A 115000-nucleotide genomic window follows, 5' to 3' on the forward strand; every position below is an offset into this window, starting at 1 on the left:
GATACCAACCTAGCCCAAAATGGGAGGTTCTTGGATTTGATGGATGGGATGATCCTAATCCACACTATATTTATATAGTCTTAGACCCTTATAGTCTAGATGAGAATCTCAAGCTCTTCTTAATTAAAGAGGCATTGGGATTAGTAGATGGCTTTTACATTATGGGTAGCAGATGCAATAACTCCGAGGAAAAGCGCTTCATTTTTTGGGAAATATTGAAGTGCATTCCGTCAGGGAAATTGGTAAAGATAATGTAATAATCTTGAAGATTATTAATTGATGTCTATATATAGCTGCTCTGACCTCTTTTTGTGTGTTTATTTGGTGTGAAACGTAGCTAGGACAGGGTGAGAAAAATAGAGAGAACATAAGAGTTATAATTGTTTTGATGTTTGTGTGTGATTGTGTAGAGGCAAGCACAAGAATGATAGCATCAAAGTTGGTGGTTTTGAATATCATTCTCTCCTCAACTTTATGCTACTTTTATTTTTTCGCTTTTGTCTCTATCTATTTTTGAGTTTGGAGTTAATATGTGATGCATAGATAAAGAGATTTTCTTTATGTTGATATGCTTGGTTAGCACACAGAGAGAGAGAGAGAGAGAGAGAGAGAGAGAGAGAGAGAGAGAGAGAGAGAGATTGCACATTAAAATACTTTATATATCTCTTTGTATGTTATGGGTGTTTTTTATATTGTTTATGTAATTGCGATCTTTGCCATGTCTAATACTTTTGTGTGTGCACATAAGTGCAGTTTATAATACTGATATGATATGCTTGGCTGTCTAAACTAAGAATAGCAGAGAAATGTTCTTAAAAAGTAAAGACCTTTCTTTTACAGAGATAGTTATATGTATTGTTAAGCTAAGAGGTATCATTGTGTACTTAGTCTATCGATGAGGTATCTACCTATATATAGTGTCGGTATACAGATAGGGTTATGTTATATGTTGACAAAGATATAAAGAGATGTTTGTAGAGCCTTAAGATATTCACTTTGGATACAGCCAAGCTCCAAATGACTACAAACTATTGTGGACATATGCGAGTGCACTGAGAAAAAACAGGTTGCTTGAAAGGATTACTTAGATGCTCTTTGGGATGAGATCCGTGGAAGTGGTAGCCAAAGGGGAGATACCCTAAGAGATGAGTTAACTCATCATTTCCATCGCGTTCTTAATGGTAGTGGTCACATGGAGGCTAACCAACTAGACATGATGTCTTTCATGGAAAATATGCATGTTGAAATTGGGGAACGTGTGGGTGTGCTATGCTATTGGCGATGTGAAAGGTATTAAATCCTAGTGTCACTCTATAAGGCGTGTGTTTTTATTACCTCGGAATGTTAAGCACCCAACAACTATGGTGGTATATTCTGGAGAATGTACCCTTCACTCTTTAGGAGCCCTTGATTATAAGTGCCATTTTTGTCGTGCACTAATTTGGAAATGTGAGGCATCAAGGAAGCTTGGACAATATGTGGACAAACACTGTTATGCAAGTGGGAATATCTCTTTGCTGCCTTTGGGAAATCCTCCTTCTTCATTGGTTGAGTTATTACTTGGTAATGATAATGTAAGCAAGGAATATAGAAAGAATATATGCTCTTATAACAATGAATTGGCATTTGTTTCACTGGGTGCTCAATTGGATAATCAATTCACTAGGGGGGAGGAGTATTTAATTTTCAAATCCATGGTTCTACCTATCATCATGTTGGTTCTATAATACCTGATGAAACACGAGGTGTGGCTACTCAATTTGCCCAATTATATGTGCATGATAACGGAGCATGAAATGGAGAATAGACTTCTTGGAATGCCTTCTTTAAATCCTATCATGCTTCAAAGGTTGCAAATAATGATGTATGAACATAATCTGTGTGCCCATGCACTTCTTACAATGAGAGAAATGCTACAGAGAAGTCCACATGTTGATTTGAGAATGGTCATCACACGGAAGCTCGACCAACCTCAAGGCAATACTTGGTTCCTTCAGGGAGTGAGGTAACTGTTATCATGCCGGGTCAAGGAGATGATTTTCATGTAGGTCATAGAGATATTCAAATAATGTCACGAGCAGGTGCTTTAAAAAGAATATTTAACTTGCATCATTCATATATGCCTCTATTATATATTCTTCTGTTTCCTCCAGGAGAGGATGGCTGGAATCTTGGAATTCCACTTCATGGTAGGAATAGGCAAGGTTTAAATGAGGAGTCAAAGAGTATAACTCAATGGCAATATTATGCATATAGATTACAGATAAGGGAAGATACAAATGCATGTCTTCTGTGCACAGTGGCCGACTTTTGCAACAGTTCATTGTCGATGCATATAGTAGCATGGACGAATCAAGATTAGTATGGATACGTTATAACCAGAAAGCATTGTGTGCCGAAGTATACCAAGGGCTTGCAGATATGGTTAATACAAGTGATAGGGTAAAAAGAGTCTCTGGAGGCATTGTTGGATGCAAGATAGTTGGACCATCTTCATATACTAGGGGTCTTGGATATATGCATCAATTATATCAGGATTCAATGGCAATTGTTAGGAAGACGGGTAAGCCTGACCTCTTTATTACCTTTATTGGCAATCCTAAGTGGGATGAAATAAGCAATGCTTTACTGCTGGGTCAAACCAAGATCGACCGGACTTGATGACATGGGTCTTCTATGAGAAGCATAAGGATATGATGCACTTATTGGTGGTGAAAAAAGAATTATTTGGAAGGGTGGTAGGATTTGTTTCTGTTATTGAATTTCAAAAAAGAGGTTTGCCGCATGCACATATATTATTGATATTGGAAAGTGGGTGTAAATCGACTGAGATTCCTCACTACTATGATATGTTGGTATGTGCTGGATTACCAGATAAGGTGATGTTTCCTAAGTTGCACAACATAATTAGTCATTGTAATATTCATGGACTATGTGGGAAACTAAATAGATTGTTTCCAATCAGCATTTAAATAGAAAGCAGAGTACCACCCTTGTGTGGATACGGTTCTCCTAGATATAGATCTCTCACTACTATTGTTGATGACAATGGGTATCCAGCGGTGAGATGATGGTAGTTTCATCCAAGTAAAAAATAATAGGGTGCATCAGTATGTCTATGAAGCATTGGACAGAACATTAAAAGACATTATGCAAAGTGATATTTTGTTTGGGTGGTGACTTCAGGCAAATCTCTATAAATTGAGGCATTGGCCTAATGAGAATTTGCTGGTTTTTTATTATCCATGCCTACATTAAGCTATTAGTTAATTACTCACTAATCACATCTTAATTACTCATTAATTACGTCTTAATTACTCACTAATTACATCTTAATTATCATCTAATCACTTTGTTAATGATGTTGATTCTAGCATTTGATCCACCATAGCTCATCACATTGCTATAATTTTAACATGGTATCAAAGCCAAAAGCCTAGAATCCATCAAGTTTATGAGCCCATTATCTAGTTAATTAAGATTAGTAGATAATTAAGAAATAATCAAAATTTTTTAGTTATTTTCAAGAAGCTTTCTGCACCCCCAACCAGTGGAGGATCGTGTGAGGATATTATTGATGCAACGTTATGCCGATTATATATTTGGAGATATGTGAATGTTTTAAAGCTCACCCAAAACATGCGGGTCAGGAAGAGTGCATTTGATTGTACATAACTAGAATTTGTCAAATGGACTTTACAAATTGGAGATGGATATTTAGATGATCCAAACAATCAAGATACAATGGTAATTTCACCACAAATGTTGATCCACAGAAACTCCCTTTTGAGTTTGGTTGAATGGGTGTACAAAGATGTTCAAAGAGTGGAGGACTATGCATGCTTCTTCAAAAACCATGCTATTCTTAAACCACAAAATCTAGAGGTTGATGAGATCAATGAGAACTAGTCTTGAGTGCATTACCCGGTCTCGAAAGAGAATACCTCAGTGGTGCAGACACGATTGCTTCATATGAGAATGATAGAATAATATATCCAATTGAGTACTTGAATAGTTTGAATTTAGGTGGTGGATATCCACCTCACCTTTGCTTCTAAAGATGATCTATCATGGTGCTCCGTAATTTGGACCCTTGGTAGGGCATTTACAATGGTACCAGACTGATATGCAAGCAATTTCACTTAAAGGTGATAGAAGCAAAAATTATTACAGGTACAAATATTGGAGACAGGGTCTTTATTCCTAGGATAACATTCATACCAACTATGCTTGAATTGCCTTTTGACATGAGAAGGAGACAGTTTCCTGTGAGGCTAGCTTTTGGTATGTTAATAAATAAGTCCCAACAAGGACAAACGTTGAGTGTGTTAGGACTTTATTTGGCCACAAAAGTATTCACACATGGATAGTTCTATGTTGCTTTTTGATTATTTTTTTTTGCTTGCAGGGAATATCTTTATTTTTTGGAACCTAGATTATTGCTAGGTTTGTATGGTTGAGACACTTACAACAATAGTTTCAGGCTCCTTGGAAATTTACTAGCTAAGATTGCAAAAGATTGCGGATCAGCTTTATGTACATGTAATGTTTGTAGACTATGGAAAGCCTAATAAGTTAGATTTTCGGTACATAGGCACTGGACATTACAGAATATTCCACTTTGCTATCTACAAGCCTATTGAAACGCTATTCATCTCAAATGTTGATCCACTGAATGAGTTTTGTAAGGTTTTTTCTTTTTGCTTCTTCTTGGCATAAATTAAATCTTGCAATAGCTAAATGTTATTATTTGAACAGATGGAGGCGAGGAGTTTAGGCTTCCAAGGAGAGATAATCTAGTTGTCCGAAGATTGTTTTAATGCTTGCTCAGGTGTGTTAAGATTGTCAACACTATTTTGGTCGGAATTCCAGATGTATATTTTCATGCCAACTTTGGTGCTTTATTTAAAGAACTGTAAGTGCTTTAGGAGCTTCTACATGGATATATGTGGCAAGTATGGTGTGTATATATGTAGGTTGGCAAGTTGAGGTCCATGAGGCCCAAAATGGTCCTCATGATGAGCCTTTGGTTTTTATGCATGCAAGGATACTCTTGCGCATTAGAGATGGGTCATGCCACTGTGTGAGTGTGTAAATAAGTGTGTGTGTGTGTGTGTGTGTGTGTGTGTGTGTGTATAGGTACATGTATGCTATGTTTGTACTTATGTATGTCCATAGATGTTGTTCATATGTATAGGTGGTCTATGTAAGATAGATAGATGCTGTTCATATGTATAGGTAGTGTATGTGAGTACCACGTACACATATATGTGCAAATATATGCATTTACATAAGGATAAGTTGAAAATGCATATACATATATGTATACTTGATTGGTTCTATGCATGGGTACATATGGATGTATAAGTATGAATGCGTATATATAATGTATATATGTATATGAACATATATATGTGTATCTGTATTTAGGCATATATGTGTGTGTACGTAAATATATATGGATAGACATTGTAGATGTATGTGTATATATATGTTATATATGTTTATATGTGTGCCAGTTCCTAAAGTATGGATGTATGTGTGTATATACATATGCAAAGAGATTTTGTGTGTGTGTATAAACATGAGAGAGAGAGAGAGAGAGAGAGAGAGAGAGAGAGAGAGATGTCCATGACTCTATGGTACCCAAACCTCTCATGTCCGGAGGATGGGGGATGGGTTGTGTCCTCACGAAGTTGTCTTTTTTAATGGTGTGCTTAGATGGGTCTCGCCACTAGTGTTAACAAGCCTTGCACAACAGGATGGATTACACGGTGGTTGCTCTTACTCTTAGAATTTGACTTTATCGTCACTGTAAGAAAAGGAACGCAACATGTTCTAGTAGCTGATCATATGTCATGGATTCCTAATGGGGTGAAGTCGCTCACCACTAGGATAGATGAAGATCTCCCAGATGCATGCTTGTTCAAAATTGAATATCGAGAATATTTAAACCTTTAACCACTATGTATCTTTGGCAAACAAACACAATTGCGTCGCAGTCTCAAGGGTTTAGAATAACATTATAATCAAAATATTTGTGAATAGAATTAGATAACTATATCAATTTGTACTTGAAAAGCAAGAGGGTTGAAATATTTGCAGAAACTTCATCATATCAATTTGCACTTGAAAAGTGAGAGAGTTGAGGACGAGTGTTATCTCGGAGGTCCTCGGTTCGATCTTTGTGGATGTGCACCCTTGTACAAATTGAGTTGTGGTGTGTGTGAGAGTTGTATACACGGGTGTAAATATCCATTTCCTGCTAATTTCTGTAGAAACTTCAATTATTAGGAAGGAGTCTGTGTGTAAAGAGAGTTGAGTTAATTCGTGAAGAGCGGTCAGCTGCCACGTAGCGCGATGGGCATTACGGACTCCAAGCTCTCCTCTGTTCAAACGGTGAGTGGTTTCCGGCCTTTAGCGTCGGAGCAAGCCATAAACTCCCTTTTGAAATCTGGCACTGGCAGGGTTCTGTAGACGGCATAACCACTGTGGCGCACAGGACCGAGGAAGTCGATCTTCTTTTAGAGAAGCTCAAAGGGCTTGAAGTTGTGAGTACTCCCATTTTTGTTTCACGTAGACCTAATTTTATATGCAAAAGGGCGTGCCTGTGTGTCCATTATGCATGCATGCATGTATGTAGGTAATTATGTATTTTCTTCTGCCTGCATGTATGTAATATGCTTTAATGGATGTGCATAATGTGTGTATATACATATTACATATGCATGCGTGTGTGTGTGTGTGTGAGAGAGAGAGAGAGAGAGAGAGAGAGAGAGAGAGAGAAAAGAAAGGAATATTAACATTTATAAACCCAAGGGCCCTATGAGACCTTGAGTGATACAATGATACCATGGGTATACTGAGCCATGGAAAAAGTAAGTTAAAGAAAATGAAAAACAACTATCACTAGTGTATATACATGTGATATCAGCATATGACCGTTTGTATGACGTAAACTAGCCATGATCAACTAATGGTAATGCACGCCTCAACCAATATTGATCTAATGGCCAAGAGAATATCAAGTGTTAGGGATGAACGAAAATTACCCAGAGCTTCCGCACGTCACAAGGGGCCCAAAAGTCTAGGTATCATAATGAGATTCCAGTTTACTGACACTTGGCGTAGAGACAAGTTCTCTTGCCAACCAAGCATCATTCCACATTACCCTTGGCGTAGACATAAGTCCCCTGCCAACTTGGCGTCGCGTGCACTCTACCACTTGCACTCTAGTTGGTACTTTGACCACATACCTTGGAGGAGAGGTGGGCTCAAGTCCACTCTACCACTTATGCTCTGTGTCGGTACTTTGACCACACACCTTGGAGCAAAGGTGGGCTCAAGTTTACCACTTACACTCCGTGTTGGTACTCTGACCACACACCTTGGAGCAAAGGTGGGCTTAAGTTCACTTTACCACCTACACTCCGTGTCGGTACTCTGACCACACACCTTGGAGCAAAGGTTGACTCGGGTGTGTAACATAAGATAAGAATCACTCACATGCGTAGTCTTGGTGCTCCATAAACATTTCAGCTACACAATTTTTAGGCATTTCAACCACCAATAGTTTTATAGGCATTTCGGCACCAATAGAAATCCATAGAAACATCCTCAGTCCATGAGTTGTGGTACGCTCCATGAATCCAATACGTCCCAATAAAAGGAGCCATACATCCATATGATAATCATGTATACCATGTATACTAGGCTTTTCAACTATTGAAAATGTTTCCGTGAAACAAGGCAAACAATTCACCTTCTCCTTGTATACACATACAAGGGTAATGTCACGTGCATCCCGCACTTGGATGCCACGCAGACATATTAGTACAGAAGGTGCAGGACGTGGGATGGTAAACTGGTCCCATGTGAGCACAGTCCGGGACGAGTCAGCCAGGGTTCCATCCCAGTCGTCCGAGGTCAGGTGTGCATTGTCCTGCACAGGAGTCCAAGGTCAGGTGTGCACTGTCCTGCACAAGAAACAGTGCCAGTCCGCGCTGCGAGTCTCCCTTTGGAATGATGTCAGTGATTCTGTGTATCTGGTATGGTACTGGATGCCAGATCATTGTGTAGATAGTTAGGGTTTGCTTTTAGGAAAAGGGGCCAGTCCATAGGGCTACTCCGAGTCCTTGTGTGGGCATGGGGATAGGGTAAACCACTCCCATGAGGGCCAGGAAGGCCCTGGCTGGACCCACCCTCCATGTGGAGGGGTTGTAGGACAGCCCTAGGGGCAGGTTAGGGGAAGCATACAGGCTATATAGCCTGTATATGGCTGTAAGGGCAAGTATGGGGCAGCCCAGTCCCCAAACAGCCTAAAGACAGTGCCCAGCCCCTTGGTACTCAAGCGCCTAGTGCCAGCTAGCCAAATCAGAGATGCGCAGCAGGTTATACCTTTTATTCAGCATTTAATGCTGATATTTCAGTCGTGGGGCAGAATATAAGCTGGCCGCCTGGATTAAAGCTGGCTGACTGCTTATTTGGAGTAGTATAAATAGATAAGCCACAATCCCATTGTGTTATCGCATAAATCACCAAGTGCTAAGGCAATGAAGGGCCAGGACAGCCAAGGAGTGCTAACGCAAAGGGGTGAAGGACTGCAGGTCAAGGGCAGAGTTATCTCAGCCAAGAAAGATCAAGTTTTCTGTATTTTCTTTTTAGATTTACATCATTCTAATAAAGCAAATACATCATTCGTGGTGGGGGCCCTACCGAGGGTATTTGGGACCCAATACTGTGTCCTCTCTTCTTTCCCTCTCTCTTTTTTCTGCACATCTTCATTCAGTTTTGTGCGTTAATTCCGTCGTGAAAAGTGTGCTGATTTATGAGCATTGAAGTTATCGATCTTCCGTGAAGCTTCCGCATGTTACAGTGGTATCAGAGCCTACTTCAAGTGCAAAGATTCAACAAAGAAACCAGAATTTTTTCTTGCTCGTGTGGTTGGTTTTTAGACGTCGGTGGACTACCCCCTTTCGGAGGGACTCCTGTCCCTCGAAGGACAGTTGGTTTTCAGCCTTCGGACATCTCCCACACACATAGTGGATGGTCAGATTGCGCTCTGGAAAGGAAGTGCGTTTTCCTGCTATGGCGATCTTTGACGACGAGAGAGACCAAGAACCATGGGACCAGAGTGCATCGGGCAGCCTAGCTAGGGTACCAGGCTTGAGTGTTACAGATATGTTCCAGCAGATGATGCGAGCAATCGCAGACCAGACAACCAAGTTGGAAGAGCAGAAGGCGCAGATTTTGGCTCTGGAAGAGCGTACTCGTTCTCCAGTGTCGCGTTTTCCATCTCCTCCTCCTTGTCCTTTCGTATCCCAGATTCTATATCCTCGACACAGGGACCCTCTCGCGGGGTCACGACCACAACCGAGCTCTTTCTTGAGTTGCAGATGTGTGCATTGGAGATCCGACAACGTGAAGACGAAGCCATGTGATAGCAGCTTTGGACACTAGATTGACATTGGCGGCGCCCTCGAATCATTTTCCCGAGAAAATGAACTTCAGTAAGTATAATGGTAAACTTGACCCCACAACTCTCTATTCATGGTTACATAAGTTTGAAGCTTACTTTGTCGTAGATACTGACAGAGTGATCTTAGCTAGTTGGTACTTGGAAGGTGAGGCCATTCCTTGGTGGACTCAGTGGGCTCATGCCCACACCAGATTAGGTATGGCAGCTTATGTGTGGGACGAGTTTGTCCGTGACCTTAAGCAGTGGACCAATGTAACACGCAGAAGCTCTGGGGGTCTTCTTTCAGCCCTACTGAGAACATGCTGATGTAAAAACGCAGATAGAAGGGAGAGTAGAGAGAGAGAGAGAAATGCTGGAAATTCAGTATATTTCTGATGGTACAAAAAGGTACCTACAATCTACAGCCCTTGGCTGTCTTCTTGAAAAGGTGAACATCACCAAAACTAATCCTAGTCTACGACCCAACTCAAAGGAGTTGAATGCCTAACACAATGAGCACTCTTTGCCTTATATAGCCTCTTGGACCTCTTGGAGTACTGGCCAACTGCTGGTCGGCCAGCCCGATTGGTCATAATTCCACATTATCTGAAGCGCCTGCAATCGACAGCAGCCCCTGGTACAGCCGACTCCAACTGGTTTAGCGGACAGACCTTCTGCAGCCGACAGCCTCTTCTAACGCAGTTGACAGGTCTTTACAAGTCATCCAATGAAATGCTCACCCTGTAAGCCGGTGTGATCCTCAGCTCTCCCATGTTGGAATCTATGTATAGCTCGAGATACCATATCGGTAGTAAAGAAAACCGATGAGGTCGGTGGAGTCTCGGTGGGGCGAGGGATGAGTGGCTGGTGCGGAACATCATAAAGCCCTTCTGCATAACTCTGCCAGCGTTGAGGATCAGTAATCGGGGTGGGGGGGCGTGGCTCTCTGAGTCGTCGCCAAGCAGTGGCTGCATCTTTGCTCATGAGCATGTGGTAGATGTCCCAGTATTGAGCCTCCTCATATGTGCGTCGCTTACGACGTGTAAGAGACCGCATCTGTCTACTGGCCTGCTGCTGTGTTATTTCCCCTTTCGCTATCTGGGATCGGAGATGTCGATGAAGCTCTCTGCACTCATTATCATACCATCTATTCTGGGGCATGTCCCCGGATCTAGGTGGCTTCCCTGTCTGGAGATGGTGTGGAAAGCTGTGGCTAGCTGCTGTGTGCAGTATGTGTGAAAGCTGGGCCGTCAATACATCAATGGATGCTGTAGGGTGGTCCATACCAAAGAGGCCATCATGTACTTTTGAATCATAAACGTCTGCAAGCTCCCGGGTAAAGTGGAAGATGGTACGAGATGCCTGAGTGGTTGGGGGTGGCAGATCAAGAGAGCTCCTAAGAGCAAAAGCCAAATAAGTATGGTCCGCACCAATGGGGCATGTAGGGATAGTGAAAGAGTCTATCAGGTCTGTGCTCTCCCGCGAGCCCAATATGTAGTCCACAGTGCTGCTGCCTCCTGATGATCGGAAACATGTGTCTTCCTGATTCTGGCCATTGTGACATCCCGTTATAAATAACGAGATGGTGTCTAGCTCCTAGGTCCAGAAGGTGTTGCCCATAACCTGTACTGTCTGGCCCACTGTCCTCTGACATCCTCGTGGTCCCTGCATCTACATCGTCTAGTGCCTGTAGGATGAGGGGATCTGTGAAGTCGAATGATACACTGTCGATTCTGTGTGCGTGCATTGAAGTCCCCATCAGGAGAACCTCCCCCATGGTCGAATAGTGTAGAATATCTGCGGATAGAGTGGCGTATGGAGACTCACTAGGAAGGGCCCCTCTCTCCTCTCCTCCTCCAATTTGGTCCTCCATGTGACCTGTGTTGAATCTCGACCCCTTCGGCGGGAAGTAGCATATTGCCAAGTAAACTGTTCTCACCTCTAAGAGCTGTAGGCTAATCCACATGTAGCGTGCCTCTGGGTCTCTCGACACCACCTTGATACGTTGGTGTAGTGCTCGTCTGAATAGTATAGCGATCCCACCTGAGCCTCTGGAAGTGCCCTGTCGCATCCCTTGTCTATACCCTGATTCCCACTGGCACCTGTCAAAAGTGCGCAGCGGAAAGCGTGAGACATAGGCACAGAGAGAAGGAAAACAAATCTGCATAATGATGATGAAGCAATGATACAATCAGCCCTGTGCAAGGGGTGGTCCCCGTATGTGTGGGCATGATGAACTACTCCCCTAAGGGAGGACCCAGGCTTGGAAGCCCCTGTCAGAGTGAGTACAGATGAGGAGGAGGCAAGCCTTATATAGCCCCAAGATAAGCTGGCCGACTTGCTCCAGAAAAGTCTCACGACTGGACAAAAAATAAACATGTGATAATGGGTGGCCAACCCTACAACCAAGGGCCTAAACATGAGGAAAAAAATAAGGTGCTGCCCGGGATAAATCTGGGCACCCCTGATACACAACTTGGGCACACTACCAAGAGATGAATAATGCTAACACCCCCTCTCAGATCCTGGGAGTGAAACCGGTCCAAGGAGCTGGAAAAGGAAACCTCCAAAGCAAGTCGAAAAGTCGATCTGCTCCCGCCTCTGCCACTTTCTCCAAGAAATTGCTTCCGATCCAGAAGGCCAACAAAATCCAAAGAATGAACCACCAGATGTCCATATCTCTAACCCAATCTATATAACACCTGTCACACAATGTGCTCCCTCTTCAGCCCAAGAAAGGATGTCGTCTGACTCTTTACCTCCAAGAAAAAAATCTGCTCCTTAGAGAACACCGCCAAACTGTCTCCCTGTTGGCACCCCCTCTAGACACCCTAGAGGCCCACAATGTCTACATCAGCCCTGGTACTCAAGCCTTCAACTTTGAGCTTGTTGAGCACCAATCTCCAAATACAAGGTTTCCGGATCTCCATGTATCCCTCGGTCCAAGAATGCCTCTCTGTCCTGCTAACACTCCAAGTGGAAGAAACATACCTCCAACACTGTAGCTGACAATCCTGCTGGCACCTGACCTTTAAAACCTGTATCCATAACTTGCCATCGCGTGATGGGACTACTACTCACACGCCCTGTCACCAATTGGCCGACCATTTGGTAGTTTTTGCGTCTCGTTCACTTGAGGCCAGGCCGGTGTCTCGTGTGAAGAGGCCAGTATTTTGCTGACATGGACGGGAGCCAGACTGGTGCCACCCGTGTGTTAGCAGGATGGTGTCGTATGGACGGGAGCCAGACCAGTGCCACCCGTGTATGACCTGGACTGTGTTCGATCCATGGGACTGTCACGCCATGGAAGAGCCAGTATTCGTGCCGTGTTTCACCTATGGGACTGTCACACGATAGGGAAACTCGTGCCTGGAACTGTGTCTTACCTATGGGACTGTCACTCCATAGGAAGACCAGGTTTTTATGTTTTTATGTCGTGCCAGTTTTGTGCCGACAGATATTTTGTACATGTTCCATGAACGGGAGATATGTCCATGTTACTTTTTGCACATGCACACATATTTTGCATGCTTGAAACTGTTTTCGCATGACATGTATTTGTGTGTTTGCCTGCCTGACGTGTTACTTACTGAGCGGGGACGCCTGCCAGTGAGTCGTGAAGTCTGCCCTGTATTCTGACAAGTTTCAGTGCATGTGAACAGGTGGTAAGTATGTTACACATGTTGTTTTAATGTTTTAAATTCTAACCCTTTAAATTATAAGGTTAGGTGTTCACACTTATTTAAAAGTGGGCACCCCCTTTGGGCACCCACTTTGGGGCCAAGGTGGGGAGCCCCACTTTTAAGTGAGTGTGGGGGTGGGCATGGTCACCTACCCCCACTAATTCCCCACATGCATGCGTGGGTATCAAAAAGATTAACTCCACATTAATTTGATTAAAAAAAAAGCTCTCTCCATCAAACGTAAAGGAGCATACGCTTCCACCATCTTCGTAAAAAAAGAGCAAGAACCAGCGATCGCTGAAGCAACTCTGAGGTGGCTGTTTCTATCCTGTATACGGCTGTACCCTCTGCTACGACTGTACTCTCTGGTGGCTGCCCTACACCTCTCCTACGTTTGCTTTCCCCAGGCGGCTGGCTGACTTCCTGCACAACGACTGCTCCTGTTTTTCCTCTGCTGTTGGCTGCGCCTCCACTTCTACAGGCGGCTAGTGTTGACTTGAGGTGCGCTTCACACATAAGCATTGCTGCAGGCAGCCATCTCCATACAGCATACGCTGCTCTCTGCAGGCGAATCCCATGGTCTTGCAGGCTGCGTGTTTACACCAGCAAACTGCCCTCTCTTTCCTCTCCAACAGGCGGCTATTTTCCCCCTGTACAGCAACTAAACCTTAATAGTCAGGCGGTTGTGCACTACTACCTGACGGCTGCAGCACCTACTGTTGGTGGCTGCGCATGTTCTCTCCAACAACCTGCACTTTCACCTCACAGGCTGCTGTCCTTCTCTTGCAAGCAGCAATCTAGCTTCAGCAGGCGGATGTCCCCCGAGGGTGTGTGCACTCCCGCAAACGATGCTCTATAGGCCAGTGGCTGCAAGTTGCCATATCTTCTCCACTGGCGTTCAACAAGGGAACTTCGCATCTCCTGGGTGGCTTCATCATACCACAAATATTGGTTTTCTATCAACCATTTACAAGTAAGTGATTTTCAGATTTGAGTAAAGTATTATATGTTTAAATCTGATAAGAGATTCATCCCTCTACGGCCACACCTGTTCGGTGCCGGGTTGTCCAAGCTGTATTGGCGAACCTCGGTCCAAAGGTGCTGAGATCGGGAGAGCCAGGCGTTAGTACGAGAGCGCCTGTTTGTGCGTGGTCTCGGAACACCAGTGAGGCGCTCTCCGCGGAGTCCAGTGAAAGCACAGGACCGTAGAGATTGGACCACACTAGTGGTCGTTCTGCTTCGAGTTTTCTTCATCGAAATCCGAGCTTATTTGTTTGGTATTGTTTTCATATGTACATGGACATTATCTGGTTCTCAGAACCCATGGAGCATTGTATTCATTAAATACTCCCAATAAATATATCATATATTGAGGGGGGGGTCGGCCCGTTCCGGCCCCAGTGCTGGTGTCCATCTTTCCATTTCTGTTCATTTAATTTCAAGTTGTTTTAAGTTGTCCATTTCATATTTGTGGTTTTAAAGTTGTGCTATTAAGCGTGTGGGTGTCCAACGGAGTCTTTCCCACTTGACGGGATCGGTTTCATTGGTATCAGAGCACGGTTGTTTCCCTCTTCCTAGTGGGGAAACGAACCTGTGTACTGGACATCCCGCTTTTAGCAAACTTTGAACACAATGGACAGCCAAGGCAACCCTTTGGAAGTACCAAATTCGAGGGGTCCATCTAGTGCTTCTCGTGGGTCTGATGCCCTGCGTGGTAGGCACAAGCCCCTTGAAAGGGTTCTTGATAGTGAATCCAAGGGTCAACTGTCTCCAGGAAAGACAGTTATGCTTGAACAAGACCCTGATGCTATGAGGGCTGAAATGGAACATATGAGAAAACTTTTGCAGGCTCAAGAGCAAGAGTTAAAGTTTTTACATGAAGATCCCCATCTGCAAAGTGCTATTGAAGCCAGGAAGGCTGATGCTATGGTTGATGTAACCTTTGAATCAATGGCTCGTGAAGTGGGCAAGAAACCAAGGGAGTTGGCACTTGCCTATCTCCTTCGCAAAGGTGATATCAAAGAGGGGGATGACGGAGAGCTGAAATTTAGAAATCCACCTCGTTTGAAGCATGGAGATCCCGCATCCCAGAGGCTGAAATCTTTTATGCAAAAGGAAGAGGTGACTGTCACTTCTCGACATGCATCCTCTCCCCAAGGCACTAAGCCCGATAGATATATGTATGCCAGTGCTCATGGAGGGCATGAAAGTCACATGCATGCCAGATATGTATCTCATGGTGACAGGTCTGCTTCCAGAAAAATTTTGCCTTCTGAGTTGTCTCATGGAGAGACTATGCCATATGCCGGTAAGTCACATGCATCTGAGCTTCGAGTTCGTGGAGCACATGCCACCGTGCCCCATGAAGCTTCTATGACGGCCCATGGAGCCCATGCAGACAGGGCTACCCCGTTGGATAAGGGGAAAAGAAAAAGAGAAGACCATGAGCCTCATGCCAAGAAGCTCAAGGAATTCAAAGCAGGTGATAAATCTGTCAAATTTGATGTCTTTCATGGTGAACATGATGCTTCTAAGGTGTTAGCGTTTGTGGCACAGTTCGACATTGCTTTTAGCGATGAGGATTTCACAGAAAAGTCGAAGGTGCGCCATGCTAGCATGTTTCTGAAAGGGAGTGCTGCCCATTGGTGGATCACTGAAAAGATCACCAAGGATCCCATCTCTACTTTGAAGGAATTCAAAGATAGATTTTATGCTCAGTTCTTGCCTCCCAATGCAGAGCAAACTCTCACTCAAAAGTGGGACAGGCTGGAACAAAAAGATAATGAGAGTGTGCAACAGTATGTTAATAAATTCTGGAAAGTGTTGCTGGAAGTCACTCCCTTCATGCAAATCTCAGAGGATGAAAGAAAGAGGAAGTTTCGTTCTGGACTGCAACCAGCATATAGATCGGGTATTGAATTGCACCCAAAACATACGTTGCAACAACTCACAGCTTCTGCTCTTGCTACGGAGCAATTGGTGCTCAAGATCAAGCAGGATCAAGGAGGTTCCAAGGGGAAGGACAAGGCTGTCCCAAATCAGCAAAAGGGCGGACAGCCATCTAAAAAGAACTTCCGGGAGCCTTACAAGGGTGGTAAAGCTGAAAATAACACATCTAAAGAACAGGGCCCAAGAAAGAACAAATTTGGATTAACCCCGGAGCAAAGAGAGCAATATGCTAAGGATGGAAAATGCTTTTCTTGTGGTAGCAAAGACCACATGTTTCAGCAATGCCCAGATCGCAAACCAAAGCACGAGGACAAGCACACCAAAGCAAATGTTCATGCAGTTCCTGATGTGCAAGGTAATACAGGTCATGATGCAAAAGAGCGTATGGTTTGCAAGGCTTGGGGGCAAATCAAGGATCAGCCCGCACTCTTTATGTTTGATGACTGTGCAACTGACAATTTCATCTCTATGCAAATGGCAGCTGCATTGGGTATTGAGGTTGAAAACATGGGACCTCAGATTGAAGCCGAAGCTGCATTTATTGGTAAAGAGGTGCAGGTTACCCCTTTGATTGGGAAGTTGCGTATCCATATACAGGGCTATCTTGATAATGAGCATTTCTTAGTTGCTCCACTGAATGGATGTGATGTATTGTTGGGCAAGCCGTGGCATCATAGGCTTGAGCCCCGCAAAGACTACAAGTCCAATATGATTTCTTTTATGCATAAAGGCCGCATGCATTTTATTGATGCTGGCAAAGAAGGGGATTCTATCCCAGTTGTATCACACATCCAAATTAATAAAGCAATGAAAAAGAGTCTTTCAGCGTACTTGCTTTTTGTGCGTGATAGTCTTGTGCCAAATCAACAAAATGTGGATGCTATGTCTAATGATAGGCTGAATTTTCTTAATGCATTCAAAGACTGTTTTGCTGACTCATTGCCAGGTGAATTACCTCCCCAAAGGCCCGAAGATCACCGTATAGATCTTGTGCCAGGTAGTTCTCCTCCTAACAAACCCGCATACCGGGTGAGTGCTGCACAACAAGAAGAAATTATGAAGGAGGTAAACGAGCTTTTAGAGAAAGGTTTGGTTCAGCCCAGTTCCTCACCTTACTGCTCTCCTGTGCTTCTTGTTCAAAAGAAGGACGGATCATTCCGTATGCGTGTAGACTATAGAGCTTTGAACAAGCTTACCATCAAGAACAGATTTCCTATTCCACGTATTGATGATATCTTGGATAAGCTTGATGGCTCAGCTTGCTTTAGCAGACTTGATTTGAAGAGTGGTTATCACCAGATACGCGTGGTGCCACAAGATGTCCATAAGACTGCATTCAGGACAGCCTTCGGATTATATGAATTCTTGGTAATGCCTTTTGGTCTCACCAATGCTCCTGCTACTTTTAATCGTATGATGGATAGGATATTCCGATCCCATCGCAAGTTTACAGGAGTCTTCTTTGATGATATCTTGGTTTTCTCCAAGAATGAGCAGGAACACAGAACTCATTTGGTCACAGTGTTCGAAGAGTTGCGGAAGCATAAACTTTTCGTCAATGCCAAGAAAAGTGAGTTTTTCCTTCCAGAGATTCATTATCTGGGACATATTGTATCCAAGGATGGAGTTACAATGGATCCTGCAAAGATAGAGACTATTCGGAATTGGCCCGAATTGCAAAACGTACATCAAGTACGTAGTTTTCTGGGATTATGTTCGTACTACAGGCGTTTCATAAGGCATTTTGCTATGATTGCCACTCCTCTACATGATCTCATGAAGAAGAAAACTGCTTTCAAATGGACTTCAAAGGAACAGGATGCTTTCTTGCAGCTCAAGCATGCGATCATATGTGGTCCAGTATTGATTGTTCCTGACTTGCACAAGTCATTCGTGGTTAAATGTGATGCTTGTGGTGATTGCATAGGAGCTGTCCTAAATCAGGAAGGGCATGCAGTTGCATACGAGAGCCGTCGTTTGCATGATGCTGAGCTTCATATGGATATCTATGAGAAAGAGCTCTTGGCTGTAATTCACGCCTTAAAGATTTGGAAACACTACCTTCTTGGGGCTGAATTTGTAGTCAAGACAGATCATCAAAGCTTGAGATACTTTCTATCTCAAACTAAGCTTTCAGAGAAGCAGATGAGAATGGCAAATTTTCTTTCCATGTTTCATTTTCAGATTGTGCATACTCCAGGAAAGAAAAATGTGGTGGCCGATGCACAATCTCGGAGGCCTTATATTGCTGCAGTCTCAGTGGCCTCTCATGGAGATCTATCTGCTATGAGAGATTTGTATCATTTGGATGCTGATTTTTGCCATATTTGGACTGATTTGATGGCTGGTCATTCACATGCCTCTTATGTTATCAATGAGGGATATCTCATGAAGGATAATTGCCTATGTGTGGTAAAGGATTTGCGTCCAAAGGTTATGGACGAATGTCACGCTCCACCATATGCTGGTCATCGAGGTATTATGCCTACTACTCGCATGATTCAGAGGTATTTCTTTTGGCCAAGCATGCGTAAAGACATTGAGGCTTATGTGCGTGCATGTATTACTTGCCAAAAGGTGAAATTTGATAGGCAAAAGCCTCCAGGTTTGCTTCAGCCATTGCCTATTCCCTCGCAACCTTGGGAAAGTATTACGATGGATTTTATTATGGATTTGCCTAGATCCCAGCATGGGAATGATGCTATTTGGACTATTGTGGACAGGTTTAGCAAGCAAGCTCATTTCTTGCCCGTCAAGAAAACCATTAAAGCCGATCATATGGTAAAGCTTTTTCTTGCTAATATTTTCAAGCATCATGGTATGCCTAAATCCATTGTTGGGGATAGAGATCCCAGGACTACAAGCCTATTTTGGAGGGCTTTGTTTGATAATATGGGTACTAAGCTTGAGTTTTCATCAGCTTATCATCCCCAAACGGATGGCCAAAGTGAAGCTGCAAATTCAGCCGTGTTGGATTTATTGAAATGTTATGTGGCAGATCAAAAGAGTGCATGGGAGAAGTATCTTCCACTTGTTGAGTTTGCCTACAACAATACAATCCATGCTTCCACAGGAAAGGCTCCGTTTGAGATTATTTATGGCAGAGTGGTCTTGCCACCCATCCTTCGTACCAAGGATGAGATTTTTGCAGCTGATGAATATGTTCGTGACTTGGATGTTGCCTTTGGTCAGGTCCGGACAGCCATTGCAAGATCTCAGGATAAGCATAAAATGGCTGCTGACAAGCATAGAAGGGACATAGAAGTCAAAGAAGGTGATTGGGTATTGCTGAAATTTGAGAAGGCTAGGCTTCGAAAGAGGCCAGGACGAGAAGGATCATATCCTAAGCTTTCTCCTCGCTATTATGGACCCTTCAAGGTGATTCACAAGATCAATGAAATGTCCTACAGGCTTGCTTTACCTAGTCATTGGAAGATTCACAATGCTTTTCATGTGAGTCTATTTCGGAAATATGTGGGGCCAGATCCTGATGAGCCTGTCACAGAAGATCCGCCAGAGATTGAAGAGCTTGAGGAGATCCTCCAGCCAGAACAGATTGTTTTTCACAAGGAGAGAAAGCTACCTGCAGGAAAGCTCTCCAGGAGATACCTTGTGAAGTTTAAGAATTATTTGCCTATTGATGCCAAGTGGGTAAATGAGGATTATTTTGCAGATTATCCGCAATTGTTGCAGGCATATCTTGAGGCTTTTAAGTTGAGGTCAACTCTTTAGAAGCCCGGGGGGATGTCACCAATTGGCCGACCATTTGGTCCATTCCTAGTTTTTGCGTCTCGTTCACTTGAGGCCAGGCCGGTGTCTCGTGTGAAGAGGCCAGTATTTTGCTGACATGGACGGGAGCCAGACTGGTGCCACCCGTGTGTTAGTAGGATGGTGTCGTATGGACGGGAGCCAGACCAGTGCCACCCGTGTATGACCTGGACTGTGTTCGATCCATGGGACTGTCACGCCATGGAAGAGCCAGTATTCGTGCCGTGTTTCACCTATGGGACTGTCACACCATAGGGAAACTCGTGCCTGGAACTGTGTCTTACCTATGGGACTGTCACTCCATAGGAAGACTAGGTTTTTATGTTTTTATGTCGTGCCAGTTTTGTGCCGACAGATATTTTGTACATGTTCCATGAACGGGAGATATGTCCATGTTACTTTTTGCACATGCACACATATTTTGCATGTTTGAAACTGTTTTCGCATGACATGTATTTGTGTGTTTGCCTGCCTGACGTGTTACTTACTGAGCGGGGACGCCTGCCAGTGAGTCGTGAAGTCTGCCCTGTATTCTGACAAGTTTCAGTGCATGTGAACAGGTGGTAAGTATGTTACACATGTTGTTTTAATGTTTTAAATTCTAACCCTTTAAATTATAAGGTTAGGTGTTCACACTTATTTAAAAGTGGGCACCCCCTTTGGGCACCCACTTTGGGGCCAAGGTGGGGAGCCCCACTTTTAAGTGAGTGTGGGGGTGGGCATGGTCACCTACCCCCACTAATTCCCCACATGCATGCGTGGGTATCAAAAAGATTAACTCCACATTAATTTGATTAAAAAAAAAGCTCTCTCCATCAAACGTAAAGGAGCATACGCTTCCACCATCTTCGTAAAAAAAGAGCAAGAACCAGCGATCGCTGAAGCAACTCTGAGGTGGCTGTTTCTATCCTGTATACGGCTGTACCCTCTGCTACGACTGTACTCTCTGGTGGCTGCCCTACACCTCTCCTACGTTTGCTTTCCCCAGGCGGCTGGCTGACTTCCTGCACAACGACTGCTCCTGTTTTTCCTCTGCTGTTGGCTGCGCCTCCACTTCTACAGGCGGCTAGTGTTGACTTGAGGTGCGCTTCACACATAAGCATTGCTGCAGGCAGCCATCTCCATACAGCATACGCTGCTCTCTGCAGGCGAATCCCATGGTCTTGCAGGCTGCGTGTTTACACCAGCAAACTGCCCTCTCTTTCCTCTCCAACAGGCGGCTATTTTCCCCCTGTACAGCAACTAAACCTTAATAGTCAGGCGGTTGTGCACTACTACCTGACGGCTGCAGCACCTACTGTTGGTGGCTGCGCATGTTCTCTCCAACAACCTGCACTTTCACCTCACAGGCTGCTGTCCTTCTCTTGCAAGCAGCAATCTAGCTTCAGCAGGCGGATGTCCCCCGAGGGTGTGTGCACTCCCGCAAACGATGCTCTATAGGCCAGTGGCTGCAAGTTGCCATATCTTCTCCACTGGCGTTCAACAAGGGAACTTCGCATCTCCTGGGTGGCTTCATCATACCACAAATATTGGTTTTCTATCAACCATTTACAAGTAAGTGATTTTCAGATTTGAGTAAAGTATTATATGTTTAAATCTGATAAGAGATTCATCCCTCTACGGCCACACCTGTTCGGTGCCGGGTTGTCCAAGCTGTATTGGCGAACCTCGGTCCAAAGGTGCTGAGATCGGGAGAGCCAGGCGTTAGTACGAGAGCGCCTGTTTGTGCGTGGTCTCGGAACACCAGTGAGGCGCTCTCCGCGGAGTCCAGTGAAAGCACAGGACCGTAGAGATTGGACCACACTAGTGGTCGTTCTGCTTCGAGTTTTCTTCATCGAAATCCGAGCTTATTTGTTTGGTATTGTTTTCATATGTACATGGACATTATCTGGTTCTCAGAACCCATGGAGCATTGTATTCATTAAATACTCCCAATAAATATATCATATATTGAGGGGGGGGTCGGCCCGTTCCGGCCCCAGTGCTGGTGTCCATCTTTCCATTTCTGTTCATTTAATTTCAAGTTGTTTTAAGTTGTCCATTTCATATTTGTGGTTTTAAAGTTGTGCTATTAAGCGTGTGGGTGTCCAACGGAGTCTTTCCCACTTGACGGGATCGGTTTCACGCCCCTATGAGTCACCCAATCACATGGCAACACCCCCTGAGCTCTTTGGTGTTAACTATGGCACTGAGCTCAAGAAAGCTCTCCTGCCAAAACCTGACACCCCCAGCTGGCAAGCTCCCAACTAGCTAGTCACGTGTCCATGTGGAACCAATCATCCACAACTCATCATCCCAAAGCACAATCTGATGTCAATCATCTGCTCCAAAGTGCTGCTCCACTGGTACCTACCTGTACCCAATGAACCTGTACACCTACCATGCATCATGTACCCAATGAACCTGTACACCTACCATGCATCATGTACCCATCCTGCAACTGAGCAAGTACCTGTGAACCTCGACAACAGCTCTCGTCACCAAGTGACCTAGCCTGTCTCTGCATGAATGCCGATATCACCCTGTACACCAAGCTCCCAAATCAATGCTTATCCTAGGGATGAAGACTCCTGTGCCTATACCCTGTAATCCAGAAGGCCATCTGCCTAGGGAATAGGAGTGGCTCACTGCCAAGTAACCACATCCCCCTCTCAAGGTGAACACCTTGAGAACCTAAAGGAAACACCTGTAAACCAGCAAAACTATGCTGAACTGGCACAAACTCATAGACCCCCTCTGCTGTCGAGAAAGGACTAACTGTCTTCCACACACACCTCGAGGATGAGAATCCAAGTGTGCACCCATGAGTCTGAGAACTCTGACAAAGCAAAGATTGGCCGAGCAAGGGCTCAAGGCCATGTGGGAAGGCACCATTCCTGAAAAAGAACACCTGTCTCCAAGAACGCAGATGAGATAATGCAAAAAACGCTGCTGTAAACAGCCGGCAGCACGTGTACCAAGAAGAAGAAAGGGAAGAGGAAAACACAGCAACTTCAGCACCTCCTCTGGCTGCCCCAGATCTGCAGAAAACACAGCCAGGGTGTCTCCCCTGCTTGCTGCCCCAGATCTGCAGAAAACGCAGCCATGGTGTCTCCCCTGCTTGCTGCCCCATATCTGCAGAAAACGCAGCCAGGCTGTCTGCCCTGCTTGCTGCCCCATATCTACAGAAAACGCAGCCATGGTGTCTCCCCTGCTTGCTGCCCCATATCTGCAGAAAACGCAGCCAGTAGGGACTGCCATGTACCTCCTTCAGCCGCCTAGACAAGGCCAAAACGCTCCCTCCTCCTCTGCAACCAGCAGTATAGAAAAACGCAGAAATCCTTCTCTCTAAAAGAACGCCAGAACACCTTCTGTAGAAGAGCCTCAACCCGGTGCTCTGATACCATGTCAAAAGTGCGCAGCGAAAAGCGTGAGACATAGGCACAGAGAGAAGGAAAACAAATCTGCATAATGATGAAGAAGCAATGATACAATCAGCCCTGTGCAAGGGGTGGTCCCCGTATGTGTGGGCATGATGAACTACTCCCCTAAGGGAGGACCCGGGCCTGGAAGCCCCTGTCAGAGTGAGTACAGATGAGGAAGCCTTATATAGCCCCAAGATAAGCTGGCCGACTTGCTCCAGAAAAGTCTCACGACTGGACAAAAAATAAACATGTGATAATGGGTGGCCAACCCTACAACCAAGGGCCTAAACATGAGGAAAAAAATAAGGTGCTACCCGGGATAAATCTGGGCACCCCTGATACACAACTTGGGCACACTACCAGGAGATGAATAATGCTAACAGTACCTTGCTACCCTGAGAGAGAGAGAGAGAGAGAGAGAGAGAGAGAGAGAGAGATCCCTTAAATGGCCACTAGTTATGTAATGTTTTGCATTGTGTTTAAGTGCCTCTATGTGCTCGTGCACACGCGCACACACAGGTGTGAGGCAACAATTTTGTCAATGCCAAAGTACATGATTTTCTTGATCTTTCCAGGCCAAGCCTCTTTTGAAATCACCTCCAGCTGAAGTTGGTCTGAAGGACTTGCTCTTGAGACATGCTCATGGTAGTGAACATGGTACATGCATACACTTAACCTTTTCTGCTGGATTTTCAGCAGAAAGTTGTAGTATTTTTTTGCCCAATCACGCTTTGTTTTTCATCTTCCAAGTGGTTGTCGATGCTTTTTAACATTAGCTGGCACAAATTAAACTTCTCGCTTCCATTGTAGGGTCGCTGGATCCGACAACGACAGCGTCGTTGCTCACTTTGTATCAGGAGTGGCAGAGAGTTACCTCCGAAAAAATCAACAAAAATCAGGTATGTTGGCAGCTATGGTTCCGATTAATCTCAACACCTCTATAATATTGGCCTACTCTCAACTTTCAAGGCCTTTTTGATGAGAACTATGATGAATCAAGAGGTTATATGAATTTTGGCTAAATGCTTGTTTCTTGAATGCTGTTATGACGCATGAGTTTTTCTTTGGGGGGCTGGATTTGGATGTATATTGTTATGTAAGTGGAGTAATGGTTTCAATGGAGTGATTGCTTGGAAACCAAGCCTTGAAGGCCAAGAAATCCACTTTATTGCCGATGGTGGCAAGGCCTTGTGTATAGGGGTGGTTTCCATTCAATGCAAGGTCACTATGAAAAAGAAGCACCTATTTTAGGAAGTTTGATCAAGGGTTATGTGACTAACTGGTATTGGGGGCGTCCAGCAAAGAATGAAGATCTTAGGTATGCGTAAAGTGATCTTCTTGCTCTTATACCCCTTGCGAGTTTGGCTTTACTAATTCAAAGATGGAATTTTAGTTATCAAACCAAAATATGTAATTGAGGTTCATTTTATAGGCTTCCTTAGACTCTCTTTTAGGTGGCTGTCCACCTGTAACAACCCCATAGATCTACTAAACACAGACCACACGTGATTAGTACAAACTTCCTAAGTGGCTAGCTCACCTCCCAACCATAGGTTCTATGATTCCAACCTCTCCTGAGCTAGGGGCCAAGGTCTGACTCCCACATATCCATACCTGATAGCTTGGCAATCCTACCAGCTGCATCTGCCTTATAGAGGCTCTAGGCAAGCCTATCTATGCTCTGCCAGAACTGTGGCTCGATGTCATGTGCATGACATGTACATGCTAATCCCAGGGCTATTTCCTGAAGGGCAGCAGATAAACAAGACTTTTAGGACATGAGCAGGGCTGAGGCAATCCCAAGAGGCATATTGTTGATGTTGGATCTGGCCGAGAGGACTTAAGGTGCTACGCGGCTGGTCGGCAGCAGGCTGAATATTTATTGTATTTTCTGCTGGCCGGCAGTAGTCGGCCGGCGTACGGTGGAGTCCCCAAAGCTTATAAAAAGGCTCAGCCAAGAAGTATTAGAACCATTCAGTTCCTTTGAGAGCTGAGTCATAGATTAGGTCTTAGACTAGGTGTTTCAACCTTTCGATGGGGCAGCCTATGGCTAGCCAAATTCTCTCTCTCTTCTCTCCATCTTCTACTTGCGTTTGCATCAGCATGTTCCAGGAAAGGTGTTTAGGGCTGAAAGAAGACCCCCAGAGCTTCCGCGTGTGACATTGTTATCAGAGCTTCAGGCTGATTCTGAGATATTGTTGTTGCCCAACTGTCCCACCCACCCTTACTGGATGAAACCATCGCGCGTGTCTTGATCTTTTGGTGGTGTGGTGACCAGGCAACATTGTATCAGTATCAGGCTCAGCAATGCTAAACACTGATGGTGTCCGAGATGAAGGTGCCTAGTCCAAGGAGAGTAACACAAGACATGGAAGAAGTTCCCAGGAGATTGGTTGGTGGTATTCCACAAGACCCAAGGGGAATGGCAGTCCTGTGAGTTAGTTGCCACTTGGGGCATACTAGGAAAGGCTTTCAGGAAACGGTTCCAAGGGAAGATGATCCTCCAAGGGGTGGAGTGAGAGTGCCAGACTCAATGCTTAGGAAAAGAAGACCAAAGAAAGTGTTCAGGGATAGGGCATGAAGGGCTAGGGGACAAGGTGGAATAGATGCACAAATCTTCATTAGATTTGGAGTGGAATTGGAGACCGGGTAGGGTTTTCAGTGAAAAGGTTGCCAGGAAGGGAAGGATGTCAGGTTTGAGAGTCCAAGAGGAGACAAGGGGATGATGATAGTCATCTAGGGTCAGAAGTTGGAATCCCATCATCAAGTTTAGCAAAGGGGATGTCATGCGCATGACATGTACATGCTAATTCCAAGGCTATTTCTTGAAGGGCAACAGATAAACATGACTTTTAGGGCATGAGAGGGCTGAGGGAATCCCAAGAGGCATATTGTTGATGTTGGATCTGGTCGATAGAGGACGGAAAGTGCTACATGGCTAGTTGACAAGGCTGAATATGATGAATATTTATTCTATTTTGTGCTGGCCGATAGCAATCAGCCAGCCTACAGTGGAGTCCCCAAAGCCTATAAAAAGGCTCAGCCAAGAAGTATTAGAACCATTCGGTTCCTTTGTGAGCTGAGTCATAGACTAGGTGTTTCAACCTTTTGATGGGGAAACCTATGGCTAGCCAGATTGTACTTTCTTTTTGTTGCATGTGCAGAAGCCTTGTTATAGTGAGCCATAGCCTTAGGCCCGATTCAGAACATTGATGCTAATTAATGAGATAATTAAGACAGAGGAGAGAGAGATTGGGTGTCAGGGTTTTCTTTATTTATATATGGTACAAAAAGGTTGATGAATGCTTGTACATGCGTGCGTGAGGGCAAAAGGATGAAAGGACCAGATGTACGAGAGATCAGAGCAAAACCACATAGCATGAAATATGTGAGTGAATATATATATAATGGTGAGTGCAAATATGTACAAGAGCCCTCAGGTGTGAGGTGACTCTGAGTAGAAAGACCAGTGCAGAAGTAGAGATGATATCGGAGCTGAAGCACGGTTGGTGACGAAGGCTCGCGTCGGTGGAAGGAGAGGCACTCCGAGATGATGAGTGGCAGCGGAAGATGAGGTGATGTAGGCTCTGATGACAAGGGTGCTGCTGTACCTGTGGGGTGGTCGATGAAGAGCAGAGAGGGCTGCCGTCCCGAGTGATGGTGGTGGTGGAGCAAGCTTTGATGACAAGGGTGTTAACAGCAAGACCTGAAGGGTGCAGGCTTTGATGACAAGGGTGTTGTGTACCTGAAGTAGGAAGGAGCAGAGAGGGCTGCCGTGCCGAGTGGTGCAAGCTCTGGTTACATGGGTGCTGCGTACCTGAAGCAGAGAGGGCTGCTGTCCCGAGTGGTGCAAGCTCTGGTGACATGGGTGTTGCGTATCTGAAGCAGAGAGGGCTGCCGTCCCGTTGGTGAGAGCTGAGGCATAAACGCTGATATGCTCTATGTATAGCAGAGATGTAAACTGATGTAAAACGCTAATGAATGCTGAAGTAAAACGCTGATGTAAGCTGATGTAAAATGGTGATAAATGCTGAAGTAAAATGCTGATGTAAGCCTGAGGACAGGCTGATGTAAACGATGTAAGGCTCAGATGATAAACGGCCTGTACCAGCAGATATGAACGCTGAAGTCAGCCTTGATGTAGGCGGCCAGCAGATGATAGCAGAGAGGGCTGCTGTTCCACAGTGGCCTGTAGTAGAGGGTGGGCTGCTGTCCCGGGTAGTGGCCAGATAGTATTGGATATAACAATGAAGTGGTACCCCAATGATAAAAGATAGGCAAGGCTATATATACTGAGGAGGGGGTGCTGGTTGGTCACCCTAAAAGGTGTAGGCCAGCAGCCAAGACAAAAAAACCCCAAATAAAATATAAAATACCCAAAAAATTCCCTTTTTCGGGCTGGGAAAAATATTGTTTTCTTCACACCCCCTCTCAGGCCAAAAAGGGGACCATGAGAGAAGATGATGGATGCCAGGGTCCCACACAGACACAATGATAGAAGGAATGTATCCCCCTCTGGAAACAAAATCTGATAAAGTCAGACAGGGCGATCGTGATGGCAAAGGTGGACAGGATGAGTGGATGTACATGGGTTGATCGTCTCCCAAAGAAGGATCTTGAACGGGGCTCTCCATAGTGAGGAAGAAGTCCCATTCCCTGTGATAAAGATCAGAGTTTGGAGAAGCATCTTCTGGTGAGAAGAATCGATCCTCTGGGGATCCATGCTGGGTGCTTTCGAGGTCTTCAATCGCTTTGCTCACGATAGCTCTGATACCATGTGAGGGCAAAAGGATGAAAGGACTAGATGTACGAGAGATGAGAGCAAAACCACACAGCATGAAATATGTGAGTGAATATATATATAATGGTGAGTGCAAATATGTACAAGTGCCCTCAAGTGTGAGGTGACTTTGAGTAGAAAGACCAGTGCAGAAGCAGAGATGATGTAGGAGTTGAAGCACGGTCGGTGACGAAGGCTCGTGTCGATGCGAGGCAAAGCACTCCGAGTGGTGGTCGGTGTCGCAGTGTCACAAACCCCTATATTCTAGGGACATGCGGATGCGTGTCAGGCCTAGAAACATGCGGATGCATGTATGTATTATACCTGGGCATGTGTATGGATCATATGAGTGGATGCATATGAGTCCAAGGACATGGCAGGACATTTGTGGACTTTCGGGCGGTGCCCGTGTGGATTCCGGCCATGCACACATGGTGTGTTATGATGGCAGGCGGAATATTTTCAAGTACAAGAATGATGATAGGTGGTTCTCCAAGTTTACATGTGCACAATGCATAAATGATGCATGCCATAACTTTATTTTACTTTGTGTGACATTGTCTTGCTACCTAGACAATGCTTGTTATTTTAGCTTGTGAAGTCCGAGGAACCGGGGACGCCCGGGCACCTTGTGGACACGTGTGTGCACTCCTGTTTGGGCCTAAAACTGTGGGCTTATGGGTTTTGCAGGTGGTAAGTGCGTCCACACTCAATTTACAGCTTATTTCATTTACTACTAAAGTTTATTGGTTTGCAGGTCCACATTCATTAATAAGTGGCCGGACAACTTATAATGCGTTCGCATTTGGTTGGACCAAAATTAATGAAGTCCGGACAGCTTATGGCCATTTCCCATTTGGTTGGACCTAAACTTATACAAACAGGACAAATGGAGCACTATGGGCTGGACACCTACTTGGACACCTTATGGGGACACATGTCAGCCTGTATGTGTACCCACCAAGCCCCTTAGGTGGCACTGGAAAAAGGCGCCTCCCTCAAGAGGCCTTTTGGGCTGTTTTATTCATTACTCAACACATTGGAGAGCTGGTTGGAGCTTTGGGAGTTGCTACAGGGCTGGTTGCTTGCTTCCCGGACTCACACAAGCTTGGATAACGATCCCCACACTCTTCTAAAGGGCTGGTTGGTAAATTTCAGACCTGCAATTTCTGGTTATTGCGAGTTTTGGACTGGTTACAGGTGTCCAAAGTCAACTTGGACAGTACAGGACAGCTCTAGGGACCTCCACAGGGCTGTAGGACCCCTTACAGGTGGATTTCTCGCGATAGAAAGTTGCTGTTTTGGACTGGTTATTGCACAAAACAGGCCGGACAGCAATGGAATATGTGAGCATGGATGTGTCTCAAGGATTCCTGGTGTAACAGGTGCTTAGGGCAAGCATTGGGGACACTTGCTCGCGGAGAACACAGGTTTCTGGATCAGTTTCTCGCGTGGAAACAGGGCCTAAAGATCCATTTACATCTTGTGCAGGGCGGAGTACCTGTGAGGATTGTGATACTCTTGTGCAGGGCGGATGTACCTTTGAAGAGGCTTGTGCAGGGTGGATGTACCTGTGTGTAGGGCGGATGTACCTACAGATTCTCTTGTTTGAGATGTATTCATTCATGATGTATTTGGAAGAATCAGGTGCAGGCTGGTGGTGAATCCCCAGGCACCCATAATCTTGTACTTTGAAAACTCTTTTGGTAATATAACCTAAAGGGGGGGGGTCAGCCTATCATAGGCCCCTTTATGTGGTGTACTGTCATTTTCAGCTTTGTGGTTGTAATGCTCGATTGTTAAGTGCTCAGAATCTTGTTCACATTTATTCGATTCCAATACACGCGTCCGCCTCCCGTTACATTGGTATCAGAGCTCAGTTTTTCCCCTCATTGGAAAACAGTCTGAGGCTTGGAATCATAAGTGGTGACCTGATTTGAGTGTCATGGACAGCCACATTTCTGATAGTGTGGAGAACACACAAGACCGTGAATTTCATGGTACAAGGGATGCAAGAGATGCTGCAGGCAATGATGTCTATGGAGATGCAGGTACTCATGACACTATGCATTCTGATTTGGAATCTTTGAGGCGTCAAGTGCGACGCTATAGGGCTGAAACCGAAGAGCTTAGGTCATTGAAAAATGACCCGGATGTACAAAAGGTGTTGGCTGCGAAGGCAAAGGCTTCGGTCCATGAAGTCACTTTTGAAGCAATTGCAAAGGAAATGGATGTTGAGAAACCCCGAGAGCTTGCACTTGCATACCTAATGGTTAAGGGTGATGTATACACTGAAGCAGATGGTAGTTTGGCTTTCAAGAAGCCACCCCTCATGGCTGCCCGTGGTGATGCACATGATGCACAACAAGCAGAAAGAGCACAGCAAGTGCCAAATGCTGAAAGGACAAGAGTCCCTGGTGCTAGGCTTGATGCAGCTCAAGAGAAGAGTAAGGATGAGGGATCCTCTACTCATTCCCGCTTTGCTCCAAGAAGACATATCCATTCTCGTGTTGAGCTTTCCACTCATTTGGAGAGTGTGGCTCAAGAGAGAACGAAGAGGGATCGTGAATCTTCATCGCGGCATCATCATCATGCAGATGAATAGGATGTACATAGGGATGCATATAGAAGGAAGAAGCCTCGAGAGTTCAAGTCCGGTGACAAGGATGTAAAGTTTGAAAACTTTCAGGGACGGATGGACTCTACCAAAGCACTTGCTTTCATTAGACAGTTTGAGATAGCTTTTTGCAATGAAGACTTTTCGGAAAAGTCTATGCTCAGGCATGTGGGAATGCATCTCAAGGATACGGCAAGTGATTGGTGGCTTGCAAAAATACTTGATGGAAGTGCTGCCCCAACTTGGTCTTCTTTCAAAATTCAGTTTTATGATCAATTCTTACCACCAAACTTTGCAAAGGATGTACGCAAGGAGTGGGATTGGCTGTCCCAGGATGAGGGAGAGTCCGTTGCTTCATACATAGCAAAGTTTTGGAAAGTCCTTCTCAAGGTTACTCCCTTCATGAAGATTGGAGAGGACGAGAAGAAGAGAAAGTTTGAATCGGGGCTCCATCACATTATCCAACAAAGCTTGGGAGTGTACCCAAATAAGACCATACAAGAGCTTATACACTCAGCCATGATTGCGGAGAACTTGCACATAAAAGCACCCACAAATAAGCCATTTGCAGGTCAAAACAAGAGCAAATTCAGGACTGGTTATGACCAGAAAAAGGGTGGACAGCCACCTAAGAATGCTCCCAAAGATGGCCGAGATGCAAAGGATGACTCCGAAAAGAAGCCGGGGGGTAAACCCCACAATTTTGGGCTCTCAAAACAGCAATTGGAAGAGTACAGGAAGGCTGGAAAATGCTTTAAGTGTGGCAGTAAAGATCATATATTTCCTAAATGCCCACAGAATCCTAAGAGTGCTGAGCCTAATGTGGAAAAGCCTCTTGTGAATGTTGTACCCGATGTGCAGGGTAATACAGGCATGAGCCCAAGAGTAGAGTCATATGCAAGGCTTGGGGCAAATTGAAGGATCAGCCCGCTTTGTTTCTTTTTGATGATGCTTCCACAGATAACTTTATATCCGTACAGATGGCTGCCGCCATAGGTCTCAATGTGGAAGACATGGGAATGCAAATGAATGCAGATGCCGCCTTTGAGGGCAAACAGGTTGATGTAACTCCGGTCATTGGTAAGCTCCGTGTACATATACAGGACTACCTCGACCATGAGAGCTTTTTAGTGGCTCCTCTTACAGGTTGTGATGTTTTGTTGGGGATGCCCTGGCATCACCGTTTAGAGCCTATTAAGGCTTACAAAGAGAAGAAAATCAGCTTTGTACGTAGAGGTCGTGAGCACTCTATAGATGCTGGTACTACTGGAAGTACCATACCTCTTGTAAGCCATGTACAAATTAATAAGGCAATAAAGAAATCAGCTTGTTCTTGCTTGGTTTTTGTACGTGATACCATTGAACATTCTAGTGTTGATGTTAGTGCATTAGATCAAGACAAGCTTAACTTTTTGAATGAGTTCAAAGATTGTTTTGCAAATGCTTTGCCAGCAAGGTTGCCACCAGAGAGGCCGGAAGATCATTGCATAGATCTAATTCCCGGTAGCTCTCCACCTAATAGGCCACCATACAGGGTGAGTGCTAGTCAACAAGAAGAGATTATGGCACAGGTGAATGAACTTTTGGAAAAGGGTTTGATTCGACCTAGTTCCTCGCCATATTGCTCGCCGGTACTTCTTGTTCAAAAGAAGGATGGTACTTACAGGATGTGTGTTGATTACCGTGCCCTCAATAAGATAACTATCAAGAATCGGTTTCCGATTCTGCGCATTGATGACATCTTGGACAAGCTTGAAGGTTCGGCATGTTTCAGCCGAATAGACCTCAAGAGTGGGTATCATCAAGTGAGAGTGGCACCTCAAGATGTACACAAGACTGCATTTAGGACAGCCTTTGGTCTTTATGAGTTTTTGGTGGTGCCTTTTGGCCTTACAAATGCACCCGCTACCTTCAACAGGATGATGGACATGGTGTTCAGAAAGCATAGAAAGTTCACAGGTATATTCTTTGATGACATTATTGTATTCTCAAAGAATGAAGCCCAACATCGTGAGCACCTGGCTATTGTGTTTAAGAGCTTAAGGAAAATCAGCTCTACATAAATGCAAAAAAGAGTGAATTCTTCCTCCGAGAGATTCACTATCTTGGTCACATTGTATCAAAGGATGGTGTGCGCATGCATCCCGCAAAGATACAAGCCATGCAAGAATGGCCAGAGCTGAAATCAGTCCATGAAGTGAGGAGCTTCCTTGGTTTATGTGCTTACTACAGGAGGTTCGTCAAGCATTTTGCTTTCATTGCCCCTCCGTTACATGATTTAACGAAGAAGAAAGCAATCTTTAAATGGACACAAGAAGAGAGAGATGCCTTTCAAAAGTTGAAGAGTGCAATCATCTCGGGACCGGTACTCATTATTCCGGATTTGCACAAACCTTTTGTGGTGGAATGTGATGCATGTGGGGACTGCATAGGAGCTGTTTTGAACCAAGAAGGACATGCCATTGCCTATGAGAGCAGACGCTTGCAACATGCAGAGCTTCACTTACAGGTTTATGAGAAGGAGTTGTTGGCTGTAATTCATGCCCTTACTATTTGGAAACACTATCTTTTAGGGGCTGATTTTATGGTCAAAACTGATCATCAAAGTTTGAGATACTTTTTGACTCAAAGAAAGCTCTCAGAGAAGCATATGAGATGGGCAAATTTCCTCTCAATGTTTCATTTTCAGATTTTACACACTCCAGGGAAAAAGAATGTGGTGGCAGATGTCTTATCTAGACGACCACAGGTTCATGCTATTACAGTTGCATACCATGAGGACTTATCGGATATGCGTAATACTTATCATATGGACGAGGATTTTGCACATGTATGGGCTGATTTGCAAGAGGGTATTGCTGTCCCATCTTATGTCATAAGAGATGGATATCCCATGATGCAAAATCGTATGTGTGTGGTAAAAAACCTTCGCCATAAGGTTATGGATGAGTGCCATGCTCCTCCATATGCAGGTTATAGAGGTATTTTGGCCACAACACAAGCTTTGGAGAGGTATTTCTTTTGGCCACATATTCGCAAGGATATTGAAGCATATGTACGTGAATGTATGGTATGTCAAAAGGTCAAGTTTGACCGACATAAAGCACCTGGATTGCTTCAGCCTTTGCCTATACCAAATGAACCATGGGAAAGCATTGCTATGGATTTCATTATGGATTTGCCAAGGACGTCACAGGGAAATGATGCTATTTGGACCATCATTGACAGGTTTAGCAAGCAGGCACATTTCATTTCCGTGCGCAAGACAATAAAGCCAGATCATATGGCTAGGATGTTTTTGGCACAGATATTCAAACACCATGGCATGCCTAAATCTATTGTGGGGGATAGAGATCCTAGAACCACAAGCTTATTTTGGCGCGCATTGTTTGACAATATGGGTACAAAGCTGAACTTCTCATCAGCTTACCATCCACAGACAGATGGGCAAAGTGAAATAGCAAATTCAGCCGTCCTTGACTTGCTGAAATCTTATGTATCCGACCGCAAATCGGATTGGGAGAAGTATTTACCACTTATGGAGTTTGCCTACAACAATACGGTACATACTTCTACGGGCAAGGCGCCCTTTGAGATTATCTATGGCAAGGTGGTACTACCACCCATCCTTCGTACAAAGGATGAGATTTTTGCAGCAGATGAGTACGTCAGAGACTTGGATACTGCATTTGCACAGGTACGGACAGCCATAGAGAGGTCTCAAACCAAGAATAAAAAGGCAGCTGATAAGCATAGAAGGGATGTACAATTCAAACAAGGTGATTGGGTCTTGCTGAAATTTGAAAAGGCACGCCTTCGGAAGAGGCCAGGGAAAGAGGGAAAGTACCCTAAACTTTCCAACAGGTACTATGGACCTTTTCAGATCTTGGAGAAGATCAATGATGTTGCATTTCGGCTTGTACTCCCAGATCATTGGAACATGCATAATGCTTTTCATGTGAGCCTATTGAGGCCTTATGTGGGACCGACATCGTTTGAGCCGGTTTTGGAAGACCCACCCGAGGTGGATGAGCTGGAAGAGATTCTTCAACCTGAACAGATTGTTTTTCACAAGGAACGAAAGCTTGCGGGAGGCAAACTTGTTCGTAGGTACCTTGTGAAGTTCAAGAATTATTCAGCTTTGGATGCGAAATGGATGGATCAGGCCTACTTCGAGGATTACCCAGATCTTTTGAAGGCCTATCTGGAGGCTTTTCAGTTGCGGTCAACTGATTAGAAGCCGGGGGGATGTCACAAACCCCTATATTCTAGGGACATGCGGATGCGTGTCAGGCCTAGAAACATGCGGATGCATGTATGTATTATACCTGGGCATGTGTATGGATCATATGAGTGGATGCATATGAGTCCAAGGACATGGCAGGACATTTGTGGACTTTCGGGCGGTGCCCGTGTGGATTCCGGCCATGCACACATGGTGTGTTATGATGGCAGGCGGAATATTTTCAAGTACAAGAATGATGATAGGTGGTTCTCCAAGTTTACATGTGCACAATGCATAAATGATGCATGCCATAACTTTATTTTACTTTGTGTGACATTGTCTTGCTGCCTGGACAATGCTTGTTATTTTGGCTTGTGAAGTCCGAGGGACCGGGGACGCCCGGGCACCTTGTGGACACGTGTGTGCACTCCTGTTTGGGCCTAAAACTGTGGGCTTATGGGTTTTGCAGGTGGTAAGTGCGTCCACACTCAATTTACAGCTTATTTCATTTACTACTAAAGTTTATTGGTTTGCAGGTCCACATTCATTAATAAGTGGCCGGACAACTTATAATGCGTTCGCATTTGGTTGGACCAAAATTAATGAAGTCCGGACAGCTTATGGCCATTTCCCATTTGGTTGGACCTAAACTTATACAAACAGGACAAATGGAGCACTATGGGCTGGACACCTACCTGGACACCTTATGGGGACACATGTCAGCCTGTATGTGTACCCACCAAGCCCCTTAGGTGGCACTGGAAAAAGGTGCCTCCCTCAAGAGGCCTTTTGGGCTGTTTTATTCATTACTCAACACATTGGAGAGCTGGTTGGAGCTTTGGGAGTTGCTACAGGGCTGGTTGCTTGCTTCCCGGACTCACACAAGCTTGGATAACGATCCCCACACTCTTCTAAAGGGCTGGTTGGTAAATTTCAGACCTGCAATTTCTGGTTATTGCGAGTTTTGGACTGGTTACAGGTGTCCAAAGTCAACTTGGACAGTACAGGACAGCTCTAGGGACCTCCACAGGGCTGTAGGACCCCTTACAGGTGGATTTCTCGCGATAGAAAGTTGCTGTTTTGGACTGGTTATTGCACAAAACAGGCCGGACAGCAATGGAATATGTGAGCATGGATGTGTCTCAAGGATTCCTGGTGTAACAGGTGCTTAGGGCAAGCATTGGGGACACTTGCTCGCGGAGAACACAGGTTTCTGGATCAGTTTCTCGTGTGGAAACAGGGCCTAAAGATCCATTTACATCTTGTGCAGGGCGGAGTACTTGTGAGGATTGTGATACTCTTGTGCAGGGCGGATGTACCTGTGAAGAGGCTTGTGCAGGGCGGATGTACCTGTGTGTAGGGCGGATGTACCTACAGATTCTCTTGTTTGAGATGTATTCATTCATGATGTATTTGGAAGAATCAGGTGCAGGCTGGTGGTGAATCCCCAGGCACCCATAATCTTGTACTTTGCAGACTCTTTTGGTAATATAACCTAAAGGGGGGGGGGGTCAGCCTATCATAGGCCCCTTTATGTGGTGTACTGTCATTTTCAGCTTTGTGGTTGTAATGCTCGATTGTTAAGTGCTCAGAATCTTGTTCACATTTATTCGATTCCAATACACGCGTCCGCCTCCCGTTACACGAAGGCTCGCGTCGGCGGAAGCAGAGGCACTTCGAGGCGATAGTGGCAGCGGAAGATGAGGTGATGCAGGCTCTGAGGACAAGGGTGCTGCTGTACCTGTGGTAGTCGATGAAGAGTAGAGAGGGTTGCCGTCCTGAGTGATGGTGGTGGTGGAGCAAGCTCTGATGACAAGGGTGCTGCAAGACCTGAAGGGTGCAGGCTCTGATGACAAGGGTGTTGTGTACCTGAAGTGGTGAGGAGCAGAGAGGGCTGCCGTCCCGAGTGGTGCAAGCTTTGGTGACACGGGTGCTGCGTACCTGAAGCAGAGAGGGCTGCCGTCGCGAGTGGTGCAAGCTATGGTGACACGGGTGTTGCGTACTTGAAGCAGAGAGGGCTGCCGTCCCAAGTGGTGCAAGCTCTGGTGACACGGGTGCTGCGTACTTGAAGTAGAGGGGGTTGCCGTCCCGTTGGTGAGAGCAGAGGCAAAAACGCAGATTTGTATATATATATATATATATATATATATACCTAGATGAATCCAGGAACATGCCCAAATTCACCTTTTAGGAACGTGCATGTTATATACTCATGGTAGTCAACCCACAAGACTAACTATCAACTCCATTATGCATAGTATGGACTAGATACTACGACATCCCCACTAACGTCATCAGTGCCCAATAGTGGGTGTAGAGCTCTGTATCAAGATATGCTCTCACACACACTCCACACACACACACACACACATAAGAGCATATATTCACACAAAGCCCTTCATACTGAGTTTCTGTCAAACCTTCGGAGATGCAAGGTAGACTCAGCCATAATGCTCTATGTATAGCAGAGATGTAAGCTGATGTAAAACGCTGATGAATGCTGAAGTAAAATGTTGATGTAAGCCGATGTAAAACGTTGATGAATGCTGAAGTAAAACGCTGATGTATGCTGATGTAAGCGTTGATGTAAGCTTGAGGACAAGCTGATGTAAACGATGTAAGGCCATAGTTACCAGGGGACGGGGACGGGGACGGGAACGGGGACGGGACGGGGACGGCTAAAGGTAGGGAACGGGGACGGGGGGGTGGGGACGGCACTCAAAATTGTTAATTTTAGAGGAGTAAAGAATCAAGATTAATCAATCAATAACAACAAGCTTTCTAACTCCAAAAGTTATGAATCATGATACACATTACATTTAAAATTAAATTACGCTACGAGGTGCAAGAGTCAAGAGTCAAGACTTGCAAAGTTGGAAAAGAAAGACTTTAAAGTTGATAACATTAAATAGATATACTCAAAAGATGTTGGGGCTTGGGCGATACAAAATATAAGTCACTCGCTCTCATACTTTGCGCTCCATGATCATGAGTGCATGAAGTGTGGATGGGGGTTGTGTCATCCGATGAAGGCTCATGATGAGAACCATCTGTCCCACCCTCGTGTGCAATAGTTGTAGCTGCCTCCTCTTGTTCCATCTCCCACTGTGTAAAAGTATCGGCATTAAATCTTGCACTCTTGCCAAGCATGCGCAAGTTTGCGCTAATGAAGACAAGATCATTAGCTCTTTCCACCGCAAGCCGATTTCTTTTCTTTGATGAAATGTGACTGTAGGAGGACCATAATTGCTCTAGGCAAGAAGAGCTAACGGACTGGCTCAAGATCCGGATCGCCAACTGTTGTAGCTCTGGTCCATCTGATCCGAAGTCCTCCCACCATAATGCTGCACCAACCTTGAATCTGTCCTGCTTCGCATCTGCACATCCATATGAGCTAAGAAATGCCCTGTAATTAGAGAGTTGGTCTCTAATTTTGCGCCTGATTTTTGCATCCGGCATGAGGCGATCCAAGATGAGTCTCCAACCGTTGCTCACCTCTTTATCACCCTCCTGCCCTTTTCCCTGAAATTCTGGGTCCACCATAAAAGCAGCTAGCTGCATGTAAAGGAGAGGAATATGAGCTCCATCTCGCCACACAAAGCGAGTGGATCTCCTCATATCTATCTACGTCTGGCTCAAGCTTCTCAAGACTCTCTATCATCCGGTCCATGGCTTCGTATACTTTGCCGATGCATGGCTGCATAGCATCAACAATCCTGAGCAAGTGGACAATGGGATGCACCATGGCGTCGGTACGCTTGAGGTCCTCCCAAAAATCAGCATCGTCAACCTTTTTCTTGCATGAAATCCCTACCTGTGTACGTGCAAAAGATGAGGAGCAAAACTCATCACTGATGAATAGTTGCCGCACGGCACCCTGACAATCCTTCAAGTGACGCAACATAAGGAAGTTGTATGCAAAGCGAGTGTCTGAGTACTTGAGAAGGATCTTTGTGGACCTCTTCCCAAACTCGGATCGAAGGTATGTGTGATTGTTGATGAAGGTCACAATTGCACATGCATCATCAATCACCGATTCAATCCGTGACAATTTCCCAATATCTTTCAAAAGATTATTGAGACAATGTGCCATGCAAAAAGAGACGGTGATTTGAGGATACATACTCTCAAGAATAGCTCCCGCTGCCCTATTTGTCGCCTCACCATCCGTGACGAAACCGATCACACATTCGGGGCCAATAATCTCGACAGCGTTACTCCACTCAGCAGCAAGTACATCCGCACTCTTTCCCGTCCCTGAAGCATCATGTGAGGAGACAAAGTACATCCCCCCCGTGAGTATGCCACAAGGCCATGGATAGACCTTTTCTGCGTGTCACTCCATCCGTCTGCAATCAAAGAGACTCCATTGCGAGCCCATTGTCTCTTTGTGTTTGCCGCTGCTTGCTCAACAAGGCGTTTCTCCTTGTCAAGCATAGTGGTCCGCAAGGCTTCGGAGGATGGAGGGGTGTAGTGAGGACCGTACTCGCCAATCTTCTTCACCATCGTTTTGAAGTAGTTGGACCTATTTATCATTTCAAAAAAAAAAGAGGGTAAGTAATTAGAATGGCAAAATTGTGACCCGTGAATCGTGACTCGTGAGACATGATGATGAAATCATGTGAGTGAAATACGTACCGTGCTACACGAAAAGCAATGTGGTCATGGAAAAAGAAGCGGGCCACCGCGGCATCAACCTCCTCCTTCTTTTTGGGATCCCAACTCCCCTCAAGAGTACTTTGCCGACGAGAGAGAGAGGGTGGACTAGGTTGCGGCATTGAGAAGGCGGTTTGTGTGAAGCCTCGAGTAGTGCCACGAGGAGGACGTGATGGAGGGGTAGATGAAGATGCACCACCACCCGATGTAGAACCTGATGTTTGGGTTGGAGTGACATAAGTGTTGGGATCCATTGCATGCACCCTTTGGCTTGCACTCAAAGCTTGATGGGCGGCAAGCTTTGCAAGAAGCTCCTTTCTTATCTCCGGTGTGACCTGCTCACAAAATTTCACCTCATGACCGGGCTCATGCAACAAATGGGCCCTCACCCTATTGGCCCCACCCACACGCTTATATGGGCAAAGCTTGCATGTCCATGGACGTGCACCCCCCGCATGAGTAGGAGGCTCGAAGTTGACCTCTTCCCACCATGACCACCCATCCGTTCTACTCCTACCGCCCGCACGAGAAGAGAATGCCATGAATAGTTAGTAACTTAGTAGTAGTCTAGTAGAAGAGGGTGGAGAGAGCTTAGAGGGTAGAGTAGGAGAAGAAGGAGAGGGAAGATTGAAGTAGATAGTAGAACTAAGAATCTAGATACTAGAGGTCCGAGGCTCGAGCCTCGAGGAAGATGGTGGAGGAAGAGGATGGAGTAGGAGAGGGAGATGGTGGCGAGGAAGAGGGTGGAGAGTCGAGACTTGTCACTTGAGACTTGAGTAGGAGAGGGTGGAGAGGAAGGTGGTGGAGTAGGAGAGGGAGATAGTGGAGAGGAAAGCTTGAGTAGGAGAGGGAGATGGTGGAGAGGAACTCAAGTCTTGGAAGGCTTGAGTAGAAGAGGAGTAGCTTGCAGCCCATTATATAGTATATGGCAGCTGGCTACTAGCATGTGCATTGTGCATTGTGTTGCCCTCTCTCTCTCTCTCTCTCTCTCTCTCTCTCTCTCTCTCTCTCTCTCAAACTCTCAAACGGCCAGCCGCCAACGGCTAGTAGTCGTTATTTGAAAAAAAAACAGCTGGAAATGTAGCCGTTGCAGCCGTCCCCGTCCCCGAATGACAATGTCCCCCCGTTCCCAGGGGGGGACGGGCATCCCCTGGTCACGTCTCGTCCGTACCATCCCCCTGGCCATCCCCAGGCCGTTACGCAAGTGTCCTTGCTCGGGACGGCGTTCCCACGTCCCACATGGGCGTCCCGCCGTCCCCCTGTCACTATGTGTAAGGCTCAGATGATAAATGGCTTGTACCAACAGATGTGAACGCTGAAGTCAGCCCTGATGTAGGCGGCCAGCAGATGATAGTAGAGAGGGTTGCTGTCCCACGGTGGCCTGCAGCAGAGGGTGGGCTGCCGTCCCGGGGAGTGGCCAGATAGTACCGGATATAACAATGAAGTGGTATCCCAATGATAAAAGATAGGCAAGGCTATATATACTGAGGGGGGGGGGGGTGCTGGTCGGTCACCCTAAAAGGTGTAGGCCAGCAGCCAAGACAAAAAAACCCCAAATAAAATATAAAATACCTAGAAAAATCCCTTTTTAGGGCTGGGAAAAATATTGTTTTCTTCATAGTGTGGGCCTTGGTCAGCCCCAAGAGGTTGACCCTTGGCCCCTTCTACATACTTCTATTGATGCTAGACTTATGGATGATGAGGAATGGCTTGATGGAATGCTGAAAATAACAACTTCTTGCTTTTATATATATATATATATATATAGATTTAGATATATACCTAGATGAATCCAGGAACATGCCTAAATTCACCTTTTAGGAACGAAGAGGTGTTGGTCGGCTTGTTCCTTTGCTGCTGTTGGCCAGTATGCTTTGGACAAAAATGCTAAAAATATTATTTATTAATGTTGCGCTAACTTATATGCTGCCCATTCTTCTGACCACTATTTAGGAACTGATCGCCTGCTGCCTGGGTACCAGAAAGGTTGCCAATTGCTGCTGTAGAGGCTGTCCAGATTGGTCACCAAAGCCCTCTATGCTTCTTATGCTGATAAAGATGCTGTAGATAATGCTGCCACAATGATGACTCTGACTTAATTGATGATTAGTTGAGGATTAAGATAGTTCTTGCATAGGATTAGCCATGGCACCGGCGTGCATGTGACATTCCCTTTCGCTAAACTTGATGACGGGGTGGACACTCTGTCATCCTTCCTCCCTGGATTGCTACTGACTTTGACTTTGACTTTGACTTGCTACTTTAATTGACTTTGATTTTGACTGATATTTTTGTGTGAACACCTTCACTCTCGATCTCCACTTCCAAGTCTTGCTGAGGAACTGAGCATCTGTTCCACTGTTGTCCCCATGCCTGCTTTTCTCTTACCCTTAACACTGTTAGAATTAGTGCATCTCAGTGTATTTGGGCTGTGCCTATGTATTGGGCATTTTATGTATTTTCTCCTTGATTTATGAGTCGTGGGCAGTCGGCCTGTTCCTAGAGGCAGTCGGCCAATTCACATATGCACTATATAAGGAGGCCTCCCATTTCTCACTTTATCATCCATTCCTTTGCACAAGTTCAACATCTCTTGCTGGCTAATTGCCATTGTAAAGCCTTCATGCTAATATAAAAGGTGATCTTCTCCACAAGCTCTCTCTACTCTCTCTCGTGTGTTCAGTTTATGCTTCCGCCTGTGCATTCTCCAACATGGTATCATTTGCTTAGGTTCAGGCTGCTCCATCCTTCTGCAAACTGCTCGCCGCCTTCTATCTTGTTGTGCATTTTTCTTCCACTGTTTCTCCGGCTGCAGACCAGTCTCCTTCAGTGGTTGTGGTTCATTACCCTGCTGCGTTTTTTGGTCCAGCCCTCTTGCTGCTGTTGGCCAGCCCTCCAGGCGGCGTTTTTGATCTTCAGAGGCAAGCTGCGAAGTGTGTGGCTGCGTTTTCTGGTCCAGCTAGTCCTCTCTTGCTGTCGGCCAGCCTTACAGGCTGCGTTTTGTCCTACTGTCTACACAGGCAGGTTCTTGGAGTTGTGGTTGTCTTCTACTTCAGCATCAGTTGTGGTGAGCTTCTTGCATGAGGTGTTGCCAAACAAGTGGCACTACATCTTGTCCTTCCTCCACGAGTCCCTACCCTTCTAGTAGGAGGTTCCCGGTGGTTTCTTAGATTGTTTTGCTGCTATTCAGCCTCTGTCTCTCTTTGGTTTGAGAGGGGGCTGATTGGTTCTGGAGCCTCGCTTCGTTTGAAAGCACTTGAGAGGAGTCTTGGAGAGCTGAGCTATGTTCTTTGTTGCTGTGGATAGGGCTCCCCTTTGTACGAACAAGGATGACAAGTTGAAAGGACCCAACTATGCCCATTGGAAGCTTCAAATGTGGATCTGGTTCATCCACAAGGGTTTGTGGGATATTGTTTAGGGCATTGAGAGGAAGCCCGGGTGTCCTCAGAACTCTAGGAGGTGGACTCAGGATCAATAGGATGAATTCGTGCAGAATTACAAGACTGGGAGAATTGGGATTTGAAGGCGCATTTAGGGCTTGTGCGGACCATCATAGAGGAGGTCTCATCGGCCGTGCAAACACTCACTAGTGCTCATCAGGTATGGTCTAAATTGGAGGATCTCTTTGCTTGAGATTCGTTGATGAGGGCAGTTACCTTGCAAGGGAAGCTCTACGGTTTGTTATTTCGTGCAGGCAGCTTCATGCAGTTGTTCCTCATGAAGGCCAAGGTTATCCATGACCAGTTACTGGCTATGGGTGCTGCTTTGTCCTTTGCTCAGCTGGCTGCACTTATCCTCACAAAGCTTCCCCCGGACTATGATGTGATTTCTGGATCTTTGCGGTGCCAGGTCACATCCACTTAGCTGGTCTTAGCGCCCTACTCTTGGAGGAAGAGTCCGTCCTCGTTTCACAGGGTAAGTTGAAGGTGTCTCTCAACAGTTCTGACCAGGCACCTTCTACAGTTCAGAAGAAAGGTCGGAGTCGCTGCTTCTCTTGCGGAATGAGGGGACATCTGTCCAAGGATTGTTTGTCCAAGAAGAAGGACAAGACCAAGGGCAAGTCTTCTTCTCCAAGCTGCTTCCTCAGCATCGAAGTCCACTCGGAAGAAACCTCTCCCAAGTAACCTCACATCTTTGAAGTGGAACGCGAAGTCGGAGGGCAATGCAGCAAGTATACAATTATGGGCATGGAGACGAGACGGATGTGGTCTGAAGATTTTGGCAATGAGGGTCATCTTGGTGTCTTTTCAATCTCGGCAAATAGGGTCGCAAGCTCAGTTTCTGTAAAATTAATGGTTCACCTGCTCGGGGCGCCCGCGGGGCGGGGGGGGGGGGGTAAGGGGGGGTTATATGATTAGCCATGATGCTAATCTGAGTGAAAAAGGCAGGGGGAAGGAGGGATACAAGCAGGGAAGGCAGGCAAGAAAAGGCAGGCAACAAGTGCAAGCAGTAGTAGAGGAGCAAAAAGGCAGAGCAAAAAGGGCAGCAGAAGAGGAGGGTGGGCAGCAAGGTCAAGAGAGGGGTGGGCAGAGAAGGGTGCAGGTGCGAGAGGAAGTGGGGGTGCAGGTGGGTGCAACAGCGTAGGTACGGGGAGCTTGAACCATCCGAGTATGTATCTGCAAGTTCACCAACATCAAGTTTCGTCTTCCATCTTTAGCTAACATGGGCTTGCAAACAAAGACTCTCGTGCAACTTGGGTTGTTAGGGAGATTGTTCTTGAGTAGCCTATTAGATAAACAATATTGGAGCTATGGAGGCTTGAAGATAAACATGGCAATGACATTGATGAATAGAGAAGTAAGGAAGAGAGGGAGAGTTCGAGAGAGAAAGATAATGCTTCAAAGAGAGATATATTGGACGATTGAAATGATGCAACTTATATTACTTCAATCAGGTACAATGCTTTTATAGGCTATGACATCATTGCTTAGGTCATTACAAATATAATATCTAGATATTTTAGTGAACCACTCTAAGAGTGGATTCACACACATATGTAGCCTTTTTTAGGGGCTGTTCACACACCTTTCTTCCTTTATGCTTGGATAAAGCTTGTTCTCCAACACTCCCCCTCAAGCATTAACCTAGTACACACTTCATTTTGATAAATCTATGCCTATGATATAGTTTCACTAGAAGTTGTCTAGTTCTGTCCTTGGAGTAGAGTACAATGGTGTCACCATTTGGTCCCTTCACCATCCTTGACCAGTGTTTCACACACTGAGTAGAGCGCCAAGGTGTGAATGGGGATTTTCCACAGAAGAAAGCTAAAGCATTTATTGGCAAAGTTTGCCCTGAAGGACGGCTACAATACATGAGTAGCATGTGATTTTATTTATCGAAGTGAGTTATAATGCTTATAAGTCAGTGTGCTCACATATGTTTAATGAAGGCTGGACATATTTAATATTTGCGGGATGGACAGGTGGACAAAAGGAGGCGCCTACATGAAACTTGGTCTACAAGCTTGGGAAAAGCATAAAGTGCATATTTTGGGCCAGCCCAGTCCTTTTTAGCAAAAAGGGAAAAGCACTTCAAATATAGGGCTGGTCGACTCTATTAAAAAGCAAGGTAGGGCTGTTTTCGAGGGAGAGCGCATGAGAGCTTTGGCGGGTTGCAACTGATCTCTTTCTTTCTTTTCTACGCTTGGGAGTACTGGCCGTACAGCAACTGGTTGTCTCCCTCTGTTGTTAGACATCATCTCCTTGTTGCTGGCTTCATGTTTGGTTTCCTATTTTAGCCTCTAGGGCTGACCATGTTAGCTTGAGGGGCTGGTCACCCCTCACTTATTTTACCCCCATTTTATGGAGTCTTAGGGCACTTTTCCCTAGTCGTGGAGGATCTTTTCCCTAGTCGGCTGCCTTCATGTTGGCATATATATAGCCGGCTTGCCTCCCTCATTCTTCACTGCTTGCTTAGCATTGTTTGCTGCAGTCCCTCACATACAAGGTTTTCTCCCCTCTTGCTCGGGACATGTATTCCTTTGGTTGATCATTTTGAGAGCAGGTTCTCACTTGTGTTTCCTCTCCATCTCTCTCTCTCTCTCTCTCTCTCTCTCTCTCTCTCTCTTGTGTTTCCACTTTCCCTTTTTCCGCTGCACATTCCATCATGGTATCAGAGCGCCGGTGATCTATAGTGTTGGATGCTCCCTCCTCTCCCTTCTCAGGTGGTCAAATCTGCGTTTTTTTTCTCTTCTCAGCATTGTTGCTGGTCGGTTGGTTTCTTCCCGGCTCTTCTTCTCAGCAGCTTGCGGTCTTTCTTCATCGGTTTGACCTCTGAGAACCCACTTCACACCTATTTTATGCACTGTTTTCATGGCAGCAGCACCTAGTGTGCTGCGTTTTTTCTATAGGTGTTTTCTAAAGCAGATTGCAGTGTTTTTCAGCATCTACCCCTTGTAGTGTGAGCCGCCTGTTCTGTGCAGGATAGCAGCAGCATCTTTGCTGCATTTTTTTCTCCTACAGGTTTGCTATTTCTGGAATCTGTTTGCTAATATGAGGACTTGATGGTACCATATCTCTTTTGCTTTTCCAAAATTTTCCCTATCTCCTACCCCAAACACTTTTGTGTTTTCAGATTTGCAGCCATGGTTGATGTGTTTTCCTGAGTTGTTTCTGCTGGTAGCTCTGCTTTCACTTGGGCTCCTCCCGTTGGACCCGAAGGTACCTTCTCTTCAGCGTTTTTCCTCATAGGAGGTGTGGACACTTGGCTGGCCTGAATTTTCAGGTTTGTAGCCCCTTGTTTCTTCTCCAGTGGACACAGATCACTTGCAGAGGGGGTTTTGTGTGGATTGTGGCTATTGGTGGCAGTTTGGTACTTGACGAGGACACTGAATTTCTTATTTCAGTCAGCGTTTTGCTGATTTTGGAGCATCTATACCTGTGTTTTGTTCCTGGCCTATACAGTTACTCAGTTTCTTCATGTTCCTTGCCTTCCGTTGGCGGTGTAGTGCTGTTTTTTTTTTTTGCTGGACAACAGGGTTTTGGCTGATTTTTGCTTCCCAAAGGAGTTTTCTACATTCAAAGGGGGCCCATCTCCAGCTACTTCACTTGAGGATCAGTTTCGGGAGCTGTTTTGTATCTGTGGAGACTTTCTTCTGTGACAAGAGTTTACAATTTTTTTTGAGGAGAGTAGTGATCTTTTTAGAGATCCTGAGCAGAGTTTATTTTGTCCGAGCCTGTGTTCTTTGCAGTGTTTGCAGAGAAAGGAGGGTGTTTTGCCTGTGAGGTGTGATCCTTTCACATGGATCACTTGTTTGTTGCTGATTCTTGGGATCTTGTTACCATTGCAGTTTATATTTCTGCTTCCCTTCCTCATTGTGAGGAGTCTACCTCTGCCTCTCTTTGTGATGCTTCTGAGGATGCCCCTTCCCTTGCCCGTTCTACATTTGGTTTGCTGAGGTGTGTAGGTTTGTTGTTTTGGAGGATTGTTTTTTGGGACCCAATGGGATGCTTTGGATCCGTGGTTGCTAACCGTGCCTAGGGCACAGTGGTACTTCGAGAGTTTTTTGGATTTGGATCAGAATCAGGTTGGGCTTGTACCAGTCCGACGACATCTTTTTTCAGAGGGGGATGTGGAGCCCTTTCATCTGGCGATGCCCACCTTAGTGGAGTGTGCTTATGTACAGCATTGGGCAACTCACGGTATGGAGTTTGAGCATATGGACCCCATCTTTTCTACAGAGTCTTTACATCTTGCGATGCTGACCTTTTCAGAGGATGCTTTTGTACAGCATTTGGCTACTCTTGGTACAGAGTTGGAGCTGATTGACTATTTCTTTTGAGGGTTCCAATAAGGAGCAGCGTGCTTCTCCCAGGATTGATTATCTACATGATTTGATCTTGGTTGGTTTTGAGGTTTTTCATACCTTCTCCAAGCTGGATACACGACATTTGACTTCGGGGAGTGTTCTTACACTTGGGTCTGGAACCATTATTTGGAGTAGCAGGTCGCAACCTACTTGGTTGTTTTCTTCCAGAGAAGCGGTTTACCTGGCAGCTTGTTCTGTTGCTTTTGTAGGTGAGTTGTTTAGGAGATTGCTTGTGGAGCTTTCTTGGTACCTGTTTCTGCAGTCTTTCATCTTTGATTGAGGATGGCGTCTCTGGCTTCTTGGAGTTCACTCAATATCCGTTGCTGAGAGGGGGTGTTAGACATCATCTCCTTGTTGCTGGCTTCATGTTTGGTGTCCTGTCACGACCCTGTGTTTTTCTCTCGACAATATGCAGGTGTGCACGGGGACATGGTGGACAGTGTGAATGGCATCAGGTTGGAGTCAAAAAGTAAGCCCATGTGTGGACAACCCCAGGTGTGAAAGGGGGCAAAGAGACATTAATTAAAAAGGTTTTATAACCTTAGGTGGCCAAAAATTAATGTTTTAAAGGTTTCAAAACCTTGGGAGGCCCCTAGGGCAATTTTTAGAGACTACTCCACTTTTGGAGGCCCACGTCTCTCTCTGGACTCTGTCTCTTGCTTTTGGGGGAGGAGGCGTGCATGTTGGTTGTGTGGAGGAGAAGAGAACCACACCTGCGTGGAGAGTACCTCTATGGAACTGCTGGTCGTACAGAACAGGTTGCTGAGTACTGTACGGAACGGGCGGCTGCATGTTTTACTGGCGGCTGGAAGTACAGGCGGAGCTGGCGACCAGGGTACAGGTGCTGCAGGTTTAGACGCCTACTGTGCAGGTTGGCTGGCGGCTGGTACAGGTAGTAGCTGCAGGCCTGTATGGACAGCAGGAAAGTACTGCTGGCGGGCTGCGCTACAGGGAATACAGGCGCAGCTGAGTGTCTTCTTGTGCTTGCTTTTTGGGTGAAAACAGTGGGACTGCACATGCGCCTTAACTTTCTCTTTCCCTCCCTTGCTTGCTATGAAACGCCCAATAGCACTGGTGCTTTTTGGAGGGGGCGTGTTTTTGTAGAAGACAGGGGGCTTGTTTCTCTGGACATAAAGGTGGACAAGGGCTGGTTTTTCATGAACATAGACATCATGTCGATGGCGTTCAACTGATGGAACTTTCAGCTTCTCTTTGCTTTGGGTTCGGAATTGTTTTGAGATCAGTTTGAGGACAGTTTATGGGCTGTTTTTGTTTGGCTGCAAATTCAGCTATGTGCTTGGGTTTTTGGCTGCAAGTACAGGTCACTTGGTTATGTTTCTTGGCATGGGAGTGATGCAAGCTCGCATGGCTGCGTGCTCATGGAGCAGATTGTTTTCTTCCTGCTAGAGAGGAACAGAGGGACCTACAGATATGGGCATCACTATGTTGCCAGATGTTTCATGAGGGAATAGGTAACTTGATGTATGCCGTTGTTGGCACTGTTGTTGAATGGTGTCATGAATGGTTCTGTATGGAAACAGGACAGGAGTTTCAAAGGGAAATAGGCCTAAGGGTTTCATGTGGAAATAGGTCGTAGGTTTCTCGAGGAAACATGTTTTTGGGTTTCTTCAGGAGATAGGTCACATGCAGGCAGAAGGTACAGGAATGGACACATGTTTGGTACAGCCTTGCTACTGATTGGGCTGGGGACAGGGAATCCATGACAGAGATGGATAGTACCCTTGGAAGGTAGAGAGGGTTTGTACAGGTGACTGTATGGTATGCTGTGCTGTGATACGAGTTCTCTTTTGAGCGACAGTTTGGGAGTCTGTGTTGTGATGCAGGAGCACTGGATGTGTCAGGGTGTGATGCTGTTCATAGTGTGAGAGGCTATGGATGGTTGTGGCAGCCTTGATCATAGGAGAAAGCTTCTGTATGCAGACTCAATGTGAGAGAGTCTTTCGATGTGAACAATGGCTGGACTTGTTTGTGGATGCCGAGTGGACAAGAAGCCATGATGCAGGTTGCAGGCTTCAGGGGTTCTACTGTGACGGAGTCATCAAACATGAATAAGGCGGGCTGATCCTTGATTTGACCCCAAGCCTTGCATACCATCCGCTCTTTTGCATCATGTTTTGTGTTTCCCTGCACATCGGGAACTGCATGTACATTAGCCTTGGTCTGCTTGTCCTCGTGCTTTGGTTTGGGGTCAGGGCATTGTCGAAACATGTGCTCTTTGCTACCACAAGAAAAACATTTTCCCTCCTTGGTATATTGCTCTCTTTGCTCCGGGGTCAATCCAAATTTGTTTTTCTTTGGGCCTTGATCTTTAGATGAGGTATTTTCAGCTTTACCTCCCTTGTGGGTCTCCCGGAAGTTCTTTTTAGGTGGCTGTCCACCTTTTTGCAGATTTGGGACAGCCTTGTCTTTCCCCTTTGAACCGCCTTGATCCTGCTTAATTTTGAGCACCAATTGCTCCGTAGAAAGAGCAGAAAAGGCTGTGAGTTGTTGCAAAGTATGTTTCGGGTGCAATTCAATGCCCGAACGATAAGCTGGTTGCAATCCGGAGCGAAACTTCCTCTTTCTTTCATCCTCAGTGATTTGCATAAAAGGAGTTACCTCCAGCAACACTTTCCAAAACTTGTTGACATACTGTTGCACACTTTCATTATCTCTTTGCTCAAGTCTATCCCACTTTTGGGTGAGAGTTTGCTCTGCATTTGGTGGCAAAAACTGAGCATAGAATCTGTCCTTAAACTCCTTCCAGGTGCAAATGGGGTCTTTGGTGATCTTTTCAGTGATCCACCAATGAGCAGCGGTCCCCTTTAAAAACATGCTAGCATGGCGTACTTTAGACTTCTCAGTGAAGTCCTCATCGCTAAAAGCAATGTCAAACTGTGCCACAAATGCTAACACTTTGGAAGCATCATGCTCTCCATGAAAACATCAAACTTAACGGACTTGTCACCTGCTTTAAATTCCTTGAGCTTTCTGGCATGAGACTCATGGTCCTCTCTTTTTCTTTTCCCCTTACCCAACGGGGCAGCCCTATCTGCATGGGCTCCATGGGCCATCATGGAAGTTTCATGAAGCACGGTGGCATGTGCTCCACGAACTTGAGAATCAGATGCATGTGACTTTCCTGCAGAAGGCAATGTCTCTCCATGAGACAACTCAGTAGGCAAAGCTCTTCTAGTGGCAGACCTGTCACCCCTACCATGGGATACATGTCTTGAATGCATGTGACCTTCATGCCCTCCATGAGCACTAGCATACATCTACGTGTCAGGCTTTGTGCCTTGGGGAGAAGATGCATGACGAGAGGTGATTGTCACCTCTTCCTTTTGCATAAATGACCTCAACCTTTGAGATGCGGGATCTCCATGCTTCAAGCGAGGTGGATTTCTGAATTTCAGCTCTCCATCTTGAGAATTGGGGACTACACTGATAGACAATTTTGTTATTGAGTTTTTGGAAGCAGTCATCTGCCAAAAGCATGAGTAGTGACAGCTTGGTCTAAGGATTTATGGATTCATAGATTTTATCCTCGAAGTATGGAGTTGGTTGTATATGCCCATGTTCAGCACTATTTCCATATGAATTATTATGGATTATAAATCAAGTTAGTGGACTTGTGGAAGTCATGGATATCTCATGGATCGAGGATTTTATGGATTCCTATTGGTGGCTGAAATGCCTATAAAACTATTGGCGGCCGAAATGCCTGTAAAACTACATGCAGCATAAATGTTTATGGAGCACTAGGATATTTATGCCTATGACTCATTCTCACCTTATGTTCTGCACTTGAGCCCACCTCTCCTTCCAGGTCTGTGATCAGAATACCACCACGGAGTGCACGTGGTAGAGTGAACTTGAGTCCACCTCTCCTCCAAGGTGTGTGGTAAAAGTACGAAAACGGAGCATATGTGGTAGAGTGAACTTGAGTCCCCCTCTCCTTCAAAGTGTATGCTTTGAATACCGACACGAAGTGCATGTGGTAGAGTGGACATGACACCTTGTTGGCAGTGGACTTATGTCTATGCCAAGGGTCATGTGATCTAACATCTCGTTGGCAAGGGACTGTGTCTACGCCAACTGTGGATGGATTCATTCATGTAAGGGTGGTAACCTTGGTGAGTGTCACATGAACTCATGGAAGGGTAGTTGCTCTGGTGAGTGAAGTCTCGCGCAAGGGGAAACCATGGCGAGCATGATTGGTTTCATGGAAGGGTTCATGGTGAACCATATGGACATGTGAAGCATGTTTGGCTTGGGCATGTGTATGGATCATAGGAGTGGTGCTATTATGCAGTCCAATGGCATGGCAAGATGTTTTTTATGGCTTTGTATTCTGCTTATTTTTGTAGGTACTTAAAGCTTCTTATGGATTTATGGATATTTAGGACACAGTTGGCTCTTATGCCTGAGCATGGTTATTATCAGAGTAGTTACTCCAGATATTGATAAAGTTTCTTTCTTGATACGGTTGGCTCTTGTGCTCGTATCTGGCTTGGGATTGTGGATCTAGATTTATGGCTTTAATGCATGGATTATGCAATATTATAAATTGGCAGTGCATCTGCTTTATTTGAAGAATATTTCAATGGTATCAGGCTTATACAGCTGCAGACAACAGCTTTATAAGACGGAGGGGATGTCATCATTTGGTCCCTTCACCAGTCTTGAGACCAGTGTTTCACACACTGAGCAGAGCCAAGGTGTGAACAGGGATTTTCCATAGAAGAAAGCTGAAGCATTTACTAGCAAAGTTTGGCCTGAAAGACGGCTACAGTACATGAGCAGCATCGAAAGAATGGCTGTAAATCAGAAAAAACAGCAAATAGATCTTGCAAAGAAACACGTGTGCAAAAGAACTGAAGTAGAAAACTTGTTATCTGCTGAAGTAGAGCACGAGGGCAGCCCGTAGGTGCATACAACCAACAGCAATAGCTGAATAATGATGTGCTAATGATGCTAACCCAAGCCACCTATTTATAGGTTGGACAAGGCCAGTATAAAAACAGTGGGCTGGCCGACTATGCAAAAAATACTAGAATAATGTCTAAAAAATAGACAAAAATAGCAGAAAAATATCTAAAATAAGATGAATGCATGGCCTCATAAATCTGGCCAGATACAGCATGAAATATGCACATATATGCCCAATCTGGAGATGATAATACAAGCATGGGATTTTATTTATTGAAGTGACTTATAATGCTTATAAGTCAGTGTGTTCACATATCTTTAATGAAGGCTGGACATAAATATTTGGGGCATGGACAGGTGGACAAAAGGAGGCGCCTACATGAAACTTGGGCTACAAGCTTGGGAAAAGCATACAGTGGATATTTTGGGCTAGCCCTATTGTTTTTAGTAAAAAGGAAAAAGCACTTCAAATATAGGGCTGGTCGACTCTATTAAAAAGCAAGGGAGGGCTGTTTTTGAGGGAGAGCGCATGAGAGCTTTGGCGGGCTGCACAGCTGATCTCTTTCTTTCTTTTCTACGCTTGGGAGTACTCGCCGTACAGCAACTGGTTGTCTCCCTTTGGTTTGCTCTCACGATTGGCCAACTGCAGCAAGGTCTCTCTCTCTTGTTTTGGCTATCGTTTTTGGGCTGGTCGACTGCATCAGAGATGCTTTTGCCCTCCTCGACTGGCTGCGCACAGAAACAGCAGCATAGCAGTAGCCGATTGACTCTGTGCAGAAGGTGGTTGCCAACCTTGTGTTGCATCTGCTTATCACCTCCAGCATCTGGCCGATTGCTGGCTGTACTGACAGCCGTACAGCAGCAGTACAACACCTGTACGGCAGCAACACAGTAGCCGTACCCACACGTGTGATAGCTGCCTGTGTTTTCTCTCTATCAGATTTGGCCTTGTTATGGGCATATTTGGGGCTAATTTATGGACTGTTTTGAGACAGTTTTTGGACTGATTTGTGGGATTGAATTGTCTTGGTTCTGAGAAGAGAGCTCTTTGAAAGTCTCGTATATGCTTTGTGGAAAATCCGGTGCTGTATGCACCCGCACCTTGGTTTATTGTAAAAGCTTCTCTCTGGATATAGAAGTTCGTACGGGGGGCCGGCCAGTCTAGCTCAGTGCGATGTTATTATATTGTTTATGGTTCTTCTGCTGTGTTTTCATGCTTTGTCTGGTATTTGAAGCGTTGGTCTATTGTTATGTGTCGGCGATTTCAGTGACAAATGGGAGTCAAGTCACCTTCTGTTGTAGTAGACCTTGAAAAGGCCCATGAGTCTTCATACTTTGCAAAGTTTGGGAGATTCTTCAGTGTGGTGATGAGGTCCCCCGTAAAGCTCTTCCAGGATAGACTTTATTTATGAGTACTGCAAGGGCCACATCATCTTCAACTTGTACCTTTAGAGCTACAAGCTGGTTCATCAAGACTTCATTGTGTTCACATGAGCATCAAAGCTCTCATGTGGTTGCATCATAAGACCATAGAACTGAATTTGCAAAGAAACTTTGGAGTTTTTTGCTTGAGCACGAAAAAGCTTGTCCATCTTCTCATAGGCTTCTTTGGAGGTTGGGAGATCTGCAACATGGTGTATAAAGTTATTAGAGAGGCTAAGGGCTATGAGGCCAAAGGCTCTTTGATCTCTACGCATCCATGCTTTCTGAGCTGTATCTTTATTCTTGGGCATCTTCTCTTCCCCTTTAGTGAAAGGCCAGACATGAGACTAAACTTTAGCTTAGTCTACCGGGTGTGGAAGCTCTTCCCATCGAACTTGTCAATGAACATGTGTGTAACCATGATATGCTATGAATTTGGATGGGTCTTAACAAAGGAGAGTTTCCAATGCGAGTGTCTAATCCCTTACAGATAATGTCCCAAAAAATTAGGGTTTTTAAAAGTTAAATAAGGGGGTTTTGATCAGTGATGCTTTAGCATGCTATAGCAACATGTCAATGCTAGATTTGCACCCTCAATTTAAAAAAAAGTGATAAAGTAAATAGGGTTATTTATTTTGATTTAAGTAAGGATTGCAGAAAATAAAAAGGGCCCAAATTGATTTTTTTGAGACTTTCTTGACCGATTTGAGTCGTGCAGCTGATGTTGAATTTGCAGGAATAGCTGGACGTCAGTAGCGGCAGATTGTGGCTCCACATAGGTCGATAGGCAGTGCTGTAGGTGCACATGGGAAGCGCTGCAGGTAGGTGGCAACTGGGTGACGATGGTGGTCAGCGCAGGCAGCTGGTATAGGTGACATAGGCGGCAACTGGGCATACAGCCAGCAGTGCTGGACTGGGTGGCGCAGCACAGAGAGGACAACTATGGCGGCTACAGTTGAGTAGGCAGAAGTGTGCGCAGACAAGGGGGTGAAAACCCTAAAAGTAGCTCTGATACCATATTAGATAAACAATAGGAGAGCTATGGAGGCTTGAAGATAAACATGGCTATGGTATTGATGAACAGAGAAGTAAGGAAGAGAGAGTTCGAGAGAGAGAGATAATGCTTCAAAGAGTTATATAAATTGCACGACTCAAATGATTACTTCAATCATGCACAATGCTTTTATAGGCTTAGAGCCTCTCTTGTATGACATCATTGCTTAGTTCATTACAGGTGTAATATCTAGATATTTTAGTGAACCACTCTAAGAGTGGATTCACACACACATACATATGTAGCTCTTTTTAGAGGCTGTTAGCACACCTTTCTCCTTTTGTACTTGGATAAGGTTTGTTCTCCAACATAGCCTTGAGTCACTTGATAGGCTTGGTAGAGGGTTTGCTTCGAATAAGACATGGATCATAACCTGCAACCTCTCTATCAAGCTTCGATCTAGTGGTGCAAGGTCAACTGCCCAAAAAGGTGAAAAAGGTGCTTCATACATGGCTGTTGCTGGTCAGACCAATGAGTCAGACACAAAGGATCTTATTGAACCTGCTGCAGATGCACCCCCTAGGCGTGCAAGAGATGCATATACCCGTGGCTACTCTTGCTCTTCTACTAGTTTTGTAAGAAATTTTGGGCCTCTGAACACCGATCCTAAGGATGTGTATTCTTTCACTATCTGTCACCAGCCTGGATATTTCCCAGTATGAAAGGGTATGGTGGACTCCAGGATGTCTAAATATTTGGCAAGTACAAGCTTTGGGAATGGGAGATTATCCTAGAATACAAAGGACCACACTTGTAAAATTTAGGAGAGTTGCTATTTTTGGCCCGACTCCGATGGAAATTCTGTTCGCGTCATTACATCTGGAATTGAGCAAATGCCAAGAGTTGGCAAAGTGCCTATGACAGAATGTCTACCTGTTGGGATATTTTTAGAGATAAAGTTTATGGAAGGACCCATCTCTTAGATTGGGGTCCACTGGGAAGTCGGATCAAGGGGTTCCAGATCAATGGCTGCCTCAGGCGCTCCTCATCGGTGCCCGGGGGAGTCTGGAAGAGTGACGGCCTCAGATGCTCCCAGGCCCTCAGAAGGCTAGCTGCAAAACGCTCCTCGAAGCCAAGGCCCACTCCTCTGGATCGCTGCTCTGTAAAGATCCACCTGATGCTGGGGGTCCAGGGGCCGCTAAGAGAAGGAGTGCGGCTGAGAATCCTGGCAACAAGAAACTCCTTCCACGGCTCAGCGCCTGGTAGGAGGCCACGAACCACCAACTTGCCAAGCAAAGCTCGGCTCTGACAAATAGGATCAACTATGCCCAGGCCGCCTCTCTCCCTCGGCTGGGTGATCACAGCCCATGCCACCTTGGCCCTGGCGGGCCGCCCGTCGCCACCGGACCAAAGAAAGTTCCTGATGAGCCTCTGCACCTGGCCAATACACGCCCGCGAGAAGGCCCAGCAAGAAGTGATGTACCACATGGTAGCAAGCAGGACCTGGTTGGCCACAACCACTCGGCCAGCCAGAGATAAACGAGCGGTACTCCAATACAGAAGCTTCTTCCGAATGCTCAGAAGAAGGGGGGCTATCTGCTGCTCCGGAGATATGTCAATGCCCACATAGCATCCCAAATAGCGCACTGTAGTGCCGGGGGGCAGCCATTGAAACCCATCAACTGGCCTCCAAGTCGGGGGAGGCACAGAACTGACCCACAACCCACACGACTTGTGCCAGTTGATCAAAGCGCCCGAAGCTCTGCAAAACCTGTCCATGGCTGAGGCGAAGCGGCGGAGGTTCTCCTCCCCTCCCTGAAGATAGACAGTAGTGTCATCCGCAAACTCCGAGTCTAGGAGCTCCTCCGAGGTGCGGATGGGGAGCTGGAGGCCCTGCAAACCTGTATCCTGTGCCGTCAAGAAAGTGCTCATGGCCTTCGCCACAAAAAGAAAAAGAAAGGGCGCCAAGGGGCACCCCTGCCGCACCGAGCGCGAGAGCTGGAACCTCTCTCCGCGCACGCCCTGTATCAGCACCTGGCTATGGGCCGATGTGTAGAGTGCAGAGACCCCACGGATCCACTGAGGGGGGAAGCCCATCCTCTCCATAGTGCCTTCCAAGAAGGCCCAGTCCACCCGATCATATGCCTTCTCGAAGTCGAGAAGGAGCACTGCCAGATCCTCCTGCCGAAATCTAGCCAAAGCCGTAGCCTCCCAGAAAGAGAAGATGTTATCCAAGATGCTCCTATCCTGGATGAAGCCTGTCTGCGTGGAGTGGATGATGTCCGGAAGGTGAGGCTGAAGCCGCCTGCTGATCGCCTTAGCTAGGACCTTTTAGGCCGTGCCTAGCAAGGTGATCGGTCTCCACTGTCTAATCTCCATTCTGTCTCCTCCCTCTTTGGGGATCAGGTGAATCAACCCCTCTGCCATGCTGTCCGGCATGTCTCCCGACTCCATGATCTCCTGGAATGCCAATCTGAAGCCCCTATGCAAGAGACCCCAGTACCTCTGGAAGAAAGCCACTGAGAGACCGTCCTCACCAGGGCATTTGCCCCGAGGAAGTGCCTGAAGAGCCTCCTCCAGTTCCGTATCCGAGAAGGGGGAGAGAAGGGAGTGCTGCAAATGGGCCGGCACAACCGGTCTCGTGAAGCTCCAGACTGCCTCCCGAGCCTCTCTCACCTTGTCATCTGCTGGCTCAGCAGAGAGCAGATCCCTGTAGAAATCTGTGGCGATCGCCCGAACCCTGGGGGGATCCACCACCACCTGGCCATCAGCCTGCCGAAGACGCCTGAGACCCTCTCGTCTGAAGCGGGGCCCTGTCGCCTCAAAGAAGTCTCGAGTCACTCTGTCTCCAGCCTGTGTCCAAAAAGAAGCCCGAGCATGGAATCGGAACTCCACCCTCCTCTCCTTGATGGATCTGATCTCTGTGCGAGCTGACTCCATCTGCTCTGAAATCCAAGGGCTCGTAGGCTTCCTCTCCTGAAGTCTCTGAAGGGAAGCTAGACTCCTCCGCAGGCTCCTCTCCTGCTCTCTGAAAGCCTCCAGACGGTCCAGGGCAGCCTGTCTGAGCATCTTGCTGATCTCTTGCAAACCCCTGTCAAGATCGCTGGCTGCCGATCCTCTCCTGAACTGAAGCTCCTGCGAGACGTGCTCAACTCTGGTCGCAATCTCGGGCTCCTCTATGAGACAATCTGGAATCCGGACGATCTGGCCTCGCTCTCCTCTCGTGGGGTCATCGATCTGGAGAAGCACTGGAAAGTGGTCTGAAAACGAGGAGCCTGCAAGTATACCCACAGTGCCACCTCTATCGCAAGCCCACTCATCAATGTAAAACCTGTCGATGCGGGAAAGGTTAACTCCTGTGGCCCGTCTATCTGAGCGCGAGAAAGATAAACTCCCCTGCAACCTGCCAAACTCCGAGAGAGTCCACGGATCCTGGCCTCTCACCTGCAGCACTAGTTCCTCCCAGGCAGCGAGCTCCGGCCCATGAATGGTCTCCTGGCTGCCCCCCATCCTGTCCTCTGCATCCTCCAGCATGTTGCAATCCCCCCCCCCAGGCACCAATGGTCTGCCATGGGGAGGGACTGCCTAATGGTGCTCCAGAACTCAGCTCTCCCGGTCGCCCCATTAGGGGCGTAGAAGTTGAGGAAGCCAATGCGGTCTTCCCCAACCCGAAGGATGATCCACTGCGCTCGACCCTGGACCAGAGTGCCAGAATCCACAACCTTGGATAGAAGCTGCTCGCTGACTGAGATGCATACTCCACCCTGGTTCCCCTGGGAGCCATATGCCGGTGACCAAAAAGTGTGACTCCTGCCTGGCAAGATCTTCCCGCAGGTGCGGGTACGCCCGGCAGAAAGGTGGTGCTCCTGGATGAAAAGGATATCTATGGGTCCTCCAACGAGAGCCCTCTGGATCTCCTGGCGAAGTCTGCCCTACCAATGTAGCAGCGAGGTCCACCAAGACCCTGGATGTTCCATGAGAGGATCCTCATGGATGAGCTATGGCAAGTGAAGCAGCCGCCACTGGCTCACCCCTCTCAGCCAGCCCGGATGAGCTGCCCTCCACTCTGTGAGTCTTGGACGCTGGCTTGGAGGGAGAATAGTCACTGTCAGTCCGGGTGCGGAGTCTCTCCAAAAAAAGGGTGACCTGTCTCTGTGTCCAGTCCCACTCCTCCTTCGCCCTGTCCAGGGCATAGGCGTGAGACCAATCCTCTGCATATATGTATCCAAAGGTAGGCTGCACCCTCGGGGCGGCGTGGAGGAGAATCAGTAGCACCGCCTCAACTGAGGTGTGGACCGGATCCGCCCGCCAATCTCCTATGCCAAACAAGCTCATGCGGGCTGAGTGTAATCGGGTCTGCAATAGGTCCGTGAGCCCCAGGTCACTGAAGTGGTGAGAAAACTCCAGTATCTGATCACGCAAAACTTCCTCTACAGAGTTGCAATCCCATGCTGTGTCTGGGGCAACACTGAGAGGAAAGGAGAAGGCTACCATGCTGCTCACCACTGAAGGAGAACGAGAGGGATGGCACACCACGCAAACTCGCAAGGGCGCGACCAGTGTCTCAAACGGGCCAGCATCCAGCTGGAGACACCTGAAAAAACCATAATCCACTGGGAGCCCCATCACTCGCGGGGGCCCCCCAGGGGAGGCTGGAGAGAACTCTGTGGCGGGCGAAGCTATGATCGCCATCTCCACCGGCCCGGAGTGGCGGTGGAACAGCCGCTGAACTGAACTCTGGCCTACCCAGCTGCGCTGCCCCGGGGCAGTGGGTGGTCTGGAGGAGTATCCTGGAGAGACCGAGGGAGGGATGGTAGCTCGCGGAGAGGAGGGGGGAGAGCGAGGAGAGGATTGAGAGGCATCTGCCAGAGGAGAGGAGTCAGGGGGGGGCCGCCGGGGCGGTTGGGATATTTTTAGCGATAAAGTTTATGGAAGGACCCATCTCTTAGATTGGGACATGTGGCAAGAAAGTGGACCAAAGTGAGACAAGTGGCCTGACACTTGTTAGAAAATGGATCAAAGTGAGACAAGTGGCCTCACTCTCCACTTGTCATTGTAGCCTTCTCTTGCCATTGTAGCTCATGGGAGCCCTCTCTCTTCATTAATGGAGGCTCTCTTGCTGCACACTAGCCTCTACCACCGTTCCAGGCTGCCCTAATGATGGCTACTCTCTTTCTCTCTTACTTGAAGGCTGCCATGAAGAATACCGGCTGTTGGGGACTGTTTTGGAGGCTTCCATCACGAAGAAATACTGAAGGCAAGGGTATTTAATCATTTATTATGGTTTCTAGCCATTGTACTTGTTGTACCAGCATTTGTACTTGTGGTATCTCCTGTACCATCCACCGTACCAACTGTACTAGTCACTGTGCATGCTATACCAGCATTTGTACTTACTGTACCAACCACCGTACCGGTTGTTCCAGCCACTGTACCGGCTGTACCAACCATTGTACTTACTGTACCGACTGAATGGAGAGTTGTACTTGCTGTACCAGCTCTATTGCATGAAGACCCGTGGTTTTTGGGGAAGAATCAGTACCCACACGGAGGTATATGGACTATATTGTTGGCTTGGCATTTCTACAGCCTATGTTCCGGCTTGGTTGCCTCGTGTTGGGCTGTGTTATGGCATTTGTATATGGATAATCCGGCATCTCCCATGGGGAGAGTAAGGCCCTCAAAGCTTGTCCCCAAGCGTGCAAGAGATGCATATCGCCGTGGCTATTCTTGCTCTTCCATTGGTTTTGTAAGAAATTTTGGGCCTCTGAACGCCAAACCTAAGGATGTGTCTTTCACTATCCCCACCATATGATTGTCAAACATGGAAGGGCCTTCTGCAGTACACCCAATCACGACCTTGACCTTTTTGAGTTTAACATTCAAGGACAGTAATGCATCTGTGTGCTTTTGCAACCCCTCCGGTGTGTGTGATAGTAGCGCTACATCCTCTGCCGTTTGCTGAAGGTATAATAGAAGTCTAGTAGTAGTTTATTGGTGTGTGCTTATGTTTTTTTAAAGTCTTCTGTTGCGTTAATCATCTTTGTTAACAGTAGCTTTACAAAAAGCATATCTTTACCCAATTTGTAAAGAGCATGGTATGGAGACCCTACAATGGCCTTTTCTTCAGTACTGCTGAGTGCGATTGAATGTTTGAACTAGATCACCTTCGTATTCATTTCCTGTGGAGATGCTTTGGATTGGTACTTTACTGCCATTAATCTGAGACCAACTGCTTTAGCCTACCTTTCTTCATCCAAGGTTTCTTGCACTGTTTTGGTGGGCCGGCTCTTTCTTTGGCATGTGGATCCATTTGTTTATTCACTTTTTTTTTGTTTCTTCTATTGCGTCACCCGTCATTTTAGTTCTTCCGTCTAGAAGCCAAGTGCAGGCATCCTGCATACATTTTTCCGACTCTGCATTTTGCTTTCGAGCATGGTCTTCTGCAGCATACTACTCTTCTATTCTGTGTCCATCCTTGCCATTGCCAACGTCATGTACACAAATTCCTGCATTGACTTCATTCTTCTAATTTTGAAAATTTAGATTAAAGTTTGCTTACCTCTTGATCTGGTCATTGATGGCTCTGTCTAGTCATGTCTTGTGGTGGTTTTGTAGCTTTTTCAGTTCAATTTTGAAAGCTTCCATGGTTGCCTAATCAAGGTGCTGATGCGGCAGTATGACATGGTGCCTGGGTCAGCGTGCTCCAAATGTATATAGAGTGGTACCACTTTATTAACTTTGACACCCACAATAAACTAGAGTGGTCAAGGTGTTGTTTTTGAGAGCTCTTAGGAGTTTTAAGCTACAGCATTGATGCATCCTACAGCTAGACAAGTATTCTACGCTCAAGATGTCAATTCAAAACTCACAAATGACGACCTTAAGGGTGAAGCCTTCTGAATAAACTTTTGGGTCCAATATGTGTCAGCACCCGAGTCTTGAGGTACTCGGTAGTAGAAGGGTATTGAAGAACACCTCATTCGTCGTGCTGACCTATGATGCATTAAGATACACGTTGTTTGAGATAAATGATGGGAACGCTAGACTCAGTGCTAAGAGGCACATTACAAAACAATTTTCTTGATGCATTCTGTTATTTTGCTGCTGACCACTTGTGTAACGTAGGCAGGGTTAGTTCCGTACGTCGCACGACTGAAATCGTACGTACCTGTCGTACCGTACGGATTCGTACGATACCGTACGTTTTTTAAATTTTTATTTATTTATTTTTTATTTTTTTTGGGGGGGGGGTGTGTGTGTGTGTTGTTGTTGTTGTTGTTGCGTGGAGCAATTTCAGTCTTCTAGAGAGCCATTCATCGCCCTTTGCAGCCTATAGGGAGCTGTTTGTCAGGAGCGTGTGCACTTGCCATTGCCATATTAGGCAAGCGATCATATTGCCTGATGAGGAGGAGGAGGCAATCTTCATGGAGCTCTATAGTGAGCTTGTGGCAGCAGATACTTGCAGCACCAGGAGTCAGCATGGACGGAGCCGAGCAGTTGGAGTTCATAGGCCTCCGCCTTCGGCATCGGCAAAGGGTGGCCTTCGCACATATGTGAGGCGGGGATCCTCGAGCTCCAATCCCCGCCTTCATGATGATATTCCATTGCCCCCTCATGATGATACCCCACTGCCTAGAGAGCCCTTGTTTGATGATGAAGGCAACCTACTTAGCGAGAATGATCCCCAGAGTGTCTCGTCCACCTTCGAAGAGTCCTCTTCAGAGAACTCTCTTGATGGACACTCTAGTAGTGATCATGTTGATGATCATGCATATGTTGGTGATGATGTAGACTTTTGATATATGTTATAGCTCTCTAGGCATTGGGCATCTATCTCCTTCTAGCCCATTGATGATGTATTGTAGTATGTAGTATCATGTATGTACGCATGTTGGCGGTCACCCATGCCATGAGTTTTTGGCCTATCCTTTTGTACAATTTTGTACTCTAATGGCATGATGACATTATGTTCATGGTTCTACTATTTTGTAACTTCTTGTCTACAATTTTTAAGTTTAGGAAGTATTTTTTTTTTAAAAACGTACTAATATCGTACCGTACCTCAAAAAATTTTATGGTACCAATTAGTACCGTATTTTATCGTACCATACCATATCGTACCTTTCGTACTAACTAACCATGAGTTACGTAGGGATGTGTGAAAGTGACAAAATTGATGAACTACTTGTAACAAACCCACTTAATCAGCAATCACAAATAATGAAAGAAAGTAGGATTCAAAGAAAAGACAAATGAGACCTCACTGAGAGGGGAATAGGCTCCTAACATGAGGTCTCATTTCTCTTTTCTCTGAATCCTACTTTCTTTCATTATTTGTGATTGTTGATTAAGGGGGTTTGTTACAAGTAGTTCATCAATTTTGTCACTTTCATGTGTCCCTGCGTTACATAGGGGGGGGGGGGGGGGGGGGGGGGGGTTGTTACAAGTAGTTCATCAATTTTGTCACTTTCATGTGTCCCTGCGTTACATAGGGGGAGGGGCCTGCTCCCTTTTGAGTGAGAGGTCTTGTTTCTCTCTTCTCTTAATCCTACTTTCTTTCATTATTTGTGATTATTGATTAAGTGGGTTTGTTTTACAAGTAGTTCATCAATTTTGTCACTTTCACGTGTCCTTGTGTTACATGTGTAAAATGCTTTTATGTAGGAAGATTTGCGGAACAAGATCGATGTGGTGGAAGCTCTGGCAGTGAAGCTCTTGCAGCGCTTTAATTCTAGCCTTCGCATGATGAAAGCAAGTGCCACAGATCTAGAGGATGGTAACTTATTTTTGGCCCTTTTTTTTACTGGTACTATTTTTTGAACGTCTATATAAATATTTTTCTTAGGTGTTTCTACAATTTTTTCTCCCAGTGCATGCTATTAAGGTGGAGGTGGGAGAGATGAAGAGCAGGTTGAGGGAGGTTCTTGAGAATTATAATGCGCTCGAGAAGAGGATAAATGCAGATGGACCAGAATTTCTTAAAATTGCTGCCAAGCCACTTGCAATCAATGACTGCTAGGAAAGCATCATTGTAGTGTTTCATGGCCATCCAAATTGAAACATCATTAGAATAGCAGGTGAATATTTCAGCTTGGAAATAATCTGAATCTTTGATTTTAAGGTATGATTCCCATTAATCTGGGCACCTCACATCCTCTACGTTATACAAAAACCATTCTTGCAGCAATCGAAACTGGCACTCTGAAGTACCATATTGTAAAACATAGGCGTTTGATTGCCAAAACATTGCTATTTGTAATGACCACATTGGAACTTAAAGACATGACTTATGCATGGTATGCATTAAGGAGAAGTACAAAAATGCATCACCTTTTATAAGAGAAATAGTGACAAGCTTCAAATGTTTCTTAGGGGCACTTTAGAGGGTTTTGGGCTCAAGCTCGAAAGCGCAATAAGATGACGTGTAATTAGTTTGTGCATTCAGAACATTAAATGTGATTTTTCTTCTGTTCTCTCTATGTGTAAGTAGTTTGTGCATGCAATTAACAATAATTACATGCATAATCAGCATGTGACAACATCATCAGCATGTTGTCACATTAGCATGTGACATTTGTATTAGAGCTTAGGTCTTTCCTATAGGTTAGAGCTGAGGACGGCCGACTCATGCACAAAATACAATGGGAAACAATTGTCTCTTGTGAGTGATGACCAAGCGGATGTTGCTTAGGTTCTCAGCCATGGATGCTAGGGAGAGTGTAGGCATGCCTTGGTAGGAGGCAGCCAGACTTGCATTTGTTTATGGAAGGAGGTTTCAAGGCTTTCTCAAAGGACCAATTATTGGCTTGGAAGGTGAGAATCAAGATCCATAATAAAATCCTTACAATCAAGTTAACATTTTGTAACTTCTATCATGTAACAACCATTCACCATGGCATAGAAGCATTAGTGTCAAAGCACACAAGTATATAGTGAAAAGGCACTAGAGCTTTAATGCCTAAGGAAACAAAGTGTACTTGTGCTATTGGACCTTCTTCAGCCAAAATAATTTAAAATTAATTTTCATTTTCGTTCATCATAATGCGATATGATTGATTCATCTCATGTCCGTCGAACATATTGTGTTGTATTGCATGTGATTCTTTTCCATGTGCTAGTTCATCATCACATGACATGGTTGACGCATCTCATGTCTATCAAACATATCACATTGTATTACATGTGATTCTTTTCCATGTGCTATTTCATCATAATGCAATATGGCGGATGTTTCTATTGTATGTTCAACTTATCGCGTTGTGTTGCATTTGATTCTGTTTCATGTGTTAGCTGTATTGCTTCTGATTCTGTCTCATGTCATGGCATGATACAAAGGGATGTTGCTCATTAAAGTTATATCTGGTCCGTATATCATAGTGTGTTCAATTTTCATTTTTATTCATCACAATGCGATACGGCTGATTCATCTTATATCTGTCGAACATATCGTGTTGTATCACTTATGATTCTTCTCCATGTGCTAGTGATGGTTGATGTATCTCATTTCTATCAAACATATCGCGTTGTATTACATGTGATTCTTTTCCATTTGCTATTTGATCACAACACGATATGGCTGATGTATTTATTGTCTATTCAACTCATCGCGTTGTATTGCATCTAATTCTGTTTCACATCGTGTTGTATTGTCTAGAGATGGCATGTATCGAGAGCATTGTAAGAAAAGTTAATGGGAACCCAGAGGTTGTTGAGAAGATGAGCAAGGTACTGAAGACACCTAGGAAAGGAAAGTATTTAGGAAAGGAGAAATCAATGGATAGCCTTAATTGACTTGAAATATTCTAAATAGTTTTTGAATTCTTAAAAGTCTCGTGTATTCCACTTCTTTTTGTCTCAATATCCAAATATCTTGTTCTTTCCAAACACGTTCTTTACTATTTTTGGCTTTTCCATCATTTGCATCATTCTCTATGAGGATTCTTTCATAATTCATATCTGATTGTCAACTTGGATTTATTTGATGGCCTCTCTTCTTTTCTCTTTTGTTCCTCACCATGAAATAATAGGAACCTTTTGACTTTTACTCCACCAATTGATGGTTTGGTTGGAACATTTTTTCCATTGGTAGATCCTTTTGTGTCTGTCTCTATATGCACATTGCCACCATGAAGTCCCATATCAGATAGTAGTTTCTCTACCATTTTGATAGCTTTTGCCCCTTCTTTGTTTGGTTTCAACTTCCATGCAAATCCTTTATAGAGATACACAAGCTTCTCTATGATTCCACATAGAGCATGCAAGATGCAAATGTGGACCCTTTTAAGAGGAATGTTAAGCACCTGGTTAAAGTCAGGATCCTTGAGGTGTCTAATAGGAGCCTTATTCCAATACTTTTTATCCATGACTTTAGAAGCTTTTGTATAATATAAGAATGGAGATTTTGCATTACCACCTTTAGAAACATTGTACATGCATTTGAGTGTCTTCAAATCTCCTACCATGTGCCACTCCACATTGAATTCTCTTATCCCATCTATATGAAGTTTTGTAGTGGGGATAGAAGTATGATGAATAACCCATATGAATTAATAATCCGAGATGATATAGACAAGATCCTCCATGTGCGACACATACACACTGCTCATTACCTATCTCATAAATGTAAACACATTAGTTGTTCTAACTAGTTGTGATATCATAATAATTAATCCCAATATAAAAATGTTGATAGGCACAAACACAACACAATCACCACTTGTTACACCTCGATGAGCGTATCACTATACATATCATCTAGCATGGCATGTCTCACACGACTTGTTACACTTCAATGAGCGTATCTCTATACACATCATTTAGCATGGCACGTCATTTGCGTAATCCACTTTTTACACTTAGACCATGTAGTTGTCTCGCGTATCAACTTGTTTTACTTCGACAACACACAGTCTTCAAGCATGGCGCTACTTCTTACACTTCAACAACATACACTCGTCAAGCATGGTATCAAGCTATACCAATAACACTAAGTAGCTAGTATTTAATGTGCGGTTACCCATAATACCAATTCACTAGCATGGCACATTAGCATCACGGGCATCCCTGTTTAGCCAAAGGGTCTATAGACATTATGTAACATCCATCTTGCTTAGATAAGTAACTGACCTCAATTACATATTTGCTTATTTCAAGAAGTAAAGGAGATCGAGGTCTTACAAAAAAAATACAAATTCTAGTATCTTCTCTAATTATGACAAATAGACATTCTATTAAGGAATTCTGTGTAATAAATTCTAGTGTCCCATACCACAAAAAATTATCCCACATAAATCTAGAGATGAGTATGCATCAAGATATTTTACATAGGATTAATCTTTGTGTCCCATACCATAAGACTAATACGTAGTGAAAATTCATAAAGTAGAGTTCAAGATGGAAGGGCCAGTTCCTCTCCAAGAAGTTCTCACTTTGATGTATAAAAATTCACAAAATAGAGTTCAAGATAGAAGGGAGAGTTTCTCCAAGAAGTTCTACTTTGATGTATAAAAACTCTCCTTGTAATTTAGAAAAACTCCTGAATAAAATTTATTATAGAAATTGTTAAAAGAAATTGTGTATGTTACCTTAGGAGGCGGAATATGGTTGTAGTAGAAGTATTCTTCTTCGTCGTCATCGATTATATTTATCCCAATTGAAATATTCTTTTACTTTTGTGGACAATCTAATGCGATATGTCCAATCTCGTTGCACCTGAAACACTTCTTTTTTGAATCATATCTATTAGCTTATTGAGAATTATAAACCTTGGTATCAATACCAAGGTTGATGATACCTTGGTATCAATACCTCTTATAGAAGCTTTTGAGTGAAAGGCTTTGCACCTTAGGGTACACCCTTGTAGAAGCTTTTGAGTGAATCAAGATTTTGAAGCTTGAAAAGTTTTTAAATATTTTATTATTTGAAGTGTAAAGCTTTTATTACTTGAAGTGTAAAGCATTCAAAAGCTTTTATTGTGAAAAATTTTAAAGCTTTTGAAAGGTGGGAAAGCAAAAGGGGAAAGGATAAATAGTCAACCGGTGCGTTCCTCTCAACTTCCTCCCTCTCCTTGGTGGTGGGATGGCTAAGGCAGCCATGGCTTCTGCTGTGCAGCCTTTTCAAGCCCTCAATTGTTGTGTTCTGTACAAGACATAGACGGAGGAGACGCCGCCATAGCTGAGAACTTTGAAGGTTTTTGACAAGGCATCCGGCTTTGGTAAGTGTATTTTCCTTCTTCATGTGGTAAGTTCTTTAGCTACTGCACTTCCTTCAAAGGATCTTGGTATAGCAAGACATTCTCACTTGGTGTAGCAAGACATTCTCTCTGGGTCCAAAGGTAGTAACCTTTTGTGCTTATGCATGTTGATTTTGATGGTACCCATGCTCTAGCTGCTTATGCCTCTCCACATGTTGCACCTACTTTTTTTCAGGTATTTTCTCAATGTGATGTTGAACATACTCAACAATAAGATATACAACTACTTTCCCTACCCATATTTCGTATCTCTTATCCACTTGGTGGTGGTGGGCATCGCTTTTCGACGACCTTCACGCGACGACCTTCACGTTATTAGCACACGATGCTCTAACCAACTGAGCTAATAGGCCACTGATGATGTTTTACTTGATGTAGATGCTCTACTTGATGTAGCCATGGCCAATGATGCACATGGACTACTTGATGCTATCCCTCACATAGTTGAGGATGATGATATGTTCTTTGATGTAGATGTAGCCACGGTCGATGATGCACATGGGCTACTCGATGATGATCCTCATGTCATTGAGGATGATACAGTTATTATGATTCCTTGGGCAACTTGGAACGATGGAGATATAATGCATTTTCAATACACAAGAGGTTTTGCAAAAAATGAATATAAAAAGTTAGGATTAAGCATCCTTGCGTGTGAATGGCAAGAACCTTGGTATTGCACCAAACTCTACTTGTTGGGAGGACACTTGGTCTTGCACTGGTGTGGTACACTAGTTGCAGGGGCTTTGATCAAATCAAAATGCTAAAAATGGGGAGAATATGTGAGTTGTGTCATGACAAGGATAACCACACTAAAAATTGTCAATTCTATTTGTGTAAGCACTATCATTGGAGAATGAGTTTACAGGAGTCTTGCATGCCTTGCATAAATATAAATCACATAAGAAAGAAGGCAACTAAAAATCTAAAGGATTTCATGAGCACATTAAAGCACACATATGACATATAACATGTTGGTTTTGATGATCCAACTCATCTATGCCTACTGCATGGAATACATGGGATGCATCCTTCACCTCCGTGGGAAACTCAGGGTGGATGACCTAATGAACATAGACATTAGGAAAAATTCAGGCTCTAAATGGGTCCTTTAAGGGTTTTCTCTCTCCTCTGAAAAAGTAAAAAAGTAATATTATTATATTGGGTTTCTCTCTCTTCTTTTCGAATCTAAATTTACTTTTTTTCATATTTTGTGTCTCAACTAAAGCACTTAAATTCAAGGTGCAAACTACGGGAAAGGCTAACTGATGATCAATTATTACCTTGCTTATGGAGGGGAGTTAGAGACCACAAAATGCATGATTATCTGGTATTAGCCTGATCGGCTACTTTAGATGCATGTTGCAAACTGGTAATTGAATATGAAGATAATATGCTGGAATTTCCACAACCAGAAGATGTCAGTAATCTTTGACAGCAACGACTTCGCGTGTTTTGAGTCACCAAGAGATTGGAACTTGGAGCAAGCAATTCGCAAACATGACTGTGGACAAGCTCAGTAATGCCATACTGGAAAAATTAAAGGTAAAGGAGAGAAGAGAAACATTTGGGCATGGGCATATCCATCTTTACTCTCGTGTGGTGCTCTATGTGCAGATTGAATCACACTACCACCGAATGTCCATAGTTAAGAGCAAGACCACTACTCTACTATTGTGCACCCTGGGTAAAATTAAGGGATCATGACACTTCCATGTGCAGATATCCAAGGTTCCAAACAGTTGCATAGCTGGCGGCACCTAGAGCTCCATTGGCTTTACCAGCACCACATGTGCAAATCACTGCAGCCGCCACGGCGGGGGACAGCCCCCAACTCTGCCTATTTATCTAGGGGGATGTTTTGGGTACATGACACTTCACCTCTACCACCACCTGTTCTACCACCACAATCACCACAAGCTAAAATCAACCAAGTATTACTTGAAGAGCCATCAGAAGATATGGAGATGGTGCGTGAAATAGAACTTAGTGGAGAGTACTATGAGGAAGCTGCAGCAGAGATCGCTCCAAAATTCTATGTCCTACAGAATAACACTTCAGTACCTGTGTTTCAAACCATGTTACAGTAGTGGAAGGGTAAGGACATAAACTCAAACATGAGGAGAGGACCGCTATAATGTTTTGGTTGCACTGGCCGATCGAATCGCTGAGTGTCCAAACAAGAATGTGGTTCATACGCACCAACCCCAACAATTGTCTGCTCCACCCAATGACATGCCAGTACTTACTTGTACTAAATGTTGCTTTGATCATTTGATCAAGGATTATCCATACCGCGCAAGTGGTTCGACTTTCACTTTTAACCAGGCCACCGTCTGGACCATTAGTGTGCAGCTTGGAAATATCACGCCACTCAATGTCTTGACACGAGCCGAGGCCCAATTGGGGGACAAGGGGAAGAACCGAGTAGATGCGACCACTTTCAGAACTGGCTGAAGAAGAAGAGTGAAAAAAGTGGGTAAGGGTGACACTAGGGTTACAATCCAAGATGGATTCGAAGAAGATACGATCGACACCTGATCCACCCAATTGACAGAAGAAGGGGATCGAGCGGTCAACCAAAAAGAGCCTAACCCAGAGATGCAAGGGGAAAGACCGTCAACCCCTAAAGGAGTCGAGGAAGAATACCCAAATGTCGAAGAGGAGATAAGGAAGCTCAAAGACGCTAGGGCCTTAGTAGAAGAATGTCAACGGCTTCATGAAGCTAAGTTAAGGGTTAACCGGGTCAGGGGGATACAATGTATCCAAGAAACAAGCCAACAAGGGAAAGAGAATTGGATGTACCCACGACTTGCTCATGGCACAAGGTTACTACCTAGGCAATACAACAGTATGGGTGCCTATACTCCACCCAGTGGGTCACCGTGGCATACACCTCCGAATACAAAGAAAAGGGTAGTAAAGGCATTTGGAACCAACTCCCAACTACAACCAATGCTAAGAGTGCACAAACGCTGGTGTGGAGGAAGAAGGCAACCCAACAAGGTGGGTTAAATATGGCCAAACCAATACAGGTAACCACCTCAATCAAGGAGCTGGACAAGGACCTTGAAGGGAGAAAAAAGAAGGTTCAATAAATGGACACTGATATAAGCCCCAATCCACAGGACTTAGTAGAAAAACTGTTCAGATGGGTAGAGGGAAGAATCAAGCACTCCCACATGGAGTTAAAATGCCTGCAACAACACTTACCCAGAAGTGCCAAAGTGCTACATTGGTTCCCATGGCAATAGAAAGATGAAGGTATCCATTAGTCACAAAATGGATAGAAGGTAAAACTGGCTATCATTCACTCCTTTAAATGCATGTTTGAATGTCTTAGCATGAAGAGAAATAGAAGGTATCAATCTTGCACACACAAGATCCAACAAATTTCACACTGTGAAATGGTACAAAAAGGTTCATGCCGTGAACCGATCCAAAACAGTTCACACCGTGAACTATTTCAAAACAGTGAACTAGTGCAAAACAGTTCACGTCGTGAACTAGTCTAAAGTGCTTCACGTCGTGAAACGGTTACTGTTTTCGGACCAATTGTAGGACGACACGTGGCTTTCTTCATTAAGGCAGCCGCCAAGTCTGACCACTGCACCATAAATTCAAAATTCTTTCCTTTTTCCATCATTTTACAATCGGCTTTCATCGTGTGCTCAAACACAATCGCACTTTCTTTGCATCGCATCCCTCTTCGCTTCTTTGAGTTCAAATCAACACTTACGTATTGAGGTGGGAGCTTGGGCCTTTCTTTGTTTTTTCTTTTCTTTTCTTTCATATTTTCAAACTTTGATCATACAAAGTCTTTGCATGTTGAATAAAATTCTTGCATTTTCAACAAAGGACTTTTTTCATCACGTTCATTGCTCTGTGATCGATCATCCTCACACTAAACGCCGCAATGCAGTATGATCCAATCATGCATTAATCAAATTTACAAAAAAACAAAACATAAATACTTCATGGCCAAACCTGCAGTCTCATGGAAATGGCCAAAAACCTGCAGTCTGATGGCTACGACGACCAAAACCTACAATCTCACGAAACTAAACCTCATGGAAATCCATCTCACACTCTCAACTAAACCTCACGGATTTCCTTCTCACGAAAATCCATCTCATAGATTTCCTTCTCATGAAAATAACTCTCACGGATTTCCGTCTCACGGAAATCCATCTCACGGAAATCCTTCTCACGGAAATCTGTCTCACGAAACTAACTCACGCAACTAAACTTCACGGATTTCCGTCTCACGAAACTAAATCTCATAGATTTCCATCTCACGAAACTAAATCTCACAGATTTTCATCCCGATGGAAATCCATCTCATGGGTTTTTTTCCGGTTCATGCAGCGATGGAAAATAATAATTTGGTTCTCAGCCAAACTATTGTGCAAAGAATTAAAGAGAATACGGACTTGAAAGCACAACTGGATCAGGCTAAAGAGTAACTTCAGAAGGAAGTTACCCATAACCAAGAGCTAGCAGCCATCCATACTCAGCAGGTACAGGAGCTCCATACGTCCCTAGCCAAAGAAGAAGAGCTGCAAGGCTATAGATCCAGATGTTATCCTTAAGTTTGAAGGAAGCGAAAAGCAGAGTGACCCACTTGCAAGAAAGAGAACAAACAAACAAGGCAAATGCAGAGAAGGTTAGAGCCCTTAATGATACCATTAGCACTGAGATGCATAGAATGGTGATTGCACAGCAAGAGGCAATGGCGCAAGTCACCCAACAGTTATAAGACAGTGAAAGATTGGCTACCGGTGATTGCACACCAAGAGGCAATGGCGCAAGTCACCCAACAGTTACAAGACAGTCAAAGAATCACAGAAGCTCAGGGAAGGGAGGCTACCACTAGACGTGTGCAAGAGGAAGCAACAAGGCTCTTCAAGGAGTTGGATGCTGCAAGGATGGTCAAAGAAATAGCCATATCAAACCTCCTCAGCACTAATGACTCCTGTATACACGAATTGGAATGACAATTGGCCATACAAGACCGAAGTCAGCAGACAAGAACCTACATATGAAATGCACCTACTCCTTGAGCGAGCCTCAGAGATAGGTCAATTGCTAGTAACTCCTCGGGCCCCTCCTCAAAATCTTACTCTTTTTTATCTACACTAATCCTCTCATTGCTTCAATATGATATAAATCTTTCTGAGGACCTAGGCCTAGGTGAACTAACACTCATTAAGCAAAATGCTGAACGTGATGCTGATCCCACTCTCTGAAATCCTGGACAACAGAGTCGAGAAATTAGACCTGATTGTTCTAGATGATATTCTCGAAACTCCGGCCAACTACAAGGTGGTAGCACAGAGTTATCAATGGATTATAAGCCATGGGTGGTTGGAAGTATACAATACTCACCATCACTTAAACTTATGTGAATCTTCCTTATATCACCCTTTTGGTATCCTAAAACTATACCATAATATCTACAAGCATCTAGAGGCAATGTTAACAAATGTCCTTTACACTTTTGATAACACCCATATTGAATATCCTAACATAAGTCTTGCGGATATCACTGAGCGTCAAGATTTTATGAAATCCCACAAACCTAGCCACCCACCCCCCAGCTTCAGGCCATGATCAGGAAGAGACACCAACTTCATCATCTAACCCTACTTACCCCGTGTATTCTAATGTAGCTAGTAAACTACTTAATCCGTATCCTAATGCTCCCGCCTACTAACAAGTCTTAAGCGGACTGCATTTTTTCTACTCTCCCTTCTCTCAACATATAGACTTTCCCACTAACACTCTCTCCCCCCGAGGAGGTACCGACACCTGACCCGTCTCCCCCACGACAAACTCAAGAGGTACGCCATACTATCCCCCAAGATAACATTGAAGCTTTTACTGATGATACTATTCTGGAGTCTTTGTCTAGTGCAAAGTATGAAGGGTTCATACGGGCAATCCACTACTAAAGCCAAAACTGATGTTCAAGGTGTTAATGCAAATAACACCATTTGAGCCAACTCAAAGGATTCTACCAGAGGCCTACTTCGATGTCATACCCACAAAGCAACATTATGTACTGTACCCTCTTCGAGCACCTCACCCAGAATTAGAAGAATGCTACCTTCAACTGGAGGGGACACCTTGTGGTCTAATGTGGCATGGCACACCAAGTTAGCCAATCCACAATTGGCTGACCTGTTGGAGATCAGAATGGTAACATTTATGATTAGTTATTGCTTCCGCAGGTGGAGGAAGGCTCACCCAGTCCACATATGAGGGGGATATGATACAATTATCAGAGATGATGCACACCCCAAGCTCGAAGATTTTGGCATACAACCAGAATGGAGAAAGGAGTTCCTCACAATTCTAGAATACAGCCATGAATATATGTGTACGCCACCAACTCAACGAGTTGATCCCTTGTACATGCCGCTAAAGAGGAGATGGACGGACACCTCTGGAATTTCAAGAGGCCAAGTAGCAAAATTCCCATGTCTGTTATAACTTCCCAATCTTCATGCGCCAACTACATTTACAGACATAAGGAAACAAAGAAAGCAAATGCTGAATTGGATACAAGCATGGCACCGTATCCTGGACCCAACAAGAGTGGCCAGTGTTAAATTTTTAAAATTGCTCGTGGTCTTGATGGATCAACCAAAGGAACGATATGATAGATATGATGCTGAGTAGCTACAATTTGACATGAATCAAGGTTCCTTTGACGACGACAGAGGCATGCTATTGTACTATCATCGCCTAAGGTGTCTTCCTGCCTACATGCATGTCACATTCAAGGACATGGTCAACACTAGATTCTGGAGATCACACTCAGCATTTATAAGAACCCTCAAAAAGCTTCAATCACGTCGCAACTTTTACCATCACAATTTTGACGACCAGGTCTTTCGACCTTGGTAACAGGTTCTGAGGACATAACCTACATCAGGTAGGGGGAGATGTTAATCCCATTTTGGATTAACAAGTATGCTCCTCCAATTGAGGACATTAATAAGTGTCATGTAAAGGCACTATAAAAGTTATACATTATGAGATATTGGCCACCCAAGGCATTAGTTAAGTAAGTTTTGGGCACCCAAGTGTGAATAAGGGCCAAGCGTGAATAAGATATTTTCTTATAAAATGAATAGACACAATCCCCCTTTGTGCTATTATTGAGAGCTCTTCTTTGTGTCTTGAGAGAGATTGTGAGAGAGCATTCTAGCACTTGTGCCTCTTCTATGCTTGTAATTTTCATGCTTGTGTTGGAGAGTGAGAGAGAGTGATTGTCTTATGCGATGGTGCGAGCGACTCTAGGTTGACAGCGTGGAGGTGGAGCTTGGAGGTTTGGAGCTTAACAAGTGAGCTTGGAGGCCTCAAGGGACTCAAGTTTGAAGCATTGGTAAGTGCCCTACGATAGTTGTGTTCTATTTCTCTTCCCTTAGAGATGAATGCATTGTGTTCCCTCTTGGAGGTGTGGTAGCCTATAAAACAAAGATAGAAAGAGTAAGTTTGACATTGATGAATAGGGAATTGGATCCTTCCATAAAGCTAGGTGATCCTCAATACTTCAGTGTTCAATCTAAAAATAAAATCTAGTGGCTTGCAACATTTGAGGTTCCAAAAGAGGACCATGAGATCCTAAAAACGAAATCTAGTGGCTTGCAACATTTGAGGTTCCAAAAGAGGACCATGAGATCCTAAATATTTTTTTCAATCTAATAGAGATTCCTATTGTGGTTCAACGTAAAAAATCAGGTGAAATTCTACATGTGGATGATTTTGTAGACTACTCAGTGGAATGGCATCTTGCAGGTGATCCAAAGACACTAAAGTGCATGTTTAGTGTCTCAAATGCTGCAAATGTAGAGTTGTATTGCATGCGCTCAAGGAAAAAGGGTAAGAATGGAAAAAAGGTGTGAAATATGAATACTGTGGGAAGGATGGTGCACAACTCGTATCAGTTCATATGGGATGGTGACATTCCTTTAACACATGAGTCCATCCTTGTACACTACATGCCATCTGTAGAATTGTGGAAAAATTGGTTTATGAATATATATGTTTTTCATATAAGATGCAACCAACTTTAGAGGACCAAGCAGTGTGTAAGAGAGTGGAGGAGGTTCTTTCATGTGTGGGTCTACAAAAAGGGAAAATGGAAATCAAGAAAGATACGAAGAGGTCAGGTGCAAGTGGAAATGTGTCATGCAAACCAAGTATTGGTGGAGACAAAGCTAGAAAATTTTTGTCACCACCAAGGAGCCATAAAGGCCATTTATTAGTTCTTCAACCATGGAAGTATGAGGCATGGAGGAAGTTACACATGGTTGTCCTAGATCGTAGTAATAATGACGAGACTAGAATTGCAAAGGCTAATGTATGGATTGCCTTTGATAAGGTTGCTACACTTCTACAAAAAATGACATTCAACGAAGAAGATGCCAACGACTTTAAAGAAGCTATGACTACGTTTTACAAGTACTTGTTTAGTGATTCTTATTGAAAATAACCAATGTGCATATGCTATTGTCACTTTTATTCTAGCACATTTTGGAGGCTCATGGTCCCTACTTTGCAAATCAGGGAAGCTTAGCTATCTGGTCAATCCAAGGCATGGAGCACTCACATTGGCAAGCTCGTTGTGGGTTTCAGAAGGCCACCTCGCATGGTGGTGGAATCCATGAAGTCAGTGCATTGAGATAGTTACTCATGTGGTGGTGTAGGAGGATTGCAGTTAGGATAGAGGAGAAAGAAGCCAAAGCTCATAGAACACATTGAATTCATGGGGATTAATGCTTTGGATGTTGAAAATTTTGATTCGTTTCAATTTATGCTTCTCTATATTCATCACCTCCCATGGGTACTTTAAACTTTCAAACTTTTAGACATTAAAAACATGGATATAATAGAGTCAAATCAAAAAGGCCATACTCCAAAAGGGTCATTGTATTACATTAAAAGACCATTTTTTTAACAATGGTTTGGATGGGAGTCTGCGGCTACTCCTGATCCCGCTGACTAGCATCCTCTGGTGCGTGAAGCTTTGCCCTTTGCAGATGGCTCCGCATCATCTTGTAATTGTAGAACTGGCGGAACTCTTGGTCATTTGAATCTAAGAAGCTCCCTTTTGCCATATTCACTTAACATCTTAGGATCCCTGATCCCACATGTTAATCCATATGCGCGGTGTAGGCTAAGTAATATTTACTCCTTAGAGCATACACTCTGAGGCCTTGCCTGAAGGTTCGCACCGTTACTACCTGCTTCTCCAGAAGCATGATTTTGTCCACATTCCACCTGATGGGGTATTCCCAAAGACATCTAGATAATGTTTTGATTGCAAATAGTTGTCAAAATTATGGGGATTATGTACAATAAAAGTAATAGTTGATGGTAAGATAGAGCAACATATATGAGTGAGAGCAAGAACACAAGATGTATAGAAAGCTTCTATATTACCTTCTATTTCAGCCACTCCAAAGTTGTCTTAACCTTCACCTTCAATTGTTGTGTTACAAAAAGTGAGGCCTCCTGCCATTTATATAGGGTCCACCAAGGGCTAGGGTTGGGACAACCCTAGATCCCTTTTCCACCCACATGCCCACTTTATTTGGGGTGTGTTCACACTATATGACCTCTTTCTCTCACCCTTTATCACTTGTACATCATACATTTCAACACCCCCTCTCAATGCCACCATGGGACAATGCCAAACATGGAGCAAGGTGAGCATTGGACATACAAAAACAAAATGACTTCCTCTCAACCATAGGATAGATGACAAGGTAGATAGCCTTTATAAATTAGGCTTTTACAAAAGTGATGAGTTATAGAGAAATATGGTTCACTCCCAATTCTAGCAAACATGCTTCACTCCTCAACTAGAATAGTTGCTTATCTGAAACATTTGAGGAATTTACATAATTCCCCTCAACCTTAGTAACATCTTTGGTACCATCTCTTTCATAGTGGCTTCATGTACCACCCTTGTTGCTTGAAACCATCTTCTTGCAACAAAAGATACATTTCAAGTTGGATTTGGACGTACCATGTTTCATCACAAAGGCTTGAGTTTTCAATGTAGATGTAGATCCACCCTTTCTTTGACCTTTAGCATATATCTGACTTGAACTTGCCAAGTATGGAAACCCTCGCCATCAAATTTCTCAATCGAGGCTCCCATCTCCTTTGATATGATTAGAGGTCTTACCACTTACACAATAAACAAGGGCAGTGTCTAACGTCATTTACAAGGTAAAAATTAATTCAAGGTTGACGAGTGATCTTTGCTGAACAAAAACACCACGTGATTTATAATCCTCTTGAATCCTTTCGCTTTGTAAGCCTTGGAAAAAAAAAGGTTGAAAAACCGTAAAGTGAAAAGGTTTAGAAAGAACCTTCTAGAAGGTTTAAAGACCTATGAGAAAGGTTTAAAAGAACCTAAAAAAAAAACCTTTGAAATTGAAGCCTTTCAAGGTTTCTTTTATTTTCTAAAAGAAAACGCAACCTGCTGCGTGCCAAAGGAGTCGTTTGCAAGGCAGGTCATGTTTGCTAGATGTCGCTTTGCAGGGGTCGTGTTGTTTGCTGCAGTCAACGTGCGTTGTTTGCGCTGCTGTTAACGTTGTCACTCATTGAGGAGAACTACCACTGTAAAAGCTCATTTGCCATTGAGATTGCTCTACACAAAGCTCCCTTGCCTCCGCTTTGGCTGAGGCAACCTCTTTCTTATGTTGCAAACATCTCCTTCCTTGGTGCTCCTCTTTCTTCTCTCTTTTGAGACCTCTTCCACTACCACATCTCTTTTGCCTCAAAGAGGATTGAAGCTTTGAGAATGGCTTAGATTGTGAAGAAGAGAGAGAGAGGAATCTCAACCATACATGGCTCTGATACCATGTCAAAATTATGGGGAGTATGCACAACGGAAGCAATAGTTGATGGCAAGATAGAGTAACATATATGAGAGAGAGCAAGAACACAAGATATACAGAACACAAGAGGGAATTCAGCTTTATCCTTTGAAAACTTTTTGTGGAAGATACTGAACTCTTGAAATTTAAGCTGATTAATGTACTCTCCCAGCGTGGCTGAGTCCTTTCTAAGTCCTCCCACTCGTGATCTTGAGGTGCACATGAGAAAATCATCATCATAGACCACCAGCTACAAAACAGCAACATATATGAGAGAGAGCAAGAACACAAGAGGGAATTCAAGTTTATCCTTTGAAACCTTTGATTAATGTACTCTTCCAGCGCGCTGAGTCCTTTTTCCAAGTCCTCCCACTTGTGATCTTGCCTGACGCGCGAATGAGAAAATCATCATCCTAGACCACCAACTACAAAACAAAGTTGTCCATAAGCCAACAAAATAAATGTAATATGCACCTTTATCACGATATTAAAAATTATTATAATCAGACCTTCTGATTCTCGTCATTAACAAGTAAATCTTTTGTCCATAAGTTGATTGATGACTTGGCATCTTGGACAGTTGAAGACTCCTCTTGGACAGTTGAAGACTCCTCTTCCCTTTTTTGTGGACTATTAAGTCTTCGCTAGTGACGAGAATCCTTATACATCATTGATAATATATGAGCATGAGTATGGTACTCATTGTCCTTGACATTTAAATCTAGTAGAAGATACTTATCCACACTTGGATCAACTAAATCATCATCTTCTTCAAGATTCTGTGCGATGATGGCAAGACAGTAGTCCTCCCTGATGTCAAACAAAGCTTGAATATATGTTAGGAGGATATACTGGTGGTCACCTATTAGAAACATAGGGAGGACTGAGGTTTGAATGTGCTATGTTTCCTCTACCACAGCGGGCTCCTCAACAGCTTAACAACTTGGGTGTCTTCTCTTCGGAGGGCATCAATATCTAACTGCTCACCGAGTTCCCTCTCCATGGCCAAGTTTATCTCCTCTACAACCTCGTGAACCTCATCATCTTCTACTCTTGAAGGTTCTCTGACCTTTCCTCATTTCCTTCTATTAAACCTTTCTTATCCTTAAGCAATAGAGCAGATGCAAATAGCAAATAAACGTATAGTAGTCAATAAGACGACATTTACGCTTGTGTACTGGGCACTTACTATGTGTCTTCTTCTTATCCCTCGACACCTTTGAAATATCCCTGTTCACCTCATCTCTTGAGGATGTGGTAGAAATAAGATCGTGCACATACACATGCTGAATATTTTCCAGGAGAACTACATCATTCAAAGTTGTCCCTTGGTATTGCTGCTCTTTCTCTTAGAGAAATGTGCGTCCAAACAAGATCATACTCTCGATGGATATATTGCAAGAAAACATACGTGAAATGTGAGGTTAGAGATTGTGTTGGCCGACTTTGTGAAGGAAATCGAAAAATTTCTCATTAGGAATTTCTTCAAACCCAGTATTGGGTTCGATCTCGATCTCAAAAGGACGCATCTACAAGAAGAAAAAAGTTGGCAAAATGATTGTTAACTACATAATAATGAGAGAATAATGGAGATCTGCAGTTACAGTGCAAACGTCATTACAACGCAATTCACGGTGGATGTTGGCAAGTGAAGCTTGATATCGTGTTGTGCTGAACCAAAATATACATGGTCTATGTTGCACAAATATGCATCAGAAGCTAGCGATACTACAACTTTTCATTACAACACAACTATGGGGGTTCCGAATTTAAGCTCTCAACATGTACAAATTTTTTTCATGTTGAATTTTAACAAGGCATTTTTGTATCTCCATGTTGCAACATGATGATCTCTAAGAGAACTTGCTTTACAGTAATGTCTTTACATTATATGTTCCTTTCGTTCTCCACGGTTCAGATTCAAGCTATACTAAGTTTGTGTTGTTAAAATTTCAGCAAACACGACTATGAGATAGAGATATGGAATAGGGTTCCATATTTGAGCTAAAAAGGACTTCTATATTGCATGTCAATACAGCGCGATTTAGGTTGGTGAGGGGAAGCCTTATATCGTGTTGTATTGACTTGCAAGTGCTATACAAGGTCTATATTACACTAATATGAAACAAATGGGCTTATATGTAGAATTCAAAGTAATGTATGTAAATAATAGCCTATTATGGCTTAATGTTAAAATCTAGATGTTTTCAAGGTAGAGAAGACGTGTGGTTGCCATAGAGAGAAAAAAATACAAAAAGAAGAAAGAAGTAACATTTATACAACAACATGTAGACCAAAGATAACTCTTGAAATTTTATTATAGATGGAAAGGTTACACTCTCAAGGTTTCCACAACCTCTAGGATATGTGGCTTGATACAAGTAGAGAAGTTTTGGAAGCTTCACTCATGCTTCCAATTTTCCTACCATCTAACTTAAAATAGAAATCCCTCGGTGCATCACTACACATTAATTGGATCTCTTGTCTAAGAAAGGCCAATGGTCAATGGCTTTCTAGATTGACCACTAATGGGTCTCGACCTTGTAATTGGATTACAACATCGATGATGGAAGAGTGAGTTCCATCACGCATGTCTTGATCCAAGATTTGCCAGCAGACGCTTCTCCATAGTCGCCATCTTCTGTAACAAAATCATATGCATAATGTTTGCCTCCCGATGAAATAACTGGCCATAAAAAAAATCAATGCTTAAAAGTAACGGATGTCACCCTAACAAAATTTGCTACAAACACAAATAAACTTTATGTTTTGATTTCACCTGAATGTAACATATGGTATTATTACTTTACATTCAATGGCATCTTCTACAGAGGTCCTCTTTACATTCCTTCCCTCTCCCAAAAATTGGTTCATCCAATCATTATTAGGGACCTCACTTGATATGTTAACTTTGTTTTCTTGACACCCTCACATGATGCAAACATCTGTGCAAAGGCGCTAAATGGTATAAACCAACTCAAATGGACGTCCTTAGAACCTGTTGATGGTTTCATTGCTGCATGCATATCTCTTCTTATCTTATTCTTGTATGCTGCAATGATGTCTGTGAAGGAACAAACCCATTCTTGGCTAGACAATGGTGGTAGTGGGATAGACTCCAGTCTACTAGCATTATCGCTTGCATTAGCCTAAACATACATGGAGTTATAAAAGAAGATTCCCTATGCTACTAAATGGCTGGGTGGGTTATCATATAGCAATGTGCCTATCTCTATATGGAAGACATTAATTCTTCCACTGATGCACTCTACATTCTTCCACTCCTCCACATTCGTTCGATGGATATAAAGCTGCAAGAAAATTTTAATGCTTAGATATAGAGCACAAAACAATTAGGTATTGAACATAGAAAACAAAAACTACTTATTGAATCGTACTATTTGTTTTAGATCTTGTACTTTCATCATGGTGATGTAGCGTTATGTTCGTGTGCATATAAACATGCTACACAAGGACCTCGAGTGCACCATTTAGCCGCTTGTAGAACTCCATGATCCTACCTTTGCAATGCTTGTTAGGATCACCAATGTCTTTTCATTTTACCTTGAATACTCCTCGAGTAATGGGTCTCATTGTGATCCAGTTTGACTTCCTAAACCGCTCAGGGATCCAGCTGCCATCAACGTCCTTCCTGTTGAAAAGCTCCACACTTTTAGATGTGTTTTCTCCTAGAGCTTATTTTGTTTGTTATATTCATTAATCTTCCTGACCACCATGATGTCATTCTTTTATTTTTGAGTTTTATGCCAATATATTTTATTCCTCTTTTTTGGGCTCAAAACTTTGGGGACCACTTTGACAAAAATGATCCATGTTACATGGATCTAGAATCCAAGCACTCTCATTAGCTAGCCGTTATTATTTTAATGGGCTCTAAAAGGGCCCATTTGGAGCCCGAATTTTCCCTAATGTGGTAAGTAATTGGCCAATTCAAATACATCAATTGTTGAAATATTATCTTGAAATATGGTGTCAATGGAAAAATGATATTAATATATTGAAAGAATAAGGAATGAGAGATTATTGAAGTATTGCCTTGAAATATGGTGTCAATGAAAAAATGGTATTAATATTGAAAGAATGAGGCATGAGAGGACCGATGGAGATGCTCGATGAGGATACTATTGAGACCCCTATAAGACCGAGTGAGAAGGCATGTGGTCCGGAGAAAGCCATGCGAGGTCCCAACCGCATCATCTGTAAGTCCAAAAATGAGGCATGAGGGCCAGAGGAAGAATCTCATTGAGGATACTACCGAGAGACGCCTGTGAGAGCAAATGAGAAGGCATGAGGTCCGGAGGAAGCCCAGTTGAAGATCCCTACTGAGTCACCTATAAGTCCTAGATAAAGAGGCATGAAATCCGGAGGAGAAAGCTCAGTGAGATACTTGCCAAGATGCTCGTAAGACCGAGTGAGATACTTGCCAAGATGCTCGTAAGACCGAGTGAGAAGGCATGAGGTCCAGGGGAAAAAGCTCACTGAGGTCCCTACCGAGTTGCCTGTAAGGAAAAGGAACAAACATAATATAAACCAAAAGGAAAATGTTAAAAGCACAAGAAAATTATAGAGGAAAATGATGTAATGATTTCTAGAATGCAGTTACTTGTTGGGTGTAATAACCTTGATTCATAAAGGCCAAGACTAAATCATAGATGTAGGGCTTCCAGAAATGCGAGTTGCTACATAGAGTATTATATTTGGAACAAAGAGGTGTGTCTGATCACCTATAGAAGATGGTGGTTCTTAAAGAGCTCAAGGAAGCCTGGAAATTCAACCACTCGTAATGAGGCTAAACTGCAAGGCTGTGTTTGCGAAGACAACCAAGTAAAAATTAATCTATTTGTCTAAAAGTCCTAAATTGGCTCTAGATAGCTTGCTAACAGTTAACCTGCAAATGAGAGTCAAAGCCTCAAGGGACATAACTAAGGAAGATGAGCTGGAGATCTACCCATGAAAGTGAGTTGTTGTAAGGGTACCCTCAGTGGTTGCTATGGAGTCATCCTAAACCACAGGTCATAGGAGCTACCAACCCCACTCCCCCCCCCCCCCCCCCGCGGCCAAAAAAAAAAAAATTGGCATGTCATAAAAGATAGGAGGACTGGAAGACAAACTTTTTGCAGCTCCCAACTAAGGCATAAGGTGTAGAGCACTTGTACCTATGTGCTAAGATTTGAGAGAGTATGGAGAGGAGGGAAGAGATAGCAAAATAATCAAACACACATAGCACACAACATACCAAAACTATTGATTTGTATTATGGATAAGAAAAAAGTGCTCCAACTTAATTTTAAGTACAAGAGATGGCTAAGAATGTCAATTTCATCCCAATGCTTTGTTAAAGTTTCCCCTTGGCCACAGCGCAGACAGTATATAGAATCACTCTATAGATGTCTAGCATTGAGAATATGTAGATGGAAAATTCTAAGAATTTCAATTCCATCCGAATGCTTTGCTAAAGTTTCCCCTTGGCCAGCCTAGACAGTACATAGAATCACTCTATAAATGTCTAGCATTGAGAACACGTAGATGGAAAATGCTACAAATCTGACATGTATATATATAGCACCAATAGGTGTTTCCCGTTCCAATGATACATGGCATTTGAGCGTGACACAAATGCATGTGCATGCTACCCACATGCATGTACACACCTGCCCCTAGCTCTTGCTAAATAATGTTAGGCTACCTTATGCTAGGGAGAAGTGCCTTGAATATTCGTAGGTGTGTCACATTCTCCTTCCACTTACATCGTAGCTATCCTTAGCTACGATGACCTCCTACATTCCCCCATACTCCACCAATTTGGATTTATCCTCATCTAGCAAAGCACTCGATTCTAGTCCATGATACTCCATAATCAATAGAACATCGGATAGATCTTCCCAATGGCTTGGTAAGTCCATCTTGAAGAATACATCTCTTGAGTATCTTGAATGGACCTTTTTCCTTCAGAGCTATTTTGGTCATAACTTCCTTGAACTACTTGAGGCTCTACTTTATGATCTTCAAATAAACGCAATCTCCATCTTTCAAGTCCAACAATGCTTGTTAGCCTCTCAAACTTGCTTGTCAATGACTTCCGTATTTCTTCCCAAACTTAGCATCATCTCTGTTGGTTCACAAGTCCTAAACCGCCTTATCTGCACCATAGTTCGTGGAAGTCTCAAGTGCTTGGGTTATTGGGTTAATAACCGGACGACCATACCACCTTAAAGCGAGTTTTCTTTGTTAATGTCTACATGGTATCATTGATGGCATGCTCCACCAATGGCAAGAACTCCCCCCAAAAAGTCTTATGCTCCTAAACTCTAAGTTACATTATTCAGGTTGAATAATATTTTAAGGCTAATTTTCTTATGTTATTCGTGTAAAACATGAATATTGGATTCAATAGCTTTTTTTTTGTTTTGTACAAGAGCTTTAGCCTTTTGTAAAAAAAAATATAAACGATGATCTTTTGAAACACTTTCATTCAATTTGAGAGAGGGAGAGAGAGAGAGATAGAGGTAATCTCTTTTCTCTTTCTTTGTGTGTGTGTTTGATAATAAGCTTGTGGACCACTTTGGGAGTACCATTTGAACTATCAAACGTAAGAATTTTGACAGGGTTAGGAAAGAAAAGCTATAGTGTTCCCAAAATACAACTCTGATCACACCGAAAAATTTGGTCACGGTCGAAAAATTTTGATCATACCAAAAAACCATACCTACAAAATCATGACAAAATGAGGTCGATGGAATCACGGCCTAATGGAATCACTTTGACATAATCATGGCATAACAGAATCACGGCCTGTAAAAAAGATTGTGATTACGGAGGATCACGATCATAATCATGCGTTAAAAATTAGCCGTTTCGGAGATTAGCATCTCCCAAAACTATGAGGCTAGTGAATGTATTTAAGTGCTCATCTTGAACATCTTTCCAAGCTCGTTCTTAACTGCACCAAGCCGATTTCCATCATTTTGGCCTCCAACCAACCCATCACAAAATTCAACCTGAAAATCAAGGCAAAAAAAAAATGCTAAAGAAAGCAAAATCAAGCTTGTGGACCACTTTCATACTACTATTTAAACTACCAAGAAATTCGACAAGGTTAGGGGAGCAAAATTTGTAGTATTCCAAAATTGCTACAAATCTGTCACCATAGAACTTGTTTCCAAATTTTTCTTGGAACACACTCAAAAAGGGGCTACAAAATTGAGTCATTTTAACATTTTTCAAAAAAACATGCATGATTTGACGCTGATGGAAAATAGGTTTTGAGACCTTCTCTACCACCTCGGAAACTACTAGCATGCATACTTTCCAAGAAAATATTTCTTAAGAGGGTGTTCACATGTTCTAGCACCTAAAAGAAAATTCATGCAAGACATAAGAAGGTAGACCAAGAATAAAAATGTCATTTTGGGCTACAAGAAAAAAAAACCAAAAAACCAAAGAACCAGAAGAGGTGAACGGTGGCTGTAATGAAGGCTAACCTAGGAGGGTTAAACGTATCAATATTAAAACTTAATCCAATAGCTAAACCTCATTAGCCCTTGAGACACATGCCTCAAGTACAACCCCCAATTATATCTGCCATGCATTGGACCAATCTAATGCTTCCAACTTTACCACCACGTTTCAAATCCTTGGTGATGCCAATCCCCGCACTATGCCTGGTCTTATGCCAAATGCAACAAAATGGGTCTAGCTTTTTTGTAAATACTCAAAGATGGTACCCCACAAACCTTACAACCCCTTGATACCAAAACTTTGGTAATATGGAACAATCTAGGAGGGGGTTTCATAAGGATTACATGGTGCTTTAACCAAAGGACCTACATATGACCCAAAGGAGTCATCTAGAGCCATATCCATAGAAATTTCCAAGCTCATGGGTAAATATGATGGATCTACCAATTCTATTCAATTCATGAAAATGTTTGAGCAACGATGTAAAGTATTTATAAATCTAGATTGCCTTACCATGGTACATGCACTCAATCTATGCTTAGTGGGTAAGGCAAGTAAATGGTTCATCATGTTGATGGCTGCGACTACGGTAAATTTCAAGAATCTGAAGACCGTCTTTATCTATGGATTCTCAAGACAAGACCATAGGTGGAGTGTTGTATAATAAAGTTGTACATAGTGAAGACTTGAGAAAAACATACAGGATTGCATCTTATGCATGAAAGGCCTGAACTCATAATGTCAAGACTGGGAGAAACGCAATGATGTACAAATGAAGCGATGTTTCCTCATGGGACTAAAGAAAATCACTTTACACAATTTGATCATAGTCTCAAATCTAGATTTTTTTTTATCAATGTTACAAAAAAGCAATCCATTTAGACAACCACATGATGGAAGATACCATTGATATGAAATCTTTCTCGTCTCCGCCAGTGAAGGAAAGGAGCAAACAAACATTGATCTCTAAGATATGGATTTGCAGAATCCTATAATGCCATACTTGAAAACTCAGAAAGTCACTACAAGAGGAGATGAGCTAAATTGCCAGCAGCCTTTACAACCCCTTTCTCTTGTATGCCCGATGGTGTTATGCATATTGCAAGCACTGCCATTCCATTCCACATTACATGTACACGAAGCCAGTCTTTCTATATTGTAGTCATTGCAAAGTGTTTAGTCATAGCATCCCGCAATGTATGTATTCACATGTAACAAGTGCACAACCAACACCTTAAAACCAAGAAGTCCCATGCACACATTTAGTCTGCTTGACTCGAGCACAAACAAAACCAAGAATAGAAAATGCTAAGAAAGGAGTCAGACAAACAATGCAATGCTTCTATTATCATGGACTACACAAGGGTGCAAATTCTACCCAATGTGGAATGCACCTACTACAATTCTTGGCGTCACACAATCTATGTGTGAATGATATGCCATCAATCACTTATTCATAGACTGCCCGAGGAGAGACGCTTTATTGCCTTGCAATACCCAAGTCTTAATATCCTAAGTATGTAGAATGGATAACTTTTCCACGGTTCCACTCAATGTGCTCACAAGTTTGTAAAGCCAAGGTACCAGCAAAAGCCAAAAAGCCTGCAAAAGAACACTCTACACAAGGGATAGAGAAGAATGTCTTGAAAAAAGAACCAAAAAAAGATTTAGAACCTCCTAAACCCAAGAAAATGAAAGCTAGACAAATTGAAGAGGTTAAGTTTAAATCTCAAGACAAGGGAAAGACACCTGAAGAAAGTATAAACCCATAGGGGAGGTAAAAGAAACACAGTGCACAAGCATTAACACTAAAAGGACCCAATGTATGCCACTTGCTACAAGTGCTCAAAATAAAATGTGTTCTCGTCGTATGGGAAAGAACGATGGGAACCTACTAGTAATCCAAGAAATATTAGATGAGGAAACGAGTTCTAGCACCTCCACTAGTGCAATTGAAATCAAAGCACCAAGGCCTGACTCCCCCCACCAAAAGATGAGAATAAGAGCCTTAGCAAAGAAAACAACACTCTCAAGAAATCATGCTCAAACTGGTTCATATTGACTAGGTCACTAGTTGACATCGAGCCACATCTTGTTAGACCCAAGTATTGACTAGGTCACTAGTTGACATCGAACCACATCTTGTTAGATCCAAGAGGATTCCCCAAAACCAACTAGAAGAGAAGTACCACTTTCCTTTTCAATAGAAAGATGCACTACCGTACCGAAATCGATCCATTAAACCATAATGCGGCACGACAACCTCCAAGGTCTTCACAAACTTCTAAATAAGTCTTAGTAAACATGGTCAGGGGTCTGTCAATACCATTGTTTACCACATTGGGTACTCTTTAGAATGATGAAAACAAAAATGAGAAAAACTATACCTTCAAACCAACTCTTTGGGGAATGACCTAGGGAATCAAGATTCAATGCTTCAATCTCGAAGTAAATGGGAAAGTGAAATTGAAAGTTAAAGTGAAACTGAGATATCCATGCTTCCATTGGAGAAGCCTATCAAAGTTTAGCTAGATTTCCCTATGGTAAAGAATGTGTGAAACTGAGATATCCATGCTTCCATTGGAGAAGCCTATCAAAGTTTAGCTAGATTTCCCTATGGTAAAGGATGAAAAAGAGTCTTGATTAGTCATGAAGCTAGTGACAACATTGTATCTGTGAGGTGATAGATGCTCGTGCGGAATACCCAGGTTACTCCTAATGACTTTTACGAAAATAATTTTGGATAGCTTTTGGGTAAATAGTTCTCACTAACTCTATTGACAAATTAATGCAAACTGTCACCGTGGAACATCCAATGAAAACATTCACACTACTCTTACAAGAAGAGAAATTGTTGCCAAAAATGGAACCTTTACCACCTAAGCCCATGGAGCTTGAAACCTAGAGCTTGGACTTGACCCTACTTTAAATCTCCCAAGATTGAATGTTAGATTTAAAGCATTTGGAAATATCAACACAATTCAAGCTCAACTTTATCCATGATGTGAATATAATCTCAAATTGTGAGAATCATTAGGTTAACCTGTACTACAATCTCATCTTGAGTGGATTCCTTTTACGTAGAACATGAATATGTCCTATTTGGGATACTTTGAATAAATGTATTCTCTAATCTCTTAAATGTAACTTTATCCATGGTGTGAATATAATCTCATGATGCTCGAACTGTGAGAATTATTAGGTTAGCTTGCACTAGAAGCTCATCTTGAGTGGATTCCTTTCACGTAAAACATGAATATGCCATGTTTGGGATACTATGAACAAACCATTTGTATCTAACCAACCCCTTAAATGCAAGTTTTTTGTGATTTTGTTAAAAACAAACTTAGTTTTAGGATGGGAATAGATCATTACTACCAATGCTAAACATTGCTTCATTAACAATACAATCACCTTGAAGGTCCACAACACAAAAATGGTTACCATTTTGCGACAAAGAAGATTCGACATTGAAGAACCTATACGATGCTACACGTCTCCTACCATAAAGTGCCTCAGCTTAACAACACGGATTGAATCTTACTCTAGCAAGTGTAATCCCTTGCAACCTTTTACATCAATAGATCCTCTGCCCAAACAAATAGTCTCTCCATCAATTGCCATTAAAGACATAACCTCTGCATCGACTGTGTCTCATGATGATGAAGCTTCTACTGCTCCAAGAACCCCTCTTTAGCCAACCTCACCAAAGGAGTCAACGACTTCCATCACAAAGACCTCGCCATCGGTAGCCTCTCTTATGAAGATAGAAGTCTCATCATCAATGGTGTGCCCAAACCAAGAATTATCACTGCTCCATTGCAAGCCAAAAAAAGTATATCCACCATATAAGTCAATTTGAAGGTATCTTCAAAAGGTGGACAGAGAAGCAATTATTACAAGTAAAGGCTACTATAAAAGTGGCAATTTGATTTGGCTACAGCGCCAAACTCAAAGCGACACTCATAACATAAATCTCAAAAGCCTAAAAAGCTTCCATATCATAAACACAAGAGAGTTCGACAAAATCTTCTTTCAACTTATCAGTTATGGGCTCCCAAAAAAATATTGCAAGCGCAAGGATTCTATGAAGGTAATGAAAATGTGTGGATCACAAAGCAATCCACAAGACCCCCCATACTTGCACAAAGGAAACGACCTCGACAACAAAAGCACCAACCCCGTGTCGTAAATTCTATAAAAAATGGGTGCCTACACACGCACTCATTGATCAAGGTTATTATGATGGTAATTCCCCACTCTCGGTGCCCAAAACCATCAAGGAAAGAATAGCCTTGCCACCAACTTCAGTGCTAAAAAGAACACCTAAGTCTCACGTCTCAAAAGGTGTGGTAGCCAAAGCAACAAGAAGCAGCAGATCTGCTACCTAACATGGTATTCGCAAATGTTTGGCCTTGTTTATCTCAGCAATCTTTATTATTAAAAAACCTTTAACCTAATAATACCATCCACATGGGATCAAGCTTGTTTCCTCACCTTCCACACTGGTGGGTACCCAACCAAGGCTGCCTTAAAATAGCTTGCTTTCCTAATCTGCCTGATATGGCGTTCAGTCTCGTCCCATTCCACTTGTACCCATTCTCAGGTGCTCATTTTCCTCGCCCTCACAAGAATCCCACACTGAAAATACCCATATGGCATCACTTGCAAATTAACTGCCTGCCTACCCACTTATTAGAGCACACAAATGGGAACCCTTTCACAAATAGATAATGAGGGCTGAAAAATTACAGCTTTATTATACAGGCTTGATGACATGATATAATTTATTACAACTTGGTCTCTCAGGCAATGTGAGCAATTGAATATGCTTTGCATCAATCCATTTGGATCACGTCCACATCTGCTCCTTGCATGTAAAACTTCCAGTGGCATACAACAAACTATAAAGAAAGAACAAACACCACAAGACCACAGCTCAAAAATGGAACAACCCATAAGGCCCAGCTACATGATGTCAGCAGCCTTGTCTCATTCTGTTTGCAAAGTTTGAAAAGAGACACACACAGTATCAACATCTGAATCCCGACCACTATTATGATGGACAAAAATGCTACTGCCAAGGCTACCAGCTCCTTGTTCTCTGTTCTCCTCAGCTGATTCCTGCATAAAAACAGTGGTTTCAAAACATCATACAAGTAGTATGAGTACATCAAGCCATACACCATCCAAGAAAGCTAGGCTGCCCTACCTGAGGGAATCCAAATCCACATTCCATGCTTCGACCTGATTTAAAACATCTTTCTCCAGACTATGCTTCTCCTGATTCCACTTCCCTTCCTGCACCATCCCCTCATGAGCTATTATTAGAACAAAAGGCTTGTCTAAATCAAAAAATAAAATAAGATGACTCCAGTCTTTACCATGAAATGCAGCCATGCAATCAGGTTGGCTATCTCGGTTGCCGCACCCTCCAGCTTGCCCATCATCTTAGCTAGCTCTTCGTTGTACCCTCTAAGAACTTCCCTGTATCTCTCATCCAATTCCTCTAAATACTGAGACAGCAACGGCTGGTTATGCTCAAGAGATCTCACTTTTTGCATCAGAAGCTTCATGACAGCATCTAATGCTGGCCGCCCAGTCTGGTGATACACAGATTGTGTTTTCTCAAAGTTCTTCACCTTCTTTTCTGAGAGTTCCCCAGCTTTTTCTGTCAGTAGATCTTCTGCTTTCTGTGTTGGCATGGGACCAATCTCTCTCTCTAAATCCATGTCCTTATCTAGCACATGACTTAGCAACTGTACAGATGGTCCAGCCTTATCACTGACAGCAGAGCTCTCTTCCTGAAAAGATGATGTGGCCGGTGGTGCCCGCACACCAGCCCCCAACTCTTCAGCAATCCAGTCTTCAAGCAGCCATTCAATTGCATCAACCCCATATACTTCTACCACACTCAAGGTACAGTAGAAATCAGACCCATAATGGCTAAGGATTCGAATCTTCAAATAACGCACCCACTTGGGCTCACTTAAAGCAAATGTTTGAGAGACTCGACAATTCTCCGCTTCAAACTTTCCAAGCAAATCCCACTCTTTTGTCGGGTATGTCAAGCTCCCCAAAAGCTCAAACTCCCTAACATTTGATGAGTAAAACTCGTGGTTTGCAATGACAATTTCAACCACCAAAGTCTCCTCAGAAAGCTCCATATCCACATACTTAGTTTCTACATTGCAAGGAGTTCGAAAGTACTTATCTTTGTCTTTGTTAAGGATGTTGGAGGCTCCTTTGGCTTCTTTATTGTTGGCCAAGATCTTTGCACCCTTTGAATCCGACGCATAGTTATAGGGTCCATCACCAGGCTCCTGCCTGAGGTGAATTTTGCTCAGGTTGGTTAAGACAGGGTGAGTCTTGTTCAGCATTTCTGGAGTGACGAAGTCTGATTCAGTATCATTTGAGACAGCATCATTAGGTGCAGGATGCCCATGCCTATGATGTTCTTCACCATCATCAATGTGCCCACGTATGTGATGCTCTTCACCATCATCAATATGCCCATGTATGTGATGTTCTCTGCCATCAATCTGCCCCTGTGTCTGCCGTTCTCCCCCATCATCAATATGCTCATGTGTGGTATGTTCTCCAATGCGCCCATGTTTTTGATGTCCTCCACAATCATCAGCAATCTCCCCATCTATGTGATGTTCTTGGACATCATAGAGGTGTCCTTCTTCATGACTGCCCGCATAGAATCGTGGTACTTCATTACTGTACACATTGAGTTGTGAGTGTTCATTACTGGCCCCATCAAGTTGTGATGATAATACTTGCTTCCCCACAGCACAAGACTGCATGCCAACATCCTTCCGAACAAGGTTTAGGTCGGAACAAAAACCCTGAATGCCTACACCCTTTCTGATGCCTAAACAACCTGAACAAGGGCAACATACCGGAAAAATTCGGCAGAAAAACACTTCTTTGAACGAGGATCTACACTTAAAATCCCTTATAGATATAGTGTGAGAGGAAAACCTACAGGATCCCCCTGCTCTTGCAAACTGTCTGCTGCCGGTAATGGTGGCTTTAAGGGTAGTTTTATTCAACGCAGAAACATGACTTTTTTCTTCCTTCGCATTCGGGGTAAAACCAATCTCCTGAACCTTCTGATCGCCATTATTCCTATCAGCCTGAACTCCACTAAGCCATGTGAATGACCAAGAAAAGCTACCTGCATAACAGAAAAGCTTTCGTAACCTTACGTCCTGGACTTGCAACCCTAGGTCAGTAAGATTTGAGGTTTCTTCTTGAGATACAGCATTTTTTTGCAGCAGAGATGATATTTAACATACCTTGAGACCCGGAATGGTGCGTGAAGCTGGGGTTGAGGGTGAGAAGGACGATACATGTAGTGAAAAGAACAAAGAACAGTGGAAAGCACGACGGGGAGGGTGATCCGGTGCGAGCAGACCCGTTCTTGATGGCTTGACGGCGAGAGCGTTTCCGCATCACAGTACCCTCATTGGCTCTCTGTCTATTTGCCCATGGTTGAGCGGTTTGACCCAAAGGCTCACAAAATGCAAAGGGAAAATGGGCGCCACACTGAGAGAGAGAGAGAGAAGAGAAGAAGTAGAAGAAGAAGAAGCTTTTTAACGTGTAGGAACAATCCCAAGAGACCAAATATGATCTATCCGACTGGAGTGAAAATAAGCACACAACAGTTAAGGAGCTACAAATGACCCCATACATTTCTTGGATAACAAGTATAATAATGTAGATGACTACATAAACATATAGAAACGGATTATGAAATGGAACCTTATGTATTAGATCTCAACGTCACCACCACTCAAATGATAGAGAGAAACTACCATATGCACGCTATAGTCAACAGGATGCTCAAAAGATAAACTAGAGACCAGAGGCAAGAATGCACAGATGTAAGCTTGGCAGTGGTGGTAAGAGTAAAAGAGGGGACAAAAGACAAGACAAAGGCCCTTGAACAAAATAATAAGTTGAACAAGAAGCTCAAGGAGCTCATTAAATAGCTTGAAGACTCTAAGGCCGAGCTCACAGAAGAATGGGAGCACCATTAAGCTCTGCAATAAAGAGTTACAAGTTTACATGAGATGCATGAGGCTAAGCTCAAGTAGATGTCAACTAAAGCCAAAGTGCATCTACATGTGGTAAGTGATAGACTAGCCAATGAAATAGATACAACAAAGAGTCTACAAAAGAGACTTGAAGAAAAGAAACTCCGACTGTAGGCTATAGAGTAAAAACTTAAACCCAAATTACAGCTTTGGAGTCACAAAAGGAATAGGCCAAGGAAATATATGAACTAAGGTACACTAATTATAATAACTAAGTTAATGACCTCAAAGAAAAGTTAGGTACCTTGTAGATAGAAAAAGTGGCTATACTCAAAAGACACCAAAAGGTGACCTTACATCTCAATGAGCAGCTCATCAATGCAAATGCTAGTAATGTGAGCTTGCAATCACATAGGTAGATGCACTCAGAGCCACATCACTTACAACTTGGATTGGGTATGGATGGATTCAATCCATTTGATCTCAAATCGGTATCATGGATAAAGTTGTAAACAAAGTAATGGCAAAGCTGATAGATGTTAGGTAGAAAAGCAAAGAACAAGTGGGAACAAGTGGCTAGGACACTTGAAGAACATGAGGAAAGGCTAAGCACATTGCTACAACATTTAGGTTAAAAGGGCCAACCACAAGAACCTGTAGAGGATGCCTATGACAAATTCATCAAAAGGGTGACTCTCCTAGTAGACCTTCTAGTTCCTCGGGCACCCAATCAACCTCTAACTATGTTTTTGCTCCACTGACACTCTCTTTCTACCATTATAACGTAAACATTAGTGAGGAACTAACTCAAGGGATTTATGCCTGATCAAATAAAACATAATAGTATCATTTATCATCCCTATGGTATACATTAGTAAACATTAGTGAGGAACTAACTCAAGGGATTTATCCCTAATCAAATAAAACATAATAGTATCATTTATTATCCCTATGGTATACTTAAGCTTTTTGATACTATTTGTGCTTATCTACATAATCTAGTGAATATATTATATATGATTTTGAGTAAATCCATATTGAATATCAAAGTTCACAAGGGAGGAGGATAACACGCTATACATGATGCCTTTATAGCCAAGAAGCCTCCACCACCTTATGACCAAGATGACAAGGGTAAGGGTAAAGAGGAAGAGGAGAATCTTATTTACCCTGTACATAACCCCATCATCATTGTTCCTTTTGCGATCTATATGATAATAAGGGGAAAGGGGACACTAACCAACCGCTAACTAAGTGTGACATACCTTCTACTTCCTTTGTTGATTTTCCCACTAACCCTCTCGATCTCAAGGACTTACTAGACAACCTACCAAGTCCCATACTCAGTCAAGTCTTCAGGAAGCAAAAAAGGAGGACCCCACTAAAGATCCAATTTTGGATCTTTCCTCTCACTTTCATGATTGTAAATGCATACAAGCGCTAGAGCAAAGAACTGTTATGAGAATATATTTTAAGCTCTTATTAAAAATATTATTTTATCCTCTTATGTAATTTGGGGATGCTTGGATTATCTTTGCGTCATGCCAAATCATGTTAATATCATGGGTGATGCCATTATAAATATTAATACGTTTGGTATACATTGACGTATGGTTGGGGCCTCCAATGTTTGTCATTACAGCTGGTTTGTATGGAGGGTGATTCCTGGGCTACTTATGCCTAGAAAACATGTGTGTTGTGATGGTTTATATACTTATGAAATATTTGTTTACCAATTTGTTGTTGGTTATTTTATAGGTGAAGAGGATTCGGAAGATTGAGGAGAATACACACAATATTATTTGTTGGCACACATTTTTGTAAACAAGCTTTGTATATACATGTGCTAGCTTGTGCACATTTTGGTTTATTTTGGAAAGCTTTGATTTATCAAGCTTAGACTTGAACTGTAATATTTTTTTATAAAGCATGATATGCTTTAATTATAACCTCAATTTATGGACACTCTATTTTGAGCATAAGGGAGTGCTGTGTAAGTAAACACACCTTTTTATATTTTTGGAGGCTATGGCCTATTTTGGAATAAAGAATTACGTAAATACTTATGTGTGGGGAGAGGCTACACACATGAGTTATTATCTTGAGCTAAGTATTTCATTTATTATTTATTCAATTCTTGAATATGTTGAATTTGTGGACTTTGATGAGTTAATTAGGTTGAATAATCTATTTTCTTGCAAGTTACTATTTTCTCTATTTGATTTCTCATCAACATATTAAATGCGCTTCATTTATCCGGAGTTTTCAACCCATGATTCAATATCAACCATGGAAAGAAAACGTTGTGTGGCCGGCAGATGCTTTAAGTATATGTTATGAGGTGACAAGCAACCTTTGCCTCTACAACTCCTCTTTGTCAACTCTCAATCCTTAAAACATATAAGAGGAACACCCTTTGATTCTGTGTTGAACCCTAAAAACAACCATGACCAACTCTGGCTGAATCGTTCTTAAGAAAACAACCCTTTCACAAAGATTTTAATATTTCAACTTGAGATTGCGATAAGACATTCTTTATTAAGGCATATGTTGTTGTTTAAAAGAATAAAAACTTTAACTAGTAAATCTTTCAAATAGATCACTATTAATAATTAATAGAGAAGCTGGGGCCATACCTCCCCCCCTAAGAATGATATATAATTGAAAAATAATATATACATATATATACATTATAGAAATTTGTCATTTATCTTTGTCTTTGCTCGTTAATAAGAGATTCAGAACTTGATATATGAGAATAGAGAGTCTTCTAATACCTTCGCACGATTGAAATCATCCGATCATCCCCAAGCTTTATCTCCTCTTACTCGTACTTTGACTTTTCTCTCTTTCGAAGGTCTATGGCAAAGCAGTCTTCTCTTGCAGGGCTATAACATTCTATTCTTTCTTTAAAAGAAAAGTTATGGAGTAGTAGTCTCTTTCTCATAAAGGTCATAGAAAGCTAGCTTTCTTTTCCAAGAGATTAGATAATAATGAAGGGATATATGCATCTCAAGGTCTAGAATCACCTTGTGGCTAAACTAGCATTCTTACAGTTTCCCTGTGTAGATACCTTGACAGAACCAGTAAATTGTTTCAGCCATAACTCTCTGATAAAAACTCAGAATATGGTCATCTAACCACTCAAAAGAACCGGAACGCACCTGTTCTACAAGCCCCCAACGCAAGTAAAATGGGTAAAAATATCTATATATAGCAGCTGCAAACGCACCATCTTTAGAAACGCGTTGCTTTTCTACATTTTTAGTGTGCATGGACTCTAAATATATAAAAGTACTCTAAATACGACCTCCTATCATCTAAATTCAAATTTCTATTTTTGGAGATACTTATCTCTTAATAGACCTATTCTTGTCTTCTTATTTCTTTTAGGATTTTTGGAGCTAATATTTTTATTATATCACTTTTCTAATGTTTCTAGCCTTATTGTCTCACTCTTCTGTAAGTGCACTCTCTTTCCTTCTTGAAACCTATATTAAAAAAGACACATACATGGCTTGGGAGGGACCTTACATGGGTAAGTGTACACTCAACTGACAAACAAGCCACTAACACACTTGAATAGAATAAAACCCACCACTCTTAGCCTCACACATAAAGTCCCATAAGAATGATAAACAACTAACCCATCACTATAGCCATCCTATAAGGAAGTCAAACACTACTGATATATAGCAAGAAACTTGACTTTATACAAAAGACCACTGCTAGGTATATCCATCAAATAGATACATGACTTTGCTTTACCAAAAGATACAAGATATCCGCGTAAATCAATTACTATCCACATCTTCTTCTTCCACTATTTCTGCATCAATACGTACACAATCTTGCTGGTAGTTGGAGTAATACAATCCATTCATAGTCAGTGCGGAAAGAACTTACGATGTTTAGTGGAAAACCCTCAGTTGAGATGTGTTGTAGCCATGGTTCTAGTACAAGAGAAAGAATCATGATGTTAATCTTTTGACCACCTCCAAACCTATACAGCAGATAAAACGTTGGTATTTACAAGTTGAGAGAGTTCATTAAGGTGTGCCTTCAGCTTATGTTAAACCTCTCTCCTTGAGATTGACTTTGTCTTTCTAACTCAAAGCAAAGCTCTTATGATGCCCATTGGTGGATACATCAAGATAATGCACTCACACACATCCCAACAACCAACTGTCTTTAGATTGAGGGAACAAGCTTTTCCATAAACACAAACTCCACCAACCATGAAGTGAGCAAACCAAGAAAAATACCTAAGACTCTTGCTTATGTTGACCCTTATATTGATGTGAGAAGGAGTGAGACTATACTTCACATGAACACAACATCAAAAAAAAATGTGGCTAGCAAAAAGAATACTTAGCTCTCTCAAGAATATACTTCACAAGAATACTTCAGCAAAAAATATGTGACTATACTTCACAAGAATACTCAGCTCTCTCTCAGGGGGGAAAAAAATAGAAGCGTCTCCTCCATTCGTGCAAAAGCTCTTAATCATTGACCCACCACGTCTATTTATAGCATTTCAGGCTCGAGATTCTTTGGTGATGGACTGGTTCTTTCCTTGCCGACTTCAATTCCATATGTGCCGGCTATCATCACATGCTTGCTATACTGCTCAGAAAAACAACCCTCACCAGCTTCATGCTGCTCCCACATGCTCTTGCTAAATTTATCTACCTTGCTTCTTCTCGGTGATTAAGAAAATTCTAGCATCCAGCTCCTTCGCAAATCTCTTCGCGTGCTTGCATCACCTTGACATGTCGCTTTCACCAAGCGGTGGCCACTAAGGTATTAGATACCTTAGTTAAAACCTTTCAAAAAGCTTTTGTTTAATACCTTGCATCACCTTGACATGTCGCTTTCACCAAGCGGTGGCCACTAAGGTATTAGATACCTTAGTCAAAACCTTTCAAAAAGCTTTTGTTTAATACCTTTATATACAAGATATAAAAAATAACCCTTTACTGCAGCCCATTTTTTCAAGAAACCACTATCAGAGTTTACTATCCCTAGACATCATTACCAATGTGCTACCATGGGATTTAAAGCATATCAACCATGGAGAGCTCCTAATAAGATACATCATCATCACTTGAGCTCTGACATTCCCACACAATGCATCAAGCACAATGCTATAAATATACAAAATGTAATGATGCATTTCAAAGCACAAACCCCTCTACGCTGATGAGCAAACATACCATAATACCTACCCCAAGTACAAACCAACCATCATTGCTTTTGACACACAAACATCAGGGTTCTATACATATATACATGTTTTTTTAGTTTGTTTTTTTAGCCTCACAACGTCCTAGTGTTCATAACATTTCTGTCATTCAGAGTGAACCTTTGAGTCCTATGAGAGAATCCTATGATATTGACCTGAATTTTTCTTAGGTTTGGACTAAACTTAGAGACAATAATTGGAACCCTATTGGTGATTATTCATGCCATGATGGTTACCTTTTCTTCTAGAAGAGATTGTGTATTGCACAACCTTTCAAACAATTCATATGGGAAGAAATGCATCAACCACCATACATGGGTCATCGAGGTGTTTTAGCTACGTTACAATTAGTCTCTAGAGAATTCTTTTGGCCTTATCTTAACAAGATGTAGAAAAATTTGTGACTGATGTTCTATTTGTCAAAAAATTAAAAGCTACAAAGGACTTCTTACACCTCTACCAATCCCTAATGATACTTGGAAACAAATATCAATGGATTTCATTACAGGTTTGCCTACTACATCCGGTCATAATGACATGATTTGGACTATAGTTGACCATTTAAGTAAGTAAGCTTATTTCTTACCTTGTAGTAAGAAAACATTAACTTCTCAGCAAGCTGCGATTATGTTTATCAAGAAAATCTTGTACATTACGGATTGCCAAAAGTCATTGTTTTTTACAGAGACTAGATTCTATAGTAACTTTTGGATCTCTCTTTTCTCCAACTTAGGCACTAAGATAGATTTTTCCATAGTTTTCCATCCAGAAATGAATGGACAAACTGAGGTTACTAAAAGCACTATCTTGGATCTACTCAGAGCCTTTGTTGCCCAACAACCTAATTCATGGGATAGGTATATTCACCTTCTCTATCTTGGATCCATCCAGAAATGAATGGACAAACTGAGGTTACTAAAAGCACTATCTTGGATCTACTCAGAGCCTTTGTTGCCCAACAACCTAATTCATGGGATAGGTATATTCACCTTCTCTAGTTTTCTTACAATAATACTCCTCATTCGGCTACTGGTTGAACATCTTTTAAAATTGTGTATGAAAAACCTTTTCCTATTTCGACGACTAGACTTTCCCACAAAATCAAAGCCGTTAAATTAATTCACTATTGATTTTAGTAGCATTTTGAATGATGTAAAACATTCTATTGCACATGCTTAAGAATAATATGTCAAGAAAGCAAACTGTAAACGTAAAGCTATATCATTTGAAATTGGAGATTATGTACTTTTGAGAATTTAGAAGCATACCCTTAAGAGTGTTGAAAAATTCCCAACTATTAAGCTTGCCCAAAGATTTTATAGACCTTTTAAGATGATTCACAAAATTAATGATGTTGCTTACAGACTTGAATTACCTTCACTAAAAGGTCATACATTCAAGATATGAAGCAATGGTGTCCAAATCTACAGCTTGGATGGACGCCCGTAATGGCGTGACGAAATACTTATGGCAATTCCCGCTTCAAGAGCATGCATGTGGTAGTAAGTTAGGATGAAGTCCCAAGTGATGTACTTCATGGATATATTATGAGAGTAGTCATTGTAATAGCATTAGGCCTCTATTGGCCTAAAATGGCCGACCGGCCACATTTTAAGTGAGTGTGAACACTTATGGCCATGTATATAAGTGAATATCTCTCATAAGACAAGGATACTCTCTCATTCTGCAATAGATTCTTGCTAATCCTCTTGCTAATCTCTCTCTCTAATGTATGCTAGTGAGTGTGTGTGAGTGATGTGAAGTGAGAGGAGGGACGAGTAGACGTAGTGCAACACCGCGGTTTGACAACGATCGCAGGGGAGACGCGGTGGAATTGCTTCTCAAGGAGTTGTAGAGCTTGGAGACCTCAAGGGTTATAAGCTCGGCCATTGGAAAGATCCTCACGACGACAGTTACGGTTCACCAGGTAATCTCTTGTTGGATGTGTTTCAAGGGGGGTTAGGGTGAGCCATAACATTTTTGGCGTCACTTGCTGGGGAGTCATCCCTTGGCTTTTTCCATCGTTTTTCTCTAATCTACGCATTACCCATTTTCTATTGTCTTGATTAATGGTTTCCCATGAAAAAGATGTAGATTTGATGGAGATTTGTGTGTGATTTTGTGAGAAATAGCTCTCTTTTGTTTTATAAAGCATGCCCTTTTGCTTAAATTTTAGCTTAAATTGTTGTTTTTGGTTGATAATGTGGTTTTTAATGTTCTTAAGGCTTGCACATAGAGTGTATTAGGCTTAGTTTACATCTATTACATCAAACAATGTAATAGAATGTAAATTTTAGTGATTTTTAGTTCTCTTTAGAGTTAAACTTAGAACTAGAATCATTAATTTATGCTTAAATTGTGTGGTTTTTGTTTGATTTGTATGCATTAGAGTATTAGCAAGCAATAGGAGTAGCTTAATCATTGAATAAATTTCTCAAAACCATAAAAAATTCTTGAAATTGACTAATCTCTCTTAATCGACTTTTTTTGTCATTAAGGGTGATTAATCCACTTTAAGAGGTAAAAAAATAGAAAATCTATTTTTTGGGGTCAAAATTGATCATGTGAGAGATTGAAATTAGTATTTTTGAGTGTTTTGAGAGCATCTAGATGCATTAAAACACCTAATTGCATCAATTGGAGAAATTTGGCTCTCCTTTACTTAATTTTACTTTAAGAGAAGAAACTAAAATTAAGAGTTTAATTAATCTCTATTTATACATTAATTTACACATTAGTTGATGCACATAGTTTAGCAATTCCATGCCTTATCTAATGATGTGCTCAATGGTGTGAATTAATTAGTGATTAGTGGTTAATTAGAACCTTTGATTAGTGTAAAAGAGGAAAAGATTAAGGAAGGATTAATCTTTAATTAATTTTTAAACACTTTTTTACATAACTCATTAAGGCTAATGAGCATTAAATGAGCATTTTGTCCATTTTGGGAGACATTTATGAAGGGTGTAAGGGGGTGTCATAAAAAGGTTGACTTTTTTGATTCCCACTTATCTTTTTGGGAAAATGCCCATATCTCTTTGATTTAAAAATTCAAAAAATATCCCCCCCAAACAAGAAAATTTAAAATTTCCTCTAGAATCCAAAAATAAAAAATAAAAATTGCATGAGCCACGCCGTGACCATTTGAACTCTTACGCCGTGAAACAATCCCCACGTAAAAAAAACAAAATCCGCGTGAGCGACGTGTTTCATGCTGTGAACCATTCCTGCACTTTCACGCCTTAAGGTTTCACACCCTAGGGGTTTGCGCCAAAAATAATAATAAAATTTGATAAAATTCGTAAAGTCCATTTCACGCCTTAAGGTTTCACGGCGTGAAACCTTGCTGTTTCACGACGTGAACCAGTCTACGTGCCAAAAATAAATAAATAAATCGCGTGAGCCACGTGTTTCACACCTTGAACCATTTGAACTCTCATGCCATGAACCAGTCCTCGAGCAAAATAAAATCGCGTGTGCCACATGTTTCACGCCGTGAACCATTTGAACTCTCATGCCGTGAAATAGTCCCGTAAAAAAATAATAATAAAATTTGATAAAATGTGTGAAGTCCGTCTCACGGTTCACGCCTTAAGCATCATAACATGAAACAGTCCCCACGCAAAAAAAATAAATAAAAAAATCGAAGTCCATTTCACGTCGTGAACTACATCCTGCTTGTTCACGTCATGAAAGGGGGTCTGTCGGCCCAAAAAAAAGGGGGTCATGAAAGGGGGTCTGTCGGCCCAAAAAAAAGAAGAAAGTGGAAAACAACCCTGTTTGGAGGCTTGTATCTCCTAAATCGTGAGTCCAATGAACACGCTCGTGCTCATTGGAAAGCCGACATCAAGCTCTTCAAAATTGGTCTTGAGTGTCCGAGGGCAAAATTGATCATTTTGGCCTCTGACTAGCAACCTCAAAGTTTGACCTGAATTTGAGGCAAAAAACAGTCCTTAAAGTACTAAAAACTACCTAAAATAGCGCGAAAATGATTGCGAATCATATTCAAGCTACTTTTTGAGGGTCTAAACGATAAAATCACACTCAAAGAGACAAAGTTGTAGTATTCCAAAAATATGACTCATATAGAGTTTTTCCAAACTTCTTGAAACACCTTTAAAAATGGACTACAAAATTAGAAACAAATTCTCGAATTTTTTTTTTCCATCTTGAGATAGTGATGGAAAATAGGTTTTAGGACCTCTTCTTCTATTTGAGATGCTAATAGCATGCACTTTTTAAAAAAAAAATCTCTAAGAGGTTATTCACGTGTAGCGCCTGACCTAATTTGGGTAAACGGACACTCATTTGACCTAACGAAGGGTACGCTAGGCCTCCGAGGCTGTAACAAGCTGTCCTAAATCATAAAAAGCAAAAAAAAAAACATGTATGCTTGCTTATTAAGGAGCAATTGACAACACTAGACATGGCAACAATAGAGGGACTATGTGGGCCGATACTCTCACTGAACCTAATGGCTGACATCTTCGAGCCATTGGGATCCATGCCCTAGTTGCAACTCCCATACCATTTGCCATGCCAAAAACAAGCGTGTCATCGGGTTTTACACCCCTTGTCACTTCTTTAATTCCACTGGGCTGCTTTGGCCCTTTACCTAACATTCCCATAAATCCTATAGGTACCAACCCCTGGATGCCCACACCTTGGACATATTGACTAGTCTAGGAAGGGGGGTTGCCCAAGGACTAAGTGAGTCCCTACCTATAAGAGCACTCACACACGGCCTAAGTGACTCATACAAAAATACGGCCATATAGATTTCCAAAATCATGGATAAATATGATGGAACAATTGATCCTGTTCAATTCATTCAAATGTTTGAAATAGAGATGTGAAGCCTTTGGAAATCCAAACTGCCCCACCAAGGTACATGCGTTGAACCTATGCTTACTGGGAAAGGCTAGTCGATGGTTCATCACATTGATGTAGGTGATCAAGACGAACTTTAGGACTTTGAAAGTAGCCTTTATCCATGGCTTTTTAAGACAAGGTGATCGGTGGAGTGCAACAAGAGAACTCTATTCAACTGAGCATAAACCAAACAAAACCATTAGAGACTTTATCCTTCGAATAAAACTCTTGGACTCATGATGTGAGGCACGAGAAAAATTAAACGATTCTCAATTGAAGAAATGTTTCATGATGGGCTTAAAGAATAACAGCTTACACAACTTGATCATTGTATCCAATCCGGAAACATTTGATCAATGTTGTGTAAAGAAGAAATACATTGATGGAAGATGCTCACGCTACGAGATGTTTCTCATTTAAACAAAGTGAAGCAATGGTGGCTAAAGAAAAATTGATCTCGGAATTGTCATTCCCCAAATTCTATACAGCCTTGCTTAAAAACATACAACCGACATCTCTTAGAGAGGATGAGATCCTTTAAAACCAAGCATCCTTAATAAGTGATGAGAGAAATGCCTTGTGTTCATCAGTGCAATCACTACGACCATCCCAATCCCCATTGTGGATACAAGGCACCTGTTTTTTTGTACTGCATATATTGCAAAACCTTTGGTCATGACACTACCCTATGTCCCAATTCATCTACAATTAACTCAAAACCCCCATCTCCCAATTCATCTACAATTAACTCAAAACCCCCATCTCCCGTGCACCAAGCAGAAATAGTCCAAAGGGTAGAAACTGCTCAGGAAGTAATTAATCGAACACTTTAGTATCATGGACAACACAAGGTGGCAGACTGCACAGTTTGGAATACTTCCATGCCCACAGTTAATGACACCTTACAACCCATATGTGAATGATGTTGCATCGATCACCTATTCTAAGGTTGCCCAAGACGAGTTACTTCAATGCAACCTATCTCGCAAAATACAGCTCTAAACATCTTAAGTGTACAAAATGGGTAATTGTCCACAGCACCCTTGAATGTGCTTTTACAAGCTTACAAGCCAAGACACGAGAAATAGTAAAAAAGAATGAAAAAGACAATACTTCGAAATGGGTAGAGGAACATGCTTTAAAGCAGAAACGAAAAGAGAAAGCAAAACCTTCTAATCTTAAAAAAAAACAAGGGGCAACAAACTGTCGACACCAAGGTTGAATTAAAAGACATGGAAGAAGAGCTTGTGGAGGACATAAACCCAAAAGAGCCAAAAGCTACACATGATGCAGAGGCATCCACCTTAATGGCTACCACACAAACCACAAGATCCATATGTGCAACACAGAATACAAAAGTCCGAAAGAAAGTTCATTCTCGTTGCATGGGCAAACATAATGAAAACCTGGAGATTCAAAGAAAGTTAGAAGATGAAAGGAGTTTTAGTACATCACTTAGTGAGGATGAAACAAGTTCTAACTTTTCACTCAGTGCACTTCCTAAACCAATCCAGAAACTAGAACCTGCTCGACCACCCCAAATTGAAAATCATGATCACGTCGTATGGGAATGCAAAAAGCAAGCTCAGGAGAGCATGCTTAGCATGGTTGAGTGTCATACAGGATCACCGATTGTGATTGAACCTCATAATGCCAATTCTAAAAAAGCAACCAAAATACAAGAACTTGAGGAGTATCGCTTTCTCTTTTAAGAGGAAGATGTACTCTCTACTACAGAAGAGTCATTAGAGGTAGATTTCACAAATTATACAGTTGAAAAATCACGTGAGGAATTTGAGGAATCACTTACAAAATTAAAGCAATCCCTTAAATCTGCATTTTGGAGGAGTGCTCTTCTCTCATGGTGGTGAAGCCATCATAGCATCAATTCTTGCACCTTTAAAGGCTACGCATGAGTTGTACCAAGACATAAAGAGCTACATAGCACAAGACTGCGAGGATTCACAAGTTTCCAAACAGACCTCAGTTAGAGTTGTTAGAGGACCGAGTGTGCCATTGTACATATTGGGTACTCTTGAAAAAGCTAAGAGCCAAAAAGAGGATGAAAGTGAATGGGAATATCAAACTAAAATAGGATTTGAAGTTGAAACAAAAATTGAAACAACCATGGTTTCTCTTGAAGATTCTATCATGATATGGTTAAGTGTAAACGTGCGATGATTAGCCCTTGAGCTAGTCATAACATCATGACAATAGACTCTTGGGTGTCATTGGGACAACCTAAAATCATCCCTAAAGACAATGGTCTTGTAAAAGGTGCCAATGGAGAAAACATTGAAGTTCTAGGTTACTTCAGCTATGCTACTCAAGAAATTGGTGGAAATGTGAAATTTAGATTCCATGTTACCCCAGATTCATCATCCTTGGTGCAACTTGGATGCGTGACTCATTGTATTCAATTGGTGAATCCATGCAAACAATCACCTTGAACACTCCTGCAAGTATTGTGCAATTGCTATTACGGGAGGAAGAGAATTTGGAGGAGCTGGAGCTTCCAACATATCTTACTGAGAATATTCTAAGAATTATGGTTGGATTAGAACTTTTCAATAAAATAACCACAATTCATGCATAACTTTATCCAACACGTGATCACAATCTCATGACCCTCTAGTTATGGGATTTATTCGGTCAACCAACACTCATGGCTCATCTTGAAAAAATTCCATTCACACAAGGCTTGAACATACCATGTTTGGGGTACTTTGAACATACAATGTATATGGAAACTAACACCCTTACATGCAAGTTTTTTGTGGTTGAGTCTTGGGGCATAAATGGACTATTGCTGCCCAAGCACCACTGTGTTTGCTAGTGATAGGGTCATCATGATGGTCAACATAAAGTTAACAATACCATATTGCAAGGAAGAGGATCCAACCCTAATGGATTTCTATGATGCTGAATGCAAAAAGTTACAAGCCTCTTCCATGGAAGCCCCTCTACACAATGACCAACCATCTACACCCATGACAGACTGCGATAAAGCATCTACTCCTTCAACTCCATCGTCACTAAGAAGTTCAATGCCAAAACCTTGCAGTCAACAACTATTCCTAAAAAAGTTTCCCACGTGCAACCATCTATCTCTAACAAGGAACTTAAAGAAAAAGCCCCAGAGCCAACACCTCTTCCTTCGACAAACCTCACTAAAGGAGACGACAATATGCTTAAAAGCCTCATCATCGAATGCCACTCCACAAGGGAGTCAAGCTTCATCAACAACAACACCCATGAGTCTCAAACCTGTAACCTTAGCGCCAACCAATGTGATGGAGGGTCCCAAACCTTCCACTTCCACCAAGACAATCAAAATTAAGGTATCTTAATGGTATCAAAATGTGGGTGGAGAAGTAGCTACTTGTAACTCAAGGCTACTACGAAGGTACCAATCCAATTTGGGTGCCTCAATCATCAAAGCCTCTTCCTTAATGCAGCACTCAGAGGCCACGAAAAAAGCAAAGTACTCCACAACACCATCCACAAAAGCCCATGATGAGAGTTCCTTAACAAACTCCAACATCTCAACAAGTGTGGGTATCCAAAAGGTTACTGTAAGCGCAAGGGTACTACCAAGCAAATACCAAATCTTGGATCCCCAAGCGCATCAAAAAGTCCCCTAAGCCTGCACAAAGAAAGAAACCTCAGCACCAAAAGCGTCAACCCCACTAAATTATAATATTCATCAAAGATGGGTACCTATGAACGTGCTTCAACAACAAAGGTATTATGATGGTCCCAAGGACCTTGGTATTTCGACCATGGATACCTTTCACTTTTAAGGAGGTATTTTTGAGTTGGGGTTTTCCCAACTACCTTCATATGGTTGCCAAAATAAAAAAAAGTGAAGAAAGCCTCACCATCAACCAACAGCTTCACACCTAAAGTTCGACAAGAATGGAGGCCCAAGCAACACCAAGCAAATCTCTCAACCACTCTTACGTACATAAGAGCTTGTGTGTTCAATCAATCCTAATGGTAACCAACTAGAAACCTCACATACCGCCTCGCCAATAGTTGAGCCAAAAATTCAAGAATCAATACCCACATCTGCAATGAAGACTTGTGAACACATCAAAGACAAACTCACAACAATGATCTTTTACCCCTTTGGATGTGAAGCATAAGTGCAAAAGCTAGGTGGTAGACATAAGCACATCTTCTCTAAATAGGGAATAGACACAAGAACCTATTGCTCACAAGGTGGTAACAAAAAAGAAAAAGAAAAAGAAAAAGAAAACCTAACACAAGGGAGTCACACATATGGCCTACTTAAAAATGGTAGAATATCACAAGTAACTCCCAAGGATATTCAATAGCCATTACATTTTTGTTAAGCTTATAGCTTACTATTCTTTTGGCTAAGTTAATGTAGCAGCTGCTCCATGAGTACATATCCATACTCATGCACTGGAGGATATTTGCACCAAAGCCTCACTATCGATAACTTTCCAGGTACATCTTTGGTGGATGGGGAGCCCATGTCAGTGGTATAACCCATCGCTTGGAATTTTCCTTTAAATGGCAAACCTTTCTAAACAAAGCTAGAATCTTCAAAAAATAATGATCTCCAATACTTAGTGAAGATATCTATATTAGCCTCACAAGTCGACATAATTCTTTCATGCCTCACAAACAAGTGGCTACATCAACAAGAAGCAACTCCATAAGAGTCTATTTTAACTCATTTAATGTACTTCATGTATATCTGCTTCATAGAGCACTTAAATATATATAAAAACATACACAACAAATGGTCAGAAGCATGTAGGAACAGGTTCTACTCAACAAGAATTGGCAAGAAACCTTGCAACAAATAGGGGCTTCATCAAAGGATAATTTTTTCAAATGATGAATGTCGCTTAAATGAATCAAATGAGGAACTGAGAATCACCATCTCGTTCTAATGATTATGTCTATGTTCCTCCGGATCCTTCCCTCTCTTCTCTCCCATTATTAACATCTCTTAGCATCCCCACTAACACAAATCACATGTAACCTTGCTTATGATTACTAAAAACAAAGTGAGCAAAAGCAAAAAAAAAAACATGCTCACAAAAATATAAAAATGCAATCATTCGCAATAAATCCCACGCACCCACCCATTAGAAATTATAAAAAAACCACTAACTTTTTCGTTTACTAACTAGCCCTTCTTATTCCTTCCGGAGGAACAAAGACCATTGAGCGTCATTCAACATCAAAGCCATCGACAAGGCTTGTGGTGGACGCGATCGCCATCAAGAAGGGGGGAATGTTAATCCATTCCTAGGGTTAACAAGACCTACTACCATTATCTTATATCAAGGAGTCAAGGTAGACACTAAAAGGTCATACATTCAAGATATGAAGCAATGGTGTCCAAATCTACTTGGACGGACACCCGTAGTGGTGTGAAGGAATACTTACGATTCTCGCTTTAAGAGAGTGTGGTAGAAAGTCCCAAGTGATGTACTTCATGGATATATTATGAGAGTAGTCATTGTAATAGCATTAGGCCTCTTATGAGCCTAAAGTGCCTGGCTAGCCATAATTTAAGTGAGTGTGAACACTTATATGTATATAAGTGAATATCTCTCATAATACAAGGATACTCTCCCATTGTGCAATAGAGTCTTGCTCTTGCTAATCATCTTGCTAATCTCTCTCTCTAATGCATGTTAGTGAGTGTGTGTGAGTGCTGTGAGGTGAAAGGAAGGACGAGTACACGTAGTGCAACGCGGCGGTGTGACAACGCTCATGAGAGACATGGTGGAATTGCCTCTCAACGAGTTGTAGAGCTTGGAGACCTCAAGGGTTATGAGCTTGGTTGTTGGAAAGATCATACGACGATAGTTGCGGTTCACTAGGTAATCTCTGATTGGATGTTTTTCAAGGGGGGTTAGGGTCCATAACACTATGTGAGTTTGTTAAAATCAGGGGATCATTTTCCACTCATCTTGTGTATGAGGAACCACCTCTTATTGAGGGTGAGAAATAAGTTTTGATTCCAGATACTAACATTGATCATCAGATTATATCAACTCATATTAGAAATCAATATATCAAATATTTGGTGACTTTCCAAAATCATCCTTGTGTGAAGATGCAAGATGGATGCCTAAGAAATACTTTTGTGATTTCTGTAAGATTCTCCGTTCTTTTCAACAAACTTGAATTGAGGGCAATTGCAAACTCAAGTAAGAGAGAATGTTATGAGAATATATTTTAAGCTCTCATTCAAAATATTATTCTACCCTCTTTTGGGGACGTTTGGATTATCTTTAAATCATGCCAAATCATGTTAATATCATGGGTGATACCTTTATAAATATTAATACATTTGGTATACATTGGCTTATGGTTGGGGCCTCCAATGTTTGTTACAGTTGGTTTGTATTGAAGGGTGATTCTTGGGCTACTTACACCTACTAGCAAACGTGTGTGTGGTGATGGTTTGTATACTTATATATATATATATATTTTAGAAATTTATTATTGGTTATTTTATAGGTGAAGAGGATTCAAAAGATTGAGAAGAATACGCACAATTATTTGTTGGCAAACATTTTTGTAAACAAGCTTTGTATATACATGTGCTAACTGTGTGCATTTTGATTTATTTTGGAAAGTTTGATTTATCAAGCTTAAACTTGAACTTTAATATTTCTTTGATATGATTTAACCCTACCCTCAATTTATGGACACTCTATTTTGAGCATAAGAGAGTGCCATGCAAGTAAAAGCACCTTTTTGTATTTTTAGAGGCTATGGCCTATTTTTGGAATGAAGAAGTACGTAAATACTCATGTGTGGGGGGAGGCCATATACATGAGGGGGGATGATTGCACCTAATGTTGAGTTGTTATCTTGAGCAACGTATTTTATTTGTTATTTATTCAATTCTTGAATATGTTGAATTTGTGCTTTGATGAGTTGATTGGGTTGAACAATCTATTTTCTTACAAGTTCCTATTTTCTCTATTTTCCTAGAAATGGATCCATGTCAAGAACACTCGAAGGAGACACGAGGAGTGGGATGACGTAGAACTGGATGCTGATGGTGGCAAGGTTTCGATAGACATGTTGTTAAAACTATGGATCAAGCTCTCCTAATGACACAACATCTATCTAATTAATAACTAATCCTACTCTAATGCAAATATAAATCTAAGGTGGATGAAAATAAAGAAGACTCATCATGAGTATGTGCTAATTTAGATGTACTCAAGTATAATTAGACACCAAGATGAATTAGCTTAGATACATAAAGAGACTTGAGATAAGTACAAGTGATATGTTTCATTGTTTGAAATGTCCCCATTTTATATGAGTACATATTGCCTTTGCTTGCTCATGTGGGATAATTTCACTACATGACTTGGCACTCTAGCATCACTCATTTCAACACCCCCCTTAATAATAGTTTGGGTACAATTTTTAGGCTTTCTCTTCCTCTATTTACTCACTACCTTTTGTGCACTTTGGCACCACTTTCTCAAACCCCCCCTTTGATGGTGGTGACTACCTATATTTGAGGCCTAGAGGTCATCTCTAAAGAGTGAGGTCCTCCCTAGATAGAGACTTAACCTATCTTTGAGGTCTAGAGGTCTCTTCTAAGAGTAGGGTTACAAAATGATTTTGACTTTTTTTTTAACTTTCTACATTTCTCTGTGTGCTATGAGAAGCTTTGGCCCTACTTTGGCACTCCCCCCCCTTAATGCTACTTTGGCTCTAGGTGAGGGATGAATTTCCAGCTTGGGTATGTTGTCGGCCCTAGAGGCTATTTACAAGCAGTTTTTGTAGGAAGTAGGATTTTTACAACAAATTCTTGTTTAAGAAATGGGTAGTGAGATGAATTTTTGGTGCGAGGCTCTTTCTTTGTTTTTCTTGTACCCTTCATGTTTGGTGCTACTTATGTTTACTTGTGCACACCTACGCTTGCATACTCATTTGGTTGTGGTGTTTTTATGAGGGATTTACTCTTCATTTTCACACTCACTCTCGCATGTTCATATTAGCTTCTTTTACAATCTTTTTCACACTTGAGAGAAGTTTGCCTGCTCATGTTTGTGTAGCATATACAATGGTTGCAAATGCTTTGTGAGAAAATTTATCAAGGACAATTGTATTATGAGTTTGGATGAAGGAATTGATGATGATCCAGTCAATGAGGCTATCATGGTTGCTGATGATGGATGATGATCGGATTGAGGATCCCACCATGTATGCATATGTGAGTGATGATGACACATTGTTGGTGTAGCCCAAGCACAAGGCCCATATGAACAACCCTCAATAGAGGATAAGGTAGGAGATCCTTGGTATATATATATTTTTGATAATAATAAAAAATCTTTTCAACCACCTTTGCTCTGTTGAACTTGAACTGCGCTGCACCGTTGAATTGGATTCTACGACGACCTGATGCACAAACTCCACAGATGAAGATCTTTGCGCCTTGGAATTAAAGGCTTACCTGGCCGAGCTGTAAAGTTGGTGGGAATTAAATACTCCAGCTGTTTTACACTGTTGCTTGCCTCCTCTCCTCTCCTTCCGTTTGCACTAAAAAAATGCAATCCTTTTTCTTTCTCTCTCTCCCTCATATAGCAGGTCTACTTGTGTGTGCTACTAGTTGTTTCGCACACTAACTGTAGGTCCTCGGCAACTCAAATAGTGCTCACAGTGGCTTCCCTTTTAAAAGATTTTTGCTACTAAAATCTCTCTCTCAGTTGAAAACTTCACAAGACTCTTCTCAATCACTAATTAAACCCTCTAGCATACTCTCCTAAACCTAAGTTAATCAAATGCTAATGAATTGAACTAAACTAGGAGAGCTAAACCTTACTCTAATACCATGTTAAAACTATGGATCAAGCTCTCCTAATGACACAACATTTATCTAATAGAAAACTAATCTTACTCTAATGACAATACTAATCTAAGGTAGATAAAAATGACAACACTAATCTAAAGTGGATAAAAATAAAGAAGACTCATTTTATGAGTATGTGTTAATTAAGATGCAATCAAGTACAATTAGACACCAAGAAAAATTAGCTTGGATACATAAAGAGACTTGAGATAAGTGCAAGTGATATATTTAATTGCTTGAAATGTTTTCCTTTTATATGAGAGTACAAGTTGACTTTGCTTTCTCATATGTGGGATAATTTGACTAGGTGACTTGGCACTCTAGCATCACTCATTTCAACACACAGGTATGATATCCAACCATAGCATGGAGGATACTCATTTTGGAAATCAAGAAATATGCCGAGTTCTACAAGAGCCAAGTAAGGTCCCTTAGAATTAATCCCCTTTACATGATGATTCGACAGAGGTTTATATAAAGGGAGTTCAAGGAAAGAAGAAAGAGCGATTCTCACTTCATCAACAATTTTCCATATTGCGAGCATATCAAGTTTAATACACAACCAATCCAAGTTTCCATAATTTGAGATTTCATCCCTGAGATTTAATCCAAAATTTTCCTACCTAAATGCACCTCCTTGCAAGGATTCTTTCAAATGCCTATGTCTAACCCATCAACTTAGGATGAACTGAATAAGTTAGTAGTTTTGTTATACTAGAGTGAAAATGTTGCATAATTTGTTTGAGACTTAGTGTTGTAAGTCAAGTTACGATCATTGATGTTTGGATACCCATCATTCGTGTCCCAAAGTGTAAGCTTTGGCAAGATGAGAAGAAGATAGGGAGATACATAGGCCAATATGAAAAGGATCATGTGGTGGGAAAATCCACATTCCTCTTTGTGGAGTTATGTTTGAGTGGAATTGTGCCTACCCCCTACCCCTAAGACGGGTGAGGATACTCATATAGCCTCAGCACTATCTACCACCCTATGGGGTCTTAAATACCCTTGTCTCAGGTGAGATCAATGGATGGCATTGATCTAAATAGTGACGCCTTTTGGGCCATCGGATAAAGTAAACTAGGATAAGTAAACTACGCTTGGGAAAGTAAACTACATCGGCGCATTGCAAAGTAATATAATGGCTTGAAACCACATGGTTCCATTGCTTGAAGTTATAGTGCATTGGGAAGATGTTCCCAATGGTGACTCAAGGTCTAGAGTTTAAATCCTCTTTTGAACATAACATCTTGCTCCAAATTTTTATAAGTCCCAAACCCAAATTCACCCTCATTCCAGTTTACTTGCTTTATCCAACGTAGTTTACTTCTCCGAGCTTACTTTACCCGATGGCCCAAAAAAGGTGTCACGATTTAGATCAATGCCATCCATTGATCTCACTTGACAAGGGTCTTTAAGACCCCGTGGGTAGATAGTGCTGAGGCTCCTATAGGCTATGGGAATGGCCTAAGAGGATGTACCATTTAAGATTTTATTTACATAATATATAGACTAGCATTTATGCACACCACATTAAGGTAGTACATGCTTTACAGGCTATTGTGATGATTGCACATACCTAAATTTTCTTTTGGCATGTGGCGGGGATATTTAGAGAAAGTCTTGAA

The 115000-nt window shown here is 42.8% G+C and overlaps 2 protein-coding genes across 3 annotated transcripts; one reads left to right on the forward strand and one right to left on the reverse strand.

Annotated features, from left to right (window-relative positions):
* The first annotated feature begins 6109 nt into the window (after nucleotides 1-6109).
* Nucleotides 6110-61657, forward strand: LOC147607004 (uncharacterized). Its single transcript, XM_086791581.1, has 5 exons — nucleotides 6110-6399; nucleotides 6468-6551; nucleotides 23837-23918; nucleotides 24072-24160; nucleotides 61376-61657. The coding sequence occupies exons 1-5, from the start codon at nucleotides 6361-6363 to the stop codon at nucleotides 61415-61417; spliced, it is 336 nt and encodes a 111-aa protein (XP_086647707.1). The 5' UTR covers nucleotides 6110-6360; the 3' UTR covers nucleotides 61418-61657.
* Nucleotides 61658-91069: 29412 nt separating this feature from the next.
* LOC147607005 (uncharacterized) lies at nucleotides 91070-93983 on the reverse strand. 2 transcript variants are annotated; one of them, XM_086791582.1, is made up of 5 exons: nucleotides 93640-93906; nucleotides 93327-93518; nucleotides 91717-93221; nucleotides 91545-91633; nucleotides 91070-91456 (listed from the first exon to the last, which is right to left on the reverse strand). In XM_086791582.1, exons 1-5 carry the CDS (start codon nucleotides 93794-93796, stop codon nucleotides 91237-91239), a joined length of 2163 nt encoding a protein of 720 aa, XP_086647708.1. In that variant the 5' UTR covers nucleotides 93797-93906; the 3' UTR covers nucleotides 91070-91236. The 2 variants fall into 2 exon arrangements, with proteins under 2 accessions (XP_086647708.1, XP_086647709.1); XM_086791583.1 differs by having other exon boundaries at nucleotides 91717-93518; nucleotides 93640-93983.
* Between the last annotated feature and the right edge of the window lie 21017 nt (nucleotides 93984-115000).

This window comes from Cibotium barometz, chromosome 56 (genome assembly GCF_041138505.1).
Source record: "Cibotium barometz isolate CiBa-2024 chromosome 56, ASM4113850v1, whole genome shotgun sequence".
NCBI lineage: Eukaryota > Viridiplantae > Streptophyta > Polypodiopsida > Cyatheales > Cibotiaceae > Cibotium > Cibotium barometz.

Bases quoted from the DNA above. Each gene is read 5' to 3' on its own strand.
- LOC147607004 (XM_086791581.1), top strand. From the start codon at position 6,361: ATGGGCATTACGGACTCCAAGCTCTCCTCTGTTCAAACG. The intron at 6,400-6,467 runs GTGAGTGGTTTC...TGGCACTGGCAG, and splicing joins AGCTCTCCTCTGTTCAAACG to GGTTCTGTAGACGGCATAAC. The intron at 23,919-24,071 runs GTACATGCATAC...CTTCCATTGTAG, and splicing joins TGCTCATGGTAGTGAACATG to GGTCGCTGGATCCGACAACG.
- LOC147607005 (XM_086791583.1), bottom strand. From the start codon at position 93,796: ATGCGGAAACGCTCTCGCCGTCAAGCCATCAAGAACGGGTCTGCTCGC. The intron at 91,634-91,716 runs GTAAAGACTGGA...GGGATGGTGCAG, and splicing joins TTGCATGGCTGCATTTCATG to GAAGGGAAGTGGAATCAGGA. The intron at 91,457-91,544 runs GTAGGGCAGCCT...GTTTTTATGCAG, and splicing joins GTGGATTTGGATTCCCTCAG to GAATCAGCTGAGGAGAACAG.